The 144,179-nt window shown below is 46.8% G+C and overlaps 3 protein-coding genes across 5 annotated transcripts in view; 2 read left to right on the forward strand and 1 right to left on the reverse strand.

The window, feature by feature from the left end:
• Positions 1 to 7,554: 7,554 nt before the first annotated feature.
• Positions 7,555 to 63,120, forward strand: LOC149342198 (uncharacterized). 3 transcript variants are annotated; one of them, XM_089544482.1, is made up of 29 exons: positions 7,555 to 8,137; positions 18,721 to 18,807; positions 21,228 to 21,426; positions 25,261 to 25,391; positions 26,209 to 26,241; positions 29,208 to 29,412; positions 29,718 to 29,872; positions 30,008 to 30,052; positions 30,724 to 30,946; positions 31,555 to 31,652; positions 32,271 to 32,300; positions 32,419 to 32,623; positions 34,218 to 34,303; positions 46,452 to 46,604; positions 47,224 to 47,324; positions 47,416 to 47,655; positions 47,744 to 47,861; positions 48,884 to 49,073; positions 49,696 to 49,845; positions 50,362 to 50,586; positions 51,702 to 51,807; positions 54,381 to 54,534; positions 56,220 to 56,346; positions 56,452 to 56,518; positions 57,812 to 57,897; positions 58,000 to 58,132; positions 58,882 to 58,980; positions 60,073 to 60,122; positions 60,214 to 63,120. In XM_089544482.1, the coding sequence occupies exons 1-29, from the start codon at positions 7,942 to 7,944 to the stop codon at positions 60,290 to 60,292; spliced, it is 3,771 nt and encodes a 1,256-aa protein (XP_089400608.1). In that variant the 5' UTR covers positions 7,555 to 7,941; the 3' UTR covers positions 60,293 to 63,120. The 3 variants fall into 3 exon arrangements, with proteins under 3 accessions (XP_089400608.1, XP_089400607.1, XP_089400606.1); XM_089544481.1 differs by having other exon boundaries at positions 30,017 to 30,052; positions 60,073 to 63,120; XM_089544480.1 differs by having other exon boundaries at positions 7,556 to 8,137; positions 60,073 to 63,120.
• Positions 63,121 to 66,378: 3,258 nt separating this feature from the next.
• LOC149342199 (lopap-like) lies at positions 66,379 to 71,626 on the reverse strand. The gene is made up of 6 exons (XM_089546764.1): positions 71,480 to 71,626; positions 69,361 to 69,494; positions 69,241 to 69,270; positions 68,706 to 68,782; positions 68,185 to 68,292; positions 66,379 to 66,557 (listed from the first exon to the last, which is right to left on the reverse strand). Exons 1-6 carry the CDS (start codon positions 71,609 to 71,611, stop codon positions 66,379 to 66,381), a joined length of 660 nt encoding a protein of 219 aa, XP_089402890.1. The 5' UTR covers positions 71,612 to 71,626.
• A 72,254-nt stretch (positions 71,627 to 143,880) lies between these two features.
• Positions 143,881 to 144,179, forward strand: part of LOC149342200 (neprilysin-3-like) — a 2,115-nt gene continuing 1,816 nt past the window's right edge. Inside the window, exon 1 of the mRNA XM_089546765.1 lies at positions 143,881 to 144,179. This exon is cut by the window's right edge and continues 1,816 nt beyond it. Within this exon, the coding sequence (XP_089402891.1) occupies positions 143,881 to 144,179 (299 nt within the window).

Genomic DNA, 144,179 nt, shown 5'->3' on the forward strand with positions numbered 1-144,179 from the left:
AAACTCTCTGAAAGAAATGGACGACGATGTACACTGCGCAGTAATGATAATGCCACCAGGGGCAGCTTGGCACGTTGGTAGTGTTGCGGGAGGACCATGGCTGTGGCCTAGACATGCCCTTAACTCATGCCCTTAACTCTGCTTGTGCGCAGGAGGCGAGAGCCACTAACATGCAACGGATCGGAGGACGAGTGCTCTCGGGACTTAGACCGCTATCGCGCTGCACGACAATATGTTGTGCAAGGCCGTGCCGTCGCACTTATCGAACCATAAAACACCAGAACCATAACCAAAACAAGCATAATCGTCACACTCTCATGTGCGGCAGCAGCATTCGAAACAAATGCAAAAATTGCGAGCGCACAATGTGGACAAGCTACAACTCTGGTCGACCTCATTACCGGCATTTTGTGTGTGTGTGTGTGTGTGCGTGGGGGGGGACTGGTTTAGATTGAAAACTTGTAGTGTTAGATATGTTGCTCGGAAGCATATAGTAAACTTCACATATGCCACACGGATGTGGTAGAAGGCGCTGGTAAAGTTAGCCTGTATTTGATTAAGAATACATGCAACCTTACGATAATAACCCACGGGTTCGCTTGCACTAACGAACATACCAAAGTGCATGGTTTCTGCAGCAGTGCCTCATGCCCAACATTCTTGGATAAAAATATTGAATATTGGAAAACTCTAAGGTGCCGATATGGAAACACTGCTGGTAATAGTCCAGTCTTCTGATATGTAGCAAAATCTTTTTTTTTGTAGTGTTTTCATGGCTCGCATCGAACAGTTGAGACTGCCATAGAAAATCAATGAAAACGCTTTTGACGATAGCAAAAATGTTAAAAGAAAAGAAAATGCAAGCCTGCTGACGGGAGATCTGCAGATATATTGATTCTTATCGTGAAATCCTACAATATATGAAGAAAATGCGTTCATAAACTCTTTTCTGTTAAAAAAAATCGTTTGTCCAGAATCATTCGTTTGTCCAGAAAATGTAGAACCAATTATGGAAATCAAATGATAAAATTTAAATTGCCTACACTTCTGAATCACATGATAAAGGATGCTAACATTGACATATCGATATATCATCAAAAGAACGGCGTTTATTGTTTTGTATAATGTTGTGATATGATTTTTTAGTTCTTCTTGCCTGTTTTATACTTATTTTTTCAACGATGTTGTCATATCCGACTGTGCTCTCTTGCCGCACGCTTCTGTCCTACCCCGTGTGTTGGGGGGTCAGGGCTTTTCATGCTGTTCACAAAGCTTTTCTCCTGTCCTCCTCGCAGCATCTTTTTGTTGCGGAATAAATTTCAATTTCAATTTCAATTGGATATGGCGATTCTCTCAACTTGCAGTTGCCGCAGTCAGGGCTGAGTGAGCAGTCTGAGCGTGTTTAGTGCCGAATCAACACTTAACTATGAGGAATTTTGGGTAGAAAACTTGCGTGACTGAATTTTGCACCATTCGACATTCTGAGCTCAATGCAGGGTCAGATGTAGGCAGGCGGATCGAGGCTTGAGTCCTGAGCTCGGTATTCGGCCGCGGAGCTTCGTGTGACAGAAGTGAACGCGAAATTATTACCAGTTCTTGGCAGCGGAACGCTCAGATCTTAGGTGTGAAAAATGACTACGCTCAGATCTCCAGCTTCGAAATAGTTACCGCTGCGGATGATTTGCCCAGGCACACATCGGCTTCTTCAAGTTTCTACTTCTATAAGTCATGTAACGTCGATAGCGATAGGTGTAATAAAGGCATTTCTCACCACTCATTCGTTAGCTTGCTGCGTTGTCTTCGACACGTTACGGGCGGCTGGAAAGAAACGAAATGGTGTGCTTCTGTCCAGGCGCCATTTCTTTAGACAGCACTCATTCGTTTAATTTAAATTCACAAGCAGTAATTCGACTAGGCATGATGATCTTCCCTTTAAGCCCCTGAGTGATAGCTGCTGAAGCAGTGACTGTGATTCTAGTTATTTCAAGCAGTCGTATTAATTAAGCCAATTTCCAAACAGGTCTGACATACGGGAATTTTTGTGGTTGCCAAGCGTCTGGGGCTTACAATGTACCGGCCACTTGAAAGCAACGACAAAGGATGTTTTCCCTGCTGATTCGCATACAAATAGGCTTGAAACTCTTGAAGCCACCAAGTGGAAAGCTGCGTGCTTCCACTTCTGTAAACCAGAGCACACGTGCAACGCGCTGTCAAACGTTCGCATTGCCGCCCTCAGTGGCCGCATTTTGATCGAGGCGAAGCGCAAAAGGCGCCCATGTGCTGTGCGATGTCAGCGCACGTTAAAGATCCCCAGGTGGTCGAAATTATTTCTGAGACCTCAGCTATGGCACCTATTCCTCTCTTTTTTCTTTCACTCCCACCTTCCTCCCTGCCCTCATGGCGCTGTTGATATGTCAACCGAGTAGTGACACAGAGTCGGAGGAGCCCTTGAGCTGACTGACTCGTTCAGCCCCGCAGGTCCCGACTCCGAAGGACGGTGTCGAACTCTGTTATGGAGGAAACTGTACAGCAGGTTTATTTGTGCATATTTACAGTCGAGATAGGAGTGCTTCAGTCACAGAACAACGTCCCGTTAAATACGCTTCGTATTCCCCAGATCCCTGACAGGGGAATAAAGTTCGGAGAACGATGTCGAATCAGATGGGCAGTTGTGAACGCTGGTGGTGGTACCACCCACGGCAGAGGGCGGTGCTGATGCTCTCTCACAGCTCGGTCGATGGAAAGGGGTAGAGACTGACTCATCAAACACTGATGTGTCAATCTGACCACTGCGGCAAGTCTTCTGTTCGTTGCCTCTGAGGGAAAGAAATTTCCCGCGGACTCCCAGCAGCTGAATGAACGGCCTCGTACTCCCCCGTCGGATGTCCGAAACACGAGACCTCTGTCGAGGACACATCCGCCTATCAGTCAACAGCAACAGCTTGACCTTTCGCAGCACCACTTCGTCCGGCGACCCGAGGGCAGACTCGGCCACATGACACCGCCGCCGTCGCCGTTGCTTCCGCCGCTGCTGCCGTCGCCGCCGCTTCAGCCGCTTCCACCGCTTCTTTGCTTCGCGGTGACTCGCGTCTGGTACTGACTCCTCCCAGGCCCGTGCTCTCCTTTCTTAACAGCGCCTTTAATTTCCTTGAAAACTGTGGTCACTTTGATGCTAGCCGATGGGCCAATGATTCACCCACTTGATTTTCCAAAGCCCCTTGCTACAGAGCAAAGACCTGCAGAGAGGGTCTGCAATATTAACGAAAACCAATTATTTTATCATTTCAACAGCTGTATGTAACAAAGTGTAGCAAGGAGTTTCTTTACTGAATTTACAACATCTTATCAGCATATTAGTAGTAGTAGTATTAGCAGTAGGGGTGGTATTAGTAGTAGTAGTAGTAGTAGTAGTAGTAGTAGTAGTAGTAGTAGTAGTAGTAGTAGTAGTAGTAGTAGTAGTAGTAGTGGTAATAGTGGTAGTAGTAGTATTAGTAGTAGTAGTAGTAGTAGTAGTAGCAGTAGTAGTAGTAGTAGTAGTAGTAGTAGTAGTAGTAGTAGTAGTAGTAGTAGTAGTAGTAGTAGCGCTATCTTTGAGAACAGAAAAGATACTGACGACACCCCTCCATCATCACGCCACCAGTTATAGACCAACGAAAATGGAACACTGCTGGGCTAATCTGCTGTCCTATAAGATTGTGCGATCTACGGTCAAGTGATACAGCTCACGAGTGCTTTCTGTCTGGGGGCGGGTGCCGCGAAGGAAAGTCAACGCGCCGTTGTTTTCTGAGCGTAATCTAATTCGCTGCTACATTCGTTGCCAGTCACGGTGAGGTCGCAGGAATTACATGGGGAAATTCATTGCGGGCACATGGTTCTCAAACATTGTTCAACTTCTAGTTTATTAACACAAAAGCGGTAAAGGTCCCGTTCTTCAGAAGATCCGGCGTCAGCGTTGTGAGCGAAAAATCACGGCATTACTCTAATCAGTGCTCCCCAGCGAGCAACCTAGGAGGCAGGTGGTCCACCTATAGGTCACGTGACATTGCGGTGTCATCACAACCTGCCCACCGGTTAGTGATCAGGCTCCCCACCGTGGAAGCCGACAGTTAAGTTGATGATTGTTCGCTCGGGAAGAGCAAACTGGACGGCACAAGGCCCACCGCTAGGAGCACCCGCCATCATAGGGCACTGGCGCATCGCTTAACCGCTGCGCCAGATGCAAGGAGGTGTATGAGGACTCCCAGGGATATATGAATGTAAACTAGAGAGCGACCTTCTTCATATATGTGAATTCACCCATTAAGCTTTCGCGGAATACTCTTAAATCGCAGCTGAAGTGTCCCCTCCATCTTTTGAAGTTCTTTTTGGCAAAACCGACATATCCTTGCCTTAGGTGGTGACATATTAACAAACACGACGTGACACTTACATTTAATGTTTTCCTCAGTTGTGGTCGCAGAGGTAAAACAAATGATTTGAGAAAAATAAACAGCAATTATAGGAGACTGTACCGCTCTAACTTGTAAATTGCATGTTATTTAGAGGTATTATTCTAATTATTATTGATATTCTGACAACCATTATAAAACCAGAAAAACTACGAAGTTGGTCTAGCGACAATGTTGAAGTCCAGGCAAAAACAACAGAGGCCAGAACTTTGATCAGTGCGGCAAACTTTGAAGCCCGCCACATATAGCTCCAAGCATACGATTAAGCAAACGCATCTCAACACAAATACCATTTGCGGGCATAGATGCGCAACCTCAGCGGGGCTCTGGCCAGAGACGCTTTAAGTAAATTTCTAAGGCGCGTCGATCGAGGTTGCTCATGTCGAGCAGCCTCTCACGATTAATTGAGCTGCAGCCTGCCACAAAATCGTCTTCAGACAAACAGACTGACAAGCAAAAAGACAAATACACAACGGCTAAATGCGTGTAACGACGACTAGTAGTGATAGCGACTAACAGCGCAACTTCACGAGCATAGTCGCAAATTTTGTCACAAAACAAGTTTACTATGCGCGGCTATGGCGGAAAATGTCGTTTTTTTTTGCCAGATCGGCCTTATTATTTACCGTCTTTTTCTGTCATCACAAACATACAAGGAAGTGGACGAACGACGCTTGTACACAGGACAAGCCTCATTACTTCGGCGAAGAGGACTCGGCTCATCGCATCGGACCGAGTGTCGGCGACTCCGCAAGATTCAGTCTCGAGGACTTCCTTCACGCATCAGGGCGAATGCGTCGCGTGCTCGCGTGTGCCGAATCGTCACGTTCTGCACTCGCTGCAAAGCGTCAATGACTCTGAAGCGGAAAGCAACGCCTTGACCTCGACACATCCCCGAGCGCACTCACTCATACGTGTTCGGGGTTTAATACGCCAGCGCGTCTCGTACGAGCGAGGATAAAATCATGTATGTTCGTCGCTGTCTTTACTAATTTTCATTTTACCACCATGGCCACCAGTTTCCTTCTTTATGATTGTTTTTGTTGCGCTTTGAGCTGCATTAGAGTCAACCCTACCGGCTATAGAAGATTGGTTTTGGTTTTCGCGGTTGGAACATATTTTTCTGTCAGGGTCATGTAGAATTCGACTCAGAGCCGACGTATATAGATTTTAGGAAGCTTTAGAGAAGGGAAGTTTCTAACTATGTTACAAAGTCAGAAGCAGATCGATCATCTGGATATTGCAGGTCAGGAACTCAAATCGACTCAAATCGAAGACTGAGAACATTGGACGTGGTACGCGAAATTGAGCCTCCCGAAGCGACACATAGGCTAGAGACGCCGTTGTGGAGGTCTCGGGATTATTTTAGACCACCTGTGTGTGCTGACGTCGCAAAGCGCACTGGCGTTTTTCCATTTCACCTCCATCTAAAATGCGACCGCCGCGGCTTGGATCCGATCCCGCAGCCACTGAGCCATTGCGGTGGTTCGAACACTCATGTGGGCCTAGTCACGTTAAAATTGTACCAGAGGTTTCAATATCAGCCCTGATAGCGGGACGCGTCAATGTTGCATCCGCTAGGTGCTCCATTGCTAAAAGACAATCGAAAGCACGTAAAGGGCTGCAGAAAGCTGAGAGTGGGACAACTGCGATTCGTATCGAGTGGATTTGCCGTGTGGTACCGAGCGCTAACGATAGACGGGTGAGTCCGGATGGAACTCATTGTTCTCAGTGCTTCTGTCTGCGGGGATCATTTAGTTATTGACCCAGATTCAATCACAGCAAGCACAGCCTCCTGATTGCACCTATACGTCTGCCTATCTCAGCCGCACCGCATAGCTACTGGTGCTCTAATTTTGCTTCGAATAAGATCACTTACGCGAATGCCTTGTATTTATTTTTGGGCGAGCTCCAAAAGCAAGAGTAAAAAGTCGGGCGATCTTAGAATGCGAATGGCAGGCTATTTGAAACAGCATCATGACATATAGCCACGCGATAGATATTCTGCTGTGCTATGGAGGGATACGCTTCACTCGGTCAAGGTACAGTAGAATCCTGATTTCGCGAAGTTCGATGGTAGTGGGAATTTCGTAATGTGCACAGATGGTTGAATGGAGAACGTAGAACCTGGGTGGAACTTTATGTTTAATAGCGAAAGCTGTTAAGTGCATGTTTGCCGGTTCTGCTACGTCGGTGACGGCGTAACCCTAGAACGCTGATTAATCAGCATGTGGTGACGTCACGCATGGTGTCAATGCAACACACCACGAAAGCATGCAATGATGAGAGGTCAGAAAGCAGTGACGCCAAATGCCCTCTGCCAGAAAAGAAGGCAAACATAAGCAATAAAGGATATTATATTCGTTAGCACAAACAACTCGCCGAATATCGCGCTACACAGTGGGAACCGTCCTGAGTTCTTTAACCAGAAGTCCTGCTCTACGTTGAACATTCTTGTCATTCTCATTCGAACTATCTGTATTTAAGAGTGATACGAAAGGCTGTTGCACGCAATGCAAATGAAGGGGACAGCGTTCACAAAAGAGGAAGCGTGGCAGTTTCCTTCACTGAGGCAACGGTGCAAAATGAATCCGAGGTTTACGACCGAAATGCTCTTCGTTATCGACCATTGTTTGACGCCCACTCTTCATCATGGCCTATCTCTCCCATCAAGGAACTTCTGGATTCCAAAGACATCCTCGGTCAGTGACCAGATCAGACTATCTACCAGGTTACACGCCTTAACGAAGGTAAGTCCTCCTATCGAAGCCTCAGCCCTCATATCTGATGCACTGGCAGTTGGTGGAGGCTCCCATTTCTTGCTGGACAATTAGACACGCTAGGATAGAGCTGGATCGAGCCGGGGGTCGCCGGGGTGCTTCCTGAAATAAACGAGCCTGCGCCCGTATAAATTGCGGATTGCGGTATTCGCTCTGGCGGAAACGCCACCAGCGCGCACACCTGGGTACACGCACCGATAGCTTATCTAAGCTCGAGAGCGTCAGCCAACCGTGCAAAGGCGTAAAGGGCGGAGGACGAGGCGGCGCGAAACAGAGGGTCGCGGGGGAGGAGGGAGGCAGCCCTTTCACACGCGCACACACTCCTAGCAAGCGGTCTCTCGCTTGGCGTTTGAGAAAGAAAGAAGCCGTCCCACCCCGGAATGCTTACGCGCCTGCCCTCGCGTATCGCAGTCGCCTTCGTCGCCGCTGCGCCGAGCACACCGGTTCGCCCCCATGCCATGCCGTGAGACGGCTGCCAGCAGCGGAGACTGCCGATCGCAGCTTGGTCATCGCGGCGTGACCGATGACGTGACCACTGTGGATGGAGAGAAACGAAGGAAGAGCAGTGCGGAGGAAATTCTGTTTATTCTTCAGTTAAAGTGAAGTCCCTAGCACAACAGCACGGACAGGACTACTGGCTTCGAGGGCCGTGGTGTAGTGTGTGTGCGTGTGTGTGTGAGTGAGTGAAGTCGACGCCGAGCCCCAAGGACGCTATGTGTGCGCGAGGTGCAATCGGTGGCGTAGCTCGTCCCCTTTCGTCCGTGACCGACAGAGTCCGAGGCCCGAGAGCCGTACTTGTCTGGGCCGTCGCCTTATGTGGAATAGTGCTTCTGTGCACGTTTGAGACTGCTGACGCACTAGACGCGTTCACAACACCCTGGAGAAGACAGGCCGGCACCAGCAAAGCAGGTAGGATTCCTGAGCGTCATGTGTTCGGGGCCGGTTTATCGCTGTTGCGGGGGGATGTGTCACTGCGGCGGGCCGCTGCTGTGCGCGCCGTAGGCAGTTTACCGCCGCCGACATCCATAAAGATGACAGGATCGCTCAGTCTTGCATGTTCTGGAGACAAGCAACGCCCTCAGCTGTCTGCTGCAGTAGAGGGGCGCTGATGCAAGGCCCTTAAAAAGATGAGCACCTTGCATGCGCGGTATGATCCGACACAGCTAACGTAGCTACGAAGTCTGCCTTAACCATACAACTTGTTAAACTAGTCGCACAGCTTGCTTGGCAAGCTGATAGAAGTTCGCAGATATTTGTGGTTTGTCATTTAAGTAACTATGATAGGCGCAGGGCTCCTTGTGAGGGTATTTCCGACACGGATTAGATCGGCTTGGATCAAAGGATATCTTGAGTTCTAATTCATTTCTTCGTCTCCAAGCAAACCGGTCGGCGGCATGTCTTTACTCTGGCGCAGCGCGTATGGCAAGGCGGACACTAGAAAAAAAAAAAAAGGAAAACCCGGCGGACTGCTATGCCGCATTTTTGTGCACTTTCCAGAAGTCATCTAGAGTAACTGTTTTTTTCGCTTAAGGCTAAAAATAGCATTAAGACTGCGAGTGCATGTGCACCTTGTTCGCGCTACAGTGGGTACCGTAACTTCATTTTCCTTGCGTGTTTGCGCCGTGCGTTCTTTGCATGTCATTTGCCTAAATCCGCTTTGCGAAACGAAACCAAGGCACTCATCGCTTTTTTATGGCCGGCGGCGGCTCCTCCCGGATTTAGGCGCCAAACGTTTTGTTAACAGTGAACTGTTAACATTTTACGTAACTTTGTTGCGAGAAACGATCTGACTGTGAAACAATCCATCTATTCGTTAGGAGGGGAGCAATACCTCTAAAATTACTTGCTCTTCTTTGGGGCTCCTCGGTCGTTCTGCCTTTTCCTTTGTCTCTACAGATGCAGGAGAGCTCTGTTTCCTTCGGCCTTTCGCCCTTGCTCTTCTCCCTTAATTAGATTGTTTCTTGCAAAAACCAACTTCCGTGAAACGACAAGACTCTACTGTCACCAGCAACAAACAAAATCAGTTAGAAAAAGGGGCACAGGAGCTAAAAGCAGTTCACAGCATCAAGACTGTGGTTTCGGCGCAATTTTACCCCGGCACGGAACTCACGTGATCATATTTGCAACGTTAGCAGGGGTAACAAGGAGATTTTCTTGTTTGTTAAAACGTCTCCTTTTCGAAGTAGACCTTATTCGTTTATTATCCTTAGTTCACTCCTTGAAGGTTGATTCTGCTGTCATCCCGGCATTTACCCTGTTGTGACGAAACGCAGTTTCAGGGCTTGAAAAAGGTGTCTACCACGGAGAGTAAAATATTCAGCGTTCTACAAGTTCGACGTCACTTGTAGCCTTTGCTTTGGCGAAAGCACTCAGAGAGCCAGTGTGTGCGATGGTTTCAAGACCATCCAGCCCATTCTTAAATTTTCGCACGTTCGTAGCTGGCTTCCTTGTTCCAGCCCTTGCATTAGCGGCAAACTTATTGAATTGAGTCACAAGTCGGCAACTGCAGCGCGGATTGTTGCTGTGTGAGACTGGATGCCTGGATAGTGTTATCAAATCGCCGTGAACGACGCAAAGCGTCAGTTCATTCGCCATTTAATTGTAAATTAAGCCCTGTGCGATGCTCGAATTCTTCGTGTGTATAGCTTGGCATGTCCGTTCAGTTCCCGCTCCGGGAAAGTGTCCAAATGTTTTTCAACCTTGCGGCTTCAGGAATTCACTGTAACTCACTCTCGTTCAGCCGGCTTCGTTACTTAGTTAAGCAGCTATCAATATTTATAGCCTTCTGGATGGTTGTAAAAACCTGAGAGAAATGCGTAGAGTCGGCCTGAGGTGAATAACAACCGCCTCTTGAAAGTCGTTTTAGTCTTTAACGACTTAAGTAAAAGGCTTACAATCGCTTGAAGAAAGCTAGCTTTAAAGTATTTATGATGCAGCAAGCACACGGCGAATGCTCCAATCCGCTTAGCTTGAATCTAATCTATTTTACTTCCTGAAGTAGTGGCACTAAAAAAACTTTCTAGCAGCACTTGAAAAAAAAGTAAACATTTTTGGCATTTCTGCATTCTCACCAAAACTACATGCAATAAACAAAGGACCAAAATTCAGATTCTCAATAAGTTGCACCCGCCTCACATAGGAGAGGTCTGCCTGGCAGCTTGCTACTCCAGGTATAACGAGGGACGCCGCAAACTGAACACTCAATTCTGATTATAGTAAAACTCAGTGATAACGCCATTTCACGTATGTGCTGCATCCATAATTTGCGTTCAAAGCGAAGAAACAGAGGTTATCTTCGTGAGAAAGAACTCTGAAGCGGCTGCAGCAGAATTTGTCAGCGCAGTATCTTTATTACTTGGCGCACTAATGTTATTTTTGAGGCTAGAGGTGATGCAGTCGCCGCATGCATTCAGTTCATAGTGCATTTATTTGCTTATTTGCTTTCTCTATTTTCTTCTAGACCTACCACAAATAGATCAATGTAAGTGTACATTATCTTATTTCTCACTAACGAGACAACAGACACAGTACAGGAGAGTGAGAGGCTACCAATGAGGGGTAGTTTCGAATTGGCTTTCACTCTTAAAGCAGATGTACCTTAAACGGCTGCTATATTACTTGTTTTTTGTTATTTCGCGAAATTGTGCTGCCAAGGCTGCTGTGTCCACACATGTCAAAACATTTCTCGCGGTTTTTTGCGCGTAACCGACGGGTCCGAGCTTAGACATCATTTACGCTACAGAAAAATGCACGAACAGGGAAATGGGATGGTACATGTTTCTTATCGACGAATTAAGATTAGGTTGATAATGCACTGATAATGACTGTGTGAGCTGTACGTTAACGGCAATGACAGGTCATCTGGCAACGGTGTGGCAAGAGATAGCCTCGATGGAGACGTTAGTGGGGAAAACATGTCATTATGGCTGCGTTAGATCCCCGGTAGAGTGTTAGTAGGGAAAACAGACCGTATACGATACACAGTCCAAGGACGGTGGTGAGCGTTATTAGATGTGGTTACAAATTGCAGCATAAAACGTCGAGGACAGACTAGTTTGTCAATTTGTCGCCGGTTAAGGCACAGCTGTTGCGCTTTCATTCAACGAAACCAAACGAAATAAATGAGGACGCATAGAGGACCGGTGACTGCACACTCTACAGCTGGTAAAAAAAAAAAATGTTGCCCTTGAGGACCGTTACGGGGGCCACGTCGATTTTAAGTGGGCGCTCTCACAGAAAGGGAAACAAGAAGAAGAATAGGTCTATGGCTCTCACTCCGCGCGGGAGGAGGAGGAAAACTATGATAATTTCTCGCTCTCTCATGACCTTCGACAGTTCCGGCCGGTATTGATGGTAATGCCTCTGTTACAAAGTTCTACCATCAATATTATCATTTCAACAAAACAAGAAAGCTCATTTTCGCCCACTTCAGAAAAAACGGCTCTCAGTATGGAATTGCATGGTAGGGTGCAACCATTTCAACCTCCCGAAGTGCACTGGCTGTCTCCAACTGCCCGTACATATGTCACCTACGTGAAAAGCTAGCATCTATGTGTGCACCCTACCTATAAAGTCTGCAACGCACGGGAGTCGCAAAGGAATTAAGGGATCGTATTCTCCAGCCCAGTCGCCGAAAAGATCAGGTATACTCAGCGGTATCGTACGAAAACCTGGAGTGCGCGTTTCAGCTCCAGCATATAGGCGAGGGCTCTCGACTTAAAAAGCCCAAAGCGCGCTAGCTGGTTCATCTCATATGCAGCGGAGTACATCTCTTTTGCCTCCTTAGCGTTTAGTTACTAAAGCACTCTGGAGGTAGGTTCCAGTTTGCTGGTGATCTTTCGCCGGTGAGGCAAGAAGGTAAGGCAAGAATGTCATAAAACCATCCGTCTCTAAAGCCGATGTCTGATATGCTAAGAACCGAACAGAAAACTAGTTATTGCACGCACAGTATGTGTCATACATAAAGCGAACATGAAAAATGGCTAAACCGGCTCTTAACAAGGGGATAACTAGGTTCCACCGCCAAGCAAGAGCGTGGCTTCAGGCTCATTCTTTCGGGTTCTCTGGGCTTTTTTTTTTTCCTCTTCCCGGTCAAAACTACTTTTATTCCCGCGTTAAAAGCCGGTTTGCCACTTTACGTGTTCCCACTAAGTATGACACGTATTGCACGTCAACACGTCAAACGCGCGTATTAGTGCCAACACAACGACCGAGTAATGATGAATGCATACCTGCAGGCTCAAACTTTTCATACCATGCAAGCGCCAAGTGCAACTTCCCAAATGTCGCTTGCCCCCGCAAGTGTAGCCTTTGATGTACCGCAGGGCGAGTTAATATGGTTTTTATTCTTCGTATATTTGATGAGCTGCAAGAGGGCTTATGCCGAGTGATTTAAGTGCAGCTGTGAAAGAACCAAGAGACTACAATAAATCCAAATTGTTCAGTGTAGTTTGCGCGTCCTTTGCATGCCATCGTTCTGGCTTGGACATGCACTGCACACTGACTGATTTAGGCCACCCGGAAATTCAGACACCTCTCCTCGTTCTGACTGCTGTATCTATGACGTGGAGAAAATTCCTGTCATCTGAGAATGTACGCACCATCCGATTTAAAGCAGCGTCCCTGGATATTTGGGGGCAGTGCGTTGAAGAAGGAAATTACAGAGGGCAGAAATGTTCCGGAATTTTAAATAATGACGTGTTATTTTGCAGACAGGTGATAGGAGTAAGTGGGATTGTTTGCTCTAAGGAACAACGCATGCGAAGAATATGGAGAAAGCATTCCCAGTAAAAAAAAAAAAAAAAAAAGAAGGAAACTCGGAGGAAAATGCTTTTCCATTTTGTTGTTTTTCTCCACCAGCTTGATCCCCAACTTGTTGTAGAAACCTCAACATAGATACTTGCCGCTATATGTTAAAGGAGGCTGCAGCCTCTCGTAACAAAATCCAACCAGAATAACGCGCTTCGAGATATGAAATTACCGTTTCAGTACCTCCCCCCCCCCCCCCCTTCCTTATTTTCAATAGATCAGAAGTTACCCCCGCTCCCTCCTTAACGAGCACTCTCTCTCATGGCAGCATGAGTCTCGTGAGCACTGGTGACATACTTTCTAGAGCTCCCAGTTTGCTGCCGATATGTGCAGCCGACTTACAGGATGCGGGTGCTCGGGTGCCAACTTATTGACTTTAGCGCTGCCTCCCCACCTAATCGCCTGTTAATGATACCAACGGCTGAAGTATGCCTATCCCTTCATACTTGCAGTTGTTTTAAGTGACTGGCATGCATGACGGCTCCGAAATAACAATTTTTACACCTGATCCCGTGTCCTGCTTTTTTTATTTAAGTTATTGCTTTGCCAACTTGGGCACCATTCTCTCTCCTCAGCTGGAGTAGTAATGACGCCATTCAGCCTGAAGAATGTCCCTAATAAACATGTCGTCGGGATAATTAGCGTCAGCTCTCCACGAACTGAGCGGAACTTTGATTCATATTCTCTCTCCCTCTCATTTTGTAATGCAACCACAAAAGAGCGAAAAGGGCAATGAAATAGCTTCTTCGTGCAGTTCTACCGTCGTTTCGAAGGCGCGAGCTTGCCGCGGTCAGCAGTTCCTAACGCTTTAATTCCGCCTAAGCACGAACTGTACTCCATCTCATTGCTTATACGAGTTCCCTGCCCACTGTATCTCATGTACAGAAGCCCGCCCCATTTCTTCTGTTACTGCCCACACCACCGTACCGCATTGCTTCGCATACACCGTGTCCCACCTCATTGTTTCTGTAAGCGCTGGCCCCACTGTACCAGACTGTTCAACTTGTACCCCACTTTACTGCTTCTACTTTCAAACCATGAAAAAAAAATGCCTTTGTGCAGCAGTCGTTGGAATAAGAGGTTAAAGGTTGTTCATCGGCTGCATCATTTTAATGGCAGTGCGCGTACCAGAGAACAAACTGCTTCTTCGTGGTACAAACAAGTCCCCAGGGCTGTATTAGCGCGTCTAAGATTTATGATCAACACAATTTACAACCGGTTGTCGGCGAGCTCGTGGGAAACACGAAGAAATATATTGCCTCTCAGGGTAACAAAAAAGAAAAAATTCGTGCTGAGGCGAGCAGCCGCTGCGTAGGCACTTCAAGAAGACGGCTGTAAATTCAGAGCGAAAAAAGGAACACGCTGAATGTGCAGAGCATGCGTACATTACTCTAAACGCAGCATGGGGCATTAACGCACGGGAAATGACGTGCTGTGGACATCGTATAAATTTATTTTTTGCTTTCCTTTGATGCCCTTGATATATTTGTAGGTTGTAGCGTGCTGCGAGAACCACCTCTTCAAAAAAACTTCGTCGTACGTGACCCTGGTTAAAGCCGGAATTTATTTAACGCACGTGCCGCTCGCTGCTTACGCACCTGCGTGGTACGAGGATTTTTCACCACCCGAGGCATCCAGGATCTTTCCTTGTTGGTACAAGGAGACATGGGTTGAACGCATGCGGGGCGCCGGTCACGGTTAACAAAAGAAGCCTTTGTCGAAGTCTCTCCAACTCTTCGTAAGTTTCCCGTATCCTGCACTGTATATAAGTGCGATGTAGGTGGCATGTTCTGCGTCCGTCACTACAGATGCGTTTACTGCTGGTAAGCTATAAGCCTATGAACAAAGGAACAAACGCAAAGTGGTAAAACACGGAAGCGGAACGCACGGAAATACAAGTGAACATGCATTGCAGAGGAGGTTCCTCCAAAGAGTCTTATGTATTAACGAAAGGAGCGTGGCGAAGAGCCGAGTGACATCTTGAGCCAAACTCCACTCCTTACGCTCACACACAGAAAAGGGAAGTGTTTTATTTGTAAAAACAACGCGAACGACACCGGCCGCCCCTGCATTAACACTCATCCGCGCCACATTTCATATACTAACAATTTTCTCCCCACCTTTGTCGCAGCAATAAAGAAGTATACTGGTTATTCTTATTGCGCCGCCGGTCATAGAGAAGTGTCACAAATAATGGCTTTCACGAGGCGCCCGCCGCATTAGCCGACGGCTTCATCGAGACAAACGAAGTACAGCAGAGCCCCATTTATAACAGGCTTATTGAGTCAATAGGCGCAACCTGCAGCGCTGTCCTTAGGTTTTTATTACCCCCTTTTATAATTCATAACGCCGCAGTACGCTCCTATGCATCCCCGCTGTGTCTCAGCCGCTTACCGACTGGAAGCTGACATTGAAAGCGAGGATTCCTGCGCCAGGTAGCTCGGCCTGAATACTTTCCCGCCTTACGTGCCTTCCTACGACCTCTGACACACTTTTCCTCCTCCGGGCGGTGACGTAAGCGCCGGGCGCTCACGCTCTCCCTCCCTCGCGGTGACTAACGCTCGGCGGTTGGCAAAGGCTCTCGCTAAGCAGAGTATTTACGGTCCGCTCCAGGTTAATGTAGACAAAGGCAGCCTCCGTACGCCGCCGCTCGGCCACAGCAGGAACCACACCGCCTCGCGTGTGACGAGCTCGAAGATCTTAAGCGAGTTTCTGTACGCAGCGTCACGCGAATACGAGACCTGAATCCTTAATTTAGCGCCTGTGCCGGAGGTGCGGTTGGCGCCCGTTTCACTTCTCTCTCTCTCTCTCTTTCGCGTGAGATCCCGGCGTGTATGATTAACGGCGTTTCGGTCCGGTTGTCCGCACACTGCCGCTATAGCATGAGAACTAGCCGCGACGCCAGAATGGCGGGATGGGCTACCGAATGGGCGGGATGGGTCGCCGAAAGAGAATTCAACCGTTGCTTTGCGACATTCCAAAGCCAAACAAAGCCGAGAAATGCGGTGCGCGACGAAGACCCCGGCCCTACATTATTTATTAGATTTACTAGATATATCCTGCGAGCGCGTTTGTTCCAAAGTATACAGCTTGCTTGATGGTGAGTCACACTTGAGTCAGGTACGGTGTAGAATATCCATGCTTGCCAATGTGTGAATACATCACTGGACGGCGATCGCTTAAACCTGAAACAAAGGAAGGGAATAATATTGGAATCAGTCAGATCCCCTGCCAAAGGACGCAATGCAGATTAGCTCGCTGTGCCCATTTTCTTGTTGCCTTTGATCGCAAACTGAAGAAACCATCTATGCGTCATGCAAAGAAGGGCTTGCCTACTCTGCACAGAACGGTCAGCCAGCGCTGAAAATCCTCCAAAACGAGCGCAGATACTTGCCAAATGAATCGCGTAAGCTGACTGAAAAGAAAAAAAAAAACGGTAAGAAGGACGAATGGGAGTATCTCATGTGTGCTCAAAGTGAATGCATAAGGACATCTTTACTTATACACACTCAAGGATGCCTTTCATGGAAGGAAGGGCGTTTTATGCTAATATGTCAGCATTGCAGGCTGTCGGCGTATACGTGATGCGTTAAATGGAAATAGAATCCTGATGCATTTGCCCGTTTCTCGGTCTGCAAACCAGATTCTGCATTTGTGTAGTCTTACGTGGAAGGGTTAGCCACGGCTTATGTCACTCTGCATTCTCCTCAATACTTGGCTTTCAGTTCGCTGAAAGAGCAGCGTCTTTTCTGTTTCATTTAAAACAAATTTCCTCACATTAGGTACCACGCTTTTTATTTCTGAGCGAAAATTAGAACTTTAAGGCTTTTCCGACGCTTCAAGCCATTGTGTCCTCAAGAGTTTCCCTTACTTTATCGTTATCTTAATGACTAATCGCTGATAGTGCTAGTTGAGACTAGTCTTGTAGTACTTGTAAAGTAAAGGCTCCAAAAACCACGCACACACACAAGACAAGAGAACGGGACAGAGCGCCTCTTTTCGAACCCTAAAAGTTGTTGGTGTTACTCTCTGGTTTCCCCACAAAATACCCATGTAAATCAAGGAACTGAGTCGTTATTTCCTTATATTTAAATTTCTCTGCCTGTTCGAATGTGCACTTTTCCTCGTTGCTTCTTTCAGTACTTGTAATTTTTCCTTATTGGACTGCGCGAGAAAGGTGGGCGAAGCCTGGAGCTGTAACCTGCGTCTGAGTTGTTATGCGCGACAACACTTTACGTTCGAAGGGTCTTGATTACGTACTTGGCGCACGTCATTCTTCCAGTGACATGTCTGAACTACCGGTAGCCACGTACTGCATACGAGTACCTGCGTACTCCCTCTACACATCCATATAGAGATCATGAAATTCGTTGGCGATTGCCTCTACAGCAATATCTCGGGTGTGTACCCGGTCGTTCAGTTTCAGACCGCAGACAATGCTACGAACGAGCTATAAATTGAAGAACGCTGCTGAACTTTCTCATTCAGAACTTCGAGTTACTTAGTGCGAACACGTACCTGTTCAAGAATATTTACCAACGACGCTGAATTTTTTTTTCTTTCTGGGGTCATACAAAATACAGCACAATTTGCCATCGTTCGTTATTTTCCCCCAGATTTACTAAATTTTTGTTATTCCAAATTTCAGTCCGGTGTTTAACGTTCCGGTATGCTCATTAAATGTCGTGGGAGAAGGCTGCACAAAGGAGATCATAATATAGAAGGGAGGCTGCAATAAACTCTGAAAATATCGGCAGTACTCTTTGAGCAGCTTTGACTTGGCCATCATTCCTTCAGTGACACTAGCACTAGTCGTTACGCATTAACCTAGAACAACGCGACAGGTTTGGCATTCTTAGATGTTCTCTTGCCCCAAAGAAAGCCCCAAATTAGCAAGGGGGCTGAAGGAAATCCTAGGTCCACTGACCAAGTTTCGACAAGCTCGGAATTCTAAAAGACGAAGGCAAACCATTTTGTCGGAACATTTGCTAGGAATATGCGGCTTCATTCCCGACCCCTTGTTCATCTTACGCTGTCAAGAATCCCGCCTTCTCTGGCCGCTGTCTATCAGACATAGGTGCCCCCAAGAAACGTACATAGGTTTTCGGTGTCACCTTAGATGACTGCTCGAGCACTGTCTACCGGGCAAGGGGATCGCAGCTCTCACTGCACTGCATGAAATCTGTGGCCCGGCAGTCCGGAAACCTCACACCGCTGTTGATGAAGCGGCGTGCGCAGAAAACACAACACCCTGCACCGTTGCCTCGTGCCGCTGTGCGGAAGTGCGTCAGCCGGGCGCCGTCAGCGTGCCCTTCGGACAAAGCTTACGCGGCGGCCGCTTTGCAGCAACGCGTCTCCATAAGCAGGGCGCGTTCCCAGAAACGTACGCAACGGCGCCAGCAGCGAGCCTGGACACCGCTGGCCACCGCACTAACTCGCTGAGTCGGCAGAATCGTGCGGAGTCGAGTTTCCTACGCACCCGCATGCACAGAGGTCGAAGAACTATGGGGTTTTGATGATGCATCCAGCTTGATGCGTCAGGTGGAGCGTGCAGGGGTAGATCGTGGCCGAACTGTGATACCTGGCTATTCGGAAGGGGTACTCTCGTGAGGGGTTGTCACGTACGCTTGCGCAGTAAACAGTGCTTGAGATGTTTTTTCTCATCTTGGGTCTGTTTCTTCTAGTTCAGCTGCTTACCTCCACGATCCCATCCACATACCCGTCGGCATCGACAACACCATCGAAACCCGAGCCAAAGAGGGTGAAATGTTGTGAGTATGAATTTGAAGCTTGCTTCGCACTGCTGCTGCTGCATATTTAAATGCTTGTTTGCTTTTTTGTTTCATAAGGCGACTGACGCACGCCACTTTTGCTTGAATCTCCACCTATGCGTGATGGCCTCATCCGACAAACAAGTAGACGGCAAGAAAATTCATACCAATGAACTCTCTGCACGCCTTCGCAGCTCCTATTAGTTCTGTGCACGAGATCTTACGAGCAAGTTCTTAGCAGAAAAATGTTTTTGCATTGTGAACACAAATTACTTTCCAGAGCACCTTCACCTGCATTAATAGTGGTGACATGCACGATTGAATTGAAACCGTTACCTAGAGCTTTTCTTCAAAGGCTTGCTGTGCATGATACAGCCATGAAAACATAGTTCTTATCCCAGGTTCCGTAGAGGCCACTCTTCAATCTCCCGAAGAATTTCCTAGAGCCATAAAATGCGCCAATACAGCAAATGCGTACTTTGTTATTTTGCGGATCTCTGCCTTTATCGTGTAAATATTTAGCGCTTCTCTTTCTTTCCACTTGTTGCCGTGGCACAGTGGCTGTAAGGTTCGCCCGCTCAGCCGATGGTAGCAGGTTCGGTTCTGGCTCAATTGGCTGCTTTTCGGGAAGGCTAAATACATAAACACGTATCCTCATAGCCGGCTGCGTCACCTTGGCACGTAAGAATCCACAAGTCAGTCCAATTTTCTTCTTAACTATGAAAGTGGATGCAGGTAATTTCGTAGACTGTAAGCAAAAATATTTCAATGCTGTTGCGCTTTCTCAACTTTTTTTTCTTTTTCAATAACATGGAATCGTAGAAGTAAGAAACGTTTACCTTTGCAGAAAATGCCCTATGAAGAGTCTTGTGAACCTATGAAAATAGCCTTGAACCTTTTATTAAATCCTTGATGTGTGCTCCTAGCACGCCCCCATTAGCTCAACGACAGATTTAAAAATTTATACTGTGTTATGTTGCGTTATTTAATGTAATGCTGCAATGTAATGCTGTAATTTAATTTACTGTTGTGTCTAACGTGCTCGAAGCTGCACGTGGGCTTTGCGAGAGGCCGCAGTGGTGGGATGCGGAACATTTTTGCTCGCATGGGTCTCATTTAACGCGCAGGCGGTTTTACAAAAGAGCTAGTGAAGTACAGACTTGCACAGATAGCGCTACTCAAGCGCGCATGGGCTACTTCATGCCTTTCGCTGCTAAGTTAAAAACAGTACCGGCGCCGTGGTGCTAATATGTGCATGTTGTGATAAAAGGCTTCCTCCGTCATTCTGCTTCAAAGCTGACATTATTATCAGTTATCCGCGTAATCATCATCCACTTACCAATTCAAGGCGAGGTGTCGCCGACGAAAAGAAAGAGGGCACAAGAAAAGGCGCTTTTTATTCTGTTCTTTGGTGAAAATCTGTCATGATTCTCCTCATTGCTTATTTTGAGAGAGCATAGAAAGTGAAAGTAAATGCACTAAAATTGCACGCACAAGATAGCGGACGATGATGATGACGATCGCGAAGCACCACGCTACCAGTTGCTGGAAAGTTGTCGTATAAAAGGCTGAAGACGATAGGACAGCAGCATCGTCGATGCAATTCTAGAAAACATAATTGTACTCTACATCAACAAATTACTGGAGCTGGGCTCACCGGCGTAAAAAAAAAAAATAGCCGTTTCTCTTATTTACCCTCTCTATGCAACCGCTCAGTTGTATGACAACACAAAGTGAACAAGGGAATAGGAAGCCTCAGGGTTCTTGCCAGCGTCTGGCCAAGAAGACTTGTCTTTGATTTACTGGCACGCCGTTCTTATCGGCTTCTCGCGATTGGCTTATTTGCATCCCTCCGCAACTTTCCGTGCTCAGCATCACAATTCGGCATCGTCACTCTCCTCGGAAAGAGAGTTGATTTTCCCAAGTTTTTATAGTAGGCGCTACTTCATTTCACGATCACTTCAAACCTTTTTTAAGAGACCCTGCTCCATAGAAAAGGAGTTCGCACTATGGACTCTACCAATGCAAAGCAGAGAATAGCGAATTTAGCGCTTGTTAAACCTAGTGATACGAACGAAAGCTCTGTTAAGCGTGGTTACGTATGGTGCGCCACCCATGGCGAGACTGAGCGACAGAGGCTCACCGAAGCAGGTGTTATACCCCCGCTAGTCACGTGGTAGAGCAGCAGCGAGGCTTCGAACGCCCGGTGAGTCTCCGAGCGAGCGCAGCTTCGGTGCCTCTTGACAGCGAGACAAGTTATATGACGTCACTTGGCGCACCTCCGCTCCGCCGGCTCAAGTTCAAACGCGCACCAAACTTGACCTTGGGAGTTGCAGTGCGAAGAGTAGAGCTTTCGCTCCAAAACTGACGCGTGCCGTGCTGACATTACTTTTTTTTTTCTCCTCACCGCGCGCGTGCAGTCTACTTCAGAACGTCACCCGCCCGCACCTACTGCCACATTCTCGGCCTGACGGGCCCCATCGACGCGCAGCAGGCGGAGGGAGAGTGCCGAGCCATATCCATGGACATGCTGAGCATGAACACCACAAGCGACAAACGCCTCTGCGAACTCATGCATCTATTCGGCCTCGAGGAGCACAAGCTGTGGCTCGCCGACGTGTGAGTGCGAACCACCTTTTACAGCCCCTGCCAAGACAAGTAATGCACAAAACGCGGAGCTCGAAGCATTCCCTCGCTTTTAATTAATGGCGGAATGTATAGAAAAGCTCTCAGAACGCGGCACGTGAGTTATTTAGGCGGCTGCATTCCTTTAGCAGCTTGGCCATGATTTTGGAAAATACGTGCGTGACTAACGGCGCCTAACGATTAACTTACCATCGCTGAAATTCTTGCATCGCAGAGGATTTCCATGCTCTGAGCACAAAGTGGATCAACCTCGCATCTTCTAAATTGCTACGTTGCACTGAGCATGCGAGAATTCAACAAACAATAAACATCTGTCAGCAGCCAGTCGCGTAACTTTAGAAAGCTCACGAAGCTGGCTGCTAAGGCGTCAGATGCGAAAGACTACCTTGATTCAAACAGCACACCCTCGATTCATAGAATGAGGGCCCATCTCCCGCTGTTTTTGCAAAGTTTCAAATTATCAGCAGCGCGCGGTAGCGCAAAACCGAACAGCTGTGGAGAAGTTTTGTTAGAACCGGCGGCATGTGCTCACTGATAGCTGATATTGCCACATTGTATGCGTGCATAGGCCAAAGAAACTGACCACATGCGATGCTGGTTGTGTTTGTGTTTCGTATCTGGCTTATCTCTGTTTGATTTTTTGTTTTAGGCATTCAAGTAGATGAATGCCAGTTGCCTTAAACGAAATCAGATCCTGGTTATAATGTTTGGCATTGCTTTCCTGGGAATTAAAAGTGAGAAATAGACACTACAAAGTTTCCTCTGGTAATCGATTATTACCTCTCGTGTTATCTGCTCCATAACAAGAGACATGCCACAACTAGGCCGAAGCACTTCTTGCACATGCTGGCAGCTGTGTAATATTATTTAGTTCTGGGCTGTGTGGTCTTGTGTAGTGCTGTGTTATGCTGTGCTGTGCAGTCTTATCTAATACCTCTCCCATGTGCGTCCATAAGAGCGCTAGCAAAACTAGCAACAAGAAAGAGCCCGAGTACTGGTGCTGGCCCTTGACCGCGGCTAGGCCTCCGCTCGCGTTCTCGTCTAACCACCTTTTTTTTTTCTCACCATGCTCAGCATACAGATGTGTTACTCATGATGCCACTGCAATGCGTCATGCTGAGCGGTGCAGACACAATGACGTCATGATTGATAACATAGTGATGTAACACCCCCTCCGCCAGAGAAGAAGGCAAATAATAATGAATGAACAGCATTATACGCATCCTCATAAAGAGCTGTCGTTGAATGTTGTGTTGGAAAATGATAGCCGTCCTGTGAAGCTTTATCTTAATGATGAGAATGCAGGCCGTTGAACAGTCTGAGCCAATTTTCCGTAGGGCGGAACAGAAAACACGCATATTTACTGTCCTCTTCCTTAGGGCCACAAAAATCTGACTAGGTAGCTGTACCACCTGCGTACCGCTATCTGAAGAGGGCAGTTCTCCACGCCACTTCAACGACTATACCACAGATGGCACATTCTGATTCGCAAGCATGTTCACTTTTCGGAATCTCGCCGTCAATGAAAGTCGTTGACCATGGAGTGACGTCAATTAGTTTTTGGTTACGGCGTATACATTACGACGATGACGCCTATGCTGTATGCTCTCGAAACTGTAATACAGATGCCCTTCCATATTAAAACTGAATAGCTTAATCTAGCAATATAAAGTTGCATTCATTCTGGCTTAGAAAAAATTATTGCTTCCTTATCAAGGAGTAAACGCATACCAGTATATCAGGACGTCATGATTCTAATAGAAATAGTTAATAGTTCCTTCAACAAAATCAAAATACACATTCGGGCATCGCAAAGGCAAACAGGGGCTTGAAGTACTCAGCCTGGCAGTTGGATGTAGCACTTAAAAGCACAACTGTAGCGCTTGACAGACTGGTTGAAAACATTTGACAAATATAATCCAAATAGAATATATTGCCGCGTATAAGTCGACATTTTTTTTCTTTCAGTGAAGACCATCCTAAATCGGGGGTCAACCTATACGCATAGGTGACCTATGCGGGATCTAACATTGTTTCACGCGAGCCGTAGGTGCTACGTACCTGGTTCTGGTGTCCCATTCCCGGCAGGATCCATGGAGCTCTATATGTCACAAATAGTTCTTAATTCGTTTGTAATTTCGGAACATAAATAAAAATCGAATTGCGTGCCGCTTACCCAGATCGCTCGCGCAAGAGTGCGTTGCGCCGTAATCCGAAACTATCGAACCGTTGATTGTACGGTGGTTCGTTTTAGTCACTTCCTGTCTCCCATACATAGGTCTTCGAGCCAGCCCCGTTTAATAAAGGATTACTCAATCACTCATCAGCCGGGTGCATGCGATAACGCCGTGTTATCACCTTTGATCTCCATTTGCCTCCGGCTGCTGGCTTTTCGATTGATTCACGGCGCTTTTATTGATTCGAGCTGCGTGCGGGCCGGCATGCCATCCAGCGGTGAGTTACGCGGGCTGCTAGGGGAAATATTTCGGCAGGCAAGCTGCTCACAAGCACTGACACGAAATATTTAAATTAGCGAGTAATTACCGCGCTCATGTGGATAATAATGAAGTAAAAGATATCCTTGAGTCTCGCGTTCTGTGTCCATCGGTAGCCCATCAACCAAAAAATCCAACATGGTCAGCACCACAGTTCTGTAATATAGAAGGTAAAAAAAATTCAAGAAAGATGATTTATAAGCATATCACAGAGCTTAAAGTGTACTGACAGTATGTTCTAGGCAGTATAGCAGTGTTTTTTATAAGTTAGTCATGGCGCTGTTAGTTCTGGAAAGCGATATTTAATGTTTTTCTCTAACTCTAAAAGCTTCTGTGCATAACGTGCGCAGACTTAATATAGTTGGCTTCTTTTTTTTCGTCATGCGAACATTTAAAAATCACAAGAATGGAAAACAATGCCAGGTGCAGCATAAGTAGGGCATTATGTACCTGCGTGCAGAAGCGAAGGGCATTTTAACAATGAATCATTTTCCCGTGAAATAAATTTTTATTGGATTCCCTGCAAACAAACGCGCACACTTCAGCAAAAGTAAAAGCCCCCCTCCTCCTCATTTCCCGCTCTGATGTTTAAAAGCGGTCTAACTGGCAAATCGATGTTATTTTTCGTTGATTGCATGTCGTAGCTCCTCAAGAGTGCTGAGAGCAACAAATATGAAAAGCAGTAGAACAATAAATAATGGTGAGGTGTAAGTTCTGCGACCGGCTCTGTTAGCCGAGATCACGATGCAGGCATGCCAAAATCGGCATACTTTAAGGAAGTCGAAGGTTTTTTGCAAGGAAATAACTGTACACAAGAATGCACAAAACTTGAACTTTTCCCCTCCAGTATTTTCTCGTTCTGTTACAAATTTCACGTTACATATACACGAGCTTGAACGCACAAAGAAAAGATGTTCGCATTGTTCTAACGTTTCCCTTCGAAGATGATCGAGCCTTACCAATAGCTGGCGTGAAGGAACCAGCAGGGCGAAAAGGCCAGCCTCTGCTTTTTGGCAACCGGAAGTTGTGGTAGCACGGCCATGTATACCTGGAAATTGCCAGAGGCTGACCGAATGAGTCAACATTTACAGGAGCGCTGGACATCGAGTGCATCCGGTCTACTTTGCACGTCCTGTTATGGCTTATATTATGGCAATAACTTGACGATCGAATAACAGGGCGTAATACGTTATGTTTGCTCCTTCCAAAACTCTCACGTAGCTTCCCTCGGTGAATGACGCATGTGTTCTTAGGCGCGGAGCCATAACGGAAAGTCTTCTCATTGTTTGCGCCTATTGCACTGTTTGCGTAGATTCGATCAGCTACAGCCGCAGCCGCATTCATGGGAAAAGTGCAAAGTGGAAGTCCTGAACGCCAGCTCGACGAAGGCTCCATCGAATCCCTCGAACTGCACTATCTGCAACATCGCTGTTGTGTGTGACGGTAAGTCCTGGTTCAGAGACCGATAAGGTTATCAAGTCGGGTGAGCAACCGAGTGTGATGCCCGTACTAAAAATGATCGCAAAATTCTGCGTGGTCGATTGAACAGTTTTCCAAGGGCCTTGCTTCTCGAATACCAAGGAAATAGTGCTTGTATTTCTATTTGAAGATTGGCGCAGGCTAGATAAAGTTTATGCAGCAAGGTACCTCATTAAGGCAAGGCACAGTAATGGACGTGTGCAACTACATTGACACATGCATAATGCAAAGCTGCGATAGTATCTGAAAAAAATAAAGGCAGTAAATAATACAAGCATAGATCGAACACCTTGGTGCAGGCGATGATGGGATAAACATTTTAACATATGGTTGAACTCTCTGAAATCTCAGGGTTGCATACTCTGAGTTGTTTAGAGGTGGTGTTCTGGACAATTTGCCAAGGTGAGAACATTACCTTTCAGTGCACCAAATCGCAAGCCTGTGCATATTCGAATGGTATAGTTCCCTAGGAACGTATTTGTAGCCACAAAGAACGCCACCAACAGAATGCGTACCCAGGGAAGGCTTGGAACTTGCATTATGTCCGTGGTTGAAAGCAGGCTGCTACGCTGACCTCACTGCCTCTCAAGTAAACAGACCGTCAACCCGTGATTCCCTTCGCATGGAATATAAAAGTGACGCCGTCACATTCGAGTATAACTACTGTAATGCACAGACCGCTATACCTTCGTCTTCTCGACGATGCTCACTTTTACGGCTGGTGTTTTGACGCTGCAGTCTTGACTGAGGCGCTAAGAAACTTTTTTTCTTGTTATTGCAGCTGGGTTCTACCATTCGAATGGACCAAGCTGTGGTGAGTTGAAAAATGCTCGGTATCGATCACATTGAAGCTGTTCGCGTAATAAACTTAAGCGCACCAGATTCCACAGTGTCGTGGATCTGGCCTTTTAAACCATTCTTCAGTAACATGGATAAAAATCTATGAGGAATTGTAACGTTCTGTTTTTCACTGCGCTGCTATTGCTGCGTCTCAGAGTGCACGATTGTAAACTAGAGTTTCCTGGACAGATTTCTGAATTCGCAGCGCATTTATGTATTAGGCGCTCCTCTAGTAGTTTTCATGTGCGCCTTTGTACCGAAAAGTATCAGAGAAGAACGTCCCTTTATAATCTGACACACCATTAAAAACTAGGAGTAGGCAAATATCGGGTTTTTTTTAACAGGAGTCTAATGAAAATCGTTAGCATTAGAGTACAGAATCAAATAATGAGCAATGGAGAAAATAAGCATTTTTGGGTCCGCATTCTGAAACAGTGAATTTGTTTGTGAAGTAAGCTTAACGTAAAAGCATGGTTTGGATCAGTGACATTACAGGTTCTGACATACTCCTTGTCTGCGAAAACACGCTTGTCATCATGTTATAACCGTAAAAAGGCCCTGATTCTGTAAGGAAAAAAATATTCAAGGATGGAGCACCTTAATTATGCCCAAAATAATACAGAATCCTAACTCCGCTTGTGCAAGAAACGAGGCAAAATTATCGCACGCTATCACGTGAAAAAAAAAATCCTTTCCATATTGCAAAATCAGAAGTGTGCTTATTGGTCACTGATCTTTAAACAAAAAAGAAACGATTTCTTGTGAGTCTGTCGCAGATATTCTAATTTTCTCAAATATTCCAGGCCTTCTGAATATTCGCAATATATTGCGCATTCAACCATCTAGTCGAGTGTTAATTAAAATACACAATATTTTATTTGCATTTGAAACTCCAATATTCGCAGAACCCTTTGTAAAATACTCCGAAAAGAACTTGTCATGCCTTCAGAGCAGGGTATCAGACCATCAGGAGGAGTGTTAAGGAACGTTTTCCAGTAGCTTTTTTTTTTAATGCCGTGAAATGAATTCCTCGGGCATTCCGCGTGCACTTTTGCGTTGTAGCTCCTTCCAGTTTATAAGAATGAACAACGACGTTTGAAATCTTTCCTACTTGAAATTTTTTTTTGTTGCTCTTACTGTTTTTTGTTTGTCCGTTCACAGTCAACTTCTTTTTAATCGCTGTTTGTTAATGATTTAATATATCACTTACAATTACTGATAACGGGGTTCGCATCCAACTTTCGTGTTTTGGGACCTCTTTTTGTATATTCTCTAACGTGCAGATTTCTGGGCCAAATTTTTTTTTCTTAGTAAACAATAAATGACGGTACAACAATGTATCCCTTATGAAAATTCTCTATAGACAGTGTATTGACTTCTTATTGACTGTATTGACTTCCCATAGCTTTTTGTATATTCATAGTCTATAGACTGTCTATAGACAAAAGTCTACTAAATGTGTATGGCTATAAATCTATATATTGTCAATAGACTGTCTATGGAATTTGTATTGCCTATACACTGTTCTCTAGGATTTGTCTATAGACAGTCTATAGACTTTATAGACAGAAGTCTATAGACACACCATAGACTGTCAAACTTTTTTTGTAAAGGTACAGCAAGTAGCTGCGGTGGTAGATCAATATAATTGTTACCGCCAGTAAAATAGGGTGCTGACGGTAGCCTCATAAAGCTACATTTTATTGATCAGAAAAATATACCACGCTTGCTATTTACATCCGACCGAAAATTTTCCTACGTTTGACACGGCCGAGAAAATACGTTCCAAAGACCATGCGAGGTCCCGTGTGCGCAATGCGCTTGAGATGTGTTTGCATTTCTTGAAAGTTTGAAAAGAAAAGTTTGAAAGTTTGAAGAGCTTATTCGGCCATATTTACAATATGCCCACAAGGAGAGGCAAAAGGAGGCAGACAAAGCATGCCTCCTGACGAGGCCAACACCCCGGCTAACACATCAGGACACAGGTGACTAAACAGCAAAACACTTTATAAAAAAAACAGCATATTTTAGTGTAGCATGCCTAATCACAAAGAGAAACAAAGAAAGGCATTCCTAAAACATTTAAAAAAAAACAGAAACATGGCACCGTTACGCCCGAACTGCCTAACCAGAAAAATACAACACAACTGATATTAGCAAATTGAAAATCTTTTGCAAAATTGACCACAGACATTGGAGTACAAATATGCAAGAAAGAGAAAAATTCACAACACTAATAAAACAACAAAAAACAGCAAAAAACAGTGCCAACCCACTCAAATAAACACAAAATTACAACACAGAAAAGAACAACTTCAATTTCTTTTTAAAGGCAATAGAACTCGTAGCTTCTTGACCTATTTTCACTAAAGACGGGTGCGCATTACATAAAGCTGCAATAAAGCTGCATTAAATCTTTCGTCGGACCAAGATGTAAACAATTTGTTATGACGAAACATCACCTAGAATTTTGATCATGCATAAATTACATGCCTCCAACTCGGGGTCTCGGTGACTGAGCGAAAAATTAATGCGCGGCTGGACATGAGAAGAGAGCATCTCCCGCTCTTCATGAATATTCACTGTTTAGTTTAGTGGCAGAGAAACTAGAGCGTTTTTTTTTAAGAGATTAATATGTAAGTGGTTGGGATGAGGCAGACCTGCTTACTGTTGACGCATGACGCATGACCGATCATATGTGAATCGCAGTGCTCGTAAGTTAAATCAGGATATGAGGAATGGCTCTTCTGGAAAAGTAAACCGTCATCAGAAAACAAATAAAACACATTATACATAGGTCTGAGCCTGTGATGCCTGCTTGTAACTTGTAATAGGCGGGGAGCTGGATTTACTTCTCGGTCGGATGTTGTCAGCAAAGAGGTAATCATGCTTCTGGAAGCGACAATGCTACACCCTTTGTCGAACGCTCTTTTCTTACAGTGACAGTTGAAGAAGGTTCGAAACAAGTCGAGTATTGCTACCACAACGACAGGATCAGCGCTGCCGAGAGCACAAACAGGTGTCTCGAGCACTCCGCGAAGCCACTGGACGTATGGGAGTTGAACGGTACACTGCTGGAATACGTAAAACCATTGGTGCGCACCGACCTGGAGTTTTGGGTTGACCTCAGGGAGGAAGACGTCAGGTACGCACACCTCGCAGTAAATAAAACTAGTTCGTGCTGTGTATCAGATCACTACCCTTCAAAGGTGTTGGCTTGGGGAAGTGAGAAATATACATGTGTAACGTGAATGCACACGGGCACATTGAGCTGTTATAGCCCACCTTATTAACGTTATGCAGCGCTAAGGAAGCCTAGACGTTGAAGTCTTGCTAACTCCTTCTACAGTGTTTTCTTATTGTATTTGTTTTGTGAAGATCTTATTTTCGTCACTCTTGGCGCCCGTGCAACACGCAATTCCATTTTTTTTTTTGTATCTCTCATGCCAGAAATCTTAGTGGCGTGATCGCATTCGACACAAGTAACAACGACTGGAGTACTTCATGTGTCACGGTATGGTTTGGTCGAGACGTGCCGTGGTTTTTCAAGCGGAACTGCAGCGATTCCTTCCCCATCGTTTGTGAAGACACCAGTAAGAAACAGCGTAAGTCTTCACTGATTAAAACTGTACGCTCGCCAATCCTGTGGATTAAATAAAATGCTGAATTAACATATCAATAATAAATTTGAATTCATTTCTCGCTACATATTGGTGTGCAATATAATGACTCCTTCATAGTTCTTTCAGGTGCCTCCACCAAAAACTATGGATTTCCTGACTGCCGTAAGTACACCTCCTGTCATTAAAACCAGAGTGATTTGGACAGTGTACAGCCATACAGACAAATCCAGCGCTTAATTGGTCGGTACCGCCATAAATTGCGCTATATCCTCGCGCCTATCAAGCCCTTTGTCGTCTGACTGCACTGCAGCGTCCCATGACCATTATAGTCTGCCTTCTATATAAACAGGTCCGTGAACGATTCTTAGCGCTCATGATACTAGAAAATATTATATTTGTTTCACACTACTCCGTAGGCCCGGATGGGCAACGCCGATGGCCTTTATCTTTTCTTTAATCGTTCGTTTCTGTAAGCAGAAGCGTGCTAACTTCAATGGAGCCAAAACCCGGTGAGCCTTGTCTCAGGATATGCACGCTGCTATCGTTCACCCGCTTCCCTCACCTTCGTTCCGCATCTGTTGCTCCGGTAGGCTGGACCTTAGCGTGCAGGTATGTCTTCGGGTTCGAAGTGGCAGGCTCTACGGAAGGAGGCTTACCTGTGTCAGCGCCGTCGAATTTAAACAGGAGGAGCGGTCTCTAGCTTTGTATCACAACCTGGCGGTGTGCGTCCCCCATAACTAAAGATCAGATTAGCTCTTCTTTTCAATGTGAAAAAGCGCACATTACAGCCTGAAGAATGTTTTCACTCTTCTCTTTCCTTCCCGCATGCTCAGTTTACCACAAATCCCATTCGTGGATGTTCGATTATTGCATTCCCGAGGGCCACACCTATGACCTGGCCACTGGCTCAGATTTCTGCAACAACCACTCCATGTCTGTGCTGCGTGGAAGCACGCTCGACGAACTCTTTTACGTCTACACGCACGTTCACGGCCGACCGAGGCAGTCTTACGACCGGTTCCTCATCTGGGATGCACGATACAACGGCGTAGCCTGGCAAGCATATCTTCTTCTTTTCTGTATTGTGAAAAAAGAAAGCTGAGGTTCAGAGGATACTGTAATACCACGGAAACTAGGTTAGTTGCTTAGGGTAACGCAAGCAGCACTCTGTGCCTGCAGCGTGGGTAAAATATTACTGAACTCTCCGTCCGAACAGGGACGTACTGCTCCGCGGATCGTCGTAAAATGTAACTTCGAAAATTTTAGGGCATTTATGAAAACAAATGAAAATTGTTTTTTTGGAGAGGAATGGGTGTAATAACTGGCTCGAAGCTCGATGTATACGTCAACCGCGTCGCGAGGAAAGGGAGGAAGGAGAGAGGGAAAGAAGACAGAAAGAGCCATGGAGCAAAGGCACATGGTAGTGTTAATAACACAGTGCTCTCCCAAGAACAGTGAGCACTAAAAAGAGATGTTGCTGGGCTGCTCGGCTTTATTTGCAACGCCGCTCTTTTTAACGAGTGACGACACAGCTCTGTTACTTGTGTCTACGCGCGGTGGAGCTAACGGGAAAGCAAACTTGCTGCTGATAACGAATATTATATTCCTTGCGTTTGACGCAACAACGCGGCGATTGCTTATGTTCTAATTCTGATATCTCTTAGGTCGTCGCAGGCTAGCAATACCTGCCTCGCAACTCTCTTGGCAGAGACGCCACCTGGAAAACATCCTCGGCGCTGCTCTCAAAAGCTCGGATACATATGTAAGTGTTCTGAAATGTTTCCTTTGTAACCATTTCGAGAATCCGCGCTCTGACGACCATATCGCGAGCAATGTTTCGTACTGCCTGTCTTCTTCCCTCTCCACCTCACGAATATATCGTTGTTATCCTTTCCTGAAGCTTTTTATGTTAGCATTTTCTCTTCTATCGACTTGCAGAGGCTCATGCAAATTGTCAAAATGACAGTTCCAAGAACAAAAACTTTATGATGACGATGATGATGGCGATTTGTTTTAAAGGCGCAAGAGCAGCTTTGACCAAAGAGCGCCTTGGCGCGCTGTGTTTCGGTCTATAGTTAATATTGAGAGCATCAACATAACAAGTCCACAATAAAGAAACGGTAGAAGCAAGCATTACCGGGCGTAATATAAAACTTCACTTCGTCCGATTTTATTCTGTCGTTACTATATGCCCCCCTGACTGTCTGGCCCCCGGCATTAACCGGGGCGCGGTGGGGGAGCAGCCACTTACCGAAGAAGAAAACGAATAGATTTGTAACAGCGGCATCATATTATCATTTAAGCCAAGTTCCTTTTCTAATACTTGCTCCTGTTGAACAGCTCTAATTAACTGCGTGGTACTTCTGGCTTGCGATTTCAGGTAAGCAAGTCAAGAAAAACCCGCCTTGCGGTAAGTACAGGCTCCGAATTCCGTGCATCCTGGTTATACATGAATACTCACATGGTGCCTCTTGCGGGCATTTTTTATTTCTTTTGGTATATCATTATTTTAATTGTCTTCTCTGCAGAAGACATTGACACCACATCTATCGTCCGGCCTGATACCTGTTTGGGCAAAATTTCTCGGAATTACGAAGACAGCGTCCAGTTTTGTGATCAACTCGGGATGAGACTTCTGCCCGACGGACAAGTTGTGTCCGATTACGAGGCGTATCTGAGCAGATATCAAGATGAAAGCGATGGATACTTATACTGGGTGGGCCCTGAATTGGGGTGAGTTGAATACCTTGATCTTTTCAGGATGTCCCTCTTGTGTCTTTGGGTATGCGATTTAAGATCTTTCCAGCATATGGTTACAGCTCGGTGTGAGGGTGCATGGTTTTCTCGCGCGCACTGGCGCCGCGCTCGTACCGGGCACTATATCAGGACCGTTATTTCCGGTCAGATTCCCCTCGACAGCACACATAACGTTACTTCTTGTGCGTTCAATGGTTTTTGGTAAAAACTTGTGCGTGCTTTTTGTGATCGGCTGCGCCTAGCCATCCCTATGTTTCTTTCCTGTTCAGGCACAGTATTGGTAGTGGTGAAAAAAACTTTAGGGACACTTATTTACATTACGTGTGGGGGATGCGATAGCATAACAATCAGTGAAATGTATGATAAACCACAACGTCACGTTTTTGTTTTTTTTTTTTCGTGATGAGACCTGATCTGTTTGCGGTGATGCAAATGGATACAGGAGGCGGGGTAGGTGGCAGATGTGGCAGGTGGCACGTCACGTGAGCTGATGACGTCACAACTGTCTCCAGCAATTAGTGAATTATGTGACCGCCCACAACGTCGGCTCGAGCAATCAGTGAATTTCATGACAGACCACAAACCCAGATTTTTTCCAGGATGAGGCTTCTAATTCTATCCCAATAAACGTTTTGTTGTCAGTGCCACTAATTTGAGCAGTATGGACGATATCGCTATGAAAGAAAATGGCAAAAACATTGGAAAAACGACCTGTAATTTTCTTGGTGACTTCACTCAGTTTACGCCGACCCAATAATAGGAGACGTGGCTCATAGAGTCGTGCTTCTGAGCGAAAGACTGATTCAAACACAACGTCATGTGGTCAGTCTACAGGGGGCGCTGGAGTCCCACACAATACCAGCTACAATGTCTCCTAATATCTTATTAAAAGGTCGAAATCAAAGATCCTAATCATTGTAGCGGCGGCGTTATGGCCCTTATACTCGTCTTTAAAGGCATGTAGGCGCTTCTCCAATCTTAGATTTTTACCAGTTGATAGTGCAAACGAGACCCGATATTGTCATGCTCCTAGACTTCCACCGCCTGTGGAAGACTAGGATTGCGGCGCGACTAGCAAAATCCGATGTTTCTTCTGTCCGTGACAAATTTTGTTCAAAGCGTACTTTGTACCAAATGGGACCATCGTGCTCAAGCTGCGCTTCTGAAATGCCGCTCACGGATATGAAGAGCCTCTCGTCACTTGTTGATAAGCTTCCGCAAGGAGGGAATGCAAGAATACAGGCGCCATTTTCGTTGCATTCTGTGCTTTTCTCTTTTTGATCACTTTTGTGGTACCTAACACACGCACACACATATATTGTGCATAGATTTCTTCTAGTCCTACCTTAGTCCTGAAATGAAATAGAAGTATGTGTTAAATAAATAAACATATTCGGGATTTTTACTTTCAAGTAGCGTCGTGCTGGGCACCTGAGACCCTTTAATTTAAGACGAAAAAGTTGTTACGTCCTTTTTTGCTAATGATGTGTTCATTACTGCAATTTAAATAAATAATAATGGGTTACAAATCATCCACAATTACTCACATTGTTTCCCTTTTTTATTTCAGTGAAAAGTGCGTGTCCACACAAATGCCCAACCCGGTCCGTATGGCTGGAATAAACTGCTCAGAGCCGCTACGTGTGATATGCCAATGTGAGTGCTTCTTTTAGCATTCCTTACACAAAGAACCAACCCTACGCTTACCCATCTACACTCGTCTCAAGCTCATTTCGACTTCTCGAGGCTAGATTTTGAGAAGTACAAGAAATTATGAGTTGTAGGAAATTCTCTGTAGCTTACAGTAAGGATAAATTATATATGTTACTCCATAAACACTCAATAATGATAAAAATCAGGTTCAAGGCCTTTTTGTTTGTAAGCCTGATTATTGCCTTGGATCCAGAAGTGTAGGTGAAAATTCCGCGCAACGTCTTTGTTTCTTTCATAATCACTAAGGCGTTCATTATTAATTTCCTGCCTGAAAATAAATATACTTTCCCCGCGAAGTAATGCAGTGCAGCAAAGAAGCGACATAAAGCAGCCAGAACTGGTTAAAGTATGAGTAATGGCAGCGCCTCCTTGTGTTGTTTCACTGCCCCCTCCAACGCCACCACCACTCGTTCCTGTTGTACTCTGACTTCCAAAATGCTTCGCTTGATGACCGCGCAATGGCGTCGGCCTATCACCCATTCTTCACCAGGGACGGCGGAGCACTGTAGGTGGCGTGAACATGAGTGCCATGACTTACCGCTGTTTGCTCACCATTCAAGAGACTCAGATTTCATGGTTTAACTTTCAGTGCCTCAGGATCCACTAAGTGCATGAATGGATCCAAAATGAAGTCATCTTCTGCGTGGTTCGTTGCGACATAAGCGAGGACTTTACCTATAATATCACACAACTAAACATACGCAATTCAAAAGTTACCGCGAATCCGTTGCGCGTTCTGGTATAACCGTGTAAAGGGCTGTTGCATGGCAGAAATGTCATACAACGGCCAGTGCAACCATACAGGTCAATAATCTACGTTGTTAACGGCATTAAACCTGCCCATAAGACACGAAAAAGGTCTATACACGTTTATCGACTCGTTTCAACAACCTTTGGGGCCAAGTAATGCGGGGAAAGTTAATTACAATATATGTTGCAGCATATGTCAAAGCTATGCGAGGTACCGAGCTCCGAAAAGCAGACAGAAGATGTCGTCTGTGATGCGTGCAGGTCGAACTTCGTAAGTTCGTAAATAACGACGGCTTATGCTAACAGCTTTTGTTAATGCACTCCTGCTGACGCTTGTCCCTGCAGCTTCAAATGGTACGCCGTTTCCCACCAGCGACCCAGGCCTTAAGTACACGCAGCTGTTGTCTACCAGCGCCATGGCCTATGAGTACGACACCACAGTCTCATCGGTGATTCCCGTGATGGCGGACACGGGTTTGCAGACCCATGAATCCCCATCAGAACGGCCAGGCTCGTTAACCTTCCCGACGGCGTCGGGTTCATCTGGTGGCGAAGCATCTCTTCCGAGCGCACTGCCCCAGACGCACACCGTTCCATTTACTCCACTCTCAGACAGTGAGCAGATTACAGGCAAGTTTGAGGGACCTCCTTTCATTCTCGCTGACAAGCACAGCGGTAAACAAGCCCGCGACGCCTTTGTCAGCGGTAGAGGCTACTAGGCCTAACATGAGTACGCGCCACAGCGTTTCTTGGACCGAAAGCAACTGAACTCCAGACCTGCACAGATAGCAGTGCTTCAGCGCGTCTCCTTCCTTTCTTTTTCTATGTCCCTGTCACTATACGAGCAGTATAGCGCTGTAGGCAGTGGGCAAAGCGATGGCCACGTCACTGGTCGCGGACTTGTTATGCACAGTCGGGAGCAGAACCTACCGCGTTGTCTATTTTATGCACGTTTCTAGTCACTGTCGATGACTTTATTTCCCTTAGTTTTTTCAGCATCTGTTGTAGGGGTACTGTGCAACAAAATTCAGTCTTTAACAACAATTTCTGTCTAGCTAGATGTTCGAACACTTACAAACCATCTCGGTGGGCAGCACAACCAGGGTCGCAGAGTTTTATCCCATTTCATTTTAACACGCCTGTAAAGCTCGAGGCTACGCACAGGAGGGGTGTAGAAAACAGCCCATTAGTGTGTCAACACCTCGACGCGATTACCAGCAGAGTTCAGCGGAAAGGGAACAAAGGAAGGAATGCGGCACGGGACGACTGACACATCTGGCGGTCAAGGGCGCGGCTAACGCAACGGGGGGCTTCCACGAAGGGAGACGGGAAGGGGGCGGTCCCGCGATTCGGCGGCAGGGACGCGCCATATGTAAGCTACCCCGTAGGAGCCGCCGTGCCGCCTGGTAAGAACAACTGATGAACGGCCGGACGAGGCGCCCGCCTGTCGGAGTGATGTCTGTGATGGTCGCGTGCGGCATGATCGCGGGGGCTGGGAACAAAAGGGCGCACACTTAATGGGGTCCTGGTGGATGCTCCCGCAACGGGAGAAGGGACACCGCGACACTTCGGGGAGCCGAGGGGTCTCGAAGACGTAAACAAGTCGTAAATTTAAGGATGTCACGGACAACCGCGCGACGGAATGCCAGCAGCTTAGCGGCAGCTGAGAACACGTGGGTTGCCAATACTTGGAAACGATGACCGCACGTGCTTGCAGAAACAGGCGATGCCGTGGGGACGACTCGGCGCACTTGTATTTGTTTTCGCTTGATTTCAGGAGGGGAGAGAGTTTGGACAACACTGCAGAAGTTGAGGGCGGGGCATGTAATCCCGTGTACCAATCGGGTTGTGCTCGCTTCCGGGAATGTGGTTTGATTTTAGTAACTCTTGATGCTCCTTTTTCAGTATATGTTTTAGGGAGAGGGTTACAGACATTCTCAAAGCTAGAGAGAGCGAGCTACAAGTATGGTAGCCAATGATGTAAAGAGTTAGCCGCGATTGGTTAGTGCTGGTTTTGTCGGGATTGGTCAGTGTTGATTGCGGGCCACGCCTCGCAGTGTTTAAAACCCGGGCACTGTAGCCCGAAAGGTCGTTCTTGGCTAGGGTTTGAGCTAATACCAAATCTCGGCTATGTATGCCGAGCTAGCCAGTTCCATGTTTTGTTTCATCCCACCTTGCTGTAAATATTGTATGTATATAAACTTCAGTTAACCTCTTGTCTTTTGATCAAGTATCGCTGTCTAAATTCTCTCAACACCGTCTCTGACCCGGAAACCACCTTCTGGGTAACGCACACGCATAGGCAGAGTGCGGAAGCAGGAGCGCATTCATGACTCGCTGAAATGTTTGGGCTGCATTTTTCAGCCCGAACGGCATCACTTTCCATGCAAACTGCCCCCGGTGACAGACGAAAGCAGTGAGTAGCTGCGCTGACCGAGCTAGTGGTACCTGCCAGTAGCCTCTGCGAAGATCGAGCAGAGTTATATAGTGCGCCCTTCCTACGCTCATGATAAGCTCTTGCTGTAGAGCCATCGGGTAGGCATCAGCCACCGTTCCTGCATTAAGTCTCCGAAAGTCCACGCACATTCGTATGGTCCCATCTTTCTTGGGGACACAAACGACGGGATGAGCGTGCGGGCTTTCACAGGGGAAAATTAGGCCCAATTGGAGCAACTCATCCACCTGCTTGCCGACCTCTCCTCTCAAGCTAGCAGGTATGCGGTAATGATTTCCCGCCCCGGGGTTAAAGCCCTCTTCTAGGGTGATCTTATGCTCCCCTACGTCGGCTACCCCTGGACTGTCACCGAACAACCCTTCATAATCCTGAAACGCTTTCCGGATTAGGGCACTTCCTTCTGTCTCCAAGTGCGCGGTCATCTCCTCGGGGAGTATCGCTCCCATAGTGCGCGCTGACCTTGCTCTAGGTACGTAGTCGACTTCTCCGAACGCGCGGTCCTCATCAAAGATCACCCCGACCGTCATTACCCGCCTCTGGTAAGGTCTTAGTTTACTGGCATGCACAAGTGTTCGTCCTCCCCCAGGCATCTCCACAAAGTAGGAGTGCTCACGGTACTTTTCCACTACCCTTCCGGGCCCTTTCCACTGCGGGAACATTTTTCCTGGGCGCTGGTCATCAAACAGCAGCACGCTGTCTCCTAGCTGAAAGGTTTTCTCCTTCGCCCGTCGGTTGAACTGGGTCGCGTATGCATCCTGCCGTTTGGAGCTTACTAACTCTGCGGTCTCTGCCGCGTGCTCTAGGCGCGCCTTTAGTTCTTGCATATACTTGGATGGCGACGCCCCCAACGCTGCCGGTATGCTCATCTGCCCCTCCCAACCACGCTTTAAGACAGATAATGGGCCGGTTGGCTCTCGTCCGTACAACATCTGGAACGGCGGAAGCCCCGTCGTATCATGCGGCACTTCACGGTATGCCCACAAAAGGAACGGAATGAATTTGTCCCATTCCTTTCCTTTGTCCTGAATGACATGGTAAAGCATGTTTTTGAACGTTCGATTCCACCGCTCCACCGCCCCATTACTCTCAGGGTGCCCTGGCGTAGAAAACCTCGGGCAGCAGCCCAACCTCTTTAGAAACTCCTTGGTGAGTTCGCTTGTGAAATTCGTCCCGCAATCGGAGGCCATTACTTCGGGAATTCCTGTTCTGCTGAACACCGTCAGGAGGGCATCACAGGTAGCTTTGGCACTGAGGGAGCGCAAGCACACCACCTCAGGCCAGCGTGTGCACAAGTCGATGATGCAGAGTGCATACCGGTGACCCCTCGCTGAGGGTGGCTGCAGTGGCCCAATTACATCCACGTTAACTTGTTCGAACGGGTACCGTGGCCTGGTTAAGGGCTTGAAGGCGCCCAAAACTAAAAGGGAGCTTCGCAGTGTACTCGGGTTGTGCGGGTACTACCGGAGCTACGTGCCTAATTACGCTGACGTCGCGGCGCCGCTGACGGAACTGACTGGAAAAAAAATTCCGAACACCATCCCATGGTCCGCTAGGGCTGAAACCGCGTTCCAACGACTCAATACGGCACTCTGTGAAGCCGTTGCCCTCGGAACGCCCGATCCTAGCAGCCCATTTTGGCTGTACACGGATGCCTCAGCGTTCGCGGCAGGAGCCTGTCTGGCTCAACGTGCGGATGATGGCTCCGAGCGACCGATCGCCTTCGCGAGTCATCGATTCTCTCCAACTCAGGCGCGATGGTCAACCATAGAACGAGAGGCATTCGCAGTGATTTGGGGGCTGGGGAAGTTTGATATCTGGCTGTTCGGTGCTCAGATCACGGTGGTGTCTGATCACAACCCCCTCTCCTTTCTTACTCGGACCACCCCTCAGGGCGCAAAGTTGACGCGCTGGGCACTCGCCCTACAAAGATATAACGTGGTGGTCCAACACCGAAAGGGAAGCGCTCACGGCAACGCCGACGCACTGTCCAGGTTACCTAACGAGCACTGGGAGACAGACAGCGATGGTCGCCCTGGAATGCAGGGAGGGGAGGACGTGTGCTGTGCAGGACACAATCAGTGACATTTGTCGCGAGAGGGACTGAAACTGTGTGCATGGACGTGCTGTATGCCTGTTGCGTCAGTGCTTGTTTTGACACCAGTTTTTATTTTGTTGTGTGTGTGTTTCTCTAAATGTCCTGTACGCGAATGGTCGTAACGTGTGTTGTTGTGCATGCTGTTTTACGCTCGGTAAAGTTGTCGCCAGCACCTGACTACGGTCAAGACGCTTTTATTTCATAGCGCGTAGCATCTCCTTAGCGTAGCATCTCCCTTAGTTTGGGTCTGATTCACGCAGGGGTACGGAACCCTTTCGTGAATCTTAGGAAGGGCGTGTAAAGCTCGAGGCTACGCACAGGAGGGGTGTAGAAAACAGCCCATTAGTGTGTCAACACCTCGACGCGATTACCAGCAGAGTTCAGCGGAAAGGGAACAAAGGAAGGAATGCGGCACGGGACGACTGACACATCTGGCGGTCAAGGGCGCGGCTAACGCAACGGGGGGCTTCCACGAAGGGAGACGGGAAGGGGGCGGTCCCGCGATTCGGCGGCAGGGACGCGCCATATGTAAGCTACCCCGTAGGAGCCGCCGTGCCGCCTGGTAAGAACAACTGATGAACGGCCGGACGAGGCGCCCGCCTGTCGGAGTGATGTCTGTGATGGTCGCGTGCGGCATGGTCGCGGGGGCTGGGAACAAAAGGGCGCACACTTAATGGGGTCCTGGTGGATGCTCCCGCAACGGGAGAAGGGACACCGCGACACTTCGGGGAGCCGAGGGGTCTCGAAGACGTAAACAAGTCGTAAATTTAAGGATGTCACGGACAACCGCGCGACGGAATGCCAGCAGCTTAGCGGCAGCTGAGAACACGTGGGTTGCCAATACTTGGAAACGATGACCGCACGTGCTTGCAGAAACAGGCGATGCCGTGGGGACGACTCGGCGCACTTGTATTTGTTTTCGCTTGATTTCAGGAGGGGAGAGAGTTTGGACAACACTGCAGAAGTTGAGGGCGGGGCATGTAATCCCGTGTACCAATCGGGTTGTGCTCGCTTCCGGGAATGTGGTTTGATTTTAGTAACTCTTGATGCTCCTTTTTCAGTATATGTTTTAGGGAGAGGGTTACAGACATTCTCAAAGCTAGAGAGAGCGAGCTACAAGTATGGTAGCCAATGATGTAAAGAGTTAGCCGCGATTGGTTAGTGCTGGTTTTGTCGGGATTGGTCAGTGTTGATTGCGGGCCACGCCTCGCAGTGTTTAAAACCCGGGCACTGTAGCCCGAAAGGTCGTTCTTGGCTAGGGTTTGAGCTAATACCAAATCTCGGCTATGTATGCCGAGCTAGCCAGTTCCATGTTTTGTTTCATCCCACCTTGCTGTAAATATTGTATGTATATAAACTTCAGTTAACCTCTTGTCTTTTGATCAAGTATCGCTGTCTAAATTCTCTCAACACCGTCTCTGACCCGGGGCCCACCTTCTGGGCAATTGCACCAGTCTCCGTAAGAAGAACGAACCAGCCACGCACAGCTACATCATCGGCATCAATCATAGGAAGAGTTTTCACTACGCCGTTGTCACTCCCATACTTTCTTTTTATGACATGAAGTAGGATCTCAAGTAATTTTTGTGTTCTCGTGAGATATCAGCAGTTTGCTGCCATTAACATGTAGGTCGACAACAAATGAAGTTATGTACAGCGGACCGCTATCACGACTTCGCTTCTGCATTTAAGCGCTGCAGTACCTCTTCTAATGGTCTTCAGGGCGCTTTTCATGAGTTTTGACAGAAATTTCCTAATAGGCTTGATGGGCTTCAGGTACAGTGGTTGACAAGTAAAGCACAACACTCCGAGTGCAAAGCCTTAGATGTATACGTGGCTGACGCCGTGTGACATTGCTTGAGAGTTTTCAACCCTGTATTTTTGCGCGTATGCCGCTGCATTTGCTATCAGGCACAAAATTCTCTGAAAACGAGAGGCTCACATTATCGCGCTTTCATCACCAGTGGCTGTGCATACTGTGCAGTGTGTCATCTGTGCAGACTGCATCCTCATGCATGCCCAACCGGCTAATGCCACGGCGAATTTTTGGCGGACGTATACCTCAGTGAAAAAGCAGACATTGCGAAAGTCACTGGTGAAGCGATATTTTAGGGAACAATGCCATAGCAATGTTATGCCTTTCCTGCCGACGGGCCCAATATATTGCATCAACGTTAGGAGAACGTTAACGGCGCTTGCAACGTAGAAATAAACCATTTGTAAAAACGAGTCCATGTGAATGCCAGCTCGAAGTTTCTAGCTGAGCACTGCTGCTAGGATCGCCTGCGGAGAGCATCTGGTGCGTCTGTAAACAGGGATGTCAGACTACCGCTGCGTCATGAAGTCTGCCGCTTTCATTAGAGGCCGCACCTTCTTTGCTGCTGCCACAGAAGTAACGCACCAGATCATGAGAACACAAACGCAGCAGCGAGCGTTGTCATCATTGAAAAGTCTGCTGAAATGCATCCACTGCTATCCGGAACATATGCTAAAAGCGGCAACTAGGCGGCCTTCGAAAGGTGGCGCCTCTGTAGACAGTGCGCGAGAAGTATGGTACGCTTATTGCCAAAGTCGGAGCAGATATTTATGCGATACCTGCTTGCTGCGGTTCTCACTCTTTCTTCCGCTCTCGCATAGCTCGTGCATCACTTCACCGCTTTTTTGGGGGGATCAAATTGTTATCGTTTATGCGATTTCACACCAAATCGAAATGGATAAGGGTGGAAAACCATTGATATGTTGCAAACAATCGTCGCAATTTATACGACTTCCCATCTGAACGTCCCTGAAAAGAAGACAAAAAGGCGGTGCGGTAAACGTTTGGTGATAGAACTTGCTTTCTCGAGACAGCGCTTCAGGGGCACTCTGTCTGCACATGCCCCGGTCGAAACTCCTCCCTTCCCGCTTCACGGAGCGCTCCAATATCGCTTAGGGTGGCAAGAACTTGTGTATTCAAAAGCGTCTTCTATAATACGTTTAAAAGGCAAGTGCGCAGAGCGCAGGCCGCTGCAGGCCTCCACCGACAACGGCCCAAGTAGAAACTGAAGAGCGGCCGAACGGCGAACGAATATTGGCGCACGTGTCCCACAGAACCGCGCTATTTGTGCAGGCCTGGAGTTTAGCAGGTCACGTCTCAATAGAGTTCGAGACGTACGTCATCCAAAGAGGTTAAGATGAGGCTGTATCACCTACACATCTAAGGTGTACCGGTCTCTACAGTTCACTAGCCATCCGCCAGGGTGATAACTACAACTCCACTACATGGTTCCAACGGACGGTCAGAATGGCCAAGCAAATTCTCCACGCCCCGCGAAAATTTCTTCATTGAAAGCGTGGAGTGGAATCGAAGAGAGGGAGATACGTCGGTTCATACGAGCATTCCTGGCTCCAGTGGTATGTGCCGACTGTCGTATAACCCTATCAACCATTTCTTCGAAAGACTGCTTCAGTGAGCGCATCCTCTCACAAGCCTGCATCGCTTCCCTCGTCACGAGGCGCTTAAGAGCTGCGGCTTCACTGACTTCTTTGAGCTCAGTGAAATTCATAGGCTCGTACAGAAAACCAAGCTTTGCTCTAGAAAGGCCGTCCGAGACCCTCCACCGTCTAATTCATGAACTCACCACATCCGCTAGCACTCTTCATTGGAAGCACATAGTTATTATGGGCAGTTGATTGCTCTAAATCGCATGATATCTCACCACGGTGGTTGAAAATCTTTCCACGCAAGCAAACGTCCTTCTCCACGCTGACTGCCGCCAGGGAGTGGTTCACACAAACTAATGTCACAGTCTGGTCTAAACTATCTGTCTGCAAGATTGCCGGCACTTTGTTACCTGCTGACTGGTAACATTGTCGTCAACATGACACCAGCTGTCTAGTCTATGCAGCACGTGAGCCGAATCGCAGGCTATCGCCGATTGAATCAGTGAAGGTTGTCCCTGCATCATCACCTTCGCATGGACTCGCAAGAAGCACAGCGAGCATCCGCCTACGTGCAGTACACGGTCTTGTCGCCCACGGCATTCGCCTCAAGGTCTTAGGTGTGAATGACGGTGGTCATGACTGCACGCCTCAATGGGTTCCCGCACACAGCTCTATCCCCGCCATTTGGAAAGTCCATCTCGCTGTGCTTCTTAATCCATTTCGTGAAGAGGCCGGCCTTATAACAAAGCAACAGCAGAGTCGATCTGTCTGCTCCGTATAGCTCTCGGCAATAGCTGGCCTCGATCCCCTCCTCGAGTTTCATCACGTTGAGTCCTCACGCACGGAAAGCAACTAAATTCGATGAATCAAGACGAAGACGCTGCTGACGCCAATCCTGCTCCTCTTCTTACGTCGCGATGGGCCACAGCCGGAAATCGCGGACACTCCCATTACCGCCTACGCCACGGCCGACCTACAGCACCTGTTTGCAAAAGAACACCGGCACCGAGCCATCACCATTAAGAGAGCACTCCATGGACGCGAAAAAGAGAGCGACGTGACTGGGCGGCCTGACGAAAACCGCCTTCGCTCGCTTCGTCGCTTAGTGGGCAGACCTCAGGCAAGCGCCGGCGACAAGCGACACACGCAGCGCGCGTCAAGGGTGATCTGCGTTCGTTCAATGAGTGCGCACTCAGGCTTAGTAAACACTTCGGAGATCTGTCACCTATGTCTGCTTGTGAGCAAACAGTGCAGTTAACATTCACGCCTCGAGAGATACTGTACCGGCACCTACTTCTGAGCTGTCTTACAATGTAGGATACTGATAGGCAAATGCGGTACCTATTACCGACTTCAAAATAACTTTTTTTCATCACGCGCTGTGGTTTTCTCATGACGATGCCCAAATATTATTTGTTTTTATTGCGGAATCACAATCTGATCGATGTGGTAGAGTGTGCTATCTCCTTTCGGAGAGGACAGGCGGCTCTTTCCGAACGTGTCACAACGCCACGCTATCCCAGAAAAAATTGAGCGCCTGTTGAACCTACGCTTGCGGGGACAAGCTTTTACACGATAAGCTTTTAAACTTGCTGCTCAAAAAAAAAAGAAAAGAAACGCTCGCCTACACCTAGGAGGCTAGGCATATAGGGTCTACGGAAACATCGTTTCCAAGTGAAACCCTATCTTTGCGAACCTTTACGCTCCGAGCAAGCTTGAGGAAAATCACCTAGTGCATTGTTTTCGAAAGCTGTCTCTCCAAAATGTATATTGGCAATGTAAAGAAGTAAGTTAAGGTGCCTTAAGCACAGAAGCTGGTACCTGAAGTCAATCATCAAAGCCAATTCAAACATGTCGCCAGCGTTTACCGTCAGTGATCTAAACCTTTGTAGCGTCGTTCAATTTCTGTTTAGCCCATTCCATGAGGGTACTTCCTGTCTTGTTAAAGTCAGACAATATACCCTTTAAACTGCAACTCCTGGAGATTTTCGAGCAATTTCGAGAACCCAGAATTAGTGCTATGATGGGTTCTGTCATTAGAGCTTAGAGTTTTTGTTGCTTTTTTTTAATATTCGAATTGAGTTTGGTTAGCTAGTTTATGCGATTAAAAAGCAAGGACTCTGATATTGTCGTCTTTTTTTAGTAATGGAACTGAAAGTTATAAACTTGACTGGCTTAGAAGTAAACAGCGCTTCGCAACCCACAAGTGAACTAAGCTTAAAAAGGCAACCAAATGCGTTGCTAAGGTCAGGTGCGAGGCTGTTCACGTGAATATTTTAAGCAAAAATTGTCTCCTAACCACACCTCTAGGAATTTTTTCGTTTTGATGGTGCAAACTTTTGCGTCCGAATTTCCATGATACGTACTTATGTCTTACTTGCTGAAGGAAACAACCAAAGTGTAACTTATCCACCTTTAACCAATAGGACAGGTGCCAGAGATAACTACTCACAGCTTGTTCAATTTCTGGGAATTAAGATATGTTTGAAGGGTAAAAGCACTCGTTTTAAGTATGCTAAAGATCCCAAATCACCGCTCTGGTCTTCCTTTCTTTTTAACTCTAGCAGAAGGGAATGTATATTTATCTACATTAGATTGTTGATGACGGTTAAATAACTTTTCAGATTATTCTAGTGCAATTCCACGGATACAAGTCTTCGTTATTTTTGCCACGAGGACGCAATGACACGCATAATCAACTGCTTTTCGTATATCCATAGATATCCCAAGTGTTCGTAGCCTTTGTTTAAAATTTTTAATTATCTCATTCTTTATGCTAGGTGAGGCTGATTCTGTGGATCTTTTTGTAAACACTTACTGCCTTTCACTGATCACTCATTATTTATCAAATGGTTCAAAAATTTCTCAGAAAGGTTTAATAGTTCAATAAGTCTGGAAAGGATGGAAACAATTGAAATCAGCTGGTAGTTAGTGCATGGCTGCTGCCTTCCTTTCAAAAACGTATGCACGCGTGCACGGGCTATCTTCGGACAATCTGAACACCCCTCAGACGCATACTGTTTATGATACGAGCTAGAGGAGTGGATATTAGAAAGACACACATTTATTATCGTAGATGAAATTTAATCGTTGCCAGCAGCTACCTGATTTTTTATCGTGTAAATTGTACCTTTCACTTCGGCAAGTGGCATGGGTACTTATTAGTGAAAGCGAATTTATAAGGTGGGTGCCACTTGAAACAAGCTTATCTCGGGATTTGTTCATAATTTCAAGAGATCATTAACAAGTTAATATGGCCAGTGGTAATGTTCTGTTTTGCAGTGAGAGCACAACACCACCAAACAGAAACAAAAAACTGCGTTTTTTTTCTATTGCTACCTGTGATTATTGGCGGTATTCTCTTTCAGTTGATCCTCGGAAGATGTCGACAACTCCTAACAGCAGATCAACTGTTGAGTCAACTTCTATTCCTGAAATCGCATGCGCACCTGCCGAAGGGTGGCAGAGAACCGCAGCAGGATCAACAGCATCGATGCCTTGCCTTGGGAGCGACCGTAAAGGTGACTGAAACTGTTCGCAAAACTGCGTACGTCCTTCGAAGTGCCGATATTGAATCACTTTAGATGTGTAATGAACTATGTGGACCACTAGGCTGTGACGTCTTTTCTCAGTTACTCGGCGTCAGCAGAGAAAAGTAACTACAGCAATCCTGCGTCAGTGCCTTTATTTTTGCCGGGATTACGAGCTATTGATTATTTCTGTGAGCGCGCAAACAAACTCAAACTACGTCTCGACAGCTGGAGGAGCAAAAACTGCACTACTGAGCAGACCATGCTTGTGCTGTTAATCCATGCATGGTGTATCTAAATAGCTTTTCATCCTAGATATACCTTTGTTAGTCAGATTTTTTTTAAAGCAATATTCATGCGGCTTCATGCCGTAGCCAATAATGATTTGACGAGGTTAGGTAATCCCAAAATTCGTCCCTGTACTCACGCGGGTAGAGTTGAAGGTATAAATTACAGGACGGTAAAAATTCAAACCAATGCGTACATGCTACTAAATTTGCTTCTTTATCAGAAAAAATCTGCTTGCTTATTGTATTGTATTATTGTATTTTTCTTTTCGTTATGGAGTCCTTATCTCTTTGTTTGCTTTTCTTCACGTTGCTATTTACAGTAATGACAAGGAAGTGCAGTAAAGACGGGCACTGGTCGAAGACCATAAACAACAGCCTTTGCTTCTCCGAGGGGTATCCCGAATGTGTGGAAAAAATCAAAGTAAGTGAAATATCGTTGTTGCCTGTACTATTTTTCCTTTTATCCTTGCTTTAATCAAGCGTCATGCTACTTTTTTGTTGATTTTTATTAGAGCACAAATGTGAAAAAAGTCATTGAAGGCTTCGAAGAATTAAAACAGCGTGTTGAGCAGCCTGCTGACATCGAAGGCCTACCTTATGCCCTACAATACGCACTCGATAATTTTGACATGGTCGCCATGAACGTAAGCGAAGAGGAAAGGGCCAACGTAACACTGCATCTCACCGCGACCATCGTTGATCTTGCGGGCGTGGCCATGAATAACCCCCGTGTTTGGAGTGCTATACCGCAGGTAAGCCTCTTGTAGTCGCATTGCCAAAGCACTGGTCATCGCCGTGCGCACCATAAATCGCGAAACTTTGGGCGTATCTTCCCTTCAGGACGATAAACTTCGCACTGCAGCAAACTTGGCGACCAAGGTCGAAAGTTTTGTAATCAAGATGATCCAGTACCAACCTTCCAACACTGACGGCTTCACAGTAGGCTCTGGAAAACTGAGTGAGTAATTGTTTTTGCCTGTGCGCTTTTTTATTCATGGCTTTCAGAATAAATTTAAGGCTCCTTAGCTTGTCGATGGGTATTTTGCCGCGGCAGTGGTTCAGCGTATATTCAGTAGGGTAAGAGTGCAGGCTAGTTGGTGATCCATTGTATATTAATACCAGCGCAAACCAGCAAGACACACTACGAAGAACGAGGGCACACAAGCGCTGACGTCTAAACCTTCTGCTATGTATCTGCTTCTCTCAGCCTCGGGAGCTGACCTTGCAACCCCGTGCACGAGCGAAAAGAGCTCTGCCCGCGAAACATGTCATGGCGTAAACTGCGCAGAGCTTCTCGCTGTCTTCTAAACTGAGCTCGATCCAAAAGTAAAATTTCAGACGTGAGTTTTACCGGAATTCGGGGCTCTTTCTCAGATATTTGCTACACTTATCAAGCGTACCTTGCACGACAAGGTTTCAGCGGTCGTTAATGTCATACCAATTATATACTTCCTAAGCTGCGCTGCGTTGAAGCTTAAACTCGCATAACAAAATAAGACATGTAGCTAAACAACCTTTAGCTGTTCTTCAATATCGTCAAAGCGAAGTTTCGATACAATTTCACTGGAGAAAGTTTTCAACTAATAGCCACGATTGCGCTATACATCGTGTATATGTGAATTAAACAGCCTCCGAAGGCACCGCCGGAAGCTGTCTTTGCTATAGAGTTTTCTGCAAACCCGATAGAGTGATGTGAGCATCTCTCTCGCATGACACTGCGAAGCTAGCTCTTTCAAGCGCCACTGTGTTCACTCTAACCATGGGCAGCCATTTATGCAGCATCTTTGCCTTATCCTGTTTAGCACATTTGCTTATCTGGAACTCTTTTTTGGCGCGTTAATATGCTAGTTGTGTAAAGATGGGTCCCTCACACTTTAGCGCGATATACACAATAAATAATGTTGCGGACTGAAGCAACGTTCTTTTCGTTCTTTTTAAAGCCTAATCATATATATTCGTTCTGTCTCATTCTCTCGATAGCTATGACCGTGAAACCTGTGACGGAGAAAAGCTTGAGTACCGGCCCCACGTTCGGAAATGCCTCAGCAACTGGCGTTAAGTTCCCTCCCAACTTCCTACCAAATGGAGCAAAGAATGCGACCGTCATATTCTCGGAAAACTCCCTTGTGAAGGGCATATTCAGCTGCTCAACCGGCTCCTCACGGCAAGCGTAAGTACTCAAGAAGTGACATGTTGCCTTGTTTGTATCACCACTATTTGCTCCGCCGTGGTTGGCCAGGGCCGCGCACTTTCCTTCGACGAGCAATTAAAGCACCGTTTTCTTTTGCATTCTTTCAAACTTATATTGTTTTATTGTGTTACTTGTCCGCTACGACAGATAATTAATTTCGACGAGTAAAGTAGAGCGGTGCCCTTGGCGGTCTAAACTTCGTGTCACTGTCAAAGAGGGCGCATAAAAATGTAAACAGTGTAACTGCTGTCAACCTTGCTATACAATTAAAAATTCAAGGTTTGCAAAACGGCAGCGTGACAAGTATTGCGGCGTCTACGCGCATCATAGAGCACTACTAGGTTAAAAAAATATTTACCCGTATCTTCGCTCGGAGATACTTCAGTATCTATTTTATTGTGTGTGTGCTCCAGGTTCCTCTTCCAGGTACCTCTAATGTCCCACTTGTTTTTTAGTCCTTGGTTCAAGTTACGTGAAACTCCCTGCATACTCTATTCCTTGCAGTGAATCTCTACTCGGCTGCAGTACCTTTTATAACTTAGTAGCTACAACAGAATATCGCGCACTTGTCCCTTGAGACTGAATTCCCTCCTCCGTACAGGTCTGTCAATTCCCGTATTCCGGCAACATCGTTCCTCACCGCTTCCGCGGTGGTGAACGGCCAGCGCACAGCAGAAATCAAAGGCAACGTGACACTTTCCTTCGACTACGAATGCATTGGCGGTGTTGTGGAGCCCAGCTGTTCCTTCATGTGAGCGACATCGTGGCATTTTAAAACATTATTGTCTCTTTAAATACTTATTCACTTCCTCATTCTTCCAGAGATTGTTTTTCTGTTAATCTTATGTTTCTTGTCTTTTTTCATGCCCGCTTAGCGCAAAGCTTCTGATCCAATAAATTTATTCCGATCACTTTTACATCACAGTGGCTGTAGCGTCCCCAATATAGCACACCTGGGTACATTTATGACAAGAGTTTTTCGCACACGAGATTAATATTGGCATGTTGCTAATGGCGAGCCTTAACAAGAACTAGAAGCAAAAGCAACACTAGCTTTAGGCTTCTTTGTTGCTTCGAGCGTAGCTAGCTTTTAACTTAACAAACTCTCATTCAGTGAAACAGCAATGCATGGTGATGCCATGCACCGCATAGAAAACTTCTATCAATTATCAGTTATCACATGCCTTCGTGATATCTTTCACTCTCCCACCACGCGCCTCGCCATAATGACGTGCATGTCTTACCTGTTCTACTCATTGGTCTACAGTGCAGACAGTGGCGACAACTGGAGCGGAGAAGGTTGCGAACTGGTGGAATTCACAGAGAACAAGATCGTATGCTCTTGCAATCACCTGACAGTGTTCGCCGTCCTTATGAGTCCCAGGAGCATCAGCGATTCCCACATCGCTCCACTCGAGTGGATCACTAAAATTGGTTGCGGCATCTCAATCGTATGCCTCATTGCCTGCATCATCATATTCACTGTGTACAGGTGAAAACCCATTTCTCACTGAATTCATCCTCAGTGTGTCACAAGTTCCTTCACAGCTTGTCTTCGCGATTGGTTAGAGTGCACATCATTTTTTTTTCTTGTAATCGTGGCGCTGCCGATTCCTTCACCATGCATCATCACAAGTATTAGCAGTTTATTACTCTGCGAGCCTGAGCTTGTTTTGCCGTGTAATCGTTCAGTAGTCGTACCAACCACACCAACTGCAACGCTTGCCGCTTGTGCAGTTTTCAAGCGTAAGTTCACAGAGTAAACACTTTAACGCGCCGTCAGACGCAAAACTGCAGTGTTCCGTCAAACTTAAGTTTAGTTTGTTTTACATTCAGTCGGTGAGTTCCAACATCATTGCAGGCTTGAGAATGCTGCGTCAGGTCTTCTGACGGCAGTTGCAGTGCTACTTGCAGTTTAACGAAAGTAAACGAAGAAAAATATAGAACAATCATTTACCGGCGTGAAGATACTGCACTGATGCTGAAATGACGTGGTTGAAATAAGTGTTTTGAAGATAGTTTTCCATTCCCTAAAATCAACGTAGTAGCGGGGACAAAAGCGGTGTACTCCACGCGGCGGGATCCGGAGCAACGGAAACTGCGTTGCAATGCCATCTACAGGCGGCATCTGGGATCGAGACAGCCAATGCGTGACCTTTATAATCAGCAGGCATGTCGCTTGGCTCGTTCCAATGTTTTGTGTTTTAGCTCGCCAAAATTCCGCTGTTTTCCGTTGCTCCGGCTCCCGTCGCGTGGAGCATACCACTTTTGTCCCCGATAGTACATTACATAATCACTGGAACGTCATTACTCGAACACCACTTGCAAACAAATGGATTTATATTCGATTTTGTTCCTTCACTGTTCAATCATTTCTCCAGCTGCTGTTATTAAATTCTTCAATGCGTATTTATTCAGCAACAGGTTTACGCTATTGTTACTGAATTCGGTTTGCACCAAGCTTATTCCGAGACGCTTACAGAATTGCAAAGAAAATAAAGGTTCTACTGCGCCGAGATGTACGAACATGTATCTTGCAAACGTATTGCATACATTGCGGAATGCAGTCGTAGCCTAATAGATAATACACCCATTTTTTTTTGTCAGGCAACTTAGGGGCATCAGGAACACCATTCATCGAAACCTATGCTTGTCTCTTCTCATCGCTGAAATTCTTCTCTTGGCCGGAATGGAGAGAAATGGCCAAAGCCGCGTAAGTTTGCATTCCTTTCTTCCCCTTCAATTTTTCGTTGAACAGTCAAAAATTTTCTCTGTTACTTTGAAAGGAATAACAAGTATTTTTTGCCTATTTTCACTGTAGTAAGAACAAGAAGTACGCGTTGCTGTTAATCCGTGTTTGGAAGTGACACGTCAAATGTGCCATTTCTGTTGCTGAAATTCTTAAAAAAAACTATACGAAAATTACGGTAAAAAAAAAAAACGAACGAACGTGGCCGCAACGTTTCCACTTCGATAATCTCGGGGTCCATATAGCAAATAAGAACTCAGCAGAATCATTCTTCTCTTATTGCCTGGGGACCTCGCTCTGTCTGAGTAGAAGTGCCTATTTTAACGTCCTAGACTGTGAGCTTGGTTTTCGGTAGAAACATAGCAAAGGTGCTGTAGATGAAGTTCCCAAGGTGCTGTGAAAGAGTCACACGTCTGCGCAGCGGAGTCAATGCGCAAGGATTTTTTTTTTTTTGATGGAAAACGGTTTGTCTTACGCATAGACTCAAGCGACAGCGACGACTTGTAGTGGCGTCGATACTTGCGGCTTTGTTCAAAAATGCGCAGCGGCAGTGTGGAATCATTAGTAGGGCAAGGAGCGCTCGAACAGCATGTTCTGCAAGCACAGCCATCGCAGTGCGCCACATAGAGCATACTACCTTAACAGCAGCGCACTAAGCCGTTGAAGTTACAGGTCACCCTACTACTGCCCGCTTGTTCGTTTGTGTGTGTGTGTGTGTGTGTGTGCGTGTGCGTGTGTGTGTGTGTGTGTGTGTGTGTGTGTGTGTGTGTGTGTGTGTGTGTGTGTGTGTGTGTGTGTGTGTGTGTGTGTGTGTGTGTGTGTGTGTGTGTGTGTGTGTGTGCGTGTGTGTGTGTGTGTGTGTGTGTGTGTAATTCGTTGTAGCAAAATTCGTTGAAGTTGAGATCAGCGGCTACTGCAATGGAAACGGATACGGATCAGGTTACTGTTCGACCCGTGAATAACTAGGTATAGTTAAACGTACAGGCTGCTGTTACACGTATCATGAGTTAAACATTTAGTGTATGATTTCATGTGAATAATGTGGACGGCGATCAGCAGCCATCAGAGCAGCCACTACTCTGTTGGAGCAGGTAGTAGTTTCTACTCCCTGAGGGACTCCAATCTGTAGGCGCGAAGTACTGAGTACTGCTGTGCACACAAACACAAAAAACCTCCCATGGAATATGGTAGAGAGAGGGTGTGGTTGATGGTCCTTTGCGATCACAAAAATGAACAAGGGAGGGGAAAACCTCAGGTTGCTTGAGCCAACGTTTCGACAAGGGGACTTGTCTTCGTCTGGGCAAAGCGTTCATCATTGGCAGGGATTAAATAGGGCCTTCGCTCCGAAGAGGAAGGCCCCGCGGGTGGGGAAGGAAAGTGGTGTGAGAGGGGATGCGTGTCAGGAAGGGGAGGGAGGTGAATCTTGATTCTTTAAGCTGCAATAGTGGAAAAACTTATATCCAGGGGGTGTGTAATGAACAAAGGCTTTGAAGGGGCTGCGACGGGGGGTTGGCGCTGGATGGACCTGAAAAACTCAGATAAGAGGATTAGTCAGCGTGGTACAGGGAAATGAGAACAAGGCAAACAAAATAGGCTGACCCTGGAAGGAGAAAGAAATGGGGGGGGGGGGGGGGGGGGGCATTTCCAAGGAAGGAAAAGGCAGGGGGGGGGGGAATGGCCCGAGTTCAGAGAAAGCCAGAAGGTGGGGGCGGAGGGGGTAACAGGAATGTCATGGTTTCCGAGAACTGGTTAGTAGGGGATTAGGAGAAAGAAAAAAAAGTGAACAAAGGGAGAGGGTGAGAAGGCCGGAAATGTGGTGGAAGATATGACGTGGGAAGGGTGCAAAGAGCGATAGTATACTCAGAAGTACTTGTATTTGGGCGTGTTGGTTCATAACTTTTCAGGAGGACACAGGGGCGCAACAAAAGACCCGGACATAGAAGCAGACAGGGACAAGCCCTTGTCCCTGTCTACTTCCACGCCCGTGCCCCCCATCCCGCCCCTGTGTCCTCCTGAAAAGATAATATACTTATGCGAGGTTCTAGGAAATGGTCTGAGCACGTGCAAGACATTTGTTAATTTAAAATTATGCTAACCCTGGAATGTACCTGAGAGATTCCAGGTTTCCTCTAGACATGTTAATCCCTGTTGGTTGCAGTGTTTTAAATTTGTGGATTAGGAATGCTTCTCTGTATTTTCTGTCCCTAGTCGATTTGAAGCCTGACTGAAGAATGAACAATTTGAGTTCGTCGAATTTGTGATGGCGTTGATTAAAATGGGTCGACACTGCCTTCTGTTCATTCCGTGTTGTGTCAGCCCGGTGCCCGTTTAATCTGGCACTCATTGTTTGCCCGGTTTCCCCGATATATTGTTTCTGGCAGAAGGAGCACTGGAGCGTTTTCAATTCTATGGCATGACTAATAAAACAAGACATAGAACTAGAAGTGTACAGCCCCATGCCACTAGGTTGTTATTTCCAACATGAATTGATGCTACTGCAGTACGGAATGTTTTTCCATACATGACGTGTGTCGCAGCCTTCCTGCATGGCGGTGGCTTTCTTGCTGCACTTCTTTTTCCTCGCTGCCTTCGGATGGATGGCGCTCGAAGGATGCCACATCATCGTCCTCCTCTGGAAGGTGTTCAACCAGAAGCGCACTTACTACGAGAGGTACTACTTCGCCGGATACGGTGAGCGCCGGTGGAACGGTTCGCGTGCTCAGGGGAGCTCCATAGTTAACCCTTCCAGTTCGCGTTCAAAACGCTATGAAACAAACTGTAACCTAGAATCTATGAACCATGTAAGCGAATTCACCTGCCTTGTCAGGGCATTTTTCAAGTATGACGCACACGTAGGCACAAAATTTGATGTATCATTGTGCGCAGTCTTAAATAAATATGTCGAGATTCTGCATTAGGTGAACGAACGCTGGATCTTGAAACCCTACTTGTGCTTAGGATCTGCGTCAAGACACTGCCTTCTTGATCGAACAAAATTGGCGGTGCCGACAGGGCAACTGCACGGGTTTTAGAATTCAGCGAGCTTATAGGGGTCAAATGCGTGAAGTAGTTTTGTGCTACCTTTAGAAATGGTCACGTAATCGCAAAATGAAGCCGCGTAGGTGTTCAGGCTTCTCCGCAGTGCACAGCTCCGGGCAGAGGGCCACAGTGATGACGTCATGTATAGCGGCGCTATGTTTACAGCAAAGAAATGGTTTCTTGAATGTAGAAAACCAACGCCACTGAAGGTAAAGCACACGAAACATTCTTTAGCGGTGTCGGACGACTCACGGCAGCACGTGGGCGGAGGGAGCGGAAACATAAAATTTATGCCGCATTGACGTCATCGCTAGTTTCTTCACACTTCTGCGAAGCTGTGAGGAGAAAGCTGAACATTATTCCATCTTTAATCGGCGCGGTAAAGATCCCCAGGTGTTCGAAATTATTCTGGAGACCTCCACTACGCCACCTCTTTCTCTCTTCTTTCACTCCTACCTTCCTCTCTTCCCTTGCGGTGCGGTTCAGGTGTCCACCGAGATATGTGAGACAGATACTGCGCCATTTCTTTTCCTCAAAAACCAATTTACCAATTTATTACCACCACGCAAGATTTAAATGCTAGCGCAAAACTATTTGGCATGCTTCACCTGGGAGCTTCATACTCGTACATTCAGATCCTTGAATCATCTGGAATTCTCAAAAACGTTTCAGCTTCAGTTATCAAAAAATCTGTCATATAAGCAGGATCTCGAATGCTTTGAGCTCTGTCGTGGTTCTCTACACTTTTGTTTGCTGTTTAAAAACCTTTTTGGAAAAAATTGGACAGAGTATTCTCACTGGTAAAAACAATAAAGTTAATTGGAACAAATCGTTCGAGACCTGTCTTCTTTTTTTTGTGCATATTTTTTAGCCCTTTCTAATCGGCCTTTCTCTGCTGCATTAGTTTGTTAGCTTGTGCGATAACGAGCACGTTAATGTGTCGGCATATAGCAACTGCTTCAGCTTTAAGTGTGCCCACAACTGCTGCGGGTGCCGTCTAGATGCAGAACTACTTTTGTGTCCTTAGGAAGTAAATTGCGAGCACCGGAGTGAATGCTGATTAATATTAACAAAAGTGCCTCCTTCAACAACGACAACATCTACTATAAGCGCCATTATCGACTTGTTATGATATCAGCGCTTACGCATCCCACTTACTCTTTGATCACTCAGTGGAGGGTACGGGTAACAGCGTCCTTCCAAGTGAAGCAAGGTGTTTGTCAAGAGATTTTAAGTGCTACTGCATGTCTTCGAATTCTGTACTTCTGCCTTCTTTTATATAGCAACAGCGGTGAGTAGCCTTTTCTTGTTCTAACAATTTTTCTTCGTGCTTGCAGGTATTCCCCTCCTTATCGCAGGCATCACATTTGCATGTCGATACCGGTACTATGCCCCAGATAAATGCAACTCCACCGATGCCGCCAATGCTACGATGTGTGTTGATGATTCGGGAAGAATCGAATTGTGAGTGTTATCACGGCAGTAATACAAAAAAAATATCAACAATTCATGCAGCTTTCGCACTGATTCCTTGCTGCTAATTGAAAATTCTCTTGTCTTTTCCACCAGCTGTTGGCTTCCCGCAGAAAAGGGCGTCCGGTACAGCTTTATCGGTCCCGTTGCAGCGGTTATACTGGTGGGTACTGTACACGATCTACGAAATCTTTTGGGCAGAAACTTCGTACTTTAATGATTATTAGGGAGCTCGACGGACACCATTTAAACGATAACAAAAAAGCCCCGAAACAAGACATCAAATCCAAACCTCTCCATTATCCATTAAAGTCTCTCTCCTGCTCCTCCTCCTCAAACCTGGTAATCAAAGGATTTTAATGTCTAATGGCCTCTTCCGGTCGGCGAACTCGCGCAATTTTTCGGGCTCAGCGATACCGAACAGCGTGTTTCAACAAGTGACTTGGCCTGCGATTTCGACTGGCCGGCGACGGATACATTGCTCCCCGGTGGATTTCGAGAGCTGGACCTAATTGCCGATTGCAATATGCCATTAGATACTGGCACAGGCATAGCCTAGCACTGATAAGGCTTGAAAATAGCCAGCCGTTGCTAACACCAGTTAGAAATATTGTCACCCATGACTGGAGATCGCAGTTACGCTGGCCTGGTATTTGATAGTGTATATACATCCATCTACGAAGAGCGAAGAGGTCATCAACCTGTGCCTCCCGAAGCTAAACTACAGCTTTGAGCAGGTCTATAAAAGACCTGAAACAAGGGCACCGTAAGATTTTAGGGTAGAATGTGTTGTAACTGGTTTTTGGTGGTTATAAGCGGAGTAGGAGTGGTCATGTAGCATATTAAATCTTTCAGTGGTAGCATAATAAAGCGCTCAGCTCTGGTTGAAATTCTGGCGGCTGTAGCTCCGTTTCAATGAGGCAAAATATAAAACGCTATGTACTGAGATTTCGGTACTTGTTAAAGAACCTAATGTAGTCTCAGTTCTGGAACGTATCCAAAGGTGGGCCCGAGGTGGCCTTCACTGCACCCCTCTCCTGATATAAAGCATATCTGAAGCCCCCTTTCCCCAATCTTCTGGCAGTGCTTTTGCTGGCCACGTACAACTCAGCACTACACCCCTCCGCCAATATAGTAAATTATCTTGCGCCCCTGCCGAAAAAAAAAATCTGGCTACGTGCCTTTCTCAGTTGATGCGAAGACGTCCACTAATAGGTTGACGCAGGCCTCATGGCCTAGTGTACACTGGCATGCAGAAAACCATCAGTCAATAATCCTGCGGCATCTTTGTCCTAAGAAGTGAAGTTAAACATCTCTCCCAGTTCCGATGTGCACTGTTTCAGCACTCAAACGCATGTTGTACTCTGGACAATATGTTATTCTTAGTGTTGCCTGTCGCCCTGGGATGTCATTCTAGTATGCCGCTCTAGTATGTCGTTGTTACAATTATTTTCAGCTCAATGTGGGCGCACTTTGCCTCGTCCTGTGGAAGATGTCACACGTGCGCCTCGTAGTTGAAAAGTCAACTGCAGAGAAAGTGCAGTGAGTATTGGTGCTTTGATTTTTACTCTTGCTGCCGTTTGTCGAAACCTGTGTGAAAGGCAGTGTCTCGCTTAATTCCCTTCTTTATTTTTTTTTCTCAAGGAACTGGATCAGAGGAACGTTCATACTACTGCCTATTCTGGGCGTGACGTGGCTCTTTGGCTTCCTCATGCTTGGAAATGAAAATCTGCACACTGTTGGGGCTTATTTATTCACAATCTTCAATTCCCTTCAGGTGAGCAGCCTCGCTTGCTTTTGAACCCGCTAAATATTAATATGAAATGGCTCTAAACTGTGTTTCGGACTGTGGGCAGTAATAAAGAATGCAGAGCTTTCAGGAGACTGTAGAGAATAGAAAAAACACGTTGCGCCACGTTTTGAGAGAATCGTTCAGCATGTTGGCGATGTCAGCCTTGAGGTCAGGTACACATGGGAAGGTTGCACAGCGAAGACAATAAAGAGGAAGAACATTATTGGTGGGTGGTAGCACTGGTGCCAGCCGGTTAGTCCGGCGCCCAAACACGTCTTTACGTAGCAAGCGAACTCCGTCCGCAGTGTTCACGTGCATGCCGTAGACATCACCACCGTTACCACTCAGTACCGTCATCTCGGCTGTATAGTTTGCTTAGTAAATAGCGCTTTGCATAAGAAGAAACAAAGCTCTTGAGCCTAAAGTTGTCAGGAAAGTTCTCTGGCCGCGCGCGCCACCAGGTCTTTGCTTGCCGTTTCATAATTCAGGTTCTTGTATCGGGCAAGCATCACTTTTAACAAGTGATTAAAGGTTTGTGATCCACATGGAGCGCATAACTTGGCTTTTTTTTTTTTTGCTAGTACATTGTGGTGTGCTTCTTCAGTCAGTATAACCGCACAAGTAGACACAACTCGCGGACAGAACATTTTAGTTTGCCATGCTAAGTCAACATCATTAAGTGTTGCTTCATACACTGTGCTCAAAGGTTCATATTAGAATGCTTTCTCTCGCAGGGGTTAGGGATATTTATTTGTCACGTATTCATGAGCAAGAAAACGAGGGAAGCGATATTCAGAAGCGTCGTTTCCACGGGAAGCTTCGTGAAAGGCTCGGTAAGGAACGGTGGTACCTTTTCAGAACGCACTTCTTTCACGTGCTTATTTGTGATGACAAATTCGAAAGAAAGGTTCGATAACTTAACAAAGCCTGTCTAAACACGCAGAGTCGAACATTTACGAAGTGATTCTCTGCTGGAAAACAATGGAGTGCTTCAGTGAGGAAAATTTTTAACGTGGATAAATTACACATCACAATTGGATTTTATTTCAGTTGGTTTTTTTGCATCAGTTTACCTCGTCCAGTTTACTGTTGCAATAACTTTTTAGCAGTGATTGTTGCAAGAAAAATGCAATCATAAAAATCTAGGTCAAATAGCCTGCGACATTTCATACCATTTCTGGAAGGACGCTAAGATATAAAAGAAATGGGCGAACTCCTGTCCAGTTGGCTGCTTTGAGCAAACCACAGCGATTCTGACGAAGGAGAATTTGTTTCGATAACTACTTCAGCACAGTAATCAATACTCCTATTTAAACCTGAAGATGTTGTCCCCTCCGATCAGACCCATGACGGTGCCGTGCCGGACTACACAGGAAGGCCCGGTCTTCAGGCGCACTATGCTTAACAATGTCAAGAAAAAATTGTGTACACTGGGTAAACCATGTTTTATCAAATGCTTCTTGCTTACATTTAATTCTTTTCTTGATGTCATACATGAACCTAACCCAGGTACTTCAGTGGTCGGTTCTATACTGTCTATGCATCGTAACATTTTCGTTTCACAAAATTCCTTTTCTCTGAGTGCATAATGAAGACACATTAATACCTCATTGGACCTAAACAACCCAACCAGTTAGGTATTTGCCTAGGGCACCTTGGTTCTACTTAAGATTATCCATAAGCTTGGTGGGGCCCAGACACAATTGGCGCGAGTGATCTTAACATTGGTGATGTGTTCACAAAATGTATACTCAGTCTCTACGTACGAAAATGCACTCTTTCTCTACGCACGCAGCGGACATCTGGGAACACAAACACGTAAGACAAGGTTTCGCTTTCCGGGTGTGGTGGATGTGCATGCGTGGCGCTTATCTTGCTCTAGTCTGATGCATACTCACTACGGCCCGACCTGCGCCCACCCGCAGATGTCGTCGCGTCCATCAGGCTCCGGATCCTCGTCCACCAAGACCACCTGGTACCCAATCTCCTTATCATCGAACTCTACCTCCCACTCCTCGTCCTCCTCGAGGGGCATCCCCTCAACCGATGCCAAACAACCCTCGCAGTCGTTCGACCCTGAAGGCACGTCGTGTACGAGCCTCCAGTGGTGGCCCGGAACCCGCTTCAGGTACAACCTGCGGCTGAACGAGAGCGGCGGCTCCAGGCCGCCCCGACGCGGAGCTCTCCTGGCCGGCTCGGACTCGGAAGACCAAGCGGCCCTCCCCAAGTTCCGCAGGACCAGAAGCATCGATGAGTGACGGACGCCGCGCGGCGCCTGTATGCGCTGGGGGAACCGTTCCTGCCTTGTCCACGTTGCGGCTGCATTGTCGTACTGTGTATTTCATAAGCTCGCTGGACTTCCACTGACGTCTCTTGCGGACTTTGCATGGAAGATTTCTTTGACACGCGCCGAAGCCACACGCCTGTTGTATCTTTGAACTTGGCGGTGAACACGGTTTTTCGCAGAGTCGCTGTTCGGGGCTCTGCCGGAACATTAAGTGACCGTGTGCCAAAGGTTTGGATGCTACACCGTAATGCACAATGTTATATGCTAGTATACTCAAGATCGTGTAAAGCCTTTATGCCTATTGCTGTCGCGCGAAAAACGCATCATTTACCCGCTCATGTTTCCGAAATTCGTCATTTCATTCTGTTTTTGTGCTTCGCGTTTGGAACCATTCTTGAGCCTAAAGATTTCTGCACAAATGCAACGTGATGTGAGACGCGCACAAGATTTCTTGAGTGCCAAATCGCGATCAATGTCACTTGATGTTCAGTCGCCACCACCGGCACAACTATTTGCATATTAGCGAATTACTTGTCACTCTTGTCACTCTCTAGCGCTATTCACCGACTCAGTGCAGCAATTTCTACCGCTTTTACCAAGCAGAAATTAGAAAATCAACAATTTGACTAACGTTAAACGAAAAGAACTCAGATGCGGTGATTTGTAAGGGATCGTTCAAAGTTCTTTTTTTTTTTTTTGCCTTGTTGGCCTCTACAAGGCTAACGACGGGACCTGCTGTCATCCGGCTGCAGAAGCTTAAACCGAACGTTGAGTTAGCGAGCGAGAAGCTCTCAAGTGCACCTCCTTTGTATTTCACCCAAGCGCCCACCATATCCAGGCAACATTATCTTCATTTGCTATCCCTCACGTATGACCGAACATTTTTTGCGCTGATTCCCTGTCACCTGCAACCTTAAATGCGCTACGCTCCTAGTGATTACCGAAACCATCATTTATGCAGAATTAAAGTCTGCACCTTTCTTCAGAGCAGCTTAGGGTGCAACAAGCAGCTCATGCTAAATTGTAGACCCATTTTAACTCTAGGTTCCTGGTGTTCATTCGGCGCCCACAAACCCTACCTACTGTTCCCTGTGCTGTCGTTGCTATGCTAATGCTTTGGCAGATCAGTGTGTATATGTCCCCACGGAGGAGTAACGAACGTAGTACGAACTCAGAATTCAGTATTCGGATTTTGCATAATAACTTCCCACGGTGGTAACCGAAACGTCATCCATGTCATCGTTATAATAGTTCGGTTATAAGCTCCTTTGGCAGCATTCATTCGTTTCTTGTCATTCACTGTTATAGATGGTAGAGCGTGGCCATGCATCCAATGAGACTTCGGCAGATCCGATGACGAAACCTATCGGAGGCTAAATTATTCGGCATCTTTGCGTTGGGGTTTAGTATTGCTTGCATAATTGCGTTTACTTTCTTAGTGGCAATTTTTTCACCCATAACATCGGCTCTTTTGCGTTCACATCTGGGAGAGTGACCGCATTATAAGCATCTGCAGGAGTAACATGCAAGAAAATATTCATTACTATTTAAATGTCGTTAACCTGCGTTCATGTGCCTCAGCGGATGCTATGGTGGTGGTGGTGGCGTGGTGACTTTAGCTTGGGAAATCTGCCATGTGTCTAATGTTGAGTTCTGTTTGGCTTTGGAGACTTCAGTGGTGAGCTAAAAGTAGAAAAATATAAGAACAAACACATACCGACACCGTATCCATAGAATCCAGAACGTGGCGAACCAAATCACCCGTGTCGAACAATGTAAAACGGAAGTGTGGCTACTACAGGCGTGGACGGTGACCCCCAAGATGCACATTCAGGGTATGAGACGGAGTTCAAAGCATCGTTTCCCTTTGTTATGTTCCTACAACACATTGCATAGATGTGAGCCTAGATCAAATGAAATCCAATTATTTTTCTTTCAATGGAGTCATGGTTGTCCAACGAGTCCTGCTTCGGAGCTGTCGCACGACTTATGTATTCTGTCTTTATTTTTCTCTTTAAGTAGCATGTGTGGAGGTTACGAGAGCAACCATTTTCGACCCATATAAATCAAGACTTCCAAAGAGACCAGTGAATGCATATAGGCTGGGCAAATAATTTTTAGTAACAGTGAGTGTGATGTTGTGAAAACGGATAATGGCATTTTGTATAGTGCTCATGAATGCACACTTCAGCAGAACTTTTTTGTGTACCTACGTCATGCAAAACGTATGTCGATTTCTTGAGAAGAATAGTTATCTCAAAAGAAACTAAAAGCGAACACTGAGCAAACTTATTAGTTCCTCAAGACCCTCCGAGGCTCACGGCGTCTGTTCACCTCCGATGCAACACTAGTCAGGGCTCGACATTTCCTTTGTTTAAGTTAAAATGTGTTCTTATTACAGACTTTTTTTTTGGTCAGAGTTGGTCAGTGGATTGAAGTGAAAATACTGTAAACACCACTTTTACGACTGACAAGTTCATGATGTTGGAAGTGTTGCAAGCATCTTGCGAGGCCTCGTTTCTAGGTATGGTGTGCTAGTCAATTTGTGCTTTTATTTTAGCCCATGCGCGTGATGAGTTTGTATGGCACGGGCCTCAACTCAAATGTAATTGTGATGTGCCGCGCATAAGTTCTCGTCTGTTCGTAAGCGCGCATCGCTAAATAAAGTTCACGTATTTCCTCCAGAGGTAGGGAGTTGTGTGTACTTCTTTTTGTCTTTGGTTTTTTTTCTGCTGCTTTCTGGCTCCTGCTAGGCTGAGATGCAAGTGTAACAATTACAATATACGGTCGGCTGTTGAAAAACAGGTGTATCATCCTTGACTTATCAGAAGTATGTCCGTCAGCTGTTAATATGCGATGGCATTTGGCAGACTGTTCTAATATTTACTTGATTAAAGGGACACTGAGGAAAACTTCTTTCAAGTTTGTTTTTAGTAAAAATCAATTCTATAGGCCTTTCTGGAAATTGTGATGCATGTCCAGCTGCAAAAGACGCATTAATTGCTAAGAAAACTTAGATTTAAAATTTTCCCACAACTTGATTCGAACTCGCGGCATCAAGACTAAAAGGACCAAAAATGGCTGCGGCCTAATTGCACGCGCTGCTGTCAGTGACTGCGACAGTGCGAACTCGGTCGCACTAGATTCGTGACTCTTAAGACGCACCACGCCTGGCGTTGGACTTTCAAAACCAGCGCTGCTGCCTCGGACATTTCGCCTTTCGTACACTTGCGTCTTGAGGGTGGCTTAAATACTTTCGCAGCAAACTTGCATCTATGAAAATTACCGCACTCGAGGGCTCTTTAGAAGCACTGGAACTTTGCATTCTAAACTTTTTGCGTATGTCGGAATGTGAAAACGAAACAGTACCAAACCCAACACAGTCCAGCTGGTTGAACCACAGCTAGAACACACTGACTGAATTTTTCATAAATATAAGCTGTTCATTTATTTTTTCTTTTGAAGCCCTTGCTTCGCTACATATTACGCCCTTACGCTTACGGTCACATCAATACTATGCACCATTAAACCCAACACAACACAACTTCGGCACACGATTCAGTTTCATAGCTTGTATAAAGATATCGGCTCTGTCATTGTCATTCTCGCATTCAACGACCTCTTGTACGATAGGTAACTGCAACAGATGATGTTGATAAGGGCTCTGTGCTGTGGGCTTCCAGGACGGAGACGGGGGCGGGAGACCTCCACTCTTCTCTTGCACCATTGAGCATGTGCTGAGGTTGAATCCCCAAAACAAAATTTCATTTTCTGCTGGTTACCTGCTCTTCAAAGAATTTATTTCAATATTTGCGCGGGCACGATTAGATCTTACTCTTTCTGTTCCTGTCCTTATCTTCTTTAGTGCGAACATCCGGAGTCATGGCCTGAAATCAGTGTGCCAGTATACAGGGTGTCCCAGCTAACTTGGACCAAGATTTATAAAAAAACTAAGTGTTCTTCACAACTGAAACCGCGTGGATGTTGTTAGGGTTTATCTTAAGTTACAGTACCATTTTTTCGCTAATCCTATATGAATAATTACTCGAGATAAATAAATTAACTTTTTAAATATTGCTTGAAACGTTCAGGCGTCAATAGGAAAGTTGTGGAGCTCTACAAATATTGTCCAACCCAGGCACTTTCAACGAGATAGACTTAGCGTGGCCGTTTTTATTCGAGAAAAACGAAAGCCCGCGGAGTTTAAAAAATACCACGTGACAGCGCGCTCCGCGCGCCCGGATGCGCCGCGATTACAGCGTTCTCATCCGTGCTTTGTAAAAAGCATCACTCGCTTCGCGCCTTTCGTGCTGCCCAAGACGGGGCTTCGCGTTGTGCTTGGTTCCAAGATAAGCGCCAGTGAGTACGGGCGGCAGTTGAAAGAAAGCACGGCTCCCGTTTCTTGGACGATAATCGCGCTGTCACGTTAGCAGAATGCATGTGGAGGAACGATGATAATCTCACGAGTTCGAGTTGGGAGCAAGATTCAGCAAGCAAAGACGCATATAACATGCCTGATAACGTCGTGTCAGTTACGCTGAAAAACAGGAGCCGCGCTTTCTTTCAACTGCCGCCCGAACCCACCGGCGCTTATCTTGGAACCAAGCACAACGCGAACCCCTGTCTTGGGCAGCACGAAAGGCGCGAAGCGGGTGAAGCTTTTTACAAAGCACGGATGAGAGCGCTGTAATCGCGGCGCATCCGGGCGCACGGAGCGCGCTGTCACGTGGTATTTTTAAACTCCGCGAGCTTTCGTTTTTCTCGACTAAAAACGGTCACGCTAAGTCCATCTCATTGGAAGTGCCTGGGTTGGACAATATTTGTGGAGCTCCACAACTTTCCTATTGACGCCAGAACGTTTCAAGCAATATTTAAAAAGTTAATTTATTTATCTCGACTAATTATTCAAATAGGACGAGCGAAAAAATGTTGCTGTAACTTTAAGTAAACCGCAACAACATTCACGTGGTTTCAGTTGTGAAGAAGGCTTAGTTTTTTTATAAAGCTTAGTCCAAGTTAGCTGGGACACCCTGTATATAGTTTATTTACTGTACTCTCGGGACCAAAGGCATTTAAATAGGAAATGGGCTACATAGAATAAAAAGGATGAGCAGACTACAGTGATTGTTGTTGCAAGGAAAATTCAAACTTCCTAATGAATGAACAAAGTGAGCTGGCGTATCACAGCAACTTTGGTTGTCTTCGATGGCTAAGATATAGGGAGAAGGCTTTATGTCATTTTTCAAGATTATATACAAATATTTCGAGACACTTTACCTATCTCTCCGGCTATTTCATTTAACTGCCTGTGAGAATTATATTTGGTCGCTATGCATCGAACCCTGGCCAATTCACTGTCTTAGGTATGCGCCGGGCATGACGAACAACATCCGACAGCGAATCGGGTTCGATGCACACCGATGTGGCTTCTGTCTTTAAAAATGTATCGCAGCCTACACACCAAGTTTTCAGAGCCGCGTGGCACATTACGTACAACCAGCCTGTTGGCACCGAAGTAGAATTTCAGAAAAACTGTCGGCTTGAGCAGGCGGTTGTAGTTCACGTTCCATATTCTGCGCTCATTTTCTGCACAGGTTTAATCTGCACCCCAGTGACTCGGATTACATCCTATCATCCGTAACCACATCTGTTTTAATGTTGTACTCTTCTTCTTTCAGCTCCAGCAACTCACTGCCCCACCTGCTTTCTCGCTCGCAATGTTCAGATTTCCGTTCACCAGCTTGAGAGAACGAGAGGTGTCCATGTACTCGCAAGAACGCAATCATGTGTAAAAATTTTTTAATTAATTACCACATAAAACTCATCATTTCTAAGTCGCGTCTCCATACTGTTTGTTGAGAGACGAATAATGCATTGTCCAGTAAGCTCCCAAGTGAAATAACCGTTAGCAAAATGGATCTTTCAGGTGTACACGTTCCGTTCTTTATTCGTCTTTCGATTCTTTGGGTGTAGCATCTTTCTGAACAGGGTGGCCTTTGCATGTTTTTTGGTCTGTCGGCATCAGGAAATAAGAACTGTAGGTCAGCTTCTTCAAGTGGTCCATGATCAAGTTCTGCATGGTTGTATTAAGCGCCGGCGTCCTCGAAAGAACCCATATGTTTTCTGCAAAAGAGATGGACACACAAAGAGTTAACGGCAGTTAACGACAGTCGTCATGCAATCTGTTGATGCGCAAATTTTACTCGAAAGTATCATACCATCCCCAGTTCCTCTCATTTGTTGTGTACTCACAGAATAAGCAGATAGGTGTACATTCATTACTATGAGGCCATTGTACCGGAAGACGCTGAAAATTATGCGTGAAATCTGGCTATCAGCCCGTCATTCCAACACTTCGGGGAATAACTGCCACATCTCACCATTTACACAAGTAGACTTTTGTGAACGGCTTGTCTCGAGGCTTAGTCGGTGCAAACGTTTAACAATGGATACACAAAGCAATTAAATGCATCGTTGCTTCTCCGCTTGTGCCCGTAAGCAGCAGTTAATGAGTTGTGTTCATTACTCTTCGTTACCGTCATTTTAATGATCAAAGAAATGCTGTAGGCAACCCCTCAAGGTCTATTAAATATGAGGCCAACATGTGTTAGGCTTACACTCTTTGGTCTATAGGGTTGGACCCCGGCCGCGGCGGCTGAATTTCGATGAAGGCGAAATTCTAGAGGCCCGTGTGCTGTGCGATGTCAGTGCACGTTAAAGAACCCCAGGTGGTCGAAATTTCCGGAGCCCTCCACTACGGCGTCTCTCATAGCCTGAGTTGCCTCGGTACGTTAAACCCCAATAAACCAAACCAATCTTTGGTCTATGTATTGTAAGGAAGGACAATGAGCAGAGCCCCATTTAAAAAGGACTAGCGTCCCCTCTCCCCCTCCAATCTGCCAGCAAAAAAATGTGCTTTAAAAATCTAGTGAGCCCCTTTTTTCTTCGAATGAAGTTTAAAAAATGCCTACCACACGAGGCGCCGGCCACGCAACCACGCGCTTTAAATATTGCTCAAAAGAACGTTCAGGGCTGCACGAAAGCAGTAAACAGGATGGCGAGCACGTGGTGTTAATTTCCAAGCAGCTAGAGCAAGTAGCTCATAGTGAAGAGTTACAAGCAGGCAAACAAGCCGTTTTCTCTTGCAGTAACAATGTGCTCTCAGGAATTTTGTTTCATGCAAAAGGCTGCGGATCAGTACCTAAGGTACGCAAATGCGCAGTGTGGCTGCATTTTTCTCTGAGCACTTTTTCTTTATTAACCAGACACTAGATTTTCAGAACGCATCTCATGTTGCAGTCGCTTTGATATCTTAAAATTTGCATATTTTCGTGTCCTAAGCTCCTCGGAAGCTGAACTCAAAGGTAAATACACGCCTTGAGAAGCGCGAAAATGTTCTATACTGCATTTTCGTCGAAAATAAAGGGACAAAGAAATGTATATAGCCTAAAACACGATAGAAGTAAGGTAACATTATTTGGCGAGTATAGGACGTTGCCACGCTAAAAAAATGCTGTTTGGTGAACAAGATCGCTCAATAACCATTTAAATAAGATAACTGCCAGTGTACCCCAATTTCACCATTGTAGTGGGCCAACGTGTTTCTGCACGGAGCTTAACTGCTTAACTGCCACGGTCATTAGTGGCGCTAGGGTGCTTGCTCTACGGAGTAGATTACGTGAACATGCGACAACGCTTGCCGAACATAAAAAGCACTGTTTTGCTTTGCGTATAATGCAGTGCAGGGTACCTCTCCGGACGATGCCGCTGATGATGTTGTTCTCGCAAGCCCAGAGCACGGCGTATGTGTCGTAGTCTGAGTCAAGAACCATCATTGGAGAAGAGTACTGGAACGATGCTGCAGAATAGAGTTCATGCTTTGAGAATCAGCCAGGCCACGTGAAAAAAGAATGCGCCTTAAATCTAACCTCACTGATTCGGAATGCTCATTATCACAGCAGTTCGATTATAACTACAAAGATTTGGAACACACAAAGATTTTTAAAGCTAACCAATCGCGCGGTGCTTATATTTTCCAAAACATTACAGTCATCAAACGTGGTTCGCTATTCCAAAGCCGCATTTAACGCTCGATTCAGTGTCTCTGCAAAACATTTTGGGGCTCTCACTCCCAGAACCCAATAAGATGATGGATAATCTCTGGAACATGCAGTATCTTTCTAGATTGTCGATTTCAACGTGCACGCAGAAAAGACGAAACGCTTATACTCGCAGTTCAAGCAGCATCTTCTATAAAGCACAAATACGTACCGCCTTTGAGCCTGATTCCATATGGACTGTTTGCGTCTCTTGTGAGGATCTCTCCGTCAATGGAAAGGCTGTCTGCCCTAAACACCATAGAACAGGTTAACTGACAAGTTGAAAAAGCTCATGCGTGAAAAAAATAAATAGTTTGCAAAAATTGCTGCACATATTTAAATCAACATTTTTGCAACATATCGCAGTCTTGCATTACCTGACGTGTCTTCCGTAAATTTTTGAGAAACGTTCAAATTAAACATAAAAAAGGATTCCTCCTATAGACGAACTAAGCCAATACGTTAAGTGTGTCCTGTTTTCTCTCTTTTGTTTGTTCTCCCGTCCCATAGCTTGATAAAGACAGTTCTGGTACGTTTTCTTCACCTCTGTGCTAACCAATCTATTTCGGCGTGCTCATCGAGCACGATTTTGAGAAGCTGTTATGCTGCTATTGTGTACTTTAAATCTGTAACGGTTTTGATTAAAATTACGTGTGACGTTCAAAAGAAGTAATGACCTCAACAAACTTCTCGCCTGCATGTCTTACCTGTCGCCGCTTGTAAAGACTGCGGCTACCCTGTTGAAAGAAAGAGGCATCGTAAATGTAAGATACGTCATTCAGCAATACCCTACGCTTAAATAGCGCTTTAAAAGAAGTCCAACTTACGGGTTCCTTTCTCCAAGGACCTTGAGCCCCACACTGTTTTCTTCGCCTTTGTCTAAACAGTGAAACCTAACGCATTTCACCATGTATTCGATAATAAAAGGTGTTCGTAGGACCTCGTACCACGTCCCCATAAACTGCAATAAGGAAACACACAGAGAATAATAATCAAGTAAAGAAACAAATTGGTATTGGTCTCAAATACGAACCAGTCCTTCCGCAGGAATCAGCATGCTGCATTATTTCAGGTCAGAATTATACAAGAAGGTGAAAAAGTAAGAGCAAACGTCAGAGTATGCGGACATAGTATGTGAGCGCTATAGAGCCCAGGAAACGAATTCTCAACACACGCTTACCGCATGTACTCATATCCAGTCTATATGCTTTCTGTAGCCTGTAATATGAAATGTAATCGCACAAAGCGGGACAAAATCTTGTCTTAAAATAGGAAAGCTTATGTGAATAACGTTCAAGAAGGGGTTCACTGCGTAGACGAATTGATAAAGGGTTTGTAACAAGTGCGCACTTGTCTATAAACAGTTTTCTGATAGCCAACAAATCCAGTCATCTTCACATACTCTATGAATAATGCACAGTGTAGCTGTAATCCTATAGCTTTAGCCACCTATTTTAATGCATTTTAATCGCATGATTTCCCCAATCAAAACTCTTTGCCCATTGCCTATAATGAACACAGAATCTCCTTGAGATGAATTCAAGGGAAGCGTGCAAATTTGATTGGTATATCAAGACTCCAACGTGACAGAATTGACTTACGTAACGTGCTAGGCCTGTTTCAGACACACCTTATATGAGGAGGAAGCGAAAATTGTCCTTAGACACAGATTACAAAAAGAATCTTTTATTAATCTACCCAAGCTAAAAAGAGGACACATGCGGTGACTTCAGTTTTTTGCTTTACCTACTGCGGCGACGAGTTCTTGTGGTGAGCCGTAGAGATAGCATTTGTTGCGGGAGTCTGCTAAGGACTCCTCGTTTGTCAGGTCAGTTGCGTTTATCAAGCTGCGGATTTTGCCTGGGCATGCGTCACACATTACACTCAGTGAGAGCACATTTTGCGCAGTGTCCGATTATTCACACATGCAACCACAAGCGTACATTACTTCCTAGTGCTTCAGCCCGCTGCTTATTTGGCTGCTTTGCATGACGCTGCCGCTAGGCCTCCGCGTGCTCACGATTATATTCAAGAGTCTCTTCCAGCAAGCGAACACGCTACGTCGGTAGCATCCTGTGTGCTGATTTCATTCGACAAGTGCACTGAGTTTTATTTTATTTGTTATTGTGATGACGCAAACGTCTGTGCACTCACGCTTGAGAGAGTCGGGCCGCGCTCTTGCAGTGTTACTTTATTGTTACCATGGCGCTGTCGCTATTGCCACGAACGCCAGGCTTGTGTCCTTGCTAGCTTAAGACGAAAACAAAAACCGAACTTCCTCCTCCTACTGAAGTTCCTATCAATGACTGTCAAAATTAAAATAATTTATTGCTTCAAAAAAACAGCGCCGATACAGGACGTGTTGTGTAGTTCTCTCTCACCTACGCCTGTTTGCACTATATAGCTTTGTACATGATTTCGCAACTAGCCGAACACCTAATTGCCTTTCAGCGCTATGCATCGCTCAGAAAAGTGCGGTACAAAATTTCAAACCTTAATTTGTAGCATCGCCTGATGATGGGAGCACAATATCAGTGGTAGGACCCTCACTGCCATTGACATGTTGTCATGACACTTCGCAAATCCATGGGTTCCTTCAGCGTTAAGTCTTTGCACTTCCTTTCATCCTTTCTCTTCGCCTTGGGAATTCTCCAGCCCCTATTATTAAAAACGTAGCTGTTTGGCTCACTGCTGTGCTGAGTCCCCGAGGTCATCCACCACTAAATCTCTTACAATGTTAACAGAAAACCACAAGCAAAGCGCATGGACCTAAGCCTTCGTACCGTTCGACATACGCTAAATTTTTATTTCACCCCGTCCCGCTTAAGGTCCCCTTCTCGGCAGCTCAATGCTTAAAAGAGTGAAGCAAGCCTGCCTTGCCACTGTAACTTCAGCCGGATGTGAAGAAATGCAGAGGTTGAAAGCGAATGACAAACTATGCCTCACCCTATTAAGATCAAATTCGTCCTTCTCCTTGAGCGTCGGGCAGGTTCCCGGCATTACCATGGCGAAGACGGCGGTCGCTTCCAGGATCGTCACCAGCCAGAGGACAGCGCAGCCACGTGGAGGTCGCCCCATGGACAACGAGCAGAAGCGCGCGCGCCAGCGCACGCGCATTCGTCACAGAGCACGCTACGAAACTGGCACCGAGGCGCAGGCACAGACTACCCTCAGAGGGAAACAGGCATGCGAGCGCGTAACACAAGGCGGGGAGCCGTCGAGGGCTCAACCGTTGCGGATCAACTCTCGCATCCGCTCGCGGGCGTGCTGCTCCGCTGGAGACGGTTATCGCGGGCGTCCCAATGCTGCCTTGAGAGAGCATTGTGCGCCCAGCGCTTCTCCTCCCAACCGGGAACCAACAACAAGCCGTGCGTCTCCATTTTCATGAGAACCGGATAAGAAGGCTTCGCTAGGAGGAGGTTGGGGTATGTGACGCTACGGCACCTTCGCGGTACCGCCACGCTGAAGTGAGTGCGGAACGCGCGTTTCACCCGCAGCTGCTATCGGGCACGTGGCCACCAGAGAAGAACGTGTCCACTCCACGAACGCGCGCTTCAATTTTGATGTGGCTTGGGGGGTAGAGCGATGCTGCCTTTGGCTCCGACCGCTGCCGCCCCGGGAGCGCAGCGAAGCGTGACAAGAAACGCTTTCTGAGGAATCCGGGGTGGCCGTACGTGTAATGGAAGGGAGGAGGGCACCGGTACGCTTCCAGGATCGTTTTCGTCCAATGAAAGGCACCTCGGCTAGGTCACTTGCTAGGCCGAAATTCCGAGTGAGCGGTCGGTTGACTATGCCACTCGCCACAGTTTTCGTCATTCGTGCGATTCGGGTCTTATATCTTATTTGTGAATTCCTTTATCTCTTCCTTTCTATTGTTGATATGTTTACCTGCTTGTTTATGGCCTGCATCCACCTGTCATGAAATGTAGGTCGCAAGAAGCAAAAGAGGGCGCAGAATCACGGTCATGTGTGATGTTTGGTGGTCTCCTATGAGTAAAACAAGGTGATGCAATTTTAAGCAAAATATAAAGTGCGGAAACAGCTTCAATCAAGTTACAATAAAAGCTACAAATAATGCTTACATCTTAACCTTGGAGAAAAATGTCCTCTGGTCCGGAGCTCGGCCCAATGAACACAGCCTCACCGGAGCCCTCATTCTGCCGGCTGTGCTAAAATAGATTCTTAGCAGATTGCAGGGCGAGACCTAACTGACAACTGGAAGCGAGAAAGGTTGCCAAGAAAACCAGCACCGAAATATGAAATTATGGCAGGTGAACACCAGTTGAGGCTTAATTTGATATCTTTTCTAACTCCCAAGATTATTGGGAGAATTTCACGGCCTTCCCTATACTTTGTCCACTGTTATCTGTCTATGAATGTCACAAACTAACAACAGAGGTAGCATTATAGGGGTTCAAGCCTTTACCAACAGAACAGTCGTACTGCCCATTCTATATACCCTCCACATTACCCGTATTGTCCGCTGTTTTAACTGTGTTGCATGCTGAATACCAGGGCATACATTCGGCAATGTTCAAACCGGTATTTTCGCTAAGCGTGCAGCGCCTCAGAGGCACCGCAACGTGGCATGTCCCTCGCGCCGATCGTCGTTCTAGGAATGACCTGACGTCAAGTAGGTGGCTGCAATATGGTCGTTCTGTCAGGACATATTTACCAATTTCAGAGCACCACAAAACGTACTTCCTTCTCCTTGTGCAGATTATTTTAGTCTCAGAAGAAGTTAAGGAATTTACGCATAGAGAAGATAGATTGGTGCTGGAGGAATACTGCTCCAGTTTACAACTCTACGCTAGAAGGAGGGACCAAAGGAACGACAGAGGCTTAAACGGCCCGGCGTCGGTGCGGCTTGCGAGTAGCCTATAGATGTTAACAGAAGCAAGACAAGATTGATGCTTGATAAGCAGTTGACCAAGACCGGACAGCACCCCCGCACGAAAAAGCCGGTTCACCAGAACAGCCATGCCAGCGGCAACTGCCCGCTGTTCTGGAGTGTATTTTAGGTATAGGCACGGATTGCGTGGTTCAGTGCTATACGAAAGTGGCAGAAACCATTACTTCGTCTGTCCCGCAGTGGTTGCTCAAGGGTTACAGCGTTCGTCTGCTGACCCGAAAGACGTGGGTTCGATCCCGGCCGTGGCGGTCGAATTTCGATGGAGGCGAAATTCTAGAGGCCCGTGTACTGTGCCACGTTAGTGCGCGTTAAAGAACCTCAGGTAGCCGACATTTCCGGAGCCCTTCACTACGGCGTTCCTCACAACCTTAGTCGTTTTAGGACATTAAACCCTAATAAACCGAACCATTACTTCGACTCTAAGGAAAGAATTTTTTGTTCGTATAAACCGAACACTCGAGGCAAGACCTTATAAAGAGGTGCAGACTTGAAGTTTTTGGCGCTCGTTTCTTCTTTTTTTTTTTTTTTGCCTTGAAAGAGGCCTATGGTCCTAGCGATCATGAAAATGAGCTCAAAATACGAGTTCACGTCGTTAATATTGAATTACAAATGATTTTGTACCGGCAGTTTTGGTCTCGGTAGGTGCCCAGCACCGAAGTGCACCCTGACGTCAAAGTCGACCAGCCAACCTATACTACCACTTTCCTGATGACGTCAGCGTCGCCGACAAGCACTGGTTCTTCCTGTGAATGACCACTGGTTTCGGTGACGCCTAAATAATTGGGGCAAGTGCACACCGACCTCACTCGATGCGGGTGGAAATACAGAGTGACTCCTCAGACAACACTCAAAACCATACTAAATTTTGTCGCACTCAACGCCTGCGATTCAAGCTTACTAGAAGGAATCTCCTGTGGCCCATTAAAAAAATCATATTGTTTGTTTGCATCCAAAATTTGCGTATGTACCCCTTCAGCTGAGAAGTTTTTCCCTTGAAGAAACCTTTCGCTATGAACAAAAAGCAAATTTGCGTAGCCGATACAGTACATTAGTTGACGACCACAGGCGTACAAAATTCTGTGACATATCCGCCCTAATCTTTGAAATAAATGTTGTGATAACGGAAACATGACAGTCGGTTGGTTTTTTGTATACTTCAAAGTAAATTTGTCTTAAACGGTAAATAATAACAGCCTATTGTCTTCATTTTAATACATAGAGATAGGATACGAAGAAAATCGTTTACAAGGTTATCGCCAATGGCACTTAAACAACAAACAAACGAACAAGAACAATAACTTGAACACTGACACGCACTTACAAGAGTACCAAGAAAGAACAAAAACTGCTCAATTGATAATACATGCTTTGCTATTAATTCGATCAGTTTGTCTGCGTTAGCGTATACGCTGTTTTCGTGGCGAGGAGGAAAACAGCCTCCAACGCAGCGCACGCAGCGCCGTTCCTCCTCTTTGGTATGTGCCGGTGGCAGGAACAGGCGCGGGGGCACCAATTCATGATAGCCTGGCATACCGCGCAGAGTAAGTCGCTACGCTGCCTTTTGGGCGACGAACTGCTGCAAAGCGTTTTATGTCTAAATATCGCCATGAATCGAGAATCAACGTCGTCGGACTACCACTACCACTCATGCAGTGCGGAAAAAAATTAGCTGCACAGCCATGCGAACTGCATCGACAGCAGCGGCATGTGCGTTCGTGAAAGTTGTTTCAGCTGCACCGCTTTCTATGAGACGAAAGCGTGCGGTGCCTTTGCATTAAAAACGTCAACCTAATGGGTTGTTATTTATTTAGTAATACTGCAGGCCAATACTTTGGCCCAAGCAGGAGGGGCATATCACAAACAAGAAAGCACAGAAAAGCGTATACAATGCAACACGAAATGAACATAATGCACAAAAAGAAGCACAAATGAGAACGTCAACATCGCTAACTTGCACAAAAATGATTTCGCAATGCAGCCATGAAATTGTTAGACTGAAATACACTTATGGGAAGTGAATTCCAATCGTTCACCGTTTGAGGGAAAAAACTGTACTTGTAAGCGTTTGTTTTCGCGAAGATCGGTGCAAGCAAATACTCATGACTGTGTCGTGTTCTCCTTGTAGAAGGCCGACATACGGAAGCTGGTAGCGTCATATTATTTTTTCCAGAAAGAGTGTTATGCAGTAGTACAAGACGATTAATTTTTCTGCGTATTTCGAGTGTCTGTATTCTATTTGTAACATTATTGAGGACGGCGAATCCTTCCTGGCATATTTCCCGTATATAAATCTCACTGCTTTTCTCTGTAATCGCTCAAATTCTTTTGTGTCTTTCATGGTATGCGGGTCCCAGAGTTCGGAAGCATACTCTAACTTCGATCTCACTATTGCATTGTAGGCTAACATTTTAGTCCTTACAGGCGCGTTTTTAAGCTTTCTCTTTATGAACCACAATTTTTTTAGCGCAGCTGAGCAAACATCCCAGATATGAGTTGACCATGTAAGCTTATTGTTAAGGGTAACGCCAAGGTATTTGTATTTGTCGACTTCAAGGACAGTTCTATTTCCAAGTTGGTACGGAAAAATGCTAGCAGATTTTTTTCTTGTTACGCGTAAAAGTACAGTTTTTTCCGCATTTTTGTGCAAGTTAGCGATGTTTACATTCTCATTTGTGCTTCTTTTTGTGCATTATGTTCATTTCGTGTTGCATTGTATACGCTTTTCTGTGCTTTCGTCCCATCGGCAGCGTCTCGTGTGTTTTTAATACGTTGGTGGCGGAGAATGGATGTTCAAAAAGCCAGTACTCATGCTATGAATGCAAGGATGATAGGCAGGAAAAGTTCACATAATACGTGAAAGTGGAAAAAACTAATTTCGGCGAAATCATGTAAGCGAATCGTTGAAGTTCAAGAAAATGTGAAACGGCATGCACGCTGGTATTGACAATAGGTAAAGAGGTCGCGAAACAGCGCTGTAATCGTTCTTGTTTGTTTTGTTTTTTTTTCGCGATAACACACCTCGTAAACCTGTTGCCATTAGTTCGTGTGCAAGTGACAACGTGAAATGGAGCTTTTCGGCGGAACACGCAAATTTATCCACACAAGAAAATGGTAGTGCACGTTTCTTAGCTCGGGTCAAAAATTAGCAGGAGATGTGTCGTAATAACTAGCTATAGAAGCCGGCAGACAAGGGAGATTATGTAAGCGTGATACACAGGTGCCTAAGCAATTAGGATTTGAAGAGAAAAAGCACGGCCGGCTTAACCCTTTCCCACGCTATGTATACAATTATGTACAAAGCAAACACGCAGCTTTTTTGGGGAGTTGGCTGCACCTAGAAGTGATTTATTTGTTTCAGGTGAATTTCGCATCATTCATCTCACAACAAGTTGATTTTTATGACATATAGCGAACACCGTACATAATATTTCAAGAAACAGAGCGCGGGATAGCATGTCGTCCGCCATTTTTGTGCCAACATATTTTGCCACCAGTAGTACAATCATTTCTATTTCGCAAATTCAAGCGTAATCTGACCCTTCGAAATAGAAAATGTTTCCATGATCGCTCGGGTGTTTACTTGATAAGTCGTAACATTTCGAAGTTCATATTTTCTTCAGTTATAACGCTTTGTACGAAATTTCGTACAATCCTGCAAAAAATCGACTGCTAGTATTTTACACAGCAAAACTAAATAATTTTTTTTTAATGCCTGAATACACTATTTAGGGGGAAAAATATTCCCTTTCCATGGACACAAAATGGCATGTCAATGAGTTTACGAGGACAGAAAATTCGTGCACTAACGGGGACAGATGAGCCCAGGACGCGCAAGCGCTGGCAAAAAAAAAAAAAAAGAAAAGTATGAAAGACGGCGGCACATTTTTTTCATCGCCGTGTCCATTCCTGCTGGAAGCGGCGGTCGTCATAGGATGACCCTGCAACGCTGACAGTATCATTCAGCTTAATAAGCGGATCAACGTTCTGCGGCCGGGCCGTAGGACCAATCTGCTGATAAAGCTCAATAAGAAATGAAGCCTGCCATGACGCATCATCGGAGTGGTGGCACACGCCGGGAAGCGTTCCAGCTTGTCGACTAGTCCTGTGGGCTGCTTCTCGCACCAAGCCCAAGGGCAGACGCTTCGAGACGAGCGCCCCTTAGCGGGCGAAATGGACGCACCGTTCTCGGACCACTCCATGATTCTGATGACGCAGAAATGCGTTTGAGCCAGCGGGAGTGCGTCCACCTCTACCACCGATAGTGCATAGCTTACCGCGGTATACCTACTCGCCGAAGCGAAATCGGGACGCGGATCGACGCACATGTTACGCGCCATTTTCTTACGCCTGGCTGTAAGTATACCAGTTTCTACTCTCGCGCACGTCCTCTACTCTTTAGTTTCCGTTATTCGGGCCGGCATTGTATTTCACAGTGGCTAAATTTTTCATTCCTTGAGTGATGGCAGGGGTAAACGACGTTCGTCACATATCTCCTCAGTATTCACGGCGGCGTCGGCATTTACCCGCTTCGACGTTGGCGGCATTTGTGATGGAGGCGATGGAGGTGGGGAGGTGGTTTTCATACCTCAAATGTCTTGGGGATGAATGAACCGGAATGTAAGTTGGTGCGACTGCTGGGCGCACCAACCTGGAACTGGTGGTAGCTTCGGGATGAAATGCACGATAGCGGCACAACTATAGCGAATCTCTGAGGTGAGTGTTAGAGTGGTAAATTTTGTGGAAGAGACATATACTTTTTTATTTACACAATACTGCACACCTCATAGTTCTAGGCAGAAGGGGTAAAAACTAGAAAAGATCAATATTTGTAACACCAAGAAATAACAATACAATTAAACAAAATATGATCACAGTATAAAATTTCAGACAGACAGAGTATCAGAAAAAAGAAATAGGGACACAGCATTACACAATGTTTTCCAGGATATTTGCAAAATTTGCGTTTTCAAATACCCATTGAGGTAATGAGCTCCAGCCAGTTATAGTGCGCGGGAAATACGATTATTTGTGTTGATGAGTCCTTGCAACGTAGAGGCCGAAAGCATAAATATGCTTGTGCCAGGTTTTCCGAGTTATAGATTGCATGGCCTAAGGTTTTGGAGAGAGTTCATAGTTTCCATTTACCATGTGAACGAAGAAAGATTAATCGAGAAATTTTCGGTCTGAAGTGGATATGCGGTATTTTATTGGCTACCATTAGCCTCATTTACATGAACCCGACAGCGGCGGGTCGAGTCAGGGGATCCAGTTGAGCAAGGTCAGCCCAACTCGACGATGCATGTTTACATGAATTCGATTTTAGCGAGTCGAGACCGGTTCAACGGAAGTGTCGAGCAGCGCAGCGGGAAAGGGCAGTGACAGCCTCCAAGACTGCGACACGGCACCGCTGTCTCGCAGGCGCGACGGCGCAAGCGAAAAGCGGGTTCGCATTGATCCTCTCCCCTGCCGCTAACTCGCCTCTTCGACTCCATGCTTTCAGAAAGGTGGTGTTAAGCTAGAAGCCTACGGCGCCAGTAGCCTTTTTCTCCTAGTACTTGTATTTTTGGTCTCGTCTTCAATAAACTAGTTTTGTTTGTCAGGAAGTTGGAACTGCTGCCCCAACCGGCAACGTGTCGCCGGACGAGTGGACGAAGCGGACGAAGTGCCCTTCGTACTGCTGACCGCATACGATCATCAACCAACGTGCTATCGTTATTCGTCGCCATCGGAGGGCATCTGACGAGCCCTAACCGGTCATTCCGACGACGATCCGGAAAAGCTTAACTGGCGGTTCAAGCGAGTTAACCTTCCCCCTGCAAGCGAGTTAACTGGACTCGCTCTGCCGCTTATTTTACTCGACCCGACAGCGTTTACATGAACCCGACAACTGGTTTTTTACCCGACAAGTTAACTCGACTCGACTCCGTCGAGTTCATGTAAACAGGCCTATTAGAGCGGACAGAGAGTCAGTATATCGGATTTTATCGTATATAAGGTGCACTGCACGTCTCTGTACTTTGTCTAGTTCCTAAAGTGTCTTTTTTTGTGTGTGGATCCCAGTCTTCTTATTCGAATTTGGGCCTAATGCGTTATATATATACCGGGTGTTTCACCTAAGTCTTTCTGCAATTTTTAAAAATAAGATATTTGAATTAGATGCGCGCTTTTTCTGGTATAGTATTGTCAGTGGTGTAGTGCATCATAATGCAGCTAAGACGTGCTAACTAGCAGGCTTGTTAACCAATATTTAATAGTTAACTTTTAAACTATTACCGTTGGGCTCTTTAATTATTGAGAGGCATGAAGCCCATCAAAAGTAATGTACATATCCGTTTTTAGAATTTCGAGAACGCGATTATCCTCGGCGCTGTGGACCAACAAATTTCGCCTACATCGCGCCAAAATACATGCGGTTTGAGAAGCTTGCAGGCAAAGCAACCTCTCCAGTGAACCTAACTCGTCGAAATAGCCAAAATTTGTTGGGCCACAGCGCCGAGGATAATCGCGTTCTCGAAATTCTAAAAACGGATATGGACATTACTTACGGTGGGCTACATGCCTCTCAATAATTAAGGAGCCCAACGGTAATAGTTTAAAAGTTAACTATTAAATATTGGTTAACAAGCCTGCTAGTTAGCACGTCTTAGCTGCATTATGATGTACTACACCACTGACAATGCTATGCCAGAAAAAGCGCGCATCTAATTCAAATAGCTTATTTTTAAAAATTGCAGAAAGTCTTAGGTGAAACACCCTGTATGCCAATAACTTGACGCTGTGGGTATTGCTTTCAGTTTATGCTTCAAGAGACCTATTTTTTAATTTTTTTTGCAGATGACGTGATAAAATGACGCGAAATTTTGCGGCGGACTAAAATATAAGGCAAGTCTTGACTGGATAAGAACTATCTTGTTAAGCTGCTATTTATGACCTGTGGGTTCCTCCCATATGTATTCACAGGAGCAGCAGGAGCAGTATGTTGACCAGCGGAATCGTGTTTACAACCTCTTCAAGAGGCAGCTCTCGGTGCCACTGTTTGGCATGGAGAAAACGTACCAGGAGCTGAGAGAGTGGAGCGAGGCGCCCATCGAGTCGGCCGTGGAGCAGCAGTACAAGAAGGCCAAGCTGAAGCTGGACAAAGTGCAGGAGTACGAGACTGCTCTGCTGTGCGAGGACACTGGTGTGCCTGACCTGTCGCTGTACCTGCCCTACCTGGAGTGGGAGCAGGGGCAGGGGGACCCCGCCCGCATCCAGTGCCTGTACGAGCGTGCCCTGGCCCAGCACTGCCTGGTGGCTGACCTGTGGGAGCGCTACATGGCCTACCTGGACACGCAGCTGAAGGTGGATTCGGTGTCCCTGCCCTGCCACGAGCGGTCCGTGCGCAACTGCCTCTGGTCTTCCAGCCTTTGGGCCTCCTACCTCAAGGCCCTGGAGCCCTCGCATGCTTCACACGATAAGGTCATTCCTGTTCTCATAGCTACTTCCGTATAATGGTCCAGTTCTGCGGTCAACACTTTCTTTAGAGAGGTGCACTCTTTCACCACTTCCGATCTCTCGCTTCCTATCATAAACAGCTCCTAATATATCCAGCTGTTCCGCATTACTTTAGTTTTTTTTTATCCAACTTCATGTGCTTGGAACCTCAAACACGCATTGCAGCTCTTTAATTACCTAGAAGGACAATGTCATCATCAAATCGGAAGTTGCTAAGTGCTGTGCTTTAACTTCTGACCCAAAATTTTCCCATTCCAACCCTTTGGGCGCCTCTTGCACACACGCAGTGTAAAGAGTTTGTCAGTTTCCGTAACACATTTCCTGATTGGTATTTTATCACCTTTCCTGTGGTCAAATGTTTTCGCTGTGCAGTCGCTATATAGGTATCGTCTAGAACCTTGAAATAAGTATCTTCCACACTGTGGCAACGCAATGCCTGTGTGAGGACTGACGGTCACACTGAATCAAGGGCTCTTCTGCAGTCTTTGGAAGTTAGCTAATTTTAGGGGCTAATTAAATTCTGCAGATTGCTTTATGTCCTGATTGATGGCGTGAGTACGGCTTGTTGTCTAGTACCGTTTCTAAGAATGCTCTGATTCTAAGTGATTGACTAAAAGAGGTATGAAAGCAGTGGCCGGTAAGCTTATGAGTCAGTAATTTTTTTTTTACTTTTTAACGCTTCTTTCACGTGAAATCACATGGCGTTAGCTTTATTCCTTGATGTCAAGGATTTGACGGACACTTATCGGGTTGGTAATAATGCTGGCGAAAAAGTATCAACCGTCGAAAAAGAGTGGTCGGCGCTTACTTTTCCACCAGCTTTATTCAGGAATTCGATGCGCTTGAGGTCATGAAGCATTGCGTACTGAGGGTGGCATGCTTTCCTAGCACAATATCTCCAGCGACCCTCGGTCCTTATATTCTCATGTACGTAGAAATTAATATTCGTGCATATTTTTGGTGCTTGCTTGTTTCATTCTAGAGCACAGAAAATACAATGTTCAGCTCACCAGAAATTGCCCAATTTCTTGTTTTCTTTTAAACTTTTCTATATTAAAGCTAAATATGTCCCCGTATCTTCCATAAAACGTCACTATAAACTCTAATATTAATGACTGACATGATGAGGCCTCTGAAGCTTCTGATTTAATCTGTACATCAAGAGCCTGCCAGCTTTTTGACTTACTGTATAGTTACCCTCATGAGATACAACGCTGCGCGTCTACGCAATCTGCGTTACTTACTACTAGGCTATAGGCTGATTCCTGTCTGATCTCTACAAAGTTTAAACTATTTAAAATTTGTAACAGTTTCTAAACCATCATTACAGCATTATTTACCACTTTTTAATGGTAAGTCTATCGTTACAGATAAGCAGAAGGTAACGAAATACGCTCTAAAATCATTTGGAAAAAGAATTGTCCCCCTCTTATGCGTATCGCATTGTTCTGTTGTTGTACAGCATAATTTGTTTTGCATCATTAATCGTCTTGAATAAACAGCGCGAACGAAGACGAGCACAAAAGACAAGAAAATGGACGACACAGCGCTGACTAACAACTGAGGGTTTATTGCTGATCACACAAGTATAAATACATAGACGTCGGCAGAGAGGGAAAGGTATACAAAGTGCAAAACAAAAAAAAACAAACCATAAATGTGACAACAGCAACAGAAGCGCGCTAGAAATCAGCGGAGATTATCAGCCCCCAGGAGTGACAGCTCTTTTTCCAGTAGTGTTAGCGAAGGAGCGCTTATACATGCATTTCCCTGCTTGAATATGTTGAAGGCCTCGATAATTTCCCTCGCGGTTTTTTCCTGATTTTTGGCAATGACCTTGGTTTCATGATATAGCGGTACGCACTGTTTTTTCTCTGTCTTTGCCCATTCACAATCCCGGCAATGAATGCCGAGGTGACCGGAAACTACTTTTGACACTTTATAGCTGTGTTCGCTCAGCCTTTTATTGATACATCGTCCCGTCTGTCCAACGTACTGCCCTCCACAGGGAAGAGGGATGTTATAAACAACCCCCTTATCACAAGGGACGAAGCGTGACTGGTGCTTAGTTGTGCACTTCGCCACTTTTCCTTTGATCTCATTAACAGATCGGCACAAACCAGCCAGACGATCAGGTGCGGAAAACACAACATCGACACCTGCTTTTTTCCCCACTTTTTTCAGGGAGTGTGAAATTCCATGTAGATATGGAATCACAGCGACACGTTTGCGGTTGTTGTCCGATTCCTGGCCGTCTCGTGTAGCTGGTTCTGACTTGCTCTTCTTTAGGGCCGACTCAGCTACTGACGTGATAAGTTCTAGGGGGTACCCTGCCGAGAGCAACCTTTTTACCTGGAGTGAAACGCTGGAGTGCAGTCTGTGGTGGCAGGATTTTGTTAATGAGCTGTTCAAACAGGACCCTATGATACCCCTCTTAATGAGCTTGGAATGGCAAGAACCATAGGGAAGAAGGGGCTTGTTACCTCGAGGTTCGAAAGCCCAGCAAACGTGGCTAGGAGTGAAGTACAGGCCAAGGTCTAGAAACTTGATGCGGTTGTGAACAGGGGTTTCATAAGTGATCTCAAGGGGGGAGAGAGCGTCAGAAAAAATGGACAGACTACGAGACACCTCGGTTTCAAACTCCTGTCCGGAGCACTTAACAAAAACAAGGTAGTCGTCGACAAATCTAAATGTTTTTACGACCTTAGTTTCACCAAGGCGTTCGTTGAGAGCACGGTCGCATCTGGCGAGATAAATGTCACTGAGTATGGGGGCGATACAGGAGCCTATGCATATGCCGTTTTTTTGAATGAAGATGGATGAGTTCCACTCAGTGAAAGTTGATTGCAGGTACAAGGAAAGCAGATCCAGAAATCTTGCTACAGAGATACCGGACGCGTTTTGAAAGGCAACCACGCCATGTCGGTCAATGCATTCACTGACACTGGTTAACAGATCGTCATAGGGAATCGAATAGAACAAGTCCTTCACGTCAATAGAAAAAGCTAAAAGTTCATCAGCATTGTGCGTCGTCAGGAAGTCAGTTACTTGGTCCGAATTTTTTACCTGGAAAGGATCGTCAACAGAGATTACGGCGAGTTGCCGCTTAATGAATTCAGCGAGGCACTTCTGCCAAGTACTTCACTCCTAGCCACGTTTGCTGGGCTTTCGAACCTCGAGGTAACAAGCCCCTTCTTCCCTATGGTTCTTGCCATTCCAAGCTCATTAAGAGGGGTATCATAGGGTCCTGTTTGAACAGCTCATTAACAAAATCCTGCCACCACAGACTGCACTCCAGCGTTTCACTCCAGGTAAAAAGGTTGCTCTCGGCAGGGTACCCCCTAGAACTTATCACGCCAGTAGCTGAGTCGGCCCTAAAGAAGAGCAAGTCAGAACCAGCTACACGAGACGGCCAGGAATCGGACAACAACCGCAAACGTGTCGCTGTGATTCCATATCTACATGGAATTTCACACTCCCTGAAAAAAGTGGGGAAAAAAGCAGGTGTCGATGTTGTGTTTTCCGCACCTGATCGTCTGGCTGGTTTGTGCCGATCTGTTAATGAGATCAAAGGAAAAGTGGCGAAGTGCACAACTAAGCACCAGTCACGCTTCGTCCCTTGTGATAAGGGGGTTGTTTATAACATCCCTCTGCCCTGTGGAGGGCAGTACGTTGGACAGACGGGACGATGTATCAATAAAAGGCTGAGCGAACACAGCTATAAAGTGTCAAAAGTAGTTTCCGGTCACCTCGGCATTCATTGCCGGGATTGTGAATGGGCAAAGACAGAGAAAAAACAGTGCGTACCGCTATATCATGAAACCAAGGTCATTGCCAAAAATCAGGAAAAAACCGCGAGGGAAATTATCGAGGCCTTCAACATATTCAAGCAGGGAAATGCATGTATAAGCGCTCCTTCGCTAACACTACTGGAAAAAGAGCTGTCACTCCTGGGGGCTGATAATCTCCGCTGATTTCTAGCGCGCTTCTGTTGCTGTTGTCACATTTATGGTTTGTTTTTTTGTTTTGCACTTTGTATACCTTTCCCTCTCTGCCGACGTCTATGTATTTATACTTGTGTGATCAGCAATAAACCCTCAGTTGTTAGTCAGCGCTGTGTCGTCCATTTTCTTGTCTTTTGTGCTCGTCTTCGTTCGCGCTGTTTATTCAAGATGCTTAACCAACTAGCCCGCCAAAACGTGTTAACGCAAATCATTAATCGCCCGATACAACTCTGACTGAGGTGTTAGTGCGTGAGCAGTAATACGATGGGTACCAACCACGAACAAAATCGCCCGTTGTTTGTTCCGTTGTCTGTTTGCCTAGCGCTAGCGCTCCGTCCCACGGCACTGCCTTCTCATCGACGTTATCTACGCAGCAAAAATAGATGCTTTCGCACTGATTCGAATGTAGTAAACATTCTCTGTATTTGTTCGAAAGCCGTTTTTAGATATGTAACCCGTTGGAGGTAAATATACTGAGAAATAAAAAGAAATGCCATTTTTAAACTTCAAATAGGCGAAAATGTTTCAAGGTTGATCAAAATTTTCAAATTTTTTTGGATTACTGCTTTGGTCGCCACTCGTGCCAAGCCCTTTTTAAACGGGCAGTCATTCAGGTGATGGACCGTACATTTCAATGCATTCAGTGAATATTTCTTTTTTAGGTTCCACAGCTACGTCACACAGGTAATTCATCAACAGAGTAGATTAGGAAACCTCAACCTTAATTAAAGTTCTTACTTTGGCTGGTCCCGAAACTGTTTTAACGCTTCGTTCGAATCTGTTCGAACCATTGCAGAATGTCACTGCACAGCCGATTCCGAACTGAACCGAAAATGCGTGAACAACAAACGTAACCGAACATGAAAAAATTGCAGTTCGACGCCCTGAACGCAGGTTATTGAGTAATACCATGTCAAACATACTGTCACGTTGTGGCGACAGCACTGAGGAAACAAGGTAACTACATCAGTCTACAGAAAGATTGACGGCAATACGTCATACACACCTCATAAATTAAGTACATGGCTGATAGGAAAAAAATGGCTTCTGTTTCACTGAAAGACATCCATGACTAAATTAAACACCTTTCTCTGATTTTTGCAAATCTGCGCCTGACAAGAAAAAAAAAATTCCTGTAACCCACATCCTCAAAGTTTCGACACCGTTTCACAGATGCAAAACGATTGTGCGTCACATTCCGACGTAGGGCTTTCAGAAGACGAGACCAGTGTTTCTGGAGGATGAAAGAGCAGGAAGCGCGTCGTGTAAGAAAGCATCACGCGCGTCCTTAGCTATGCAGCCAAGGCGAGTAGGGTTGTAAGAGACATGCGGGATAGAGCGGTGGAGGGTCGACCAGTCTTCCTGAGCGAGGAGAGATGTTCTCTTAAAGCGCAATTATACCCCCGTTCCTCTTCCTTCTTTTAATCGGCAAATATTTAAAAAAAAAAAACCGCACAGTGACTAACGCACCCCCCCCCCCCCCCCCCCCCCGACTTAGCTGCCCTCAAACCGAGAATCGGCTATAAATTGGCCCTACCTCACACCAGTTTCCAAAAAGTTACGCTAGTACCCCATAAAACGTACTTGCAGTAAAACAGTGTTGTCGATGAAGTGGGATGCCAACAAAAATAATTCACGAATTTGTGAATGCTGCGCTGCCATCTCGTGGCGTGCGAAGCAGCTAGCAAACTTCCATGTTTTCACTTGGGAGGGCGCTGGTTTAAACGAGGTAAAGCTGTAGAAACAATTGAATGTGGTCGTATCCATCCGGATATCGATCTAGACACAGTCACTCTTCCTGAGGCCCTATGGTTTAGCGATAACAATGGTCATCTGAATGAACCTGCGGTGGCAGTTCAGAAAGCGATTAAAAGATCGGCGGTGCTGAAAAGCAGAGAGGTGACATAAGTTTAGATGTGTAGGTTTAAAAATGTGTTTAAAGAAAATGATAGATTCACCATTAAAGAAACATCTAAAATAAAGAGAAGCATGATGGAAACTGCTGTTCCCGGTCTCAAAGAGGATGCCCCTATGTTTCATCCATCCACCGACGTAAGGAGATCTCAGAGGCTACGCCACAGTCACGTCCGTGCCTAAAAGATGGCGCCACATGCGCAGCAAGTGCACACTGAGTAAGGCGCGCTTATTAAAACTGTAACTTGGCTTCTGCTGCCTTCTAGTCTCAAGCAAAAGAAACAAAAAGGACTGCATGCAATCTGGGAGTTATGCAAAGCGCGCCTCAACTTCTTGAGAGAAAGAGCAGCAGACCATGCCCCTTTATTCTAGGAAGAAGCCCGAACACTTGCGACGAACACGGTGGGGATATCCAGATGGAAAAGGTGCATGCACGCGCACTGCGCTTATGATATTTGACGACATCGTGCAATAAGCAAGGCTGCCGGGAATTGAAAAAGATTCTGCTTCGCAGCTTACTCTGCGAAACCCAATGTACTAGTTTATCTGTCACCCTTTTTCTGATCATTTTCAAGGCAGGGGGGCTGTTTCGGAGTTGAGGACGTCTGCATATTTTTGTTTTCACTTTTCTTTTCATAGCACTCTTTTCTATATTACATCAGGCTACTTTATTCATAGTTTGCAGCCAGATCGCATTAAATGTGCTCTAAGCAACATCAAACTCTCGTGTACCAGAATTTACTTCCGTTAAAGATGGAATGCTTCCTATTGTACAAGCGCGCAAATAGATGTTTGTTGGTGTAGGACCTTGGTGTAGGCCTACTGCCAGCATGCGAAACATTTTATTATTCTTAAACATAGGTGAAAGTGCATAAGTTTCTCAAAATCGGCCCATGCGTTAGCTGTGAACACATCGCTTTGCTTGATTGATTGGTAATTGAAACCCCACGCAGCAATGTTATTGGGTGAGTGGAGTGAAATGAAGACAGGCTGTCTTGTCGAAACTTTGAGAAGAACAATGAGACTTTTTCCTCCATTGTTCACTTTGTGCGTATGTTTACTCCTTGTCCCACTACCGGGGAGAAATGAAATTTCAACGGGTGAATTCAAACGCTAGCACGAAAATAAAGAAATCACAAGGAAATAAGTATAAATGGAGTTTATTACGTGCGCGAGGTTTTGTGCCGAGAGTGGGCTACTCCTGGAAAACCTGAGATTTAACGTTTCCTTAGATGACGTCACTTGCATCGTGTACGTTGCGAACGGAACGGCGATCAGTGTCACACTTAGTATTGAAGTTTTTATAGGAAACTGGCCTTATGGGGTCGAGCCACAGTCATTTAAATCAGTGACTCGGGCGGAGCTGTTGCCGACAGGCCACTGTAAGGCTGATACCGACTGTACATTCAGAAAATCGTCGCCACCCACACACCACGCCTTTTGAGAAGCATTCATAGCTCTTCTTAAGTAATTCTAAACATGTATATATTTAATCACTAAGCAAGTTGTGTTCAGCAGTTCTCATTCATGTGTCTACGATAGTGCCCTCTAAGATACAGTTTACCAAGATCTCAATAAGCACTGAAAAAAATACTTTCCGGATTATCCACTCGCATGCATACCGTGTGGTGGCTAATTCATTCTTTAAGATCTTTCAACCATTGAAAATGAGCAGGTTACTTGCGATAAGGTGAGGTAAGGGAATACGAAGAAACAGTAATTAACTGGCCGCATGTGCTGCCTAAAAAAGTTCGGTGCCATATTGCGGCGCTTCCTTTCGCGGTTCATTCTTTTCTTTTGCTCATTGCCATGGGCAACTGCTGCGTGTGATGTCAGGGTTGACAGCGAACAAGCAAAGTTGATGACCGCATTATTTGGCATCAGGGACGGGTCTGACCGCTCCCAGAGTCTTAAGAATGAAAAAGGGAAATAATACTTAGACGATATGGTCGACAGCTCTTCAATATTCTTATTCTTCACTTGCCACTAAATCTGCCTGTTTATCAATCCATCCGGACCTTACTGACTGCAGCCATATGTTGGAGCTATACAAGCCATTTAAATTATCTTGGAAGTAGCTTAGACAGAGGTCCACAGTTTTCAGATTGTAGGTGTCAACAACATTGCGACCCCCGATTCTTTTTCTTTGGGCTCAAAACAGTCCATTCAAGCAAAACAGTGCAACGCAGAGAGCAAAGATTTCTTGGACAGTATAGGGACCTAGACGTCACATGAACAAACTCATATCGGTGAAGCGCAACCGAATTTCAGGCTGTTGTTGCGTCTTTCAAGGCGAAATCCTCTTACTGTCGTCCGTTAACAAAGCGTGTCACACGCTTTAATTTGGAACGAAAAACGATAGAAGAAAATCAATGGTTGCTTCAGATAGAAGAGGAAAAAATGAACCTAGAAGCCAAGTTTGATGACTGTAGAATAATTAGTTAATTAATTATAGGCAAAAATGTCGAAATTGCGTCGATATAGCCACGGGAACGGTGTGACCTCACATCCACCAAGAGTCGTCACGGCATAGTGAAAATTGTCGCAGAATGGTCGAAAATACGTCGGATTTCTGTCAAATTAGAGAGGGAAATGTGTAATTAAGCGTAATTAACACTTAAGATCCCCGAAAGATGTATAATTTGGGTATCGATATAGCCACGGGAACGGTATGAAGTCACATCCCCCGGAAGTCGTCACGGCATAGTGTCCTCGGCTTTCGCCTCTCAACACTTAAGTTGCCAAAGTGCGCTCGCAATTTTTTCAGGAGGTATACTTCACGCCTCTGGCGACGAAGGGCTTACTTGAATCTATGTATTTACATGAAAGCAAAATATATATAGCCGTCAATTCGGCGCGTTCGGCGCTAACGCTTGAGGCTCGCGCAGCGGTCCTCACCGGGTTTCGGCCCGCACCCTGGCACGCTCATCCTTATGCCGGCCGCGTAAGTCGGGGTCCTGCTGTCGCCTTGGAACCGATAGCAGGGACATTCTCCGCTCTGAAAGAGTTTCAAGGTAACCGATATGCGCAGGAGGCGCAGGCGCGTAACGGGACAACAGAGCGCGGTGCTAGTTACACGCAGGTGAAGGCGGCTACGCACCGTCTCTTGATGTATTCTCCGGCGTGAGTGGCCGCGCGCACTCTAACTTGCCTTTACAGTGTGCTTTGTTAGGAATCGTTAACGAACAACTTAAATTGCTGAAGGCCTGTCATTTGTACGACCAAAACGCTGTCTCTTTAGAGGAATGCTAAAACGGTCATATCACTGTCGCATAAATTTATAGCCCATCGATTTCTTAGATTTAGATGAGGTCATGTTTCTCGCGGTAGTTCCTAGAACTTTTGCGAGCCGACATTGTTGCGAAAGCTCATGTTCTCTATAGAGCGTGCTGTGGAACGAGACATTGCGATGAATAAAAACTGCAGAATTCGCTCATTTTTACGAAGATAGTAAGGGAACGGAGCGTTCCCGCTGAATGAAATGCGAACTCAAGAGTCGCTTATCATATCGACTTTTCTATTAAATACTCCAAACATGAAGAACTAATGCAGCATTAGACTTTGCTATTTAAATACGGTACGAATAAAATATCTGTAAAAGAGAGTGGTACAATTATATACGGAAGCTACGAGATAATGGGATGAATGGGATATTTCATGGAAACATTGCCATCGCTAGATTATATTATTTCAGAAAACTGTGTTCTCCGCGTGACACCTTGCAAGCCGAACGTGGCCTTAGGCACTGAGGCCCAACCTTGGCCGATTGGTTACACAAATTCAAAAGTACCCTCCCAGCTCTGAATATCGCTGAAAGCGTTTCTTATATATATATATATATATATATAACGCGTTGCAGAACCTGAAGAGCTTCACTAACAAAAAAAAAATATGTCACACTTGGTTAGTGCTTTTTTCAAACAATGGGAATGAATAGACAACCTTAACCAGATAAAATATTGCTAATGAATCTGTGTCTTCTTCTTTCTTAGAGAAAAACTTTAGTGTCCTTTACGGCTTTAAGCTTCGTCGAATAAAATAAGTTCTTCTCAGTATATATACATTAGTTTTTCGATATCACGAGTGGTTTTATTTTAAATTGATCCAAAATTGACAGCCAATGGTACTCTTGCTCCGCTGAGACACAGAGTGAACATCGCCGCGGTGGGTCCCATTCACTTTCCCCTAGCCGTGTGTCGAACACAGCGTGTCGTTCGTGGGATCATTTGTCCTTTCTCTCATCCTTGCCTGCGGGACCTTGATCACGGAAGGAGAGCAAAATGGCAGTCTCCTCGCCTTCAGTCCTGATGTCTGTGCAGTCAGCGAGCAGCGGCGAAAAACAACAAGGTAAACGAAAGCAAGGCTGCTGAGGGGTGGGGGTCATCGAAAATCGATCGATCAATCACCAGGCCACTGCAGGGTGAAACGAGCCACCCCCTCCCCCCGTCGATCCACTGCGGCGAACACACGCGAATGTCGTTCCTCGGGTCTGGCTCGATAAATTAAAGTCCAATTAGCAGCCTCGTTTCCTTCGCTCGACTAAGTAACAGGTCACGACGAATACGGCCGGCGCCGTTCCGCTGTGTCTTGCTGCTCTTTTCTGAGCGCGTTTCATTGCAGGCGCCGGTCACTGCGCGCACGCAGGCCTGTCGATTGTTGCGTCCTCGCTCGCACGAGTTTCTGCCTCGTATATTGGGAGAGAGAGACTGTAGCCCTGTCGTATAGCTCATGCAGGCCTCCACCGCCAGCAGCAGAGCTGCACGCGAACACACAGCTCTGCATGACTGTACTCCACTGCCAAATTTACGTGCAGCGCTTGAAAAGAGGCCTAGGAAATGTGCAACAGTTGCAGCAAACTACGGTAACGAAGACCGCCTACGACCGCTAAATAACTTATAATTGAATTTCTCCTCGACGCTGTTACGATTTCATCAACCGAATGATGGCTATAGATGACGTGTAATTGTGATTTAGGTCAAGTGAGGCACGAAACAAACGACAATATAACTGCTGATACGTCGTTTGTGTTCATGCCAGCTGCTGAAGCAGGCCGGGTTTAAGTACTTTGGTGAATTAAAACTACGCATCAGTGTTTATATTACAGTTTTTGTCGTGCCACACATGATCTGAAGGCCATCTATACACGTCACAGCCACCGCTTGGGTAAATAAACCGAAACAGCGTTTAAATTATTTACTGGACGAAGGCCAGTACCACTCCGTGATCCATGTATTCTAATGTCTAGCGCATTATTTGAAAGAAGAAAACACGCACCAACAATTAGGTGTCTATAGTCCATTAACGGAGATGCACCGGAAATATCTTGTGCACCTGTCAAATGAGCACATTTGGGGTCATTTTCAGTGAGTACACTTCCCATCGTGAAGTGTCTCGGCGACACGATGCTGATGAAAATGTCATTGGTTACGGATGTCGATGACAATCTGTAAAGTTGTTGCACGCTCGCAGTTTTTAAACAGCACGCACAACTTTTCGACCCAGGTTACTTCCTGTTAAGAAAGAGCTCTTGTGACGGCTTTTTTCTTTTTGTAAGTAAAAGCGTCTTCCTCATCTTCGCTGACATGTAAAAGTCAAGGCGAGTATGAAGTGCCTCCAGCAGACCGCCGGGCAAAATATGCTGTTTATGCGTAGCGTGCTTATTGAGAACTCAGAAGTCTACTTTTTTAGCGCTAATGTTAAAGTTTTATAATACCACAGTGAACTAATTTTCAGGCTCGTTTATTCAAGATTCCTGAATGACCGAAACCGTCGAAGCTATGCGCGTGGACACTGGACAGCGCAAAGTGTGTTCGTACTATGCGGAGAGCCCGCTTCGAGGTGATTGCGTTTTCCAACGAGCGCTACTGGAGTTTGCAGTGTGGCACAACGCGAATGAGACCAAAGGCGAGTGCCAGTCGTTGAAAGCGACTCTGCCTATGTGACAAGGGCATTGCATGTCTTTTTCTCTTTCACGGGTAAGGACCAAGAAGCTGATGTGGATACATGTTTTGTTACGTGCATACGAATGAGACAAGTGAACTATTCATTTCAGAGTTGCAGACCATACTAATTAGAGAGAGAGAAAGGTGAAGAAAGCATAAGAGCAGTTAGACGCCTCCCTCACTGTACCCCCCCCCCCCCCCCCTTTTTCATTCTTTTTGGCGCACACTTTGTACAAGGACAGCAGCACCATTATGCACAAATAATGGAGTAATTAGTCATAACTCATAACCATCGATCCAAGTACAGTCATACGGCAACAAAGCGAAGCTATACAGCTCCCGAAGGCGCTGTGTAGTTAAACAAATAACAAATAAGTAAATTGCTCCCTTCTTCAACTTTCTAAAGTTCACCGATTTATCTGAAACACAGTGGGTCTGGCATATTTTCTCTGCCGTGCAGCACTTAAGCAGATCATTGGAAGTTCAGCGCCAAAATGCACCCCAGCAAAGCCCTTTCAGAGCCAGAGACGTAAGCGATCGGCAGGGAGCCAGCGACGGTAGGACGCGGAGTGATACAGTGTTTCTTGCCTTCCTATCTGATTGGGACCGTCCGAGGCCTCAACAGCGATGCACGCAACTAGTGAAGCGTAGAGTAGCCCCCGGAGCGCAGCACGTGCGTTTTGCGCGGACATGTCGGACGAGAGCGCTCACGCTGAGCAGCTCACGTGACCCTGTGCTGCCGCGTCCCTTCGGCGCGCACGCCTTCGCGTGCGCACAGGCACGATGCCCCGTCTTCGATTCCGTGTCTCCGGGGTCAAAGGTGCGGATTTGCTTCGCAGCGTGGCTCTTTGACGAGCCTGGGGTTAATGTCTGTCCGCACGAATTTCCTGCGCTTGCGCGTAGCCCCCTTGCATCCCCCCTCTCCCTCGTCTGTACCTCCTTGCTTCTCTCTCTTTCTCTATACCACCGCCGCGACGTCCACGATAGGACGTGCATGCGTGGTTGGAGCGTGCTTGGGAGACGTGCTAAACCCTTAAAATGGACGAGATGCTCCTTCTTTATGACTGCTCAATTTATGCGCGTGCGCCGATCGGCGTTTTCTCGTCCCTTCCGTCCGGGTTTGCAGCAGTCGGTCCTGAGAGATTAGCAGGCCCTGCGTGCGTGGCGGTATCATCCTTTAACGCGATTACCTAACTTACCGCCGATCCTCGTGCCATGCGGCAGATTCCGCTGCGTTTCGAAAGAGGGCGCTTATCTAACGTATTTTTTAATTATTTGTACTGTTTGCGCCGTTATTTTTTCTTGCGGATATAGAAAGACAAAGTGCTTATGGGGTATATACAGTCGTTTTCGGTGAGTATATCAGCCACAGGTGGTCCTCAGATGAAATATGAAGTATGCTGCAATACTCATTGGAGTCAGCTATCAATAGAGAGAACTTTGACGAGTGATTCCAAACAAAAAAAAAACATTGTAGCGATTTCACTCCACATCGCATCCTCTACACACAGATATCGCTCCAGATTAGGAGCATGCACTTTTAAGTGCATCGTTTAGTGTTCCTGGGAAAATTAGTAGTTGAAGTTTTCAGAAACTGTGGCCATAATATTAGACAATGCTCCTTTACAATGTTCGTTTTACGCAGAAAGTTCGCATTCGGTTCGGAAGTGTTCAGTTGTATAATTAAGTGTTTTTGTTTTGCACAAAACTAATCATATGATTGAGTAATTAGTACTAAAGCTGAAAAAGAAACGACAGCTCCTTCCCCACTGTCTAGGTGTCGAAACGACAGTCTAGGCGACACGGGCAAAATGTCGTCCTTCATACGATGGCCAGACCTCGTTGGGACTGCTAGCTACGAATAGCTTAACGGAAATACTGCAGGTACTTTTTATGCGAAGCATACTACTTTAGCTACCACTTCAGCCCTTCACTGTGGTTATGCGCCTCCAAATCACGTGATACATGACGACACACCACGTGACACGATGACGTCACGAAAGTAGAGAAACGGGGGCCCACCTCGCGCCGTCGCTGTGGTTGTGCGCCTCCAAATCACGTGATACATGACGTCACACCACGTGACACGATGACGTCACGACAGTGGAGAAACGGGGGCCCACCTCGCGCCGTCGCTGTGGTTGTGCGCCTCCAAATCACGTGATACATGACGTCACACCACGTGACACGATGACGTCACGACAGTGGAGAAACGGGGGCCCACCTCGCGCCGTCGCTGTGGTTGTGCGCCTCCAAATTACGCGACACGATGATGCTTCGCATTCTCCAGGCTTAACCAAGTTAAGCCTCAGCCATTTTTTCTTTGGGAGCTTTTATCGACCCATTTCGACCGATTCTGGGGGACGCCCAAGCTGAAAATCCGCCACTGGACAGCAGCAAGTTTCGGCAGAGGCGAAGGACCATTCAATAATTCAAAATTGAAGACGCACAGCCTTTATCTTTGTGTATAGATCAGGTTGACTTAGAACAAGGAAATATAAGAAGTAAGCATGAGCAGAGAGACGATACTCTATAACCTGCGGCAGCACTGTACAACACATTAAACATATTCTGGTAAACTGCGCAGTGCGATAAAATTCCAAGCGTCTGGCTTCTTTGCCGGACGCTACTTGTTCCTGAGAACCCGGTTAATCTTCCCCTACACCACTTTCCACCTGGGAATTATGTAACGCCGATTTTTTTTTTTTTCCCGACGAGGCTTCTTATGCTGTCGCATTAGTAACCAAAATGACCACTCCAGTTTACTGGCGCACTCCACCGCCCCGATTCAAAGGGGTTGCAAATAAAAACCCATCTGCCCAGCGGTCCTCAATTTCCGTGAGCGACAGAAACCGTTGTGCGCACCATGTATAAAAATAATATTAGCCGCATATAGCTCTCTAATTGCAACCTAATCGTGCGGGTGTTCCCTCTTGTTTAGTTTGTCCATTCGTCTCTATAGGCGCCATATTAGACCGGGCCAGGCTTCGAAACTGGTATACTTCAGAATCGACGGCATACATCAAGGAAATGAATTCTCGCCCTAACGCGCACACTTCCATGGCAAAACCTTCCATGGCTGAAATGATCTGGACGCACGTGGAATTCGAAAACAAAATAAAACAAGAAGAAGAAAGCAGGGAGTGGCATAAGCACTGAGCCGCGTCCATTCATGCAGTTTTTTTATGTTTATTTTGAGCGGCATAGCAGTTAATGAATAAATATTTGGTCTGGAATTGGTGAAACCATGCCCATTACTAAGAAAAAATATGCACAGATGGAAGAGACGAGGTTTCAAACTCTCATAAAAAAAAATGTCGTCGTCTGGGCTGGTTCCATTTAACTGTCTGCTCCGGTTACTGCAGGTATGTTTTTTTTTTTTCTCCCTCGCAGTCATTTATCAGGCGTGCCCGATTCATTAGGTTCTTACGAACCCATTGTTTTCTTTCTCGAAAACGCGGCCTGGTTTCATTAGCATTTTCGCGTAGCGCATGTGTTAATGATTTTGTTTCATTTTTGCATTTAGCAACGGGATGCACGCCGACAGCTGCGAAAAAACATGAGAGGTTCAATCAAACTTGTATTTAGAAGAAAAAAATGTTGATAAGGAGCTTTTTTCTTTTTTGCCCTGTATTTCAAAGTTTGCTTTTCCGTTTGATCCAAGGAAAATACAAGCTGGGAAAAAAATGGGTGTAAATCTGGCGAGGCATCGGCTGCCATTCAATGTGACAGCAGAACGCAAGCGACAGACAATTGAAGGACCACGGGGCAGAAAATGTAGTTTGCCTCTATCGATAAATTACCGCAATCTAACAAAAAAAAAAAGCCAGTTTAAATGAAAGCAGTGCTGTTGACAGGCAGAGAAGGCCAAAAATTAAGTACAGGTGGCGCCATCACTCGCCGATTTCGGAAGTAAACTGAGTGGAGCCGACAATGTGTTACAAATAACACAGATCCCGGAGGCTAGGCTACAGCGCCAATCACTGAAAAGCGGTGATCGCAGAGTCCTTTACGGTGTATACGTCGTGACGAATAAAGTGACCGGGAAATGTTTAAATACAGTTTTCTCAGTTAATATCGCGTCTTTTGCTGCTGAAGAAAGATGCCCAGAAAGAGGCCAAAGAATCTATATTTACTGAAAACAAAAATTGGGTGGAATTACAAGCACTGATTGCAAACAGTTGAACAAATATGTTGCATACAAACACAAATTTTGGCGCTACCACGCTGTTTCTAGAGGCGAACCAGAAGCATGTTAATATGGCCACCTGGTGGCGTGACAATATAAAACCACGCATCAAAACTGCACCGCCTAACGTATGAAGACTTTCACAACAACCAAAGACTACAGAGAGCGAAGATGCTTCCACTCCGCCACGGCGGCTCTTCAGTATTTACTAGATGCTGTTTTTTTGCTCACGTGCTTTTATGTGCAAGCTAAATTCGCTATTGTTGATGGTTTGACTGCATACCGTCACTGTCATAAAGAAATGAATCAGAAGTGATGGGCACTTCTTTCGATGTCCCGTGCGTGTTCACGGAAGTGTTCCTCTAGATGTCCGAACGAGATGTCTAGTGTTCTCTTCAGGGCTAAATTGTATTGCAGTCATGATGAGTATATAGGGTCCTTCGGTTACGCGTAAAATCCGATTTGTACCAGGAAATAAGCCTTTCAGGAAACTTACTTTTTATCTGTGCGAAGCTGAAGACTTCGCACAAATATCACTTTCTGTTTCTCTCTCTCTCTCGTGCTTAATACAAAGACTGTTTTCAGTCAAATGATTATTTTGAATGTCTTTAACGCTTTTTCTTTGCAAGGTTAAAACAGTTTTAGAACCAGCTCCGTGGCTGTTTTGTGTTTAAAATTATCGCTTTTACACTGAACGAATGCTTTCGCAATGTACAAGGGCAGGCAGGTCTTGCGCGGATTCAGAAGTGTTGCGCAGCAGATGATAACATTCGCGGCCGAATAGCTGTAATATATTCGAGAAAAAAAAAACCTGGCTTGGTGAAAGTGCTGCAGTACTACAACCTGCCATTTCCATGCAGTTTGCCAAGCAGTGCGTGAAAGATAGACCATTTTATGTCCTACGCAAAAACGAGAGCTTATACCTCACTGTCTGTCTTATACAAAATTTGGTCCAATAAAACCCGAATTATAGAACCCTTTGCTAAAAAACGGATTTGTACCGAAATTTGAGCAAAAAAAAAATATATCAACCGAATTCTACCGCCCGAATGCCGGAAAAAATAAAACCCAGAAACGCAGGGCCCTATGATTATATACTGCAACAGGCGAAAAAAGCATTTTGTTAGATATCAACATGCTGAATTTATCAAACGAATTATGTTTGGGTGGTATGCGTCTCTGCCATTTCAGCCCTTTATAATAGCAAGAGCCATTTCGTAAGGACAATTTTTGAAATAATTATCACACCCTGTAGTTCCTTATACGAGCATGCTATATGACGTTTCGTATAGAGAGATTTCATAAAAATTCAGAGGGGTACTTTGTTGACCTAAAGTGCCGTGAGGGGAAAGCGTTTAGCGCGGTATTGCTGCTTGTGACACTCACTAATGTGCGGTTAAGATATTAATTAAGTATACAATTGTTTGTGAATCTTAGATGCTGGAGACACTGGAGGTCGTTTGGGAGGCATCCGTCTGTTTCGACGCCTTTCTGCAAACACTCTCCAGCGTCCTAGACGAGCAGAACTACATATGCGTTGAGAGGAAGTAGCGTAGCCAGAAAGGTGTTGCAGCTACGCTACTTCCTGCCAACACATATGTAGTTCTGCTTGTCTATTACTTACTCCAGCTCCTTCACTGCTCCAGACATTACATCCAGCGTTTCCATCGTATATTTGCGTCTTTTATTTGGTCTTCCAAATTTGCGCCCATGCGGCGTGATAACCTTTTCAGGCCTGTTTGTGCAGGAGGAATGGGTCTAGAGCCCCTGTGTGAGACACTTGGTTGCCCGTTTGTTCTTTTTCCGTGATTGTTCCCATCCGATTATTAGAGTATTCTTGCAGGTTAACTTCGTGACTCTACTTCCGAACTAAGTATTTTCTTCCAATTCTACTTAACGCCCCCGTTTACTGGGCTTTATGCAGGAAGTTTATGATTCCATGCGTTTTTTGACAGTTCGGTTCTCAAATGAGTACTTATATTCTGTTTCACGCAAAATACTGTACAGCGATTTGATATCGACGCTCCTCCTGCCCCCACTGTATCTCTGTGTCTACTTTGGGCTCATGGGTCATGATGCTTTAAAGCGAGTGCGTGAAATGCCAATTTCTCCTTGCACCAAAGCATTTTTCTATAAATTACACACCGAAACTCTACCTGTGAGCACGTAGCTCGATAGGAAAAACATTTTTGTGTCTTCTGTTAACTGTCGTTCGTGCAATTAACCTGAAACAATTGAACATTGTTTTATAGACTGCAAAGACGCGGTTTAATTTTGGGATATGTTGCAGAGGACGCTACAGAAAGATTTTCTCCTAAATTCGTATACAGTGTGCGCTACCTTGTTGTTTCCCAACCTGACCCGAAACCCTATGATATGATTTTTGTGATTGGACTTCATAGCCTTTGGAAAACGCGCATGCAAGACCGCAACGTTGGACCTGTTGTTTCACCCAAAATTCATTTTAGCCGAATGTTGCTGCAGGAAACGGACATTTATACAGAATTGGACTTTTTACCGGACTGGCTTCCTCTCCTGATGCGCTGTATAGCCTTACCGGCCTTTTAGTTCTAATATGTTTACTATCATGTTTGTGCCACGTAGCGCCTACCTCTGTGCTCTGTAAATAGTTTTCTTTTGTGTGTGTGTAAACTCACACGCATATATATGTATATATATATATATATATATATATATATATATATATATATATATATATATATCCTTTCTGTACAAAACCGTGTAAATAAATACCATGAAAGAAAAAAAGGAAGTAGCGTAGCCATTAGCACGCTCGGCTGCGGAACGGAAGGATGGTGATTCGAATCCCATCGTGCAGAAAGATTTTTTTGTGCTCTGGCTAGAAAAAGCGTGGCACCTGTGCTGACAGCCTTCTGTCGACAACTATGAGGCATTAAAGGCTTTGGACTAATACAGGAACAACTTGAGCCAAAATTATATTGCCATATTGGACAACTTTGAGCTTGGTTTTTAGCCACGAACCAGTCAGGAATTTCTTTCGATATCATTTTACGTGCTCTCTAACTGCGACACAGAACGAACAGTGAAATGAAAGTTTCTGTCATCTGTTTAGATAACTATGTCGGGTTATAGTCGTACGTTCTAAATGTCAATGATGTAAGCTATCAACAACAGTAAAGAAAACAGCGATTAAGCTCTCATAAAAAAAAAAACGAAACGTTATTTGCATCTACGTTATTGCTTGGTTGCTTAAATAACTGCATAAAGATTCCACGTGAAGCCGCGAATCTCATACTGTTTAGATTTACTAGTATCGCAGCCATACCGACCACGATACTATGCCGCTTCAGGAAACTTATGTCAAAATGCGCCCTGCAGGGCGGATCCAATTCATAGCCGTAAAGACTCCGGACTGGAAGAAAATCTGCCCGAAGCGGAGGCACTCTAAACCCAAATACGCCTATATGGGTGTAAAAAGGGAGTAAGTTGTCCACTAGCGCGCTTCCTTTTAAAAAGGGAGGACAGCGTAATCCCTTTTTACACCTTTCTGTTTGGAGTGGAAGTATCACTCTAAGCACAAATACGCCTATATGGGAGTAAAACGGGAGAAAACTGTCCTGTAGTGCACTCTCTTTTAGAGAAAAGCGTGCGCTAGAGGACAGTTTAATACCTTTTTAGTCTTTCTGTGTAGAGTAGAAGTATTACTGTAAGCACAAATACGCCTATATAGGGCTAAAACGGGAGTAAACTTTCCTTTCTCTATAAGGAAGTTCGCCAGAGGACAGTTTATTCTCTTTTTACTCCCTTCTGTTTGGATTGTACCAGAGCGTACGCCTGAAGCCGCTGCCTTCGTACGGGTGACATCAGCAGCCCTGGAGAGCATTATAAAACTCTCGAAGCTGCCACGCCGTCGTTACGCAGAACCCAATGCATCGGAACACGGAACGAAACGTGTCGCGGCCTTTATCTCGGGGAAATAAGCCACGGCAGCGAATAACAGCTGTTAATACTTGAAAGGCGCGCACAAAGGGTCGAGTGACAGGGCGATTGACACGGCCGTAATTGCTCTTTCGCTTGCTTCCACGCCCCTTTTGTTCGAAGGACGTCGGGTACCGGGCGCGCGCTCGCTTGCACGGACGGCTTTCTTTTCTTTGTTCTTGCGTTTGTCGTCTCTCTTTTCCCTGAAGTAAGGCTGCGATGGGGCTTCTACCAACTCGCAGCTTTGATTTCTCGGAATCGTTATTGGAAGCTTGTACCCTTCATTTACAACTGATACTGGCGTGTAGACTTTCAATTCAGGTGCTTGCGCACTCTGCTGAGAGCAGCCTCGATCGAATCTTGTAGTGCGAAATGAGGAACTTCAATTAACAAGTGTTATGGCTTGTGCGGAAAAAAGAACCAGCATGCTCAATTAAATCGTTCATTTTATTTTTATATGCACTTTATGGAGCAAGGCGGTTGTTTGACCCCCTGGCAACAAAAATTACAGTTGAGTCCACATATATCGAATTATTCTTTATATCGAACAGTTAGAACATCAGCAATAAAATTCCATACAAAAGTCTAGCTTATAGCACTGCTGTCCGCGTATATCAAACTCGCGTTCGACGAAACATTAGATATATCGAACACCGATATAATGCCGTGCCCCTTGAATGCCGCTTCTTCTAACGGCGCCTTTCGAAATCTTATCACACATAGAGACAGATCGACTGCACAGCCTTGGGCAGCTGCTGGAAGTGCTGGCACTGTGAAAACGGGTGACGAGGTGACTGTGAGGAGTATTCGAGGGTAGCCTGCGGTCTCTTGAACTCATTTTCCACGCCACATTGCTGTCATGGGGTGAAATCCAGCCCAACTATCGGCCCTTGGGCGGCCCTCACCTGGCATGCTTCGCTGCCGAACTCGCTGCAGAAACCAACTGTAGGTTAGTATTAATGAGATTACCGTATTTGCAGTTTACCCATAACAAGGCCAACCATGTTATTACATGCAGAGGCAAATTCCGAACCAACTTCCGCTGCTGATTCGATGCGAAGTAGGTCAGGCGTACAAGCGGCTTGCGAGGTGCTCTCGCTGCCTTCAACCCTGCTTGCAGCACGTCGAAGCAAGAACGCGTCAAGTGGGGGTATAGTACCATAGGGGGGGGGGTGCAATGTTGCAAGCCCTTCGTCGCGGAGCCCCTCCCAAACACGGCGAGGCTTAGGCGCGTAAAAACATGTTGCGTGTTTCTTTCTTCCTTTTTCATTGACTTTAAAAGTGACACATACTTGAAGCGGCAGCTGCATCAACTTTCTCCTGGGCTAGAGAAATCTCCGTTGTGGGCACTGTGCGTAATGATTGAAGTGCCTGAAAAACAAAATTGTTTTCTTTTCCTTACCGCGAAGAAAGAAAACTACCGCCAAATGTTCGAAACGGGGTTTGCTGCACGGTATCCCTTCATTACGCACTGTAAAGTTTGTTCTTAAGGAGTTATTTGGGAGTTTTGTATGCATCTGGAGCTGTCCATATGGCATTAAGTTCATTTTAGCAACCAGCCGCTGAAGTCAGCCGCATGTTGACTATTCCGGACTCCCCCATCGTTTACGTCATGCGGAAGAAACTGGTCTCAGTTTGGTAATGTGCATAGGAAGCTGAGCAACATGCTTGCGGGAAAGCACATGCAAAAACCTGCACGTGCACAAATAGCAAGCATTTCCCTACCCAGCAGTGACGAGTCAGGGCTAGAATGCGGTAAAGTTAATTCATTAGGAGTAAGTACGAGAAAAACCAGAGCTGTCTCATTTCAACCTGTACGAAAATTTGTTGACCGCAGACTTAATTTACAAATAGGGTCTGAAAATATTGAGATTGTAAATGAGATAAAAGACTAAATGTACTATTTATTGAACATTAAATTTGGGGCGCACATGTAACGCATGTACTTGGAAGCTTGGCGGGAGCTTGTGGTAATCTGCGTAGACTTCGTCATTTTCTTCCCGCTAGGATTAAGCTAACATTATATAATGCCTTACTTACCCCACATAATACTTACTGCAGACTTGTATGGGCAACAACTTCGAGGACGAACATATATCGACCATTTCTAACGCAAGAAAGTAATCCGTCGCATTGCTGGTTTACCGCATGATGCCCACTCGACATACCTCTTTTCCTTGTTTAATGTCCTTTCTGCACTACATCTGTACGAGTTTGGCCTACATATGAAGCATAGAAACTCACTGACTGAATCAAACGTATGCTTTCTGGTGCTTTGTAATTTGAGAAAACCTTTGGAAATTCCCTACAGCATCCGATAAGCTTGGCTGGTCCTGTTTGCGCGTATAAGTACGGTTTCAACAGAATAGAACATCGCTTGCATATATTACTAAACAGACTGAACGACACAGACATAGGCATAAAAAAAGCATCCATACCCACACAGGCATTCCGCAAGTTTTATATCGTGTTGGAAGAAAAAGCAGAATGAAATTTTTGCAACATGGTGCCATTTACGTAAATTATTTTAGCCGGCCCAAAAAGGAAGCCCGCCGATAGGTCAGCTGTTGCTGCCGCATATATTCTGGCCACTGGACACGCAAAGCCACGCCGGGGAGGGCGTTCCGGGCCTGAGCGGATTTTGTTCTCGGAGAGCGCGTCCTGGGCCACTGAAGTAGTACAGCTATCACGAGACAGTGCTCGCATATCGCCAGCCTTGTCTTTAGGCCGGCGCAGAGACCTGCGTAAATGGCGCCTTGTTGTACACATTTCATTGTTCTTTTTCAACGCGACCTACAACTTCCACATAAACACTTTCTTTCCGAAACCAATTTTTTGAAAGTTATCTAATCAATCGGTGCCAATTAAATGCATTTTGATAAAGAAGAAAATGCTGTAGACTAAGCGACATGGTGTTTAACAGCATTCAGTTGGCTTCACACACCTAGGTTTGTTTTGCTTGTTTATTGTGCTTTAGACACTACGGAAGCACTGTTACGGGGCAGAGGCAAAAGACGATAACAGTGATCGCCTTACTAAACCCTTACTCCAGCAAAAACTTTCACCGCAAACAGGCAGCAGCACTCACATTGCACTCTGGATATCTTAAAAACTAGGTTACGATTAGCTGGGACACCCGGTATACGCGACCAATTGTGTGTTCCTTCTCCAACGCGTGATCATTTACGCAAGAGGAGATAATTATTCGAAAGATTTAGCATAGCGGAGACCTACTAGAGTAGGCGCGTACTATAGGCTATCCGAGCACCTGCTCCGCATGAGCAGTAGCCAGGTGGGGAGGCTCACCTGCGACTGCGCATGCGCAGAAGGAATCCGGCTGGCCGGACTTGCGTCTACTCTTGTATACATCTCCGCTATGTTAAAGCTCTAGAAAAAAAGGTTTAACAGCCACAACAAGATGTGTTGGAAAAGTGAGGGTTGTGCATTCTTCGAAGCTTCTTAGAAGTGCCCGTTTCGGGACGGCCGTTGAACTCGCCGGATCAATCAAAGCAGCGGCTCGATCCGGACGGCCTGCTGCCCCGTGATGCGCGCCTGGCCTCTTCTCCCCCTGCGGCCGGCCGGCGTAACAGGCATAATTAAAAGCGGCCCGGTGGTCGTCGCGGACCGCGCAACATCGCAGGCGAGTTGGGTGCAGCGCTGGGAGAGCACGGTGCCGCCGCAGACTCCGTCCAAAGCACTTTGATGGTTTCTTTAAACTCAGCGCCACTGCTACGCCGTATTACTCACACGTCTTTCTATCTCTTCCTCTCTATCTCTGTCCGCTACGTTGCGCACGGTTATCTGGATGATAGTACTGATAGTATGGTTATCTGGATGATAGTACTAGTACTATAGTACTGATCCGTAGAAGCGGTCATGGTTAAGATAAGAGAGCGCCCTCTGCATCAGCAGATTGAGTATTACATAAACGCTCAGTTGAGACCAGCTTGCATGTACGCAGTGTTTAAAAAAGAACAGCGAAGGTCCCATCTACCGTCAAGAGAGCGTTCAGACAGAAGTCAGAGCCCTTCTGGTCACACTTTCTGTGTGTGTGTGTGTGTGTGTGTGTGTGTGTGTGTGTGTGTGTGTGTGTGTGTGTGTGTGTGTGTGTGTGTGTGTGTGTGTGTGTGTGTGTGTGTGTGTGTGTGTGTGTGTGTGTGTGTGTGTGTGTGTGTGTGTGTGTGTGTGTGTGTGTGTGTGTGTGTGTGTGAGAGAGAGAGAGAGAGACTCGAGGGAGAAAGTTTGAAGGTTTAACCCACTTCTCGTTGCTTTATACAGCGAACTGAGTTGCAGTCATTAAAGGTGCACTGAAGAGGAATCTGAACGTCTTTTTGCCGCGAGAACTCGATCTACACGTTCCTAGCATTCTTAGAAACTGCGACTTATTGCCCTGTATGGCCGATTTCCCAAATTAAATCGCATTAACGTCCGGCTCCCGAACTTTTTTTTTAATTCTCCCTCGTACGGTGGGCGGAGTCGACCAACGCGTGGAGTGCCTTTCATCCAGTCCCGTGGCGGCTTGCTGCTCTGCCATCGGTGGAGTAATACGTAGTAGTACGTAGTAGCAAATAGTCCGCGCGTAGTTTTATTTCTGCGGGCTTATTTTGCGGCTATATTATCTGCGAATGAAACTATTTATTCATGGAAACCTAAAAAACAAAAAAAAGCGAAAGCAAAGCCTCCATGGAGCTGGCTGAAAGAAACTTTACGCGTTGGTTGACTCCGCCGATCGTACGAGAGAGAATTCAAAAAAAAGGTCGGGATTCGCACGTTAATTCGATTTAATTAGGGAAATCGGCCATACAGGGCAATAAGTTGCAGTTTCTAAGAATGCTAGGAATGTGTAGATCGAGTTCCCGCGGCAAAAAGACAAGTTCAGAATCCTCTTCAGTGCACCTTTAAGCCTACTTGCAACACGCGCTCCAGCCGTGCTGCTCCCAAGTTAAACTCTCGGGATCGAATCCCTCGACGGAAGAGAGACGTGAGCCACGAGGCGGCAGCATCTCCACCGCTCACTGTGGCCAGCAGCAGCCTCCCTTCCTGTGCGGGAAGGGGGACCCCCCGGTGACACGCCGGCGACCGGGGCCGTCCAGCCGACGCACGTAAACAACTTGTAGACAGCGTCGGGTCGCCGGGTCACGTCAAATTAAGCGGACAGGGGGCAGGCGGGGGGGCTGCCCCCGCTGTTTCTGTCCCTTCCCCTCTGCGTCCTCTGCGGTCTCCCGCGCTTCTCGACCGCTGTCCGAGGGAGGACTTGTATACTTGTGGAGGGACCAGGCAGTGCTCACGAGCTACACATTGCAATCGCGGGGTCTGACTGGCTCAGAGAGCGGATCTGTAGTGTATGCTCTTCAGATATGAGGATAACGTTTGGTTCGTCAGCGTTATTCACAAATATTTCTCAAGCTTGGGTGTTCTCCCGAACGTGCAAAGAAATACAGCCTTATTTCCTGCAGATGTTTCTCTACGGCACTTCTCTGTGCTCTGTCCTATGGGCTTTATGCCATTATAAACATGCAGCAACGTCTTAAGAAGTATATTAAAGCGAGAGCGTTAAGACTCGCGTTCGGCAGGAAATCTGGCGTCGTCGGCGTCGGCGCTGCGAGCGAAAAGTCTCCGGAGAAGCAACTTCGATGGAGAACCTAGGTCACGTGACCTTGAGGCGTCATCTCAACCTGTCCACCGTATTTTGAGCAAACTGTCGACCGCGACAGGTGGCACTTAAATTAATGATTGGTCGAGACAAGTTGCTCGAGAAGAGCAACCTGGTTCGCACAAGCCCCACTGCTGGGGGCACCTGTCATCGCAGGGCAGTGACGCGTCGCTTAACCGCTGCACCACTGCGTCAGGATGGGTATGAGGACTCCCAGGGATATATGAGTGTAAATATAGAGAGTGCCCAATTCAGCGTATATGGGCATTAGCCCATTAGCGCTATCGCGTCATACCCTTATGGCGGAGCTTGAGTGCCCCCTCCAATTTTTTGTTCACTAAATAAACGCAAGGACACATATTTAAATCAAAATTACAAATAATTAGGGCTAAGCGCAAGAAGAATGCGACCTGCTTGCCCGCTTGAAGCAGGAAGTTGATTCAGTCAAAGCAACCAACTTCGAAGGCTGCTCAGAGCGCCCCTTACTGCTACACAATTCTTGAAAATTAGGAGCACAGTGAGAGCTTCCTGACTTCCAGAAGCATCTAGCCGGCAGAACGGATGCTTTTTTTTTCACGGGACTTAAAAACTCATGTGCATTTATATAATTATGCGCAGACTAACGAGGATACCTTTCGCGCTACGCACAAAGCGGCGTCGACATGCGGCATCCCTCGAACTAGAGTTGTGAAAGACATTGAGAAACACTTCTCATTACATAGGCCGTACAGACGAATCTTGTTACGTCGAACCTCGTTATAACGAAACAGTTTGTAACTAAATAATGGATGTAACGTAGGAATGACGATTACCCTTGGAAGCGATCAGTCAGCAAGGGCTATAACGAAGCTACGGCCATAACGAAATAATCACCACGTCCCTTGCAACTTCGTTATAACGATGTTCAACTGTATATACCATTTATATGGCTCCATCATTGTCTCAGTGGCCTAGGCGGATGCTGATTTGGTCGTTGGTGGCAATCATTTTGTCTCGTCACGTATTCTGCGAGCTTCGCTCAAAGCGACCACCGCGCTGCCTTACGTTGTAGCGAACGCTAAGTGGGCGGATCGCAATGGGGAGTTCCGTGAGCTTCGTTCCGGTTGTGCAAGCAGCGACAAAGCATGGAAGACCTCTATGCTCAAACAAGAATGAAAATACGCCCTAGAGACAAATTCAGGGGTGTGTTGAGAAAAAGCATATATGTATGGCCGTAATCTTTCCGAACGAAACCAATGACTAGTGGACACGTACGAGTAGCGCAGACGCATGCCGGATTGCCGTATGCATGCTGCGAGTCCGCAGTGGTACCACCCAGCTGCGCACTAGTCACTGTTAGTGTGGAGCTGGCATACGGTAATTCAGTTTACGTCTCCGCTGAGATATATCTCTCTAATGAAAGGCTTCTAGCTTTACGTGCAACGCCACAGAAGTTTGTGTGTCCACTAGCGTCTCACGCCTCCTTATTCTTTTTTCCGCGTTTACAAAATGCTCTCGTCCTGCCATCATACCAAGTTCGAAGTTCTGAGAGTAAACCGTCTGATGCTCATTAGCTTTTCCACGCTGTGAAACAGGGGACGCACGGTCTCCTAGAACCGGTTGGCGTTCAAATCAGCCCAGTGTACTGACTATCGTTTCGTTATGAAGTATTCTTATAATCTGAGGCGTGAACTTCCACAATAGCAGAACTCTCTGTGAAAGCGCTTTATTAAAAGGGCGCAGAAGGGAATTTCAGTCGTCGGAATATGCTGTAGAAAAGGCTGCATAAGGCAGTGTTGGACCATTCGGCTTCGCTCCGGATGGTTATTTTTATTAATGTAAAACGCAAAGATAGAGCAAATGCGTGCGCGCACCGCCGCCCCCCCCCCCCCCCCCTCTTTCCATACGCACGCACTCACGCACGCGCGCACGCACCTGAAGCTAAAGGATTCTGATTTTCATAATTATCTCGCGGTTGAAGCTATCAGATCCAGTCTCAGCGCTGAGATGTAAGCGGCATCTTTGGAGGAGCTTTCTCCGTTAAAGTTGTTTAAGGACGCACGAAGTCGATAGAAATTAAAAACGCCAGATTTTACTATCTAAAAGCTAATGAACGATGTATAAAATCCACTTAATGTCACTATAAGTATTCCCCAGCTTCTTCATGTCGAGACTAATAAAATTAGGCACTTACTCTGCAGAACATATATGAGCACAACTTTTTTTTTCTTCGCAGCTCAATCGGGAACTTTCGCGACAAACTGGAAAATTCTTAAAATCGCTTTGTTAGGCGCGCCAACTGGCGGCAGGTGAGCTACTTTTCACCCGGAGAGTTTTAGAGATACGCAGTCGTTACAAGTTTTGTGGTCAGTCTTCGAACGAACGTTTTGAAAAGGCACATAAAAACGGCGCTCGGGAGCGACAAGAATGGATGCGCAAAAGAAGTTCCTGCTCGTCTACAAAGCAACATCTAAAGAAGGTGGGAAACTGTCTATTCTTAGAGCTTCGTCGTATATACACACACCGCGTACAACGCGCTCCCGCACAGCCGTTTATTAAACACGGGGCACGACGTCACTTTGGAAGCAGCTCAAACGAAGTGAAACCAATAACGTCGCTCACATTTCGAAGCCATTGAAAAGCAGCGCGAAGTGATATATCTCTCGTCGGAACCACGCGCGCATCCGATGCGCGGGAGCTGTTCCTCGAACAAACGGGCCCAAAACACGCGCGCGACGCCTAACACAATCTGTAAAAGGATGCGCATCCTATTCTCGTCGGCCTAGAATTGGGACGAGTGCTGCGCGCGAAGTGCGTGCTCACTTTGTGCCAGGAGCGCCGATGGAGTGGAGCCCCCCCCCCCTCCCCCACCGAGCAGCTCACGCAAGCGCTTCGAGCGTGCTCGTGTAAGCGCGCATTCAGGCGAATCAAAGAGGCAATAAAGAAATGAAATACTTCGAGTGACACTCTCGAAAGGACATGGACAAACGCGCGAGGCTTCTATCTAGCGGGAAAGAAATTGCGGACAATGGCGGGAGACAGGCTCGAAGAGAAAGTTTCAATCACGAGGCTGACTGACACTGCGCCGTGTCTGTTGTAAGAAGGTTCCTCGAGGGGGGCAGTAACAAAAATACTAACCGCCCGAATAAAAGGGGAGAACTCGGGCAGTCGTGTCGTTCGCACAATGAAGGCGTGCGCAGATCTCGAACGAGCGATTACAATTACACGAGAGTTATAAAAGAGTTGCGCCGATGAGACATTCTGGAGCGACGCGAAAGCACGAGCGCGCGTGGTACGGCGAAGTCGCGGAGAGGAGAGCGAAGCTCGGGAGCGGATAGTGTGAGGAGGAAGGAGGGAAAGGGGAGAGGACTTGGGGGAGACGGAAACGCACGCGTATTCCGCGGAGAAAAGGAGATGCGTCCTCTTGACAAGACTAGCGGACAATTGACGTGAGCACATTTCTCGAAGCCGCATTATCGCTGAGGCATTACAAGCGCGTGTTCGTGTGGTGGGCGAGCGCCCGTTCAACGAAAGCCCTATATGTATGTGCCTCAGCAGAGGCATCCTCCCGACCATTCGACGTGGGTCATATATCTCAGTTTGCGCGCCTGGCCTGAACGTTGCGAGTTGACGCTTGTTTTGCGTGTTCCGTTATACGGGATGCCACTTTCCTCTGATGCTTCTTTTTTCGGAAAGAAGCATAAATATTGGCAGATGTCGGGCTGCGCGTGAGCGCGCTGGAATGCTCACACATTCTGGGTCTTTCAGGCATTAAATCATGTTGCCTCAAGGCAGCTCGATTGAATGCTCTGCGCACATCGCGACAAAACATGACAAATTTCGCGACGTCAATGAAAACGTTCCATCCCGCAGTTACTAGAATTTAGGTTTTAAAGTGTTATTTTTTTAATCGTCACAGAATTCAAGCTATTCAATTTAGCAACTACATATTAGACGCAAGTATTCATACAACTTCGTATAATCAGATAGGTTGCACAGTTTGCAAGTTACGCACGAACTATTGAGACCTCACGCACATTACGTGCATTATCGCGCTTCGAAACGTGCGCAGCCATTCCGGCTACACTCAGCCAGAACATTGACTATTGCTACTGTACTGGCCGATCTATGAGTAGCTTTTGTCTAGATTCTGAAGTCACTACCTACAGCACAGGTTATGTTCACTGACTCTTGATCTGCACTGCAGTCGGCTTATCGTCAGTATGAACAGTCTTCCGTACCCTACAATTTTGGACAAAAGCATTTTTGAGCGAGAAAGAGTTTATGAACGGAGTTTTTTTTATGTATTTTAAGATTTCTCTATCAGAATCACTATTTCCGCAGAGCTCCCGTCGGCAGGCTTGCATTTTTTTTTTGCTATTAACTCTTTCCCTACCATGGGGAAAATTACCATTTTCTGAAGGTTTCAGTACATTTTTTTTTCTGTAAAAACTGTTGCATTCAATATTGATTGCAATACCCAAAAACAGAGCTGAATAAAGGTGCTTCGTATTAATTTACGTTTAAACAACAAATTCCATGTCGCCACAAAAATTTTTTTTTGCTAAAAACAAGATTTTAGAAAAAAATTCAACAAAACTTGCAAAAACACACTTGTATTTAAAAAGATAAAATGTTAATAATTTTCTGAAATATGCAAAATGTTGGCTACTTTATTGGCCACTCTCTGCAAAAAAAAAAATCATTTCTATCTTGAATAGTATTGTTGCTACAAAACAATGACTGGAAACCCTATAGTTGTGCATCGGAGTGCGGCCGCCTGTGTTTCAGGCTGGTTTCCATCATCACTGATGTGAAAACTGAATCATCTTCAGCACCTTGCAACATTTTCAGGCTCTTTGTTGCACAGGACGTCGATTAAATCACTCGCAGACGAAACGGAGTCCTGAGATTTGCTATGTCTTAGAGCGCGTGTCCCGCATGCGGAGGCTGCCAAGCGAGTTTGATGGTACTGCATCTTCGGAGTGCATTCAAAAAAATGCCTTTTTGTAGGGGCAAAAAAAAACTATATCGCAAACAAAACTTCAGTTCTCTGGCTACAAGCCAGATGCGCATCGTGCCTGTAAGCAACGCGGAAGACGCTGAAGTCGAGCGGCGAAGGCGTCATCTGCGGGCAACATGGCGGGCAATGAGCGCAGGCCCACGTCTTCATTTCTTCGCAGCGCGTTAGAAAGTGCCCCCTCGCAGGTCAAAAGAAAACTACATCAGAAACAAAACTTTGGTTCCTGGCCTACAAACTACATCTGCAGCGCGGTCATTAGCAACGCAGAAGATTCTGAAATTGGGGCATGAAATGATCGTTAGCGGGCTAACGATGCTCAATGGGCACGGTAGGGAAAGAGTTAACGTTTTTGCTATCGTCGAAAGCGTTCCCCATTGGTTTTCTTGGTATATTCATAACTGCTCCGTGCGAGAGATGGAAACACTGTAAAAGAAAGATTTTGCTACACGTAGGAAGAATGAACCACTACCTTCAATATTTCCATAAGAGTATCTTACAATTTTCCAGTTATTAAAATGTTTGTCCAAAAATGTTGCACATGACCGAAAACTGTAAACAACACCATAGCATTATGTCGCAGTGGTTACCTGTTCAGTGGGGCATCGCAGGCAATGGCCATGCTGACGGCTCAGTGAAATCGGCGCATGGAGACTTATCCGATGTAATCGCTATTTCGTTCTCTCAGAGTGGTGGAGTGGGGCTTGTGACTGCAGCAACCTGCCGGCGCCCGCGGTGCAGTTTGCGGTGAGACCCGGAGTGTCAGCGTATACAGTCCACTACATGTCACCGACCCCACTTGTGACTTCAGTACGCCGCGCAACTTAGATACAGTCTTGACCGCGTTAGCCTCCGGCGACTTCTTCCTCCACAAAATGGGATCATCCAGCAAGTAACTGCGCTCAATGTGTAGTGTGAGCGAAAACCTTGAGCACTTATTCTGCAGCTGTGGTAACTTTACAGCATTCCTCATAGCACTCAAAGCTGCTTTAGGTCTCCGACAGGACTATACCCTCTGCGTGGAACATGTTCTCGTTCCTTGCTTGCAACACAACTTCGGCGTCCTGTGGAACTAAAGCCCTCTTAAATTTTCTCACACACGGGTCTTATATGCACCCTGTGAAAATCTTATGTGCGTATGTGAATGTGCGAGAGCTTTGTGCGCAAGTGTTTGATGTTATCTTTTTCACGCTCATATGGAGTAGCCTGCCATGCATACTATACCAGGTTAACATATCCAGTATTCATTAAAAGTGCCCCTTCTTCCTTCCAGAAAGATCAGCGTTTGTCTTTTAGCGTCTCAAATAGGAGGGTGAAAACACTGCGGCGAGAACTGATAATTCCCAAGTCGTGGCTTCAAGGTATATTGTTCCGAATAATTATGAATGAATCATAAAACGAACGCCGCGGCGCAGATCCATTCGCATGCATATTTCGGGACATTCCAGAACACGTAATGGCAATAGCTAATGGTTTGCTGAGAGAAGCACTCATAATGCGCGCTGAATGAGACGTGCTTGTTTTCAGTTTGCTTGCTTATCTGGAGGACCGGCACATTGAATGCTGTTGTACTGGGAAAAAAAAAATTATATATATATATATATATATATATATATATATATATATATATATGAGAGAGAAGCCAACAGCCACAGAAACCAAGGGGCATAGGGGATTTTTGTTTTTTTAATTTTATTTGTTTATTTTGTAGCGTTGACCAATTTAGAATGTTGCTGAATATGTTATCGCTTGAAGCTAATTGATTGGAAAAGCAGAAGAAAAAACAACCACATGCCGCCGGTGGGATCCGAACCCACGACCTCCGAATTACGCTCCGGTGCTCTACCGCTGAGCTACGGCGACGGCTGTCAAACCTTCTGCTTTCGGGGGTATTTATGTTTACAAATAACCTAACCTTGGGAGTGTTCACCAGCGCCACCCACGTCGCGCCGTCGCCGTAGCTCAGCGGTAGAGCACCGGACGCGTAATTCGGAGGTCGTGGGTTCGGATCCCACCGGCGGCATGTGGTTGTTTTTTCTTCTCCTTTTCTAATCAATTAGCTATAAGCGGTAACATATTCAGTAATTAAATTGATCAACACCACAAAATAAATAAATAAAAATAAAAAAAAAACAAAAATCCCCTGTGCCCCTTGGTTTCTGTGGCTGTTGGCTTCTCTCATATTTATAACGAGCCCTCATTCCCCTTTCCTCGTCTGCTTAATTGCTTAACGAGGGCCTCGGTTCTGGCAGCCTTGATGCCTTAGGAAGCATACGAGGGTTCTCACACAGCTACCACCCTCGCCGTTCGATGACGTTCTACGTCACATTAGCGGTAACTCAGGACGTGCTACGTCCGCCGCTTAAGAACGTGGGTGGCGCTGGTGAACACTCCCAAGGTTAGGCTATTTGTAAACATAAATTCCCCCGCAGAAGGTTTGACAGCCGTCGCCGTAGCTCAGCGGTAGAGCACCGGACGCGTAATTCGGAGGTCGTGGGTTCGGATCCCACCGGCGGCATGTGGTTGCTTTTTCTCCTGCTTTTCTAATCAATTAGCTATAAGCGGTAACATATTCAGTAATTAAATTGATCAACACCACAAAATAAATAAATAAAAATTAAAAAACAAATCCCCTGTGCCCCTTGGTTTCTGTGGCTGTTGGCTTCTCTCATATTATAACGAGCCCCTCATTCCCCTTTCCTCGTCTATATATATATATACATGGGCGTCCGGAGGGGGGCGGCAAGGGGGGGCGGCTGCACCCCCCTGGAAAATCACTCACTCTAACCGTGAGTGATGGCCGCACACCAGGGGCGGCGGTGCGCTCAGCAAAAAGAGTAAAAGCGGCCCCGCTTCCAGCTTTGGGTCACATCTGCGAAGTGCCGCGTCCGGGGACGCGTCGTTGCAGACATACAGCGGCACCGGCGAGCATGTGTTTCGAGGCGTCTTGAGATGGGTGCCTGTTTCTTTGATCTCTAGAGAGATAGCCACACGGAGGCAGACAGTGCACAATCCGGCCACCGATGAATTCTTCAGGAGGGAGGGACAAATCAGCCGTGTCCACCCCCGCTTTGTCGGGCTGCTCAAGGGCAAGCAGGCGATGAGTTGGCGCCGCCGCCGCTCGCTGTCTCCTCCGATCCACGGGAGAGCGCAGTTCGGTAGAAGCGCCGCTTTCAGAATCTTCGGCAAAGGGGATTAGCAGTTGCTTTTGTTCACGGCGACGCAGTCTCCAGAGGCGCCCCCACACCAGCGTTCCTTGCATCTTCTCCGGAAGCCAGCGCCTTTGGTCAAGGCAGCCCGATGGCGCCTGCCTGGCTCGCCTGGCTCGCCTGTCACCTCTGGCTGGGCCTCAAATCCCAACAGCGCCCATGTACTGTGCGATGTCAGTGCATGGTAAAGAGACCCAGGTGGTCGACATTATCCGGAACTCTGTACTACTCCGTCCCTCATAGCCTGAGTCGTTTTGGGGCTCTGAACCCCATAAAAACACACAAAACAAATTTTCCGACCGGAGTGGCGAGTGTCCCTTCCCCTCGGAAGTCGCGAGGCGTTCCTTTCACCCCCAAAGTGCTATTAGGAACGACGACAACAAGTCTCGCCGGGTGGCCGCCAGCACGCCTGTTTCTACTGTGTATGGCTGCTAGCGACTTGAGGGTGATTGCTTTCGGGCCTGCCGCCATGGACCACAAGCACCGAGAGGACCCAGGTGCCAGCTGACTTCAATTACGGAGTTTGCCCGGTTGGAGTGCAGGAACAAAACCAGACCCCCTTCATAAAGTGCCTGCACGTGTAGAACGCCGCCGCCGCCTCGGGGAGACGAACGTTATCTTCCCCATTTGCCGTGACCGTGCCAGGGAACAAAGGGCCTCGTCTCCGGTTGCTCTTTGGCGTGCCCAAGCACCGCGACAAGCTGGCGGGCCTCATCTCCGACCCAAGCACGAGGAACCACTTTCGGCGTTTTCGTGACCTCGCGTCTGGCCTCGAGCGGCGGGTGGCATTTGATGATCAACAGATGTCGGTGACCCGCAGAAACCTTCGGCTGGCCGGAGGCCATCACCTACCGCCGTCAACGCTACCTCGACGACAACCTTCTTTCCCTCAGACTCCACATGTGAAGGGGGCGTGACCATGAGTGCAGTGTCGTGTGTGTGCGCACAGGTGAAAGCTCTAGGCCCCTCCCACTCCGGCAAGGGCGTCCTCAACCTAGGGACTTTAGGGAACAAGAAGGATATAAAACTCGACAACGGATGCGGCAGAATCGTCTCACTTCTAACCACCAATGTAAAATGTAAATAAACCTATTCTCCTTTCGCCATCTACCTCTTCGCTCAGCGGCACTCCTGTCCTGAACCCTCAACTCCAACAGTGCGTATTCGGGGATACTGCGGCAAGTAGGCCCTTGCATGTGTGCGCGCCTCTGTGTTTGTGCTTTGGTATTTTTAGTGGCCGGTTGTCAACGAAGCTGAGAACAATCAAGACAGCGGACGAGAAAACGACGAGCGGCGAGTAGTGTGTGTGCAAATACTCGACTGTGCGGTTGCGCGAGCAAGATGGAGCGAGGTGTATGAAACTGCGAGCGTGCATTTATCTTGTAAATAAGTTTTCGTTGTATATATAGTCATTTTTTGTTTTCAACATACGCATTCAACCGTTTTTTCAATCAATGTGTATATATTTTTAACACTACCAATCCCGAAGAACTCCATAGCCAGCTTTGTCTCGCGCGGTTCCGAATGATGGACATTCGGCACTTCTTCAAGCGTCAGCGGTTGTCTGACGAAGCGTTATCCAAATGCGCCCCTGCAGATTCTGGTGTGATATGTGACAACGCGGTGTAGCATTTGAACAGAGTGATGCAAGCTTTTATCACCGGACAGTAGCTGATGTCGTCGACTCCATGGAAGGGACTCTGTCAACAGTGAGTTCAGGTAATGCAGCAGGCCGAGATGATTCCATTTCTCCTTTCTTGGGATTTAAGTCCGGATTTGACCAGAGCGATGCAACCTTTCATCACCGGACAGTAGCCGACGTCGTCGTCTCCATGGAAGGAACTTCACCAGCGAGCTCCGGTCACGCAGTAAGCCGAGACGATTCCCTTTCTCCTTGCTTGGGATCGAAGTCCGGAGACAACATCAAGAAAACAAATAACTTGCCTCAAGAATATGACTTAGGAGAGTTTCTAGGCAAAGCTAAACTCACTGGCATACCGGACTTTTTGAAGTTACGTCTTCTTACTAAGCCATGGTCACCAAATGTTACATACGATTTTAAGAAGGATGTAACACCTGGAAAGAGGCCTTTTCGACATCAATGGCTGGGAGATTACGCCCCCTGGCTTGCGTACTCAGCGACAGCGAAAGGCGCTATTTGTTGTTTTTACGTCATTTTTCCTCCACGTGTTCACCGGGGTACTCAAGGAAGTTTTATCGTGCGCGCTTTCAGTAACTACAGAAAAGGCAGAACTACAGAACTACGAGGCGTGCAGGGATCACGTAAAATCCCAATGGCACCAGGAGGCAATGACGGCCTCACAGAACTTTATGGATGTGATGAAAGGCAAGCAGCTACCCGTTGTAGAGCAGCTGAACAGAGCACTCCACGCGCAAGTTGAAAGGAACCGTGAGAAACTATTTCCAATAGTTTCCACCATTGTCTTTTGCGCGACGCATGACTTGCCAATTCGCGGCAAGCAGTCCGATAGTGGAGTCTTCAATGATCTGCTTGACTTTCGTGTAGAAGCTGGAGATACTCTACTTCAGGAGCACTTCGCTTCTTCTGCTGGCAATGCCAAGTACACTTCTGTCCGCGTCCAGAACGAGATCATCACAATCTGTGGCGACATCCTGAAAGAGCAGATAGTTACCGAAGCTAACAAAGCGTTTGCTTTTTCCGTTCTTGCTGACGAAACTGCAGATATTTCAGGAAAAGAGCAGATGTCTATAGGCGTTCGCTTTATTGACAAGGCGGGAGCCGAAGTGTGCGTTCGAGAGCAGTTTTTGGGATTTGTAGAGCTGGAGCAATTAAACTCCGCTTGCATCGCCGCGGCAATCTTGAAGTTTTTGACGAATGTCGGGCTGATTCTTTCGAACCTCGTTGGACAGGGGTACGATGGATGCTCTACAATGGCTGGAAAAGAAGCTGGAGTGAACAAAATTATACAAAAACAGTTCCCGAAGGCACTATTTTTCCACTGTGCAAGTCACAAACTAAATCTCGTCATCAACGATCTGAACGACGTCTCTGAAATTCGAAACACAATTGGCATAATCAAACAAACCATAAACTTCTTCCGCGAGAGCGTACTCCGGAGAAAATTGGTGCCGAACATTCCGATGCTGTGTGAGACAAGATGGTCTGCAAAATATAAGTCTATTAGGATCTTCTCTCAGCATTACGTGGCCATAGTCGAAGCACTCGAGGAGCTCGCGTCCACGGAATCATGCTCGAACGCTGCAACTAGACAACGAGCTCACATCCTCTACTGCGCAACAACAAGCTCATCTTTCATCGTCTGCTTGCATATTGTAGCGAAGTACAGCGCTCGGCTCGAACCAGTTACGAACATTCTGCAAGGTGTATCCATGGACTTCCATTCTGTGCATGACCACATCACTGAGCTGCAACGTATTTTTCGCGGCCACCGGACGAACGCTGTAGAGGAGTTCTCTAACATCATGAATGCAGCAAGGGAGGCAGCCAATCACTTAAATGTGGTGATATCTGTGCCAAGACAAGTCTCTCGTCAGGCCCACCGAGACAACTACGGGATTCAGTCGCCGGAGGAATACTACCGTGTGGCAATATATGTGCCGTACTTGGACTCCCTCACTGCTTCTTTAGCTCGGCGCTTTTCTGAAAGCAATGAGAGGAGCTTCAAACTTCTCCAGCTGCATCCATCAAAAATGAAGCACTTGAGCCGTGTTGAGTTCGCTGTTCTCGCCGAAGAACTCCAGTGCTTTTACGGCATCGACAACTTCAAGGAAGAGGCCATCTCTTGGTACGAGATGTGGTGCAACAAAACTGGGGACCCATCAGAAATAACTTACTGCGAGCTTCTACATCAGGCCAAGACATTCTTCCCTGGTGTTGCAAAAGCCATTGAGGTGGCTCTGGCTTTGCCAGTTACTACCTGTACGGTCGAACGCTCCTTCAGTACAATGAGGAGAGTGAAAACGTGGCTACGCTCAACGATGACAAACGACAGACTGGACGGCCTTTGTATGATGAGTGTGCACCGAGAGCGTGTAATGAAGCACAGGAATGAATTTATCACCCGTGTCATCACGCAATTCGCCCAGAAAAATCCGAGGCGTCTACAGTTGCTGTTTACTGACTGACTGTCGTTGCGTGTTTGTGAACATATTGTGCTGTGTGCTGGTCATCAATCCGGGTGTGTCGAGAACCCGTATGCAGCAAGACTGAGCACTCTTCTCCACGAAGTGATAGTATCTTTTTGCATTTTTATTAATTTTAATTGTTTCTTCGTTGATAAACTCCAATGTATCTCTCCTAGCCACGCTTTAATTTGCTGTTTGTAATTTTTCTTTCATGTGTGTATTTTACTTATTTATTTTATTTATAAATAAATAAATTTACTCCGCAAATAGTGCCTTTTTGCTACGAACATAGCCCCCCCCCCTCCGGCGCCAACAGCCAATGGGCCCCCCCCCCCCCCTGCAAAAAATTCTGCGGACGCCCTTGTATATATATATATATATATATATATATATATATATATATATATATATATATATATAGAAAAACCTTTCATATGATCAGTTAATGCGATGAGGAAGCAAATGTGCCAGCAACAGTCACCTTACCATGCAGAAATCATGCGTGACGTACTCGAGTCACATCATAAGTAAACAAAACACGTTTCCATGCCCCGTGTGCCTTGCCCCTGCAGCACCGGAAAGCACTGTGGTGATGCGCACTTGAGCTCCGTATGCCTCCAAATTTCGCACGGTAATGCGTTACTAAACTTTGATCTGAGCAAATATGTGCCATTTACTTCCGACGTCATTAATTGTACTCTTTGTACGACGCACTGATTTGATGGTGGGGCATCGACGTTCCATCTATCAATCGCGAGTGCACCAAATGAAGTCTTGTGGGTTTCCAGCGCATGCAACCCTACAAGACATCGCGCAGATTAAATAGATTTTGCGATCTTCTGAATTTAATACTTGTAAATAGCGATGTGAGTTACATTAGCCTTCTTCGTGGAGCATATTTCGTCTTTAAGTAACCAGAAAGCGATAGAAATCGCATTAAAGGATGCTCTTAGGAATGGCAATCATGCCGAGCTTATCTGGACTCACCCGCAGGTGTTCATCCTCGTAAACAGTTCATACTCCATTTCAGGTTAGCGTGGCTATGACTGCATATGTTTGACATTGGGCTCAGTCCCCGCTAAGTGCACATCTAATGACTACTTATTGGAACAGGCCTACTGGTCGCCATGCTAGGGGCGAATGATTGCCGCACTTCCGTTAACCCTGATTCCCTAGCGACTACATGTGATGCAACCAGTTCACAGCTTCCGGTTTAACATGACGACCGCAAGTAAGGCTGTGGATGCTTAGCAGCAACAGGCCAGGTCTGTAGGTAGGTGCACGCATGCGTAGGTACACGCGGCCTATTCTTTGACAGTACCACTCCACCGCTGGCATGGCAGCGCAGAGCGCCGAAATCAACAAAACGCATGCACACAACGTTTCCCGCCAGTGCGAGCGCTGTCTGCTAGGATTTTCTAACGAGCCTGAAGCAACGTCAACCGCTGTGTGCCCCTTCGCCTCTGGCCGATGAGCTGCGTCATGGAAGCGTGAAAGAACAGTGTGCAGCCAACAGGGTGAACTCAAGGACGTTACATTCGTTCCGGCCGCAAGAAATTTTTCCTGTTGTGGCGATCACTTAGTTCGCAACCAACATGTCGGTGCAGGATAGAGGAGTCTTTCGGCTGGCTAAGCTCATCTATTTGTTGCAGCGCTCTTGCGAAAATAAACAGTGCCGGAACAGTTTAAGCTTAGTAGGCTAAGCCTGAAGTGATCATCTTCAAATAGCGTTAAATTGTACGTGTTGATGATAAACTGTTCGACTTGTTTCTACACATGTTAAGGCATTGTACTATGGCGCTGTTTAGCCACAGAAGGCCATAAAAAAAAAATCATTGTCATCATCATCATCGAATCGAATTCAGAGACGTAATGGGAAAGCCAGCTGCCCTCCTGAATCATTACCCGTCACCTACCCTCCCACCTCCGGCCACCTTCCACTCCCAGAAAAGTTATGTCGCATGTGTGAACATCAGCTTATGATATAATTAATTATAGTAAGAAATAGCAAAGTAATCATCGAGCGCAAATGCAATTTTCTTCGCGGCTTTCTCGCATCAGGTGTCATGATCATGGTGTGAATTGTTTTTCTGTCTTATTTCTATTTGTTCGATAGCTCGATGTCTTCGGTACCGCGGGAGCATCATGTCGGCGCCTGATTATTACCACTCTTCGAAAATCTCAGAATCCAGTAGAACAATATTGAGTACTTTAGGACATGAACTCTTAGGGCAACTCTTAGGACATGAAAGTGAAAAGTATCATTCTTCCCCACTCCCCTCCAGGTCACTCACATAGCGGCTGTGGGTTTCTTTTAAATTTCAGCCATTTTTCACTTGATAAGTGCGAGCCTAACACACTCTCAAGGAACGAGAGCATCACGCGCTAAATTCTGAACACTATATAGGGGACACGAGCGTTTTTCGTAGGGCACGTAATGCTTCGTGAGGCAAACCCAGTAAACACGCTATGAAATAACGAAAAGCTAACCGAAAAAATTCAGGAGGCACTTTGGCTCTCTAAGGTGCTGCAAGGCGAAAGCCTTTCCTGGCGCATTGTTTGGCATTGACTACGAGACTGAATGTGCTGTACTTGTGCTTCATTTGGCTACACACTTTGACTACACATTACAACTACACACTTTGACTGCCGACTTTGACTGCTTCTTTAGCACGACTCCCTCTATGCTTCGATGAATTCGGTTGTATACATGGCTCTGTTCGCAGTAATGAGGTATGTAATGGGGTCACCCACGGACGCCTTACGCCCTCTGTCGGAGCGGACGACAACTATTTTTTATTAGTTGTCTGCTCCAACAGGGGGCGTCAGGCATCCGTGGGTGACCTCATTATTGCGAATTCGCGCACTCTGACGTCATAGCTATTTCGACCAACCGAAAAGCGTGACACCTCTGCTGACAACCTTCTGCTGACAACCTTCTGTTGACAACGATGAGGCATTAAAGGCTTTCGCCTTAATAATATCAATAATGTATTCTGTGTTTCGCATGCAGTTCTCTCAACTGTTTGATGTGAGTATAACCAGCCGGAAACAAGCTAAAAACTTTTAGAGCTAAAGCTCTACTCCTCCCGTACAAAGCTGAAGGTCATGTGGCTATGAAATTTGACCTTCAAACCAGGAGGAGCGCGGGCTTGGCTCTGACGTCATGCCACGTGACTCGCCAAGCCTCGGCACAGCTGCGCGCTAGCTCGCCTCGACACTATCGAATCACGTGACTCGCTGCACCTCGCCACAGCTGCGAATGCGCAGCCGATGGCACACTCGCGACTGCCTGAAATCCCGTGATGCGCCGTTCGCGCCACATAAAAGCGTGTGGCGTCTGCTTACCTTCGCACAAAGCCATGGATGAGCAACGTGCCGGGACTAGTGCTTCGACGATGTATCGTCGCCGTCCAAGCCAAGCCATTGATCTGCAGTAAAGTATAATCAAACCAAAACCACGCCTAACCATGCTTAACAGGGCTTTCGCTCGTCTTACTAGGTTCAGACGGGTCTAACCACCGCTAATTTTCTTTTAACTGCCTTACCGACAGCTTCAATCTTTCCTCTCGCTCTTTTTCGCTGTTGTCCCATTTGATTCTTTTTGTTATTCCGATATCGCTCTACATGTAATCATTCTGTAGGCCTCCTCAGAACTCCAACTATGCCAGAATATACCTGAGCGCAGTCTCACGACTACACAAAACCGGGCTCCTTTGTTGCCTTAAACGGTTACCCTTAGGTCAGTGTTAATGGCAATCTTGTCTTCTTTGATATCAGCTCCGTCCCGGGGGATTTCCTAAACACATGGGCCATCGAACGCATTTGCAACGGTCGCTCTTAATCCTGACGCGTCGTGACCAGCTAGAACCACCCCCTACTTCACCCAGCACTGGCTCCTACACACGATCTCAGCGAAGCGCGCCAAGAAAGCCTCAACAGGCATGCGGTAGCCGTTGCTTTAGCACTACAGCTGCACGACAAGCCGGTGTTGCGACGTCCACACTTGGGCATCGTGTACATAGAAGGTTGCAGCGTAAATTAAACCAGGCAGTATACATGCGCGCGAGGCGTGTGCGGTGAAGTGAAAGCCAGTAGCGGCCGAGCGCGCTGCTTGCCCGAAAGGGCGTCTTCTCTTTACACGGCGGAGCCGCTTCGGCTGTTGGCGCGCCATGCCACGATTTATACCGGGTCTCGTGATGAAAAAGAAGCCAGCGTTTGATGGGGATTGAATTCCATGATGGGGCGGATCGGGTCCCATCAATCTGGGGGCCAGATCGACCGCGCTCCTCGCCTTCAAGCGAGCCCCCAATTCTTGCGGAGACGGACGCCGCGAGAAGCACTCTGCAGCCATCGCTGGAAGAAGCACGAGGAAAAAAAATCAAAAAAGAAACAATGAAGTTTGAAAACTTTGGGCAGCTGTTAGCACAGGGTCACGCCATCAGGGTGTGTTCTTTTAGTCACGCCGCAAGCTTTTTCTTTTCGGTTCGAAGGTCACACTGACATGGGTTTCCCATAAGGTAGTTCGCGGAGGTGGCTGTTTGCTTAATTTATGAGTAGAATTAATCTGGCAACAGCTAACGCCATTAACAGCGTGGAGATTAACAGCAGCCCGAGCTTTTACGATGGCGGGAGCCGACGATGGGAGAAGTGGGGGCCACACCGATTAAATTTCTTTTTATTTTTCTTTACTTACGCCTTCGCAACGGAGCCTCTTGAACAGCGTGCTTCGGTTTCTTTCTGGTGCGCGAGCACCAGACACCCATTCATCGATTTCGCCACTGCCCGACTGGCGACGCGGGTTTCCTTTGTCTGTCCAGTGAAGAGGGTTGCTCGGGAAGTGCAACCTGGGTCTCACAATCGCCATCGGTGGCAGCTCCTGTCATCGCAACTTAACCGCTGCACCACTGCGCCAGGCAGGATTACGTCCAATGCAGAACAGAGGCCCCTCAGAAATGGCTCCAATTAGATTTGTGCTGAGTCAGCTGCTTCCACTCTTTCACAACACATGTTCTTATCGTATTGCTTCGAACGCCTCTCTGACGCTTTGTGCGGGTCTGAAGGCCCATCGCTTATTAGGAATGGCGCGGTAGCTTTCTTACAGCCTACGGACAACGGACAGTACCGTCAAGTAAGGAATTAAGGAAAAGATGAAAGTTGCCCCGGCTGAGTTCCGCGACGCAGGATGTAGCTTCAGCGTATTTTTTTTTTTTTTTTCATATTGTTAATCAGTTTGGAAGGAAGCTGAGAAAACGCAGACAAGGATACAAAGGTTTGGTATGTTGGCACTCAAACGACCACAATTTTAGTGGCATGTCGCCGAACCAGGCCCAGAGAACTGCGAATATGAGCGGTCGTTGCGCTCATCTTACCCTGCTGTCCCTCTTGCAAAGTGGAGGCACGCGACACTAAATCGCGAGCCCCTCATCCCGGAGCTCCGCACGAAGGCGTGTAAAAGTGTTTAGAATCGTTTATCGGCTTGTTTGACGCGCTGTCCGCGAGGCTCGCCACACGCAAGGCGGGGTCTTTCCAGAATGGCTCGCACAGACGGGCTTGGAGAACAGGAGACTCGCGTCGCACAAAAGAACTGGCAGACAAGCTCCACTCTGTATACGTGCATTCGCCGAAACCGTGCCGCTCTTGGTGCGGCAAAAGTCGATCGGAATTCCCTAAGCCCCCTTTCCAGAAGCGATCCGCCGGCAGGCGGTGCACTTTTGTCAGCCCCGTAAATAATAAGGCTCTTCGTGGGGGTCCCTATCCATAATAGAGCTTGGCACCTCTCGTGATGGTCGCGAGCCGTTTTGATTGAATTTCATTAGCGGCGCACCGCTCTCGCTGCTCTCGCCCGTAGTAGCCATTTGGAGGGGAACTAAACGAAGACGACTGGCGCTGTCGTTTCACTTGACGGATCACTTCGGCTGGAGCAAATCTCTCTCCTCTGTGACGCAGGTGCACGCGCGCAGCTTATACAAAGGCCCGCGCGTGCGAGCGTTGTCCTATTTATCCCATTGTCGCTCGACATTTGCCTGCAAAACTCGGGCCGTGTCTTGCTGGGCGCTGGAAAGAAACCCGGCGCCACGCAGAAAGTAAGGCTCCTGAATGCGACGGTGTTGGGTTGCCTGTCCGCGTCTCACCTGTCGGTGTAGAAGAAGAGAGGTTTAATTGTACATTCTTTCGGTATCGCTTGCTCCGTAGGGAATTATTTCGCGGCGTGATTGCGACGAGGGAATCCGTTGATTTCCACCAGTAAAGGAACGAAATGAAGGGAAAGTAAGAGCCGATTGCTTGCGTTGACGAGTTCGCCCAATGTTCGAGTTGGGTGGTGCTTCGATACAGGTTCCCATGACTCAGCTAAGCCTCTTTGACATGGATCGCGCTCCTCCATGAGCTCTCGCAGTCTGAGCTTTGGTCCCATCAGATTATTTTAGCATGTTGTTTTGCTGCAAATGCAATGGTAGTGTCACTCCACAGAATCCCGCCTTCATTGTGTGAGAGCAAAAGCCTTCACCACCAAAGAGCACCACATTAATTCGCCCACTTCTGACTCTACCCCTGCCCTGGCCGTATATTTTTTATCCGTTAATACGAGACCAGGGCTACGTTCCACCTAGCGTAACACTAACCCAGTGTCTTAGGTCTACTACAGTATCTTCGACACTGTGATGCGGAATGGCAAAGAATAAGAATGATTCACAGCAATCGCTAACTTTCAAATGAGCTGTAAAATATTCTTTGCCGTTTGTCTAACGTATGAACTAGTAGATTAAGGCACAATTTTATTTTTCTCCTGAACATGCAGCGCTGACAGACGAGGGACGAAGGAGAGACGAGACACACAGGGCGCTGTGTGTCTCGTCCCTCCTTCATCCCTCGTCTGTCAGCGCCGCATGTTCAGGCTGTCAAACCAACTTGCCTAGCAACACACCCTGCTTATTTTTCTCACGCGGTAATCTGTATTCAGGCTCGCAAAGAATGCTCAGTTTTTCGATGAAATTCAGGTAGCTCTGGTGGCTTTATGTTTTAATGAGCTGGTACCAGAGGGCTTCCACTCCACCGAGAAGCCTTTGTCTGTTTGCTTGACTTATCCCTCCGCAACCTAGAAGATCTGGGTGCCAACCACATGGGTGGCAGGTCACCTAGGTCACGTGACCATGTGACGTCATCACAGCATGCCCACCGGATTGAGAGCAAACTGGCCACCGTTGTAGGTGGCAGTTAAATTAATGATTAGTCGCGAGAGGTTCCGCGGGAAGAACAAGCTGGGCCTCACAAGCTCCACCGATGACAGCAGCTGCCACCACAGTGAAATGGCGCGTCGCTCAACCGCTGCACCACTGCGCCAGGATCGGTATGAGGACACCCAGGGATTTATGAATGTAGAGAACGACCAATGCTGCTGTTAGGTCGAAAATGATGCAATGTCACGCAAGCTTACGTCATGTTTATGAACCAAGGTAAGCGAGTTCAAATCAAGCGAAACCATAGAAAGTCAAGACAAGCCATGCAAAGCCAAAGCTAACCGTACTAGCGCACAGTAATTTGTGACAAATCCCAAGCTAAGAGGCCCTTGTTTTTGCTTTTTTTGCAAGAGAAGACGCATTTCTTGCTGAGAAATTTGGAGTTGCAATTTCCCGGCTCTTGCCTCCAACTTGTGACGTTGATGATGATGTCAAGAGAACTAGTCCCTCCGTGATCGCTGATCGGTAGTGGATGGAGGCATAGCGTAGCCCCAGTCATGCGAAAATAAAAAAAAAAATGATTGCCAGGTGATAATACGATATTATGCGGCAAACCTGCTTTAACAGTACCAGTTTTACATTTCGCTTTTTACATTTTCGCTTGTATAATGATCGCCTTCCCGTGTCGCCTTTGAATTTGATTTCGCCAATCGCTGCAGCCATAGCGCACTTAAGGATATTATAAGCAGGCGTAGAAGGGAGGTCGTAACAGCAGCTATGAGAGGAACGGAGAGGAAGCTGCTCGGGCCTGTAGATTTCTACCCACTGGTTCACTACCAATGCTGCGCGCAGATAGACAGGGAGTATAAAGAAGCGATATGAACTGAAATGATGACATGCGTCATATGTATACCATGAGAGACTGCGAGTAAGCCTCCGTACCCCGACTCTGGTCCCCCTCCTCTTGCTATCACTGTTGGATGGTGCCTGTGTGTGCGAGTGGTATACGAAGGAAACAGAGAAAAGTGCGCGGTCCTCTCGGCTGGCACCTACAGGTCCACTATCATCACCGCGTGCAAGCAGAAGAGAGTTAATTGAAAGGCAGAAGGGAGGATGAAAAGATGGAAAGATGGACGAGCGTCGCAACCGCTGCGCGCAGCGAAGCGTTGGTGAAGAGTGCGTTAAAAGCCAGATACCCTGGCGCCCCGTGTCCCCCTCCACTAGATAGCGCAGTTAAAAGAGGACACGGTGCCGGTCCTGGTTTATGTAAAGAGAATGCCATGTCAAGGTGTGCGGCTTCCGGAAACTCTGGGTACTCTACAATCGCTCGCAGCACTAGCCGTTCTCACACAACAAAGTAACAGATTCGAGAAGAGGAAATAACAGTGAAAATAACAGTGAAAAGAAGAGAAAATAAGAAAATGTAGATTGATGTATGTCCCCTTCTGAAGTCCACGCCATTCTGTGGCGTTATGTCTAGTGAGGCTTTTGTCACAATATTCCGACAGCTGCCCTCCATGCGACGGCATCCGCACACTTTACCATGAACTCTGGGAGCGCTCCTATATAGCCTTTGGGCATGGGGCACTCGCCACTCCCCTTGAGTGCTGCGTACGCGTCCGCTCATCGGCGGATAACTTTTCGGTCGCGTAGAAGGTGTGTGTATAGGAAATGGTGTGTAAGTCAGGTGAAAGGTTTAAGCTACGGGGAGTGGATTCAAAGAAACTGACTCTGACCATATACTGTCGCCGGTGCAAATGAAGAAATCCTTATCAAAAGCTTGAAAAGAGAGGAAGAGTTAATTTGCGTGTTTTTGCACGGTGGCGATGCGTATACTACACTCTAAACAAAAAAGAGCAAAAAGGGAGTAAACTGTCTTCTGCCGCACTCCCTTTTACAAAAAGGAGTGCGTTAGAGGACAACTTACGTCCTCTATGCTCCCTTATAAGCGAGTTCGTGTTTAGAGTGCATAATATGGCGCGATTATCCAGAATAGCAGCCCTTCATGCTGTTCGCTGACTGGTGATGCACTTGGTTACCAATGCTCAACTGATGTTTAACAAGCATGATAGTCTGTCACAGGTTTATGAGAGTTTGCCTGGTCTGCGGCAAGCAGTATAATGAGGCCATATATCTATTGAAGTAAAGCGTATTGAGTGACACGGACGCTCTCAGAGTGTCTCTCGCACATTCTTATCAAAGAACCCTGACACATAGCTTGATTTCCGTCGGGCACTTATTTACATTTCTTGCGGCTTTGTGCACATTAAATGCCGTATTATCTGCACTCCTTTGCAAACTGATGTAATAAAACCTAGTGAAAACCATGCCGCGGGAAGCAAAAGCAGTTGTGCTACCGGAGCGAATGAGATGAGTTGCTCGTTTGGCACGGCACCTTCGTCACACACTGTCTGAATCGGTCTTGTGCGCACCTTTTATCAACCTCCAATTTAAACCACAATCTTAAATTCTGACTTGAAAAATCGTATATCGCCCGGGATTTCTGTAGCCTGAATGCTCCATGGGCCACGCTTTCAGCAGTTGTTAAATGTCTCTGCATTGGTCGGATTCTCACTCGCAACACAATGCAACAGTAGTACAAAGAAAACAAACATAATAAAAAAACCAACTCACAGCTACAGAGATTTTTATTCGGTTGGTTTTTTTACTCATTCGTAATTTATTCATAGCTTCTTCGACCACTTCAATATTTCACTCTTCAGAGGACGACATTCACGTTTTCCTTGCTTTATTTTTTGAAACAGAAGTTAGGTCCTTGCGGCCAGGCATCATATCTTCATGACAAACAGTATATTATACATATGCGCCCCCAGGTTTGTGCCGTGCTGTCAGAAGCGCTTGGATAAACAGATCATCTGCGAAGTACGGTTTTCGATGTGCTTGTGTAGCATGTTTTTTTTTTGTTAATATTCTTACGTCCTTGATATAATAGCTTATATAATAGCTCGGATGCCATGTCTCCGGAACCAATAACGTGTCATAACCGACTTCGAAGTGCGGGCTCACTTATACCAGGCTTCTCGGGCGTGGGCGTGTCACCGCCGGGCAAAAAGCAATTGCAACCTTGGAGACAGTGAATAATGATTCCATGATGTAATCGAGTTGATGCGAAGATCTCTGACCCGGCGCCGATCCGCCTCCCAGCGCGCAGTATCGTCGAGTGTCCCGTAATGCGAGCCGTAATGCGGCTCTGCGCGGAATTTAATTTCGCGCGCGCGGCGCATTCCTGAAACAAAACGTGCTCCGTCGTTCATCATCGGAGAAAGTGACACCATTCTTACAGCATCGAGGCAAGAATAGGAAAACCACCTGCGCTCGCGCATGTTTCATGGAGAAACGCTAGAGATTGAGACTCCTGCGCCAAGCACGCATCGCGGGGACCACGGCGTATATTGCGTTGCACAATCCGAAGGGGGAAAAAATGCTCCGCTGGCTCGGCTTGATTAATTGTCGCGTCCGTCATTTGAGCCGCTTTGTTGTCCGCTTGACTCGCGTGCTGCTGTGGCGCCGGGACTCACGCTGGGGCCAACGCTGGGCCTTGGAGATTAAATCTCCTGCGTCACCCGCCGTGTTCTTGAGAGCAGCGAATGATTCTTCGGCGCATATAGACTTTGATTTCGGGTCTACTGAATGTGAACACGGAAGCCAGGGCGAGTGAATGCATTCCGAATGAATAGAAAACAGGCTGAATAGGCAGCCTATAGCTGAACTTGTGATCTTTATGCATCACATTCTTGCACCAACGGGCGGGTGACCTTAGCGACTCGAAGAAGTCGGAATCCTTACTGCCGATACTATTCGTTTCTTTTTTTTTTTTTTGCTTTATTTCCCTTCGCAGAAAAAGAAAGGGAGGGGGGGGGGGTGAAACCAGCCAGAGAGAAAAGAGACGTTATTTGAGGTCAAATCAATACTCTAAGGAGGCGTTTCCGCCAGGCGGGAAAGAGCCAATCTGATGTTCGATTGTTGATGGAGACGTGGCTGGCCTCAGAGACTCACGTCAGCATCAACACTGGCATAAATCATCGACTGCGAAATTGTGGTTGCTCTGCGGCATGGTACTCTTCTCATGCGATTATCACAAACGCAGCACTGAAGACCATAAAACAAATAATGACTCATTGACACTTGAGGAAAACCCAGGAAAGAAACCAGGCCTGCTGCCACTAACACCTTTCAGTAGGTCGTTGTCCAGGTGCTTATCCATAGTGATAGAAAAGTGGATCAAGATGCTTTCAATGAGCGCCTGTGAAGATCCCGCTTAGCCAGCCCTTTATATTTATTTTTTCTTGGAAGTAGGGGACATATATTTTTACTACAAAGGCGATAATATTTAGAATAGGTGGAAGCTTAGACAAATATGCCTTAACACTCCATATCTACTGATCACTTTGCCTTGTACTCTTGAAGAATGACGGGACAAACAAACAATCAGTTAGTTTCTGCTAATGGTTTCAGTGCGCAGACAAACTCGCCTTCAACTACCTAATCTGCGCGAACGCGGGGTAGGCTGTAATAGCTGTAATGAACACCTCCTTTCGCCGAAAATGATTTGCGTATATGCCGGAAGTTTTCGCGGAGACTTGCTACCCCTATACATCAGCTCTCGCTGACCAGCCCTCCGCACCCTCCTCCTTGTTTTCTCCGAAACCGATTCTTGTTCGTCTTTGCTTCGTGCATGCTCGTCGTTCACTCGGTACGAATAAAAAAGCGTCCACAAAGAGCGCGCGTGTACGCACCATCTGGTGTGCCCCAGCGTCCCTTAATTACCCAGCTCTTCCAAAGGTCAAGTCCGCTGTACCGGGGTGCGCTCTTGGTGGGATACGTTTTAATCTAGTTAGAAACCTCCCTTGAGGTACTCATGAAGGTATGCGTAGCCTCGTAAGAGGATGCGTACATGTATGCAAGTACACATGCGTCCGCGTACCAAGGGCCCAAGCGCGTACTCACACAGCAGCGGTGTTACGAGTGGTGGCTGCCGTGAAAGGAGCTAAACGCTCAAGCGGAGCGGCAGGAAGGCTGTTTTCACACTGCAGCGCACCGTGAAATTTTGTACGTTAACAAAAAAAAAAATGTGCATTACTTACACCGCACTCATTCAATCGAAATTGCTTTGTTGCCGCATGCGCACTCGTTAAAATTAGAAGAAACTGCATGTTTTTGGCCACCTTGCGTAACGAGGCGTTAGGATACATCGCCAGCACGATGCGATGCCCTTGAGAAGACGAAATTACTAGTTCAATACGAAAAGCACCCAAATTGTAAATGCAGCAGAATAGGTATACGCACGCCATAATTAAAGGATGTGTGTGGCGTTCCTGAGTGACTAACGTGAGCATTGTGTTGTTGATTTAACGGTAACATCAGTACAAGTACGTCACACACCAAACCGGTCAGATAATTATAGGGTGAGTTCAACGCTTTCGGCCGTATACTCACTGCTGTGCTCACCGGCAATTTCATGATGGCGATAACTGACGCATCATGTATTCAATGCTCGTCGCAGTGTCAGTATCACCGTTCGAATTCCTTCGAACATTGTAATGCTTGCGTCCGCCTTGAAAGACCATTCGGCGCCCTACTCTGCTCCACCCATTCGTCGCGCGACTTCCAGTCCAGGGGCACTTGATGTTCAGCGCCGCCGCGTTCCCGGACAGCCAGCAGCCGGCGCGCAGGGCGGACGTATACGGCGGTGCGTTCTCGGAGCTTTGACCGGGCCCCGCGGTGGCAAAGATGGATCATCGGGCCGTAATTGCCCGAGCTTCTTTTCTGCCGCGGCAAGGTCGGCCGGGCAGCCGACGCCCGCCTTCGCCCAGATCGTCCGGGATAGCGTCTTAATAACCTCGCTCGGCCGAAACACGACGCCGGTAATGCGGACCTTGGACAACCGCCGATTGTGAGCTGCTGCGCGTTGTCTAGATGCGCGAGGGGCCGATCGAGGCCACCTGGTTACTCCGGCGTCGGAAAAAGGTCCGCGCGCGGCCGTGACTTCCCGCCGACGCCGCTTGCGCTGGGTGGTGGTTTCCTTTCTCGGAGGTCTCCTCCACTCCTGCAGGGCGCCCGCTTTCACCCGGTCGACAGCCGTGCGAGAAAGGACCTCGCGAACTTGTCTCGTGGTTTCTTAATTGCTCGTCTGTGGCCCGCAATCGGGCGTTGCGTGTAAACGACATCAGCGCTCCTTTTATGCCATAGGGTGGGCTGGTCAACCATGAATGCGTGCTCATTAAGTCTTGGCTTGGTCTTCCTGGTGCTTGCTCTCTCTTGCTCGCTTCGCGCGGACATGCCAGTTCGACGCTAGGCGCCGCGGGTTTCTTGACTGCGGGATATAGATGCGCGCAACGCGCAGGAACCGGCTTTCCGTTTGTGGGCTGCTAGGCCTGATTATGACTAATGATGATCAACCTCTCGGTAGATCATCATCAATCAGCTACAAGCTTTTGCCGGTGCGCTCAAGCTATGACATCGTCTTCGGCTACGCAGGTTAAACCGTGGCATTCAGAAAGTGTGACCGAGTGAAGCTCGCGTACAAGAAATTAATGCTGTATCCCTCCCTCATGCCGCCAAGAGAGAATTATAAGGACAGAAGGAAGAAAAAGTAACATATAAAAGGATGGTGGTCGAAACAAGAAAGGAAAGTGAAAGGAAAGAAGAGTGGGAAGCACAGAAGAAGAAAAGAAGGTGAGAAAATGCGGGGAAAGGAGTTAGGTATGAAGGAATGGCAGAAGGGGTAGAGGGTGAAAGGAATTAAAGAACGAAAGGAATTAAGGAAAGTGGAAGGAAAGAAGGGAGGGAGTAAGGAACGAAGGAAATACCGTGGAAGGAATCAATTGGGAGGAAGTATAGAAGGAATAGAAGAAACTTTCTTCTAAGTTTATTCGGGTTTCACATCCCAAAGCAACTCAGGCTGTGAAGGACGCCGTAGTGAAGGGCTCCGGAAATTTCGACCGGCTGGGGTTCTTTAACGTACACTGACATCGCACAGCACACGGGCCTCTATAATTTCGCCTTCATCGAAATTCGGCCGCCACGGCCGGGATCGAACCCGCGTCTTTCGGGTCCGCAGCCGAGCGCCGTAACCACTGAGCCACCACGGCGCGGAATAGAAGAAAGTGGAAAGAAAGAAGAAAGGGAAGTGGTAGGAAGGAACGATAGTGGAAGCAAAGAAGGGAGATGGTAAGAATTTAAAAAATGTGGAAGGAAAGAAGGAAGGGAGTAAGGGAGTAATGAAGTAAGGGTGGGAGGCAGGAAAGAAAGGAGGGAGTGTAGAAGGAAGGAAAGTGGAAGGATATAAGGGAGCAAGGAGCAAGGAAGGAAGGAAGGAAGGAAGGAAGGAAGGAAGGAAGGAAGGAAGGAAGGAAGGAAGGAAGGAAGGAAGGAAGGAAGGAAGGAAGGAAGGAAGGAAGGAAGGAAGGAAGGAAGGAAGGAAGGTTCAAAGTAAGGTGTCAGAGTGAGAAGTGTTACTTCAGTATTAAAAAAAAGCCTTATATGCACCAGAGGCATTTTCACTTACTTGCAAATGACCCGCCGAGGTAGATTAATGTTTGTGGCATTCGACTGCTCCACCCAAGGACACCAGACCTAATCCCGGCTGCGGAGGCCGCACTTAGATCCAGGAGAAATGCAAAGCCGCCCCAAAGCTGTGTGATATCAGTGCACGCTAACGAGCCCTCCACTACGACGCCCCTCATAGCCCATGTACAGCTTCGGGACGTTAAACTCCACATACCAGACTACATGTCAGGAAGCCCGGTCGTCATAGTCTCGTTCGGTTCTTCACCATAAATTTATTTGGTTTAAAACGTAAGGGCTTAGGCTTCGAACACACGACATGCACTCACAGAACAAGTAGGCATACAAGAACCTAGCTCAACTAAAAAAAACAACAATTGGTTTTCGGGCACCAGTCGCCTATACACAAAATGACAGCCCTTTTAGCGGTTGCGTTAGTGTCATCGCAATTAAAAAAAAGTGTACTTCTTTTTCAAATAGTCCGTCAACCATGGCAAATTCATTTATGACACAATCATCGTGCAGGACGCGTGGTACTACGCTATAGATTTATTTTTGAAACAGCGCAACAAAGACGGGACGTGGAAACTGAGGGGTAAAGACAAACAGGCGCTGTTTCCTCAGTTTCCACGTCCCGTCTTTGTTGCGCTGTTTCAAAAACGAATACGTACCAACTTGCCCAAATTTCTGCTTTACTCAATGTAACTACGCCATAGCTCACGTCCGCTGGTTACTAGTACGTGACCAACGAACCCTTGTTGTGTGTCACTGAGATGCATGGGCCATATATTCATGACGGATGTCCTTGGCGAAGGAATTGCTCGATCGCACTAATTTTCTAGAGTGCACTTCCTGCGCAACTTGCACAAGTCGTCGCTCGAAAAAAAAAAACGACTACTTCAAACTACTACAGGAGGCACTTCTCTCACCAGACCTGGTTACTAGGACAGCCCGAGAAGAATCATATAATAAGGCTCGCCAACATGGTATCCCCAATCCGTCGCAATATGCATCAAGGCAGGAGGGTAGCCCGAGCCGAAGCGATCGAGAAACACGGTGCTGGTGACCCAGACTACGCCTATGAGCACTTAGCCAGCTCACAACCATACAGCAGTGGTGGCCCCTGTGTTTGATGCAACCCATAAAGTGCTCACCAGCGCCACCTTCAAGAACTGCACCGTGATGGGGGGGGGGGGGGGGGGGGGGGTGGAAAAGATTTATATACGGATACACTTAAAGAGGTTATCCATGAGCTAACCCAGAGGGGGCCAGCCCTCACAAGTACTAGGTGGAGGTCCTTAGTTCGGGACCCCAGTGGCATCGGCCGCCGCCCGGGCTCGCGCGACCAAGGCCCGTTGAGCCTGCAGGTCAGAGCAGCCGAGCCGAGTCGCCTCCCAGTCCTTCCTGGTTGGATTGGGGCGAGGGGGCATAGCAGGGTTGGAGGGGCAGGCCCACACCATGTGGTAGGTGTCCGAAGACTTCTCCGCACAGTGCACCGTGACGGAATCCGAGTGCACCGTGACGCCATCACCGAAGCCAACAAACGGCACAGATTTCTGACAATAATTTCCGACACCCAAACGGCTTGCCGTAATTGCTCCAAAGGCAGACTTTACAGAAGAGCACTGGCTCTGTAACCCTGGATGCTGTAACCCTGTCTGCAGTGCAAGAGGACATGGCCCAAAAATACCGACGTGCGCCTCACTGTTTTATGGCTGATCCAGTGACACTTTGCAGTATATCTGAGAGTCACGCCTGTTTCCGCTGCTTCAGGCAATCGTTGAGCACTTCTAAAGGAAGAAATTAGGGCCTGGTCCATGGTCGCTATCACAGACGTAACTGTAGAACCATTTACAATCACTACCGATGTTTTTTTTTGCCGGGCACTCGCGAACTACCGCCAGAAAGATATGGCACAAAGTGCTATTATTCTGAAGCTTCTTTCCTCCAAAAAAAATTTGGTGTGGTTTAGCTCTGGTTAAACCTGGAGGATTGCGAAAGCAACGAGGAGAGAGAGAGAGGCGATGGAGAGCGCGCGGCATCGGCAGCGGCCCCGGCACACTAGCTATGCGCCGCTACTGCGCATGCGCAACTGGCGAGCGCGGCGGCGGCACCTCTGAGTCACCCGCGAAGCGACGGCGGTAGAGGCGGCGCGCCAGCCACTGCTCCTCGCGCATGCGCCGTATGGCCTCTCCTCGGCTCCGCGAAATGGCTCGGCGACTCGCGTGTTGCTTTCGCATCAAAAAGAAACCCGCTGTATCTCTTTAATAGTGGCTCATACCACCTCACTTTCATTTTGTTGCCGCGGACTCATCCACCTCATGTGCCTTTTTAACTTATGCAGGAGCAAACAGCTCACGAAACAAACACCGTGCCCGCAAGCTCACGTAGAAACTGTTAGCGCTGAGCATAGTCCCGCCATGACTAACCCATCGGCGCACCCCTACAGCTGCGTCTCTTGTATGCCCTTTAAAGAACAGCTATCGCATTGAACAATTTGAAAAGAAGAGTTTAAAATATCGTCTCCCTGCTTTTCTATCCCAAACAGGCAGAATTTCTAGGTCAGCGCTAAGTGCGCCTCGGAACGATTGATGCAAGCGCATTAACAAAGTTTGCGCGCCTCGGCGCCGCCTTTGGTGCGCTCGCGACCCTGGGTGCTTTAAATCAGTCCAGGCGTTTTTAACTCGGTCAGGTACAGGCAGGCGGCGCTGCGTGGATGCAACAGAATGGGGCTCGTAGCGTACTCGTGGTCTCCAGTCACTAGAGGCCAAGCGGCCACGCGTATACACCCTGCGAGCGAGTGTATATGCGCTCGATTCGTGCTGTTACACACGGCGTGAAGGGTGAGGGAGGTAAAGCTCCACAGGGGAAGAAGCCACGGGCGAGCAAAAAGAGAAGAAATGACGTCAGGAAAACGACGACGGAGCTGAAACAAAAACGCGCGGGCGGTGATTGTAAAAGGTCGCCCTTTGAAATAACGCAATTAAGGTACGCTCCTAGCGGACTGGCAAGGAGTGCGCCCAGCACACTAAAGGCGTAGAGATCAGAAAAAGAGAACTAAAGAAAGAAACCCAGACAAGCGCGGACGGCGGTCTGCCAGTCCTCCTCTCTCTCCTTCCCTTCGAAAAGCAGGAGTGCAGTGGGGAGGAGGAGGAGGAGAACGAGGGGGAGACTTTCTCGGAGCCGCGCTGCCAAATTAAAACGGCCGGCCGTCGCTGCAGTCAGGACGTTAGGCCTAAGAGGTCCGCAAACGATGCTTTTAGAAAGTGGGTGGTCGTTGTCGGAGCCCATTCCATTTGCCGCGGATGCCGTCCATTTCCCGGCCCCGCGCTCCCTCTCCATTACTCAGGGCTGTCTCGATGCCGCTGCCTGTGCTGGTGCTGCCGTGGTCGCTGCGGCGGCCGCAGCAGACTCGTCCCACCTTAGCGCGGCCATTTATCCTCTCCTCGGGCCACCACGCGCAGGCGTGCTACCCCCCGCTGCTACGGGACGATTCCGATGCGCGCGCGCGCACTCACCGCAGACGTCGTCGGCGAGGAGCAACGCCGCCGCCAACGGAGAGCCGCTCTGCGTGGTACCGCCGGTGGGCACCGCGGTATGCGCACGCACACTCGCGTACCCGTAGATCTGTGCGAGGAAGGTGCACAATGCCCATGGAGTGGCTCCGCACCGCTTTCTAGGCGCCATGCACCCAGGTTTGTATTGCAATCCAACATAATCTATGTTGCAAATTCTTTTGGAACAACAGGATAGAAGGTCCAAGAGAGCAGAAGCGGGGAACAGAACAGAAGACCGCCGCCTCTGGAAAATTTTGTAGTCGGCGACTGAAGAAATCACTTGGTTATAGATGCACGCGGCTCTGGTAACGTGCTCCAACGGCGTTTTAAGCTGATGTAGATGATCTGATGTTAATCACTGAAGGACAGCTTCCTCAAAGAGCGCCATGGCTAATGCGCCCTTTAGTCTGTGCCATTTATCTCAAACATTCACCCAAGAGAAGCCGAGTTCCAGACCAGGCGATCGTTTGCACTCATTAAAATACCGGGGGTAAGTGGTGGCATTAAAGGCATCGAACCCCGTACCTCTCGCATGCGTGGCGATGCTCAAACCACTAAAGACCACCACTGTGGCATCTCAGCGACCAATAAAGAAGTCGTGTTCCATGCAGTGAAACTGAGAGCTTGCGGTATACTGCTGGCTTGTTCGGATCACATGGGGCAGGGTATGGGAACGACTTAACCAAATCATTTGAATGAGTTGGAAAGAGTGGCAACAAGTATTCCCGGTGTCTCCAAAGATTTGAATTGCAGTGAAATTTATGAAAAACACATCATCAATAATATATGGCGCACTTATAGCAATCTAAACAAGACATGCTCAGGAAATCGGCGAGTAAACTCATCATGAATAGCTCTAGAAGCGCGGAGGCATTCCGTGTCGTTTCCCTCTTCTGTCGCCCACACTGTTGCCCCAAAAGAAATTATTCCACGAATCGTGAATCTAATCTCTTCAGAGAAGTACGATCCCTCCGTATCGCTGCCTGCAACTTGTACCAGCGGCCTTGCATTTCTCCGCAGCTGAGGCCCTTTTGAAAGGACGCTGGGCATAAATACAGTGATATATTTTTAGCACACTTTGTTGTTTCATATCGCTTCATCTTATGCAACGCAAGCATTCCAAAACACTTGAAACTATGCCTGCGCATGCAACTGGTAGCCAACTTTCACTTCCGAAAGGATTCCCAACGTTTTAGTACTTCTGAGAGCTGAAATAGCACCAGCGGTAGCGCTTTCTCCCACCGCCCCACTTCGCGACACTCACGACAGGATTCCCACACGCAGTCCTAGACGCAGACAAATGAAAAGAAATGGTACGTTGCTATTGTTCAGTAGATGGACCAGAAAATTTTTCATTCTGATTGGCCCGAAAAAAAATCATGCTGCACGGGAGTTGTGATGGGATTGAGTGTTTTGATACACTCGCCATTTTCGATTAAAACTCAGCGAAACCTATTTACAGATGTGTCGCAGTACAAAATGACGGGCTTTTCAGTGTCTCAGCTACGTTAATGTGGTGAAAACAGTTCTACTGCCGCTCCGTTTACGTGAGTACGCCATGCGCATGGCGCAGGGTGACTGCTCCGAAGACTCATTCAGTCGAAGGCCATGCACACCCATTGCTCAATGACCTCCCCGTTCCCGGGACATTCTCCCTCAGCTGTGTTTCCGTCTGTTCCGGTCTTCGTTGAGGCGCGTTACGAGTCAATCAGCGGAAATGATTGCAATCTGGAGGGTGATTAACTGCCCCGTTCCTTGGCCGAGTCGTCCGGCCGCCAGAGCCACTTTAAAGCTGCCCCAATGGCAGCGCAATAAATTTGACTCGCTTGCAAAACTGTCAACTCGGGGTGCACGGGCTGTCTGCACCGGGAATAATACTTAGCAAGCCTTCTTTCGCTGAGTTCCAAGAAAATACATAGTTGTGTCTTATGCGCCGAAAAAAAAGAAATAAATCTTGTTTCGTCTTCTGCTCAACATGTTAAGAAAACATTCCACTTATGATCTCGAACTGCTAAGGGTTTATGAACATACGCGAAGTCCACAGTGCATAGATGAGAGAGATGATCATGGAGGGCAACCATTTGTTTTGTACACTACCCATTTTGATGAACCTTTCTCTCGGTGCGTTCCAATACTCCCTAGCAGACGTCTACTTAGACGTCTTGCCGGACAGCCGCCATTTTGAGACGCGTTCCATTTTTCACGAAGCCGTCCAAGAAGACTGCTTCGCCGAAGTCAACATCGATGCAGGCTAACTTCCTGTCTAAAGATGGCGGAGCAGTTGGTGCAGTCGGAGCTTAGTGAGCCGTGCTCCATTTGCGGGCACTGGAGCCCGGAGATGCACTATCTTTCAAGTGTGAGTCATTCTGTTAAGTTGATATTTATAAGAACTGGAGGCCAATAAAGCAGTATTTGTGGACCTACGATTGCTACTGCAGCTTATATATGTGCGAATCGCGCGGGAGGAAATCATGCCGGTGAGATCGTCAGCTAAAGCGGTAGCAATGAACGCACTATTATTGCAGAAAAAAAAAACAAAAAAAACTAACAAACCAAGCAAACTATTAACAGTGCATTTTTAACTTGTTTTATTAACAATTTTTTAGAGCCTAGGAGTGCAACTATTCGTAAATTTTAGTTCAAATTGTATGCCGCAAGGCGGCGCGTGAAGACACGTTCCAATATGTAGACATGTAGACGGCTTCCTAGATGTCACACTAGACGTCTTGTTGGACGTCTAGAGAATTGGAACGTACCCTCTGTGAAGGATATGGGCTGTTGACCTATATTCTTCATACGCACTTATGACACATGAAGAACACCATTAAAATTAACCTCTTCTCATTGTGGTCTCTTTTGCACTGCGCTTTTCTCATCTTTTCGGGCTTAGCGCATATTTTGACGAGCGATGCCCCGTTTCTTACCAGTTAACTCCGCAAGGCAAATATTTACCGCTTTAGCCTGCGCACTAACTGGAACATTGTCAACCGTTTCGAAGGTAAGGAAAAAGAAGAAAAAAACAACGGCCCTGCACGTTGTCAATAACAAGGCGTTACATTTCACAATTACTTTGTTAACTCTGGAGCTTTTACGCAGAAACGGCATGTCGCTGTGATGTTTTATTGTAGTGCCCCGGAAGCTTCATGCTGCTTTCAGATGGTCCGTACTGATGAAGTAGGGAAGGCCCGAGACAGAACATGATTCCTTTTCACAGCCACCTCCATCAAAAACCGATGCCAGAAAAATGAGGAAAAAACCTGAGAGGATTATGACCTGAACATCAGGCTGCACTGACGCGAGCATGGGCGAGAACTCACATGATGGTTACGAGTGAGCAATGGGAACGTTTTTCAGCTGAGGCTGAAGTGGTAGAGAGAAGAATTTCAGAAAATATGGTTTCGTTTTGGAAAGGTACCTATAGAATCTTATTCTCAGCTTGCTCTCTTAGCGTTGGGCTTCCTGGTACCCCCTAGTTTCTCATACACAAACCATACCTAGCATCCCTCCGGGCCTCTGTCCTCTTCCGATACTGTCTTCCACATATTCGTCCCTCTAGTAGAGGGATGGCTGATCGATTCGTCTGCATACGGCGCCTAACATGTGCGTCTAGCTTGGGAGTGGGGCCTCTCGGGTGACCTGCTCCCATTCTTGAACCCTCCTTTCTTATTCCGGGGCTGGGGGACCACCAGTAATGTTTCCGAACACTGCCATTGCTCCATGTGATTTACAAGGAGACTATTACAAGGTTACGATCGAAATCGTAAAGTTGTATTCGTTTACTACTGGCCATTTACTCCTCTAAGGTAAGAACAGGATGCCTGAAGTCCATATATATAGTAGAAGCGCTTGAAGCTGAGAGAAGCGTGTTTGGATTGACGCTAACATTCGAGGACAAAAAAAAAAAAAAAACGTTCCTTCATACCTGGTCAGTCTTAGTGCGTGTTTACTCGTTCTGGTCAGCCAGACCGTTTTAGTCTATTTAAATATATGCCGTTGTGCAGTGTGCATTATGCCTTTTTTTTATCAGTCGCACCTCGCCTGAGTGCCACAGCTGTTGGTAATACTTTGAGGACAGTGTTTTAATACATCACTCGCCTTACGAGTCATAGGAGTGGCATCGCGGCGCGACATTAAGTATCAGCGACTTCCAGCAATTCAGAGCGCTGAGAAATCGACAGGCCACAAAAACTGGAAGTGTGTATCCTGCGGACACGTCGAAATGGCGAAAGTGCCCTTGCTGGGCAAACCGGCAGCGTGATATGCCCAGCAAGAAGAAAATAGCATCGTCTAGATTTTCAGCCGCAAAAAAAAAAAAATACAATATATTTCTTTTCTCTCAAACTACCTCGTTTTTATCTCAGCCCTATTAGCGCTGCTTCATCTTTCAGGCAGTGCAAGAGATGCTGCGTCTGGGTTGCGCCCATGAACTTAAGAACCATGGGCAACGTATGAGTGCCATCATGGCACTCAGCGTTGTCTGACTGCAATTTCTAAACACATATTCAGGTTTTAAATATTCTGGCCGTAACAATAAGCGAGCGGCAAGGCTGAACTTGACTAAAGAGATTCCTGAGCCGCGCATTACTAGCATATATAGCGAAGCATAAGACGCGTTCCTTTCTGCAGCGGGCAACCGACCTAAGTGAAGACTTTTGCTGTCGTGATGCGGATAAGCGGGGAACTGTACACGCAGACGACGCACCAAAGCATCTAGCACACACAGGCGTCTGCCCATATAGGGATGCATAAAAGCAATTCTCCGTCCAATACAAAATGTTCATTCATTCATTCATTCATTCATTCATTCATTCATTCATTCATTCATTCATTCATTCATTCATTCATTCATTTAAAAGACGGTTTACAGAAAAGTAGCCGCACTATCGCACTCTTCTATCCGGTTGTATAAATGACTTAGAAGAAAGTGCAGAGAGAAGGCAAGCAAATGGATTCTTTACACACACAAAGTGAACAAGGAAGGGGTAGCCTCAGGGTGTTTTGCCACTCCGAGCACCCTGAGGCTTTCCCCTCCCTTGTTGGCTTTGCCTGTGTCAGGAAAAAATAGTGAGCCGGCAGATGTATAAATGGCGAACGTAAGGAGAAATAAGGCTGAAACTGAAATGTCCAGCTGAACAAATGTAGCTGCAGTTTATTAGAACAGTTTTCATCTCTGCACTTCTACTTTACCATCGTCGCGTATGCCCTTCTCGTGAAAGCGCACGCTCGCGAGCACAGTGAGAGGAAGAGGAAGAAGCCCTTCTAGGAACGGCATCAGCAGAAGCTTCGGGAAGCGCCACTGAACCTCATCACTGACAAGTAAGGCAATCCATTGGACTCGTTTTATGGCAGCTGCTGCGCTGCACGACAGGCACTCGCCAGCACCTTCAGGAAGCAACGCTAAAATAAAGCGCTAGGAGTAACGTACAGCGCTGGGCAACGTCAACGTCGCTGGCACTGTAGCTAACGTCAGTGCGTCATCTGGTTTATCTAGTCGAGATCGCAACGTTTGCCCGTCCGAGCCCACCGCGGTGGCTCAGTGGTTATGACGCTCGGCTGCTGATCCGAAAGACGCGGGTTCGATCCCGGCCGCGGCGGTCGAATTTCGATGAGGGCGAAATTCTAGAGGCCCGCGTACTGTGCGATGTCTGTGCACGTTAAAGAACCCCACGAGGTCGAAATTTCCGGAGCCCTTCACTACGGCGTCCCTCATAGCTTGAGTCGCTTTTTGACGTTAGACCCCCATAAGCCGTAAATCGTTTGCCCGCCCGCTTCGTTGTCGCTAAACGTCAAACAATTTCTCGTGGAGCCCTTCGTTTATCGACGCGTAAGATTTGTCAGGATTTAAGAATTTATTTAAATCGAAGCGCACACTGTGTGTTTATGGATGGATCAAGCTGCTTGGCTGTTTCTTAATGGAATTAGCGCGCTTGATCAGAAATAACACTCTGCGGAATTTAGTCCTCAACGTTACCTGTGCGAAACCCTTGCGTGCTTGCTCTTTGTGATGTGTTATAGGATAGTCTATTTTAGTATTTGGTAGCATTCGGAACAAAATAGTGGAACGGGGAACGATGAACGACAGGAGGTGAGGCACACATAATCTTATGCAAGCCATCGTATAGGTGTTACTTTCTGTTATGTTTCATCGTCTGTTGTCTTGCAGGTCTAGCGCAATAAAATCCTGCCTGCATGGATATTCGCTCATTTTGATCCCGTAATGTCGTGAAGGACTCCGTTAAACGCGGCGCCTCTTGAAGCGCTGAAAGTGGATGCACAGCCCCAGCGTTCAAAATGAAGAAAAGAACAAACAAACAAACAATGTTGGGGTGCATTATGTGGCGCATGCTTCGTTGTACAACCGAGTATTCAAAATTTACTAAACACAGACCACCAAAACCCGCATTCCAACCTGGCTCATATGTGAAAGAAAGTACGTCATAGTCTTCAGGAGTGCTATGTACTTGCTGAGGGGTGCAGTAACAATAATTCATCTTGGTTTCGCTTAAACGTTGGAAGGTCTTGTTATGACCTCCATTAACTATTAGCACGCCCCGTCCAAAGCTCCCATGCTGGAGACGCAGTCTTGAGATACGCTAGTACGCCAGCGATAGCTATATGCTTGCGCCGCAAGTGCAGTGACTGTATATAATTATTCTGCCTCCTTCTGTTAAAGGGAGCATTATGGCCGGCGTCGACGTTTCCCCACCAACCGTCAAGACCAGCGTGGAAGAGGGCAGCACCATCGCCAACTACCTTATAGTTGCCTGCTGCCTGATATTAATTGGAGTCCTCATATCTCTCCTTATCTACGGAGAGCAAATCCAGATGTCCATCCGCAAGGCCGAGAAATATCGACGTTGCGTCGCCGCAGACTGCGACAGCGTCGTGAAGATGATGTCTCTCGGTCCCGTGACTACTGACCTACCATGCCGGGACTTCTACTCGTACGTGTGCAGCCCCTGGGCTACGGCCAACCCCAT

Source organism: Amblyomma mixtum, chromosome 5 (genome assembly GCF_055824585.1).
Source record: "Amblyomma mixtum isolate Tamu chromosome 5, ASM5582458v1, whole genome shotgun sequence".
Lineage (NCBI taxonomy): Eukaryota > Metazoa > Arthropoda > Arachnida > Ixodida > Ixodidae > Amblyomma > Amblyomma mixtum.

Excerpts from the sequence above, each read along its gene's own strand:
- LOC149342198 (XM_089544480.1), top strand. The coding sequence starts at position 7,942 with ATGTGTGCGCGAGGTGCAATCGGTGGCGTAGCTCGTCCCCTTTCGTCC. Across the intron at positions 26,242-29,207 it reads TTCGAATGGACCAAGCTGTG|TGACAGTTGAAGAAGGTTCG; the intron begins GTGAGTTGAAAA and ends CTTTTCTTACAG. Across the intron at positions 56,347-56,451 it reads GATTCGGGAAGAATCGAATT|CTGTTGGCTTCCCGCAGAAA; the intron begins GTGAGTGTTATC and ends CTTTTCCACCAG.
- LOC149342199 (XM_089546764.1), bottom strand. The coding sequence starts at position 71,611 with ATGGGGCGACCTCCACGTGGCTGCGCTGTCCTCTGGCTGGTGACGATC. Across the intron at positions 68,783-69,240 it reads GTCTTTACAAGCGGCGACAG|GGCAGACAGCCTTTCCATTG; the intron begins GTAAGACATGCA and ends TATGGTGTTTAG. Across the intron at positions 68,293-68,705 it reads TGGAATCAGGCTCAAAGGCG|CATCGTTCCAGTACTCTTCT; the intron begins GTACGTATTTGT and ends TCTATTCTGCAG.